This window comes from Rhopalosiphum maidis, chromosome 1 (assembly GCF_003676215.2).
Source record: "Rhopalosiphum maidis isolate BTI-1 chromosome 1, ASM367621v3, whole genome shotgun sequence".
Lineage (NCBI taxonomy): Eukaryota > Metazoa > Arthropoda > Insecta > Hemiptera > Aphididae > Rhopalosiphum > Rhopalosiphum maidis.
Window position 1 is genome coordinate 46,973,797 of NC_040877.1, and position 122,652 is coordinate 47,096,448.

The 122,652-nt window shown below is 26.2% G+C and overlaps 14 protein-coding genes across 19 annotated transcripts; 7 read left to right on the forward strand and 7 right to left on the reverse strand.

The window, feature by feature from the left end:
- Positions 1–36,434: 36,434 nt before the first annotated feature.
- LOC113548298 (mitochondrial fission 1 protein) lies at positions 36,435–39,175 on the reverse strand. The gene is made up of 4 exons (XM_026949100.1): positions 38,634–39,175; positions 37,998–38,213; positions 37,705–37,810; positions 36,435–36,852 (listed from the first exon to the last, which is right to left on the reverse strand). The coding sequence occupies exons 1-4, from the start codon at positions 38,682–38,684 to the stop codon at positions 36,755–36,757; spliced, it is 471 nt and encodes a 156-aa protein (XP_026804901.1). The 5' UTR covers positions 38,685–39,175; the 3' UTR covers positions 36,435–36,754.
- A 4,339-nt stretch (positions 39,176–43,514) lies between these two features.
- Positions 43,515–45,632, forward strand: LOC113554953 (probable peptidyl-tRNA hydrolase 2). Its single transcript, XM_026959112.1, has 4 exons — positions 43,515–43,673; positions 43,739–43,936; positions 44,064–44,149; positions 45,263–45,632. Exons 1-4 carry the CDS (start codon positions 43,515–43,517, stop codon positions 45,465–45,467), a joined length of 648 nt encoding a protein of 215 aa, XP_026814913.1. The 3' UTR covers positions 45,468–45,632.
- A 191-nt stretch (positions 45,633–45,823) lies between these two features.
- Positions 45,824–58,644, reverse strand: LOC113554948 (large proline-rich protein bag6-B). Its single transcript, XM_026959098.1, is given in 21 exon segments — positions 45,824–46,413; positions 48,060–48,216; positions 48,280–48,390; positions 48,471–48,632; positions 48,699–48,823; positions 48,989–49,088; positions 49,158–49,511; positions 50,643–50,740; positions 50,964–51,033; positions 51,035–51,357; positions 51,907–52,113; positions 52,178–52,420; positions 52,502–52,793; positions 52,919–53,084; positions 53,161–53,287; positions 53,384–53,538; positions 53,625–53,919; positions 55,113–55,316; positions 56,971–57,088; positions 57,164–57,260; positions 58,490–58,644. Coding segments are annotated over 21 exon segments (3,666 nt in total). The 5' UTR covers positions 58,543–58,644; the 3' UTR covers positions 45,824–46,204.
- Positions 58,645–59,151: 507 nt separating this feature from the next.
- Positions 59,152–64,029, forward strand: LOC113560836 (protein PF14_0175). 3 transcript variants are annotated; one of them, XM_026966934.1, is made up of 7 exons: positions 59,152–59,536; positions 60,545–61,874; positions 61,937–62,107; positions 62,180–62,302; positions 62,366–62,561; positions 62,675–62,925; positions 63,849–64,029. In XM_026966934.1, the coding sequence occupies exons 1-7, from the start codon at positions 59,452–59,454 to the stop codon at positions 63,850–63,852; spliced, it is 2,160 nt and encodes a 719-aa protein (XP_026822735.1). In that variant the 5' UTR covers positions 59,152–59,451; the 3' UTR covers positions 63,853–64,029. The 3 variants fall into 3 exon arrangements, with proteins under 3 accessions (XP_026822735.1, XP_026822736.1, XP_026822737.1); XM_026966935.1 differs by lacking the exon at positions 63,849–64,029 and having other exon boundaries at positions 62,675–62,929; XM_026966936.1 differs by lacking the exon at positions 63,849–64,029 and having other exon boundaries at positions 62,614–62,814.
- A 177-nt stretch (positions 64,030–64,206) lies between these two features.
- LOC113560843 (alpha-tocopherol transfer protein-like) lies at positions 64,207–72,334 on the reverse strand. 2 transcript variants are annotated; one of them, XM_026966946.1, is made up of 8 exons: positions 72,289–72,334; positions 70,186–70,384; positions 68,751–68,913; positions 68,585–68,646; positions 65,364–65,557; positions 64,903–65,019; positions 64,742–64,835; positions 64,208–64,676 (listed from the first exon to the last, which is right to left on the reverse strand). In XM_026966946.1, the coding sequence occupies exons 2-8, from the start codon at positions 70,322–70,324 to the stop codon at positions 64,504–64,506; spliced, it is 942 nt and encodes a 313-aa protein (XP_026822747.1). In that variant the 5' UTR covers positions 70,325–70,384; positions 72,289–72,334; the 3' UTR covers positions 64,208–64,503. The 2 variants fall into 2 exon arrangements, with proteins under 2 accessions (XP_026822748.1, XP_026822747.1); XM_026966947.1 differs by lacking the exon at positions 70,186–70,384 and having other exon boundaries at positions 64,207–64,676; positions 72,289–72,329.
- Positions 72,335–77,086: 4,752 nt separating this feature from the next.
- Positions 77,087–81,472, reverse strand: LOC113549635 (actin, muscle-like). The gene is made up of 4 exons (XM_026951026.1): positions 81,331–81,472; positions 80,593–80,738; positions 77,876–78,362; positions 77,087–77,788 (listed from the first exon to the last, which is right to left on the reverse strand). The coding sequence occupies exons 2-4, from the start codon at positions 80,713–80,715 to the stop codon at positions 77,271–77,273; spliced, it is 1,128 nt and encodes a 375-aa protein (XP_026806827.1). The 5' UTR covers positions 80,716–80,738; positions 81,331–81,472; the 3' UTR covers positions 77,087–77,270.
- Positions 81,473–84,293: 2,821 nt separating this feature from the next.
- On the forward strand, positions 84,294–86,509 carry LOC113548207. The gene is made up of 3 exons (XM_026948962.1): positions 84,294–84,390; positions 84,477–84,619; positions 86,047–86,509. Exon 3 carries the CDS (start codon positions 86,059–86,061, stop codon positions 86,245–86,247), a length of 189 nt encoding a protein of 62 aa, XP_026804763.1. The 5' UTR covers positions 84,294–84,390; positions 84,477–84,619; positions 86,047–86,058; the 3' UTR covers positions 86,248–86,509.
- Positions 86,510–88,750: 2,241 nt separating this feature from the next.
- On the forward strand, positions 88,751–92,194 carry LOC113550684 (UDP-glucuronosyltransferase-like). 2 transcript variants are annotated; one of them, XM_026952682.1, is made up of 4 exons: positions 88,751–89,212; positions 90,981–91,200; positions 91,439–91,658; positions 91,864–92,194. In XM_026952682.1, the coding sequence occupies exons 1-4, from the start codon at positions 88,856–88,858 to the stop codon at positions 92,141–92,143; spliced, it is 1,077 nt and encodes a 358-aa protein (XP_026808483.1). In that variant the 5' UTR covers positions 88,751–88,855; the 3' UTR covers positions 92,144–92,194. The 2 variants fall into 2 exon arrangements, with proteins under 2 accessions (XP_026808483.1, XP_026808482.1); XM_026952681.1 differs by having other exon boundaries at positions 88,752–89,689.
- A 934-nt stretch (positions 92,195–93,128) lies between these two features.
- Positions 93,129–93,813, reverse strand: LOC113550686 (protein FAM200A-like). Its single transcript, XM_026952684.1, has 2 exons — positions 93,352–93,813; positions 93,129–93,244 (listed from the first exon to the last, which is right to left on the reverse strand). The coding sequence occupies exons 1-2, from the start codon at positions 93,785–93,787 to the stop codon at positions 93,192–93,194; spliced, it is 489 nt and encodes a 162-aa protein (XP_026808485.1). The 5' UTR covers positions 93,788–93,813; the 3' UTR covers positions 93,129–93,191.
- Positions 93,814–94,052: 239 nt separating this feature from the next.
- LOC113561357 (zinc finger BED domain-containing protein 5-like) lies at positions 94,053–94,529 on the reverse strand. Its single transcript, XM_026967719.1, has one exon. It carries the CDS (start codon positions 94,527–94,529, stop codon positions 94,053–94,055), a length of 477 nt encoding a protein of 158 aa, XP_026823520.1.
- A 1,591-nt stretch (positions 94,530–96,120) lies between these two features.
- Positions 96,121–98,765, forward strand: LOC113550685 (mediator of RNA polymerase II transcription subunit 27). The gene is made up of 6 exons (XM_026952683.1): positions 96,121–96,611; positions 96,696–96,840; positions 96,940–97,064; positions 97,142–97,235; positions 98,183–98,410; positions 98,487–98,765. The coding sequence occupies exons 1-6, from the start codon at positions 96,430–96,432 to the stop codon at positions 98,619–98,621; spliced, it is 909 nt and encodes a 302-aa protein (XP_026808484.1). The 5' UTR covers positions 96,121–96,429; the 3' UTR covers positions 98,622–98,765.
- A 5,588-nt stretch (positions 98,766–104,353) lies between these two features.
- On the forward strand, positions 104,354–107,457 carry LOC113561059 (tumor susceptibility gene 101 protein). Its single transcript, XM_026967262.1, has 8 exons — positions 104,354–104,429; positions 104,506–104,571; positions 104,649–104,812; positions 104,888–105,011; positions 105,625–105,944; positions 106,523–106,723; positions 106,805–106,938; positions 106,995–107,457. Exons 3-8 carry the CDS (start codon positions 104,684–104,686, stop codon positions 107,179–107,181), a joined length of 1,095 nt encoding a protein of 364 aa, XP_026823063.1. The 5' UTR covers positions 104,354–104,429; positions 104,506–104,571; positions 104,649–104,683; the 3' UTR covers positions 107,182–107,457.
- A 1,384-nt stretch (positions 107,458–108,841) lies between these two features.
- LOC113555892 (transmembrane protein 258) lies at positions 108,842–111,691 on the reverse strand. Of its 2 annotated transcripts, none has more exons than XM_026960510.1 (2): positions 111,445–111,618; positions 108,842–109,365 (listed from the first exon to the last, which is right to left on the reverse strand). In XM_026960510.1, exon 2 carries the CDS (start codon positions 109,359–109,361, stop codon positions 109,128–109,130), a length of 234 nt encoding a protein of 77 aa, XP_026816311.1. In that variant the 5' UTR covers positions 109,362–109,365; positions 111,445–111,618; the 3' UTR covers positions 108,842–109,127. The 2 variants fall into 2 exon arrangements, with proteins under 2 accessions (XP_026816311.1, XP_026816302.1); XM_026960501.1 differs by lacking the exon at positions 108,842–109,365 and adding an exon at positions 109,844–111,329 and having other exon boundaries at positions 111,445–111,691.
- Positions 111,692–111,902: 211 nt separating this feature from the next.
- LOC113555887 (USP6 N-terminal-like protein) lies at positions 111,903–116,694 on the forward strand. Its single transcript, XM_026960487.1, has 9 exons — positions 111,903–112,318; positions 112,406–112,639; positions 112,709–112,928; positions 113,456–113,735; positions 113,959–114,119; positions 114,202–114,348; positions 114,669–114,842; positions 114,940–115,027; positions 116,317–116,694. The coding sequence occupies exons 2-9, from the start codon at positions 112,482–112,484 to the stop codon at positions 116,649–116,651; spliced, it is 1,563 nt and encodes a 520-aa protein (XP_026816288.1). The 5' UTR covers positions 111,903–112,318; positions 112,406–112,481; the 3' UTR covers positions 116,652–116,694.
- Positions 116,695–122,652: the final 5,958 nt, after the last annotated feature.

Below are 122,652 nucleotides of genomic sequence, written 5' to 3' on the forward strand. Positions count from 1 at the left end.
TTTATGTTAATTACTACAATCTTTTTTAATATGTATTATTTTACTCGACCAATTATGCAATTATTTTGTTTAACATTATGAATTTACAACGAAATTATTCAATTAAAACAATAAATAAATTTCGTGTTAATAAGAATACCTATATCTCATAAAATGTATATTTTGTTAGCGATATTTTTGTCCTAATATCATATTAATAACTGTTGTTTTAAGTGAGACATTTTTATGGCACCTCTCTGCCGTCTCGTGTTTAAGCGCTAAATATTCACATCTTTTAGAGCTCATTAAACACATAAACAACACTATATTTTTATAGTTCTGTCTGTTCTGTCTAAAAGCTTTACTACATATTTAATATATTATATCGTATAATTATACACACATAATAATTTTTGATTTGTTAGTTTTTTTTTTTATTTATATATATTTTTTTAAAAGCGTTAGAAAGCAACAAAAATAATACAACAATATGGCAGCTGGTGAGCACATTATATTTTTTTTTTAGTAAAAAATATTTTTTAGTTATCAGCAGGATGCGTTTGAAACTTCTATATTAATCAAATAAAAGCGTTTGGTTTCACCAACTGTCAACAATCGTTAACTTAGTATCGTCAACATCTACTTTATTTCTCACTTAACAGATTTTCATTCTTGAAAAAAATAATATTACTCCCCTAGAAATATGAGTATTTTTTTTCTAACCATCTAACAATGAGGGTTTTGTGGTTTTGATAGAGGCGTTAAGTAGAAGGGTGTCTTAGGTGTCAAAACACCCCAACACCTTTCTTCTTAAAAAAAGTTGGTGTGGTAAAATTTGTCACCCCTCTTTGTGAAACACCCAGTATAGGGTATCTTTGTTTACTGAATGTCCATTGGTGCGCACGAACGCTTTAAATAAACGCTGTTTTAACGAATGAAATTTAATTAAAAAAACATGGCTCTATAAAATTTTTTTATATAAGATTTTTTAATTTTTATTATTATTATTTATTTGTTTAAAAGTAATGAACTAAATGTTATGTTACTATACTTATTACTTATTAATAAATTATACGCATATATTTAGTGTGTGTATAAAAATATATCATATTTTTTTAACATAATAACTAAATGCCAAGTTAATGATAATAATAAAAATTCATGATTTATTATAGGTAATAGACCGACGTGTAAACAATAGTGTAGTTACTTAAATTGTTTGCTAGATTGAAGAATTTGATAAATTTTCTGTTTTTGTATCTATCGACTCTATGCGTGCTTCGCTAATAATAACACAAATACTCATTTATTATGAAAATCATATTATCAATGAAAATAATAAATAAAAATACACATGTATACTAATTTTATTATAACATGACTGTTTATTACAATATATTAATGCATTAAATTTTAATGCTTGTATAGTTGTATACAGCTATTGTCATTATTAATATGCCTCTATCTAAAATATTTAATATTTCATTTCATTCGTTATGGGTTTATGACTTGTGAACATTTTAAAGCAAGTTTATTCATTTTTTATGTTTGGACATAGCTTCTATACCTAATAGATTTTATAAACTAATAATATTTTGATACGAGTTCAAAATAATATAAAATTCATTTTCTATTCGTATTTTAAAAAAAAAAAAAAACATTCTATTTTATCGTTTATTAGATTTTTTAATTTTCAAGTTACTTATATTATATTTGTAAAGATAATATAGTGCAACTACATCAAAAAATAAATATACTGCTTATTATAATTTAATAGTTATACTTAAAAATAAATGTTAAAAATAATAATCTTGGTTTCTAAATTATGTCCAAACCTAATATGAACATGAATTGAAATGTTTAGAACCCACTCAATTCAAAAGACATACAGTACATATCTAGTATCTATAATAATGTGCACAAACACGATGTTGTTTTAAATATTATTACTCAAAATAACTTAGTATAATGAATCATTGCGCAACAATAAATTCGTAGTTAACTATTAGTTTATCAAGATTGAAGTATGTACACGATGCACGTAGGACGTTAAGAACCTAACAAATCGTGCTTTAGGCATAACTCCCATGCTATGTTTCTTGTTACCGATAATTTTTAAACTTATCGGTTGATCACCGACAGCGAGATCAGGATGCCGCGCTTGTATTGTAACGAAGTTTTATTCGTTTTTTTTCCTTTATCGTTCGAATAAAATATATTAATTCGTAAAAACAAGTCTAGGTTATTTTTAAAAAATACAAGCCATTATAATATCTCATAGATACCTACTTAATGCTTGATAGGATGGGAATATTTAAATTAATATATCATTTTAAATGAGTATCGTATTGTATTAATTTCGTATTTGAGGAAAATTCAAATTTATTATTTTATTATTTTTATTTCTACAGAGAGAAAAAGGATTGAAATATTTATTATTTATATAAAAATTTGATTAAGTTATTTTTTTTTTAAAAAAAGGCCCTAATGGAATATTTTAAGTTATTTTACATAATATGTTTGTAATATAAAATTAAATATTTCAGTTTGCCGTAGGTGTATTGAAATAAATTATACAAATATAAAGCGATTAACAAAAAAAAAAAATATAAAATAATAATTACGTTCCTAATAAAACACAATGCTTTTAATGAAGTAATTTGGTTTTGGAAATTATCATTAATTGAAAAGTCAAATATTATGATTTATTGAGAGTATAAGGTACGTTATGTAAATCTGAATGCAATACTACATGGGCACTGATGAATAGTAATGTTACGTATGATTTATACTAAAAATGATATGGAATAATACTTGAAAAATGTAACTATTAATTAATTTCTTGGACAAATAAATTAAACACATTTTGAATACATTTTATGAAAATGAATGGACTACTATAAAATAACATTACAACTTATAAGTTTAAGCAAATAAAAATTTTAATTATAAAAAATATATCTGATGTCTCACGTGCGAGCCGTACATAATAATATTAAAAATAATACAGAATACGCATTATGATGAATACGGATAAATCTGCTATAATAACAACCCGAGGGTTGAAATAACCTGACATAATATCTATACGCGGCGCTTTTTCACGCGCGAGATCTTCATCGGCAAGACAATTTATCGAATAACTATTTTTCAATATAATATACTGTTTATTTTAAACTAATAATTTTACTCTACAGATATTTGTGTATCACAAAATGTCTGCGTTTGTAGAATACAGCATTTCCCCTTTTAAACACGCCCATGATATTTTAATATGAAGGACGTAATAAATAACAATATTTGACGAAATTTCAATGGATAGTATTACATTCTATTTTACTTTCCGGTAGCGCACGAAAATTATACAGCTAAATAGGTAATAGTATAGATTACGTCAATAACATTAGCGTAGTCTCATATTATAACGATGGCGTTGAAATGTTAATATGCATGGCTCATCAGTGAAATCGTGTAAAACCGACCGCAGTTATCATACTACTCTACCTTATTTTTTTTTCCTAACAAACATATGCCCGGCAGACTTTTCTTGGCACCCTTCGCGTTCAGAAGAAATCCCGACAGCTCTGACGTTAATTAGGGTTGTATGTTATGTCAACACGAAAAAGCCTTAAATAATAAATGGATCTCAAATTTCAATGATGAATTACGAATAGTGTAAAACAGCTAGCCTCAGACTAGGTGTCGAAAAGAATGGCGCTGAAAAGAAATTAATGAGAAACGGTAATTATTATTAAAGACACCAAACCAACTTTTGTGGTTTTTAGCAAACATTATTTTGTTTTTAAAATATCCATTAATTCAAATTAATATATCACTTCGATAACGTCCAAACATAATTTAAAAATATTTTTGCTGCAATATTTTCTAAATGTAATTAATTGAGAAAATGTATGTAATATGAATTTAACTGAAATAAAATAAAATTATAAGCACATAATAAGTGTACTTCGATTATCGTTAAGCTTATTGAAGCAAATTTTAATGATAAATTAATAAATATTAAATATTTAAACGTAAAACTATTTCAATCACTTTTGATTATATGCTTATAATGATATTGTAAAATCATAATATTATATAAATACCTACTGTAAGTAATCCACTAATTCACTGATAACATTAGTTTTAATTTTATTAATATACCCTATCTATATAGGCTAAAAATTGATTTCAAAATGATATACCTACATCTTTTTAATTTTTACATAAGTATAATATATAAAATACATAAATACATCAAAAATTAACTACAAAATCGATAAGCATAATACTTTTAGAGTTTTTCTACCTTATACCATACCACCATCATACTTCAAATTATTAAATGAAAAATATATTTTCCCCCTTGTAGTTGGTACACTTCCTTTTTGGATTTTATTGATTATTTAATAACAACATTACTCAGAGTTATTTCCCGTGAGGACTTTCGTGGAGACATTTTATATTTATTATCGAATATAATGAAGTTTTAATTTTATTTTGCCGCAATCGCTACAGCATCAAATTTAAATCAATTCAGTTTTAAATCATAACCTATCAACTTCACATGATTAGTTATGCCTAAAATTTTCATTTAGATCGTAATCATTCCCTCACACAGTCGTCAGTCACAGCATTTACTTGATTTTACAAAATTAATTTAAAACAAATTGAGTTTATCTAATTCATTTTCTAATGCTTAAACGTATAATCATGATTATATACGTGATTATGAGAACGAACTATAGCATTGTGTAATTAAAAATGCAAATATATAATTAACGTATTATAGTGAGTAGTAAAGTAGATGCACGTATTAAATGTATTGTAAATATTAAATATTCATATGTCATATCGCATTAACACTGTAATAGCCTGCGCTTGTATAAAAACTTTTAATAATTATTAGAGTTGGTAAATAGTTATGCAAAATAGTATAGTTTTCGAGTAACACTTGAAATTAAAGTACTAGTCAAAACATAATAATTTAAGTTTAAACGTAATACAGTAGAGAGTTTATTTATTAGTTGTAAGTTATTATCTTGTATAAATATATTATATGAATACAGTGAAACTTGTATACTACAAAGTCTCGCAGATAACAAAAAAAAAAAAAATGATCATATTTTATTAAAAGTTGCTAAATAGAAGTATCGTTTTATAAATTTGGTTCTTATTTAGTAATGATTCTCAAAAATATTTCGTTAAACGAAATAGTTTGTTACATAGAAGTTTCACTATATAAGTGTGTTTAATAATTAAAAACTTAAAGTCTGAACGCATAGATACAGTTTATAGTGTTATGTCACATAATTACAGTATAATAATAATATTAATTTATTCAACGATCAATGAATTTACTTGCGCGACGCTACACTCAAAACGTCCAGATATAATCACTTTGGACACAGCTATTAGAACTACCGCGGTACGTTATACTTATCTCCCGTACTCCCGTCACGAATACTCGGCGTAACTCCATTCGTATATACCTACCAAAATCCTAATAAGTATAATGTCCGCTCGTATTATGTGCACAGCGCTGACCGATCTCAAACACAATGGAAAACATTTTGTTTTACATTTTTGCGGATCGACATTCAACGCGGTGTTAATAATAATATAATAACCATAATGATGATGATGATGATGATAACGTTATTATACCTACGCGTTTTTCTACACGAAATCGTGTACACAGAACACCACCGTGCACATCATATATATATATATATATATATATATATATATATGATCACCGACAGAGATTTATAAGTCGGTCGGAAATGAAATATTCACGGCAATAGAATAATACGTCGTCTATAGTGTCTACACGCTAATTCTACACCGACATCTCTACTGTACATTATATTTATATACATACATTGGTGCATGTGTATAATAGGTGCGTATGTGTACCCGAGCCCCGGAGACAATTAGTTTGAATGACATCAGCAATTACCACCGCTGTAAAGAAGCGGCAATTACATATACGTATATATTATATTTGTACGCGTATACTATGGGTACGCAGTGTGTGTACCTGTGCGCGGTGTACTTGTATGTACGACGCGGTATCCGAAACGTATATACACGAGAAAATTATAGGTACACGTGCTATATACGGCGGGTGTACGTATATGAAAATAATAATAATAATAATGATAATATATTATATAATATGGCGTAGGTGTGTTGTATAGGTATGATTGGGTTTCCGATTTGAATTCCGAGGGCGACACACGGGACGGCTAAATTTATTTTCGATTTTTATCCGCGGTTAGGTTTTTTTGTTTTCTGAGAAGGGTTTCTCTAATAAGATTACCATCGTCGTTTCGAAAAACCACACGGCAAAGATCCCTGCGTGCAGCCAGCGCGCATTATTATAGGCTGCATGCCCCCCGCGTAAAATGTGATTTACGATTTACGGTTGTAGGTATATACCTGCCTACCTACCAGCTATACATATATATATATATATACACGTATATACATACGATCTTGACGATCCTGCGGTGGCGACCTGCACAACAGATTATTATCAACTGTCCTTTGGCACCCTCAATCCATTGTTGTATTATAACTATTATTATTACACACCCCGTAACAATATAATCACCTGTAATTTCTACATTTCGGCGGTATTTTTATGTATAGAAGGTACCAATATAGCAACGCACAATATAACGTCTCAATCATTGTATCAAACCAATACGCGTGTATAAAGGGTTTAAGTATTGTCCAAAATTGCATTGAATGAGTTTACACGGTTTATCACAAAAGAACGCATACTATATTATGCTATAACAAATTATAAATGTATATGTGTAAAGAATAGAACGAAGGGCTGCAAATATATCGACTTTTGCGCAAAAACATATGGGGATTTGCCACGCTTGAAAAAAAATACATTTCAGATTACCAGGCTTTACATTAGCCACTGTTGTGTTATGAAAAATAGAAGATCTCGGATAAAGCACGATATGTAAAATTACAAATAGTTCTTGTCTTATATACAGCCAGGAGCACAATATAATACAAAACTATATTTTTAAAGTTTCGAGATTATTATTTAAATTAACTTATTTTCCCAAATTATTACGAGTGTCAAATTTACTGTTTAAATATAAGTATATAACTATAAATTGTTGAAGTACCTATCGATAATAGTTTGGAACAAAACTCTCGGGTAGAAACCGTATCGTTAACTTCAATCAATTTAATCAAGAGTATCTATCCCGCTTACATAACAAAAAATATTTTAACTTCTTTAATGTTTTTAAATTATAATATTATTATACAATACAAACAGAAGATTTCAATGATAAGCAATTTTGGCTTATTTCGCTTTGTTGAAACAGTGCGCTTACTTAAATTTCTTTATCATTGTTATACTGTCTTGCAAGCTTATCCCGGATAAATTATCTTTTAAAATACCATCTGTGATCATTTTCCAATCAATGAACAACATGAAAGTTGCTTAAACTTTTTATTACCTATCTAAAAATGCTAATCGTATAAAAAAGTTGTAAAAACTAAAAATAATAGCTCCCTATCGCTGAACACATTAATTTAAAAATCTAAAACAACTCGTCTCATTTACTATATAATTAGCCTTTTTTAAACACAGTAAATATGAGTAGTCTCGCTTTCAGGTGAAGTGTAATTTACTTAAAATGTTTGTATAGATTACTCAATGGCCACATACTCTGTTCAGAATTACTGAACTATTTAAATTTTCACGTCTCTCAGTAGCAAACTAGGTCTACAGTCTACTTATATTGTTTATATACAAATATTTAAAACTAATTATGGTCTGAATATTCCTGTAAATATAATTAAGAGTTGAATAGCTTTAATTATTTCCAAATGTATTTATTTATTTTCAATTCTATATAGCCGTTTTGGAATCATTTATTAAATTTTATGCGTGAATTATTCTTCAATTATCTTTTGATATTATTTTTTTTTAATAAATAAATATATAAATATGATTATATTATTTTAGTAATATGTTTTATTACGTTTAACATCTTACAATATTATAATAAATCGCACATGGGTAGCCCGCCTATTGTTTCCTGTTATTTTTATCTTAGCTTGTTTATGGACAATTTTTTACTATTTAAACATTTTTATATTACATATTATTAAATTATTATTAGTTGTATTATAGTATTGCCTGAGGTATTTTACCTCCGCTGTATACGTGTTTGTTGTGTATGAGCTATGAAAAAATGTATGTTTGCTATTCGTTTGAAAGTATTATAGTTCACATTTTTATTTATCTTTAGCATTATTCTAAAAAGCAATTATTAAAAACAAACATAGATAATTATTCAAATAGATGTTTGAAAGTTAGTACAAATATATGGTATAATATCACAAGTATACAGTTAGAACTGTATCGTTTCCTTTAATATACGATAATAACTGATAATATCATAACACACACGCACTAAATAATGTCTTAATCAAACAGTTATATAATATTAATACTCGTATATATAAAAATATACATATTAAATATATTATTAGTTATTACCTACCATATTAAAATCTATATAATATATAAAATAACAAGTTCTGACTCACTCACTCACTGATTCATCGCTTAGTCGGAACCGCTATGAACATGAAATTTGGTCAGTAGTTTCGTCTTATGATGTAAAGACTAGAGACCCACTAAGAAATTATTTTTCAAAGTCCATTCCCTAAGGGGGTTTAACATACAATGGGGTAAAAGTGAAAAACATTAATGAAAGTTTTTTTTTTTTTTGAAACAGTATAAGTACATACTCTCTTATAGAAATAAAATTACGTTACATTTAACGGAGTTAAATCGATGGACGTTTGATTTGTCACGGGCAACATCGAGCAAGATCAGCTAATATAATATACTATGATGTATTTATTTGCACAGATCAGTAGATCACTGCAGTTCACAGACATACTACACATACACATATGATGTTACAAGTTTACAACTAAAGATATGCTAATTTGTGCAGGTTATTGTGGGCTATTACAAAGAAAAAACGGAAGAAAATAATATTATTTTTTATTATTATTATGTTATTGTAATAATATAATTTGCCTCCAAGATAAATCGTATTTTAAGCGATTAAAATTTAAAGCCACTTGTCTATTTCCAACAATGTGTAAAACTGATTTTAAATGACGATAAGAATAAAACTGTTAGTGATATGTCATGTTTGAAGTGAAAGTACAAACATTAATAATTCGAAACCTTTTTTCTTATCGCCACGGTTATTTTATTGTTTGCGTAAAAAGGTATTTTTAAGGCAATTATTCTATGAGCTGAAATTGCTTGTAACAGAAAGCTCTATAAAAACAAAATAACAAATCTAATTTTTATTATTTTCCAAGAAAAATCCCAACAGCTTTTGGAGCTACTCTTTTGAACTATGATTTTTTTTCCGAACCTATAAACTCAAAATGTAAAATATTGGATCCGAAAGCTGGAAAAGAAAAAGGCGATTAAAATGTTAAAGACTTAAGAGTTCTACAGGAATATAACCCCGAACAACTCATATTCTTTATGTTAGTATTTGACGATCTACATATTGAATTACCCTCTACAAACAATTCCAAAATTTACTTGATTGCAAAATATATCCACTAGCTGTAATAAGTTTATCAAAATTATTTTACAAGGAAATTTAAAAAGTGTCCTAATCAATTAGTTTGTGTTCACGACATAATAAACGGGTTGCATACACAATACACAATATTAGGATTGTAATTGTATGAAATTAATTTTTATCGTATCATTCATGTCAAACGTATACTGCGTACAGATTAAAATATCGCTGATTCGCACCTCACTCGACGAGGATGAAGAGTTTATGACGGTTTATGCGGCAGACTTCGTCGTACAGTGCCGTAAAAACCGGGTGTGCAGAGTGAGCACCACACACGGGTTTCAAGCTATATTGCTGGGCCTCGAAAAACGCGTAATGCAGCCACACGGGGCCTCTAGATTTTGGCTTGCACGCAGTTCTCAAGTAGTCTAGTTACGGCTGAGCTGTCGTCGTACGATGCGATATGTCCCGTGTGAGTATATATAAAACCCATATACATATACAATACGCAAATCAAATAAATTAAAATATTATATTATCGTTATTTTAACGGACCTCGCGGGGCGGACACACTCCGTCAGCGCACGTATACATATATATATATATACGTATAATATATGTAAATACTGCGTTATACATGATTTACATTACAAATATATACGCCTCGCGTTGTATATATATATATACACATACAGAACGACGGTGGCGCGTAGTGTTCAATCACGCCCTGTATATACCCGCGTATCACATAATGTTGTACGCGCGTATATAATATGCGATGTGTACGCGCGTCGTCTGGTCGCGGGATTGTAATGCACGACGTGTGTGCGCGCACCGCACCGCACCGCGGCCAGAAACGGGGCTTTTGCGCGGGTGGTTGGGCGGATGGTGTCGCGGCGACGAGGGTTTTGGGGGGGGGGACGGGGGAGGGGAGCGTCGTCGTGTGGTGTCTGCGCCCGTTGTCTGCGAGCAAAAGGTCATTGCGGCATTTATTTATTATTATTATTTTTTTTATTTTTTTTAATTGTTCATATTTTCCGAGCAGCTCTCGTGCAGCAGCGAGCACGATATATATATACACGAGTTGGCGCGAACTCGCGGGGAGAAGTCTGCGCACCGCGCCACCGGATCGATCCGAAAGTCAACTGCCCCAGACCGCCGTACACGCGTGTGTACATTACATGCATACGCGCGCACGCACACACGCACATAATATTACGGGATGTGTACGGATCGCCGCCGTCGGGCACCCGCTCACTACCGCAGGCGCACGCACTTCGTCGCCATTGCACTATAAACGGAAATATATGTACGTGTATAAACCACCCCCCGAATCCGCGCCAGCAGTACCGCCGGCGTGTGCGTGTCGACTGCAGTGTGGCCGTGACGGATTAACTTATCAGTATAATACACATTATGCCTATCCCTGTCTTACGTTCTTAACGTTGTACCCACGACGACCTGCCTGTGTTGTTATTATTATTATTATTATTATCATCATTATTGTTGTTATTATGTACGATATTTACTAGCGCACGACATGATATTATAATCGGCGGTATAATAATAATAACGATGTTGCGTACCTAGCTAGGTACAACAACAAGTAATTACGGACGTCTCGAGTCGTCATACTTCAACACCCGGGCAGTGGTATGGCGCATACCGGCTAATTACATTATTCGGAAAACCGTTTTGTACGTCAAATCTACTCCGTTAAAATAATAACATAATGTATATTATACTGCGAGGGAGGGGCGTATTATCGATTTCACCGATTTTTTTTTTTTTGTTTCGATTCCGCCTGCTACTGTTCATCATATTATGCTAACTGGGTATAAACCGTTAATTCCACCAAGCCTCGAATGTCTCACGATAATACAATATTAAAACTATAAACCTTATAAAAACAATAGCAGTTGGTTTTGTGTGAATATTTTGAAAAATATTGATAAATCATAATGTTCCTGCATTTTATTTGATCTAATAATAATTTTGTGTTAGGTACAAACATTTAAAATAGGTATTTGTTTTTTGCCGGACGCAAATCGTTATAATAATAATTTTGTTAAAGTCCAATAAAATTAATTATTTTGTTTTCGGCTCGTTGTATTATGTGCATACTATATCATAATATAAATATTATAATTAATGTAGGTACCTACATAATGTACATAACGAATTTAATATTAAATTAAATTTAAGATTAATTATTTTAGTAAACAATTCAGTGAAATATTAATGCAGTTTAAAAATTACGGCTGATTTTCACAATTTAAAAAAATTTTAGCCCTTAATCGATTGGTAGATAGTATGAAGAATTGCCACTATAGCCGGCCGAGTTGATATTATTACCTACCTTTTATCAAAAAAGCATGTTTCGCAAAATCGATTAATCCCTGCTCCAGGTACCCACGTTTAAGAGCTAGTAGACTATCCAACCGGCTGACCCGAACGTCGAGTATCGTATTATGTAATAATACGATAAAAATAAAAAATACTATAAGTTCAACGGTTTGTAACGCACAATAATAAATCAGACGAATACCATTTGATTTAAAGCATGAATTAAATTATTAGATATTTATCAACTCACCAAATCGTGATTGAAGATTATTTGCGAGTAGTTGAAAACGAATATTATATAAATATAATGTCCTATACATTTTATATTATAATTATTTACTTACATTATATTATTGAAAATTTACTACTGTCAAGAATCCGTTTTCCAAATTAGTTTCTAAGTGACACGTCTTTATAGTTGACATTTTTTCGTATTCGTTCAAAAAAAGTAAGTGTAAAATAGCCATCACAGTATACGTATAAGAGGCAACACTATCAGTAATTATTAATTATTATTTTCAAATTTTTAAAAAGATTAGGTTGATGATATTAACTATTTTTAATATTTTTATTAAAAAGTTATAATGAATAATGATTAATTGCAAGTAACATTTTTCAGTATACCGTGTATTCACCGATTTAGGGAAAAGTGAATTTCTCGGCTGGATTATATTAGAATAAATCGAATTTTTTTGTTACAAGCTAGTGGTACATAAATAAACATTTCCAGATAAATTACTAACTTTCAACACTCTTGGTTCGTGTATGCGCAATACAACTTGCCTTTTTTTCAAATGGCTACCGATATTTTCCATGCCAAATTTGGATAAACTAAATTTTTTTAAACCATTTTGATCTATTATAACAATGACTCTAAAATCCAAATTGACTAGTAAGTACCATTTCAATTTTAATAATTAATACATTTTTACGATTCATGCTTAATAATTATTTGTTATTGGCTACTTTTTAAATATTTTTACGTATTTTATACCATTGAACACGATTAAAAAAAAAATCCGTGAAAATATTCAAAAAGTATTCAATAATGATAAATAAATAATTATAAATGGTTGTATTCATTTTAATGAATCGTAAAAATGTATTATTTATTAAAAATTAAATGGCTCTTATTAAGTCAATTTAGGTTTTAGAATCATAGTTAATAGATCAAAATGACTTAAAAAAATTTAGTTTATCCGAATTTGTTATTGAAAACATCGGTAGCTCTTTAAAAAAAGACAAGTTGTATTACGCATCTACAAATCAATAGGGCTGAAAATTTGAAATTTATCTGAAAATGTGTATTTACATACCACTAGCTTGTAAAAAAATAATCGATTTATTCCAATACAATTAGGCCGAAAAGGTCCTTAAATTGGTGAGCACACGGTAATTACATAGTTTCGTGTTTTTTTGTAAAGACATATTATAGGACATCATTAAATTATAGACTATATCAATTACGTCCTTTACTAAAATCTAAACTACCACTGAAAAAAAAATAATAATATGCAAACAATTGAAACAACTCATCCTCCCCTTGGCCTCCCATGGAATCCAATTTTGGGGAGCATCCAAAAATTCAAACATAAAAGTTATTCAATCCTTCCAATCAATATACCTCAGTAAACTAACTTTTGTCCCTCAATGTGTTTATCGAACCCTTCACAATGACCTTACTATAATGATCAGAGGTGATCGAGCATATAAACTTTATAAACGATTTCATAACAAACTACTTAATCGTTATTTCATATCCAATTTATCCTCCCTATATCTTCCTGATACAACCCACTGACTAAAAAGAAAATGAGCCCAGGGATCTATCAACCACATTGTTATTCACATCTAATTTATGTAAATAAAAAAAATAAAAATATATATATATATATATAATCGTATATAAATTATTGAACTGAAACTGAATAGACTATATGTTATTAGTACTTTTGTACATATTACTGTGTAATATCACTAGATATTTCCTTTAATCGCGTTCTTCTTGTCACTTTTTTTTTATTTCTTCATGATCAAATTTACTTATTGTATTTATTAATATAGACTGTAAATAAACAAATTTTAATAATAATAATAAATATATATATATATATTTTTATAGTTAAATTTGCACCTACATTTTTGGAGCAGATGAAAGTAGTACCTAATTAATAAAATAAAGTTAAATATTACTGTGTATTTATAATATGAAGCGTGATATTCGAAATATTAAGAATTTATTTAAGTAAGAATTAATTTTTAAGAAGTAGGCACCTTCACTAGAATTAGTATGGCCGAGATCCGAATGTATTAGAGGAGCTTATAGTCAGGTATAAGTTCGTAAACCTATCATATTGTCTTATGAACATATTCAACATTTGATTGACATAATTTTCAATACGCAGAGACGAGCGTTAAGAATAAATATTTTATCTCTTATTTTAATGTTACTCCGAGTTAGCTGTCTATCGTCTATAGCCATCTAGGTTAAATTGCATAAACACCTTAACCGCATAGAAGTATGAAAACGAGTTTTTAACCGTAACATTTGTGTTAAACTCTGCTCGTTGTCATGGTACACTGACTAGCCTTATGTCAAGATTATTTTTTATTTTGTCTGCACACATTAATATAAATTTCAGAGATTAATAACCCATAGTGATAAAGGAGCAGGGTTTCGAAAATAATTTTAAATCTTAAAACTACGTAGACAGGTATATCGTATACATATATCTAATTAGTAATTAGTAATATTAGTGTTGGTTTAATGATTTTGAATTAGCGTAGTCACGAAGTCTATTTAATATACCTTCAATATTATAATTGTTTACCAATTTTATACAGTAAAATTTAAATATTAAAAAAATGATTACACAAAATAAAATAAGTTTACGCTTAAACAAAATGATAAATATTTTCAATTTATGTCAGAATGCATAAGAATAATGTTTGTAATTAGGACTGTAAAGAAGGAACGAGTGTATCTAATTATTCAAAACAACAATACAACCCAACTTCTATTTCATGTTGTCATTTCAGTTATTCCTTCTTTATTCCATCGTGATCTTATATTCTATAGATGACTCAACCTTATATAAATTATTTAAAAACATACGTCATAATATACTGCAGTTATAATAGAAACACTCATGTTGAAATAGTTTTGACTTTTAAGAATGTATGAAAATTCTTACAAATTATAAAATTTAATTTACATTTAACCCTTTAAGAATATAAATTTAACACTACACGTTTAAATTATCATAATTTATATTCATTAATAGTATAATATGTATAAGTTGAAATATATCTCTTATTATAAGTACCCACATAATACTAAAAAATATATATACTGTATAAAAAAAGTGTTTGATCGTTTAATATAATACACTTTCAATGAAAAATCGAATTAGAAATAAACATAATTTGTAGCGTTTAAAATCTCAATATGAACGATGGTATAAAAGAAACAAAAATGTATAACTATTCGTGTGTTAACTGTTAAGTTTCTTCTATGGAAATAATAAAAAAATATATTGACAAGTTATGCATTACAACTAACTGGCTGTAGTTATTGTAGTTTTAATATTTACAGTTGTAACTACTAAATGCTATTTCTTAATAAATAAATCATTCTTCATAAAATTTAATATAATTTATAGTTTTACATTGAAAATAAGTTTTAGTTGTAATCAAACACGCTTTGATGTATACCTAAGTACTTACATACTATTTTTTTAAAGTTTCTATTATTATTTTATGAGAAAACCTATAAGCTATTCTGTATGTAAATATAAAATTTTACACAAAATAAAATACACTTAAAAACCCACTCGCGAAGCAATAATCAGATTTGCAATACAAAAATATTTTTATATTCGAGAATATCTATAAAACCTTATTAATAAATTATTCAAAAATCAATAAAACACATTTAGTCTCTATAATTGGTTGTTTAATCCTGAATACATTTATTTTCAAATGATTTTCCATATACCTACTTACTTAAGTCATATTTTCATTTACGCATACATTGCAATTAAAACACTGATATTTGATGAAAATCGATATTATTTTTATATTTTTACGCAGTTAAATTGCAGCTTTTGATAGCAAATGTCATATTTTTACATCAATAATACTGATATTCATTTATTTACACAAAGCCGTGTATCTTAAAATATTTTTTGCACTTTTAAGGTTACAAACAATTTTTTTGTTTAAATTTATCAGCTTTTTATAGTTAAATATTATTTAAACTTGCTATAAATTTTTTTTGATTATTCATTAAATTAAAATAAACTAAAATCAAAACTAGAGTTTAACTAGCCAACAGGATCCCATATAAAATCATAATAAATATATATTCTATGGACTTTAATTCTATCCTCTGAGTTAATTATTAATAATTATTAATTAATAATAAGTAATTGTCTAATTTAAATATTGTACCTGTACAGCCATATGATGCATAAATGACAAAAATATAAAAATAATTTCAAAAGAAAACTATATTTTATTATTTGTATTCTTAATATTATTTACAATCATAATACAAAGCTACAACTGAATTAATATAATATACATTTACAATTATTATCTATGTATAAATATATATTAATAATAATAATGTACATTGTATACTATAAAAACAATAAGATACCTATCTAATATAAAACGACAAAACGTAATTGTTGGGAGGAATAATATATTATTATTATTAACATTAATATTGTTATAAAATGTCACACAATAATACTGTGGGTTGTTAAATGAATAATTTTTCTATTTAATGATTAACGAGATGTGTTTATTCACACAATGAATATTAAAAGGAAATAGTGGCCTACAAATTACAAAACCCATTTTAATTTGTGTATATATTATTATATTATATATTAGTCGAACTCGTGTTTTATAGGTATACTGTGTACACTTTTAATATATTACTTATGTAAATGTATTTATTTATTCCGGATTTTGTCTTCAATTAATTTTTATTATTTTAAACAATACTTTATTTCATTATTGTTATTTTTTATGTTTTTAAACCCAAAAATATATTTTATTTTATTACTACATAATGCCATTGGATGTACGAGTACATAATTGTCCCTATAATTTTCAAAGTAAAATAATTGAATACACGAATGTATTCTGTACAGTGTACATGTATAATTTATCTGTCAACGTTTTATATTCAACCCAAATTATTTTTTCGAGCAGGAAAATGTATACAACACAAAACTCGAATTCGTTAATAATGTTATTTCGTAAAAACAAAAATTAACAAAAATTCAAAAAAATGGTACTGGTTACAATAAAAGCATTTAAAAATGATATCACAATAATATATTCTATTTACTACACTACAATATATTTAAACCGGATAATACCTATAATATAGGAACCGGCACTGCCGCGGCATACAGAATAGCATTAGACATTAGTACAATGCGCGTGGTTGTATTACAGAAACACAAAATAATAATGTACGCAACAGAACAGCACAATTACATCCTCTCTGCGCTCTTAAACGTTTTCTTTGACATTGTCGGCCGAACAAATAATAATACTCAAACACTGGGTACCTATATGTATTGCATGGCTTCTGTACACGAAATCTAGGAACCGGGGACTGCAATTTCGATGCTGACAAAACAACGTCGGTACAATGCGCCTTGGAAACAAAAAAATAGAAAAACGTAAAAAGGTAAGCATTTGTACTTGTACCTGTGTACACATAATAATAATAATAATATTATTATTATATAGTGTTTGGTTTCTATATATATATATATATATACATAGGCAGTGCGCATAATAATAATAATAATATATATTATATTATTCCTTTGTCTCTCCGGACACGTCGTCGTCCTTGATTGACAGAATTAGTATAAACACATCCAACATAACAGCAGTATAAACGAGTCATACGCCTATAATATGCGAGCGTGATTTAACCCTTTCGTCTCGCCCCATACGCGCGTGAATAATAATAATAATAATAATAATAATCATAATAACGTATTGTTTCTTCGCATTCTTTGTCCGGAGGACGGTGTCGGAGAGTATAATGTGTGTACCTATATACCTATGTGTATAGTAGGTGCGTACATAGTGCCTATATATTATTCGTATGATATCGGACCGCGGCGGTGGGAGTGAAATAATTCGGGTGATCATACCCACTGCTATTGATGTATTGATTTCATTGGCCCGGCGGAAAACGTGACGAGCGGATGCCATTATTATTATTACGCGCGTATTATTATTACCTACAGGCTATACAGGCATACTGAATCCTCGCCGTTGTATACACACGCGGAGAAGTGTAAAAATTGTTCACTCTTAGTCGCTCATTTGTCTTTTTCGTAAGAATCATTATTATTTCGAGGATTGTATTTTTTTTTTTTTTTTTTTTTTTTACTTTTCCATTTCTTCTCGTTATACCGAAGTTTAAGTCACGCCGTGTATAATTTATATATATATATATATATATTATTATTATATGTATAGCGCGGAACGACTACGATGTACGTATCTGACGGCGGCGGTAGCAAATGGTTTTCTTCACCTCGTTAGTGTGAACATCTCGCCAGCATCCGCAGTAAAATCATTTTATGTACAGTTATGTTTTCAAATCATTTAACATTAGTTAACATTTATTTTTTTTTATTTTTTTATCGAGCTATACGCCTGTTTGTTTTGATTTTTTTTTAAGACTTATTTTTTTTAACCATAAATCTTTAACGAACATATTATATTTAACAATAAAAAAAGGGCACCTATATATATAATATATATGTGTGTGTGAGTCTGTTGATTGTGGCATGTTTCCTATATAATTTAAAACCCCTAATATTATGATATTGCATTATTGCATTAATGTCAATATTGTAAAACGTCGAATTTCTTAATTTTTTTATGAAACAACCGTCATCAAAATTAACAATGTAATTTTTTTAAGGTATGTATGGCCATGTATGGTCGAAGTCTAAATAAATAAAAAAATAATCACAATAATAACACAAACGTTCATTTAAATTATAACTATTTCATATTAACTAAAATTGCATTATTTATACCAAACATCTAAAACGACAACTTATGTACTAAATGCTAGTCGCCAAATCTTAAATAAATACTACCTACCATTAAAAAAATTTAATTTATGTAAAAATAAATATTAGAGATTTGAGATTACTTTAAATATGTAATAGTACCTATATTTTACTTAACGCAATTTTAATCACTAAAACAACAATATAAATGGAGAATTTAAATAGGTATAACAAATTAATTAATTTTTAATATACTTATATTTAAGTTATGCATTACCACCTATATAGACTAGTATACTTATAATTTATATGTATGCCTGATTATATGATAACATTTATAATATAATTTTTCGTCTAAAATATATGTTTATAAATTATATGAATTATGTATTTACATAAGGTAGAGACTAAGGTAGTAAGCTAAGAACCTATTAAAAATTGTTTATCCGCGACCTCCCCACAAAGAAAAAAATAATAATATTCAGATACGTGATGTAAAAGTATATATTTCAAATTTGTTTTAATATTTTATCTTCAATTAAAGAAGCTATTGCCTGGTACCTAATTATGTAATTAAATCATACATTCAAATCTTATTTCTTATTGTATTAGCATTAATTTCATAATAAACTTTAATTTACCTCTATATTAAGAGGTGGTAAATACTTAATAGTAATACTGTAATAATTGAAACAATTGAGTTAAAGATTTATATAAAATGAAATCTTATAATATATGCAATTTAATATTAATTATCGCAGTATGGAAATACTATATGGAGATTATGGTCTTATGATACCCAACAATATCTATTAATACTTTTTTATGAAATATGCCTCCTTAATAAATTGTGTATTTATTTAAACTTATTTTCAACAGAATAAAGATTTATGAAACATAAATACAACTATACACAAAAAACTTGGCATTCGGTGCACTAGCTTGTATTATGATTTTATATACATAGTTGAGCAATTATATTAAGATTAATGACTTTCAAATTTAAAGTTTTTCATAAGTTTTGAAATATTAAAATCTATAATGATTAATGCAATCTTAAAATAATATTTCAATTTTAAGTTTTTGTATAATATAACGTAAGATGATTCACCAAGCATACTAACCCCATTTTTTCTGGTGCTCAAATTCTGTTTTTTTGAAATTTTTAAGTAGACGTATAAGAATCATTTTCAAATGCTCAGATTGTTTACTATGTTTACTGTTAACTATTTAAGAAATATATGGCGATACAAAGTCATATTTTTTAAATATGAACCCCTTTTTTATTAGGAATTATTTAATGGAAAATTATTTATTTATTTTTTTTAATGTTCGTATAGCTACATAAATCAAAATTTGAACGAGTAAATAGTTTCAGTTATTAAAATACTTATACAAATGATAATAGATAATAGTGCGATATTGTGTCTAATATTTACAATAGGTACTTGGGAGTGGGACCATTTTTAAAAATTATAAATGTTTATAAATTGCTATAAATTTATAACATTTTTAAATAACTATGAACCTCCCATCTTTCAAACCTACAGAAAAGGAGGCACTCAAGTTCAAAAATATCTTAAAAAATTTGATAACAAAAATAATATTTATGTATGTTTAAAAATTCTAAAAATCAAATTTTAAATTACTGCATAGTTGAAGAAGATAAAAGAAGTAAACATAATGCCTGGTAGATCACTCTATAATATCAATAGTCATATTTTATATGTATAATATTTATTATATATATAAGGTTTATACAATATATATATATGTATATTAATATAAACTCTATTAAATAAAGTTATATAAATATTTTAAGTTGCAATAATGTATTATTAAGCAGTTTTTATATTTTGTATTCATAAAATAAGCATATTAATCATTAATTATTTTATTCATAGATGTATGAATTTAAGATAATATACACGTTAATAATACTGAGTTCGAATTTGTCTAAATGGTATTCAATATTAGGTATACTCATAATTAATAAAACCAACAAAAATCAACTTACTACCCCAATAGTTAATAACTACGTAGATTATTAATTCATGCGTATGTATGATACTTCAAAATAAAGTATTTGACGACTTATATTTTAAGATTGAACCATTATTATGATTTATATATTATTATTTAAATAATTATTAACCGAAATAGTTTTTGTAATTTAATCCTAAAGTAATAATTTAATTATCTTTGTAAAATATGAATAATTTAAATACCATTGACAGTGTTATAATCATAAGCTATAAAACCCTTCAAATCAATAAAAAGAGTAAATATTATTATGAATACGATTATTATACAATTACAATACAATACAATTAATTATTTTTTAAACCGACTTGTCATTTCACCAATGAAATTGTCTGTAAGTCAATATAGTAAAATTTTGGTGGACCACTTAACACAGTAAGTTATTATAGTTATTTAATTATGTTAGACAATTTTTTTATTGATTTTATTTAAAATGTGATAAATTGATAAGTTATTTTTTTTTAGAAATCAATAACTTTAAAGCCTATAACTATATAGGCTATATATAATAAAAGCTAAATTGGCTTCAATTCTACGTTCACCCATAACTTCTTGATCTGTTTTTATAGACAAAGCGTCATCGGGATCAAATATTTCTATAATTTTTTTAATTGTTTTATATGAGTCACAGTAATAAATATTATATTTAAAATATTATGAATATGCCACTAAATCTAGAAATGATTCATATATGCATTTACATACTCAAAAATGCAAATCATGCAAAAATGTTTGCTTACTTATAATCTAGACTTCATAAATCGAATTTATATCATACTCCGGTATAATTCTGACTACCTATAACTAAGTAAGTAAGTATAGTAGATTCTTATACTCATATAGTAAAAAGTTATATCATATAATCGTAATTTCCTTAAATAAATCCATTACACCCGTTTTAGTTTTATTCAGGCCATAGACATAAGACATGATAAACAAATTAATTTACAATTAAAATTGTAAAAAAAAATTTTCTATATTCATGAGTGACTATCTTTATTCTTTAAGATTCTGAGCAAAGTGATAAAAGTATTTTTTAAATAATTTTACATTGAAAAATAAACCTACAAAAAAACTTGTAATGTAGATATCATACAAATTATACCATGTGTTCACCAGCTTATGGAACACTGAATTTTTCGGACGCATTATATAATTGGAATAAATTGAATATTTTTACAAGCTAATGGTATATAAATACACATTTTCAGATAAACTGCAAATGTTTAACCTTCTCGGTATGCACATGCTCAATTCAATTTGTATTTTTTTAAATGGCTACTGATTTCTTCCATACCAAATTTGGATATACTAAATTTTTTTGAGTAATTTTAATCTATTAACCATGACTCTAAAACCTAAATTGACTTACAAGAACCGTTTTCAATTTTAGTAATTAATACATTTTTACGATTTATTAAAATACATAAAACGATTTATAATTATTTTTTACTGGATACTTTTTGAATAGTTATCCGTATTTTTCTTACATGTGTTGAATGGTATCATAAAATACGTAAAAATATTCAAAAAGTAACCAATCACAAATAATTATAAATGGTTTTATGCATTTTAATAAATAGTAAAAATATAATATTTATTAAAATTGAAATGGCTCTTATTAAGTCAATTTAGATTTTAAAGTCATAGCTAATAGATAAAAATAACTTAAAAAATTTAGTTTATCCGAATTTTGTATTGAAAACATCGGTAGCCATTTAAAAAAGACTAGCTGCATTGCGCATGCACGAACCAAGAGGGTTGAAAATTTGAAATTTATCTGAAAATATGTATTTATATATCACTAGTTTGTAAAAAAATAATCGATTTATTCCAATAAAGTCAGGCCGAAAAGGTACTTTTTTTTAAAAAATCTTAGAGAATCATCTAACTTGGGGTCCACTCCTAAAAACTAAAATAAATGTTCTAAACAATAACTTTATCAATTACGTTCCTTTCTAAAGTCCAAGTTCTCAATCAAAAACAACCTATTAATATCTAAATCAATGATAAAACCCATCTGAGCCTATGGCATTCAAATATGGGGATGTGCCAATCCTTACCAAATATGTACCACGCAATCCTTCTCTTCGCAAAATCACCTCTACGTCATGGTACGTCTCAAAGTTTCATTACATAAAGACCTAAAAGTTGGAACGGTTTCTACCAAAGCTAAAAACAACAACAACAAATTCAACACCGAATAAATCAACCATACAAATACACTAGTATCTAATTTAGCCAGTGAATCCATCCCAAATAACCCCAATCGACTAAAAAGACATTGGTGTTGAGCTCACTCTAACTCTAACTTGTATTAATTAACTAAACTAAACTCCTTTTCCTTCAAGTCAGAAGGTTTCCAGTAACCAGCCTCCCTCCTCGCGTTATTTTATAATATTGTTATCTTAAAGCTACCAAATTTACTTATTGTATATAATAATATTACAGATTATAAATAAACTTTTCTTCAGATAATAAAAAAACGCTATTTATTGAGTTTTTAAGATTTTTTTTTGTATTATACTTATGAATTATGATATAAATTGCATTCAATCTCTGTATGCATCGATATTATCCACATGAAAATATTTATTAATGACGGCGCATTAAGTAGGCAATTCAGGGGCATAGTTTAAGGTTTATAACATCTATTATTATCATTTATCATATTATTTTAATAACATTGATTATAAAATACACAACTTACATATTTTGTATTTATAACCAACGACATTATCTACCTACATAATAATTATATTTAATACTTTTGTATAAATAGTAAGAAAATAATTATTATTTGTTTTTTACGATCTATTAAGATTTTGGGATATACGTCAATTCATCGTGGCTAAATTCATCGCGCGTCAAATGATCGCGGTAAATTCATCGCACGTCAATTTATCGTGGTCGCAATTTATCGCACGTCAATGTACAAAATTTACAATTGCAATAGAAAATTTTGAGTTATTCCTTGTAAATAGTCGATGATAAGTCTATTTTCAAAATCATAGCATATTTTCTTCAGACGTTGATACTTTTTTTTTGCTGGTGGACATTCTCCAGCTATATATTGTTCGATTTTTTTTTTTATTCGTGTTTTCCTCTTTTTCAATGCTAATATCAATTTTCATATACTTGGATGACATTGATTTAAAACCGATGTAAAACAATTGTGTCATCCTTCAACAGCATTATTTGTTCTTGGTAAATCTTCAGAAACCAACGAATAGCAGTTCCAAACCGAAATTTTAAAAGTAGGCGATCGCCTTTTTTGTCGCCTGTCAGTACGTTCTATCCAAATATCGTCAAAATAATTAAGAACTGCCGATAGTAGTTCATCATTTTCAATAAGTATTTGATATCGGTATCCAACAATTTTTCATAAGACTCAATAACCTTATTTTCTGGTACATAAGCTAAGCTTGGTAAATTACGAACCTGTAGCGCAAAAGTTACGTCATTTATATATATATATATTTTTTTTTGAGGCCTACAGCTTGAATTTGTCGCCAAATATATTGTGACAAATGAAAGAAACAACCTTTCAGTTTTGCTTCAGGAAATTCAAAACTTATTGCATTCATTTCACCTTTTTCAAAGTCGATCATAATTGTCTTAAGACTTAGATCAGACACAATTGTTTTTAGTGCTTGAAACATACGTTTATAGGTGTTTTCTTTTTTATTTGGCAATAAGATGTTAACAGAGTTCATAAATCATAAAAACGATAACACGCGATAAATTGACACGCGACTTATTTATAACGCAATGAATTGACGTTGCGATAAAATGACCACGGTGAATTGACGCACAATGCATTTAGCCGCGATGAAATAACGTGACACCAGTCTTTTGATAATAATAAAAGTAGTGTACTAAAATAGGAACGTTGGGTGAATCTGAATCTAGATTCTTGATTTTTTTTATTATTATATCTGTAATAAAACAATTATCAAATTGGCATTAAAAAATAAAATAAAAAATTAATGTTACTGTCAAAATGTAATCACCCCTCTTCTGTCTTAGTTAGTCCTCAAATACTCCACTGACCTATAAAAAATTAATTATTATAATAAATCAAACGTTAAATATATACAATACTGTTAGAAATACATCACTGCTGTTTAAAGTTTTAAAATATGTAATATCAAATATGTATTATATATTACAATATTCTATATTTGATTTTCTTTTCAAATTATTTTGTTCTGCGTTAAAACTTAAAATTGCTGCATATTGGAACATTTATTAAGTTCAACATTTATCAACTAATAGCTATAATTATAGAAAATTTTGTGAGTATAATTTAGATAAGTGAATTATGCTAGTATAATACACGGTTAGAGGTTTATTACCCTTTATCCATTAATTAATACATCTACCTGTAAGTATACCACTACAATCTATAGCTGCTTATTTGCGGATGAAATAATCATGAAAATTGATCGGACCTTCAAGCCGAGTGGACTTAATAAGTAGACGATATACTCGTAATACCACAATATGATCCTCCGATAGACAAAAAACATTCCATTATTAGACGTCTGAGAATTATTTTAACTGTATATAAGCCTTGGTTATAAATTTTAATTGGAAGTCTAAAATTTACCAAAACATATATTATCTACCCAATATATACTAAAATATTATCTAAAAGAAAATACCGTGCATTGACTACGCAAAGATACATCGGAAGTATACAATATAATAATATTATTGAATTTATTATTTATTAAAGAAATGCAGTTCAAATATTTACGTCTAAGTTTTTATTATCGACCGATTATTGAACATAATATTAACCTAACCTAAGTATGTACATCGATGAATGTAAGTTTTAATAAAGTTAATATGTTTTGACTTATTATTTCGGGTATAGGGAATCTCAAATCTGCATGATATTTTAGGAACGCAAATAAACGTAGGTTTGCTAAAAAGACACACAGTAAAACAAATAAACTGTAACCTTTTAAACATTTTATATACACGGACGCAGCTCACATACTGATTATCATGTTTAGAATTCATAATGTAGATGCACCGTTGCATCGGTTAAATTATGTAAAATAAGTTGCCTAACTATTAAATCCCTGATATATATCATAAAAACAGCATTGTAACCATAGTAATTTATGTCTACCTATGACGATATTTATGAAACGAACTACTTATCATATAATTATATGTTTCCGTTAAAATGAAATAAAAAAAATATTTATTATTTATGATAACTCGTAAATAATACGTAATTATTATTATACGTTGGCAATTAAAATTACTTTTTAGAAATTATTTTATTATTTACTTAATAAGCAATTATTCAATGCTACAATAAAAAAAAGTAATAATAATTATAATTTGGTCTTATTTGTATTATTTATAAGCGATACAACTACTGAAAAATTAACTGTTGCAACATTCTACTTCTATTCAAATTACTTGTAGAAAACCCCATAACCACAAATGTACCCCATTTATTCGTGATAGTCGTGACTAAGACGGACCAATTTATAATTTAGTGGCTTTAACTTTATAGGTAGATGAACAGGTGTACTCGGACGTTTTTAACTTATTAAGTAAATTTAATATATCATGAGTATTTACCCTAAACAGCGTGCCTATAAAATAATTAAATTATGTACATTCAGTGGGGTATAAACTATAAAGTACACATTTTGTACATTTCAAAGATAAATATCTACATTGGTTACATTCAATTGAACATAATTTAATATCATCGATATTATGGTATGGCACATAAAGGAACTTTGAATATTAGACACTATATAAACACTAACGCTTTTAAGATCCATCATTTACACTAAAACTATATTTTATACATGTATTATAGATTCATAGGCATGCAAAGACTAAAATATTTTAGGTCGAATTTGAAATTACTAGGTAATTCAATATTTAATTGGAAAAGAGCCCTCTAAATTTGTTTTTGAAATATCAACATATTACTATCTAGGTATTTATAAATTTAAAACTTATATGTTTTAAAACAATGTTAATATTGTTTTATTTCAATCGATTAAAATTTTGGAAGTTATGTAAGAAAAATATTTTTATAAAAACATCAATAGAAATATTTAGTATGTTTGATAAAATAATCACTCGGTACCTATATTATTATTAAATTATCAAAATTATAAGTATAAATAATGATGAATACGATGCTAATAATGATAATAAATACATAATAAACATTATAATTAAACTCTAATGGTATATTATAAATTATAATAATAATAAAATAACTATACAAACGTTTGTTTGATTTGGTTTTTGTTTTGTTGATTACCTAGTTGAAACCACGGTCGTTTTAGTTACTTTTTAAGAAATTAATTATTTAAACACGAAAAAACACTAATTTTAGCACCAGTCAATATGAATCATGCAGCTGCCACAAACTGAGACTTAATCTTAATAAATTCAGTCTGTTATTATAAATTATGTAAATACCCAGTACCCACTAAATATGGACAAACTCCGTGTATTGCTATAATTCTCACGCTCATCTATACGATATATACACGTTTATGATTTGTTGTTTGAATTATTATAATATAGAATAAGATGTCCAACAAGGGTACTGTGATTTACATGTTGAAAGTTATAATGTATAGACGTATAGTATATATTATATACAGATTATGCTACGCCACCATTTTAAAGTTTTAAACTAACGTACAAAATTGTAAATCGCAAATATTATTACAAATTTATAATGTAACAATTTGAGTAGATATAGGTGAATTTATGGACACTTAGATACCAAGTATTGGTTCACAATATATTATGATAGTAATAAGCATAGTTATTATAATAATGTTATAACTGCATATAATCATAAGCTTACGCAATATAAGCATATTATGCCTATCACCAATGTAACTATATATACTATTTTATATACCTTTATTTATGTACTTTTTATTTTACAGACTTTTGAATGTTTTGAAATTGTTATCGTCTACGTTGCTTCTTCATATACATACAGTTTGTTATAGTACTTGTAGGTATCACTATAATGACGAGATACGACAAATTTGTGTCACCTGAAATGTTTAGGCATAAATCTGCAAAATGTTGAACCATCGCAGATAAAAACAATTCAAAAAGCATTTCATATTTAAAAAAATAACTATTGGTTTAAAAATAATCTTGTTACTATTCAGCTTATATAGGTGTAAATCACACAAATATATAGTACTTGGTGGGTCAGAAATACACGTATAGGTACATATACGGTTGCCTCACTGCAATATATAATAACATCAGCCATGCTTGCTATGTAATTAATGGTCTATTGCAGTTTCCGGACCCACCCATTTAATTGTGAAAAAAAATGTTAGGGATCACGATACTATACATGTCGTATACACACTACACAGTAAATAGTAAATGCATTAATATTTTTGTATGATAATAATATTTATTATTTACCATGCCGTCCATACCGCATTTTTTCCCTTATAAAATAACTATATAATACTATATATATATTTAATTTTTTTTTTTGCTGTTACACTACTTACACTTAAACTATGATAAATTATGAATACAGAAAGGTCTCTCGTAGAGTGATGTTTGTCCAAATCGAGATATTTTATTAAAAAATCATTACTACGTTTCAAACCAACAGTATTTGTTTGTTTTTCTTTTCTGAACTAGGTAACAAATAAATTATGTGACCTACTACATAAATATAATACATAGACCTAATATACTGAAATATACCTATTTTTATTTTAATCATTTAGTTCCATATTAAGTAAGTATTCGAATGTAGTATTATTACTTATTTAAGTCTTAACGTTTATCCTGCAGGACCAGGTGGCAAGTGTAGACGAGTAGGTTATAATGCATAGTAGGTGAGTGAGTATTTACGAGGACATAATATACACGGTAATAATAGTGCAAGACGTCCTGCTGCAGTATATACGACGTATAATATGGTATTTAGGTATAATGCATAATATATATATATATATATATATACATTATACCTATAGGTTAAACCTACCTACTTACATTGTTCTGTTCTGTTCCGTCGTGTGTCATTGATTATCATATCTGTCCTAACAACTTGTTCGATGCGAGCATATGATCAATTATATTAATTAAGTATAAGTACGATATAGGTATGGGTGGTTTTATTTTTTATTACTATTACTATTATTAAACAGGTTCACGTTATTATTGTATGGACACAAACAATAAAGGCATGACAATTAATGCGATAATCGTATTATGCAAGTTATAGTGATATTACATTGCACGTACAAACGTAATAATAAGAACACAGACTTGTATAATAGTCGTGTATAGATGCCTATATTTACCTGTATATATATTTTGATACGCGCGTCGTGACGAAGAAACCTCCCGATTACATAATATTAATTTAAAAGCACTTTTACAGTTTTACTCGACACAATAATATATCCGACAGTATAGGTATACATTATAAATATTCTATGTTCAAATAATACATAGATACTAGATACCTTATATAAAATATAAATACCAAACGATTATAACTTATAATGGTTTTATGTATAAGCACGTAAGGTATCCGTATTATATCATCATTCATCTGCCACTGGTGACTAGCGTTGAGATCGATGTGATGAATTAATGATCTACGCGAGACGTAAAACATTGTATGATGTTCAATATTATTAATTTATTAGGGCTATATGCCTATATACCTTCATTAATACATGTATACGGCTATACAAGCATAAATAATATAATGTCATATACATATTATATAATTTGGAAAAGAAGTAGTAATGGTCGATCGTGTACAACAATAAGTAGTCACATCAATCTTACTGGTGCTAGGAAGACTTAAATCCCAATACACTTTTTATTCCCTCCTCATTGGCATTTCAACCAAATATTTACAAAAAAAAAAAACACCTTTTTTGTGCATCCAATTTGTTTAATTAGTATACAAATAACTAATAAGTGATCCTTTTATTAAATAATACTAATTATTTCAAAATTTATTAGCATTTTTGAAAATATTTTTCTTTCATAATTTCCAGTCAAACTAAAACGACATTTAAAAAAAAAATTATTTTTTACATATTTGGTGACAACATAATTAGGTATTTCGAAGTAGAGTATTGTTCAGAGTATTTCGATACATAAAAATTGAAATTCCGACGAGTAGTTTATGTTTTATAAGTATTTAGAGCTTATTAGGTGGGTATATAGTAATAATATTTCGCGAGTTTATCCCCGTACCATTCTACTCCACTCGCCATACTTTAAAATACTTATAAAGTTATAACTAAAAGACTGTTCGTTTGAATTTTGATTTTTATGTATTGAAATACTTTGAAAAATATTCTGCTTCGAAATGAGTAATTAAATAATGTATATGTTGTCATTCAAAAAAGTAAATACTTAAAAAAAATATGACCATAAAAATATTAAAAAATAATTTTGTTTAAAACAATGTTCGTTTTACTTCAGCTGGATGTTATGTAAAAATAATATTTATAAAACTTTAATAGATTTTGTAATGATGAGTGTTGTTTGATAAAATAATCACCCTGTATATAGGCAATATAATAAACTTATTTTTTGGATACACTTACGAGCTATGTTTATAGCCTATAGGTTATTCTAGTTATCTCAAAATCTATCGTAGCGAAGCACGACAACATGAAATATGATTATTGATTAGTAAGTTCTTTTTCTTATATGAGAATTAAAACCGTTTTATAAACATTTTAATAAAATGTATAAAAAGAAAGTCAACCATGCCACAAAATAAATTCAGCATTATCATGCATTATCTAGCTATACTAAACATACAAAGAGAATAAGATTAATGATAATGATATTTTAAAAGTATTCTCTTCAACAACACAGGCGGCTACGGTGACCATACGTCCCACTTAAGAGTTAAAAGTTCCACTATCTCCAAAAAACGCAAAAATGTTCCGCTTTAAAAAAAATGGTTATCTGCATTGCATTATTTGCATTATATCAAAAAAAGAACATATATTTTATTATCGCAATATGAAACAATACTGATACGTGTAAACGTCGTATACGTTTTTATATTTATACCTTTTTGATTATTAATAAACATTATTTCACTAATTTAAAATAATTTATTTTATTCTATTCGATATTTTATTGCAGTTATTAATTATTATAGTGATGTAAATTTACACAAAAGTTTTAAAAAAAATTTGTTATTCCTATTAAAATTTACAGGTGTCCCGGCTTTGAGGGAAAAAATTGATTATTAAGTATTAAATGTGCTTACTGTCAGAATAAAAAATATGTACCTGCTTATCAGTTATTTTATTGTTTATATTTAATTTTTGAGTCTTATTTTTTTTTTATGATAATACCTTTCCAGTCAGGGGGACAAACAAGGAAGGGGTCCTTAGAGGACGTTATACCCGCATGTGTTGTTTCTGACATGTACATCATAGCAAATTTGCGTCCAGCGGACACATTTTATGTTAGCTTTAGCCTTTGATACTAGAGTCAATTTACATATTATCAAACTTTAAGGTGAGAACATTATCTAGGACATATCATATATGCTTTTATTGATATTATCATTTTAAAGTGAGTTATAGCAATATACAACATGCAAATTAAAAATATTCATGCATAACTCACTTTAAAATGATAATATCGATAAAAGCATATTGCATATGACATGTCCTAGATAATATTCTCACCTTAAAGTTTGATGATAGGTAAATTGACTCTAATATTAAAGCTAACATCATAAAATGTGTTCTGCTGGACGCAAATTTTCTATGCTGTACATTAGTAAGACAAAAACAACACATACAAAATGCAGGTATAACGTCCTCTTAACTAGCCTATTCAAAACTTGGATTTTCTAGGACTTTTAGCGACAGTAATTACTAAATCTTTGTTCAACCTATGGGTAATGGGTTGTCATAAATGTATGATATACCTACACGAATTCAACCATCAACTACCTATATGGGTGTCAAGTAGTTACAACAGTAAACAACCAATTATTATTTTATTTTTTGTCTGTCAACAACTCAAAAGTATATTCCCTAAAACGTCATCAATTATTTTACATAAAATTATTTCTACAATGATTCTTGATTACTGAAAACTGAACATAACATATTAAACTATACAAAAATTTATTAAATAAATAAAAATGTTAACTACTATAGTTAATTTAATAATTTATTAATTAAACAATATGACTTTATAAAAGCGGTTATGCCAAAGGTGTATACAAAATATTATAATCAATAAACGTTAAATTATAATATATATTCACCATGTATTTGTCAGCTGATGAATGAATTTAATACATTTATGTGTGTTTATTTCTTCTTTTTTTTGTAAAAAAGGTTAACACTTTTTTGACAGATACATAATCTAAACACATATTTATTTATTTATTTATTCATAATAATTATAGTGTTAGTATGTATATAGGTACTTACATAAGTAACATTTATTTTGCATATTTTAAATTTTGAACATATATATATTATTGCTGCTTATTTTATTTTTTTTGTATTTTTTAACACAAATTTTCTATTTACAGATTTTGTTTTACCTATACTGGTTTCATTGCATCAGTGTCACACGTATTTCTAAAACTGTGTATGGCAAGTTTACAATTATACAAACCTAACCACACCGAATTTGTCCCGCACAAAAATTGCTGCAGTGTTCGACGATGCAGCAGAACTGAACGGAACAAAAACCATCGGAACCAGTAATACAACTGTCTCGGTGCTGAAACTGATGATGAAGGCGACAATTACAGTATATTCGACAGTTCGTTCGTCGTTGACACTAAACTAAGCGAGCCGTCGGCCTGTCGGTAGGTAGCTGACACAACCGAAAGTTAGAGGTACTTATACGGCTATACATCACGACAACAAGATAAAGGTATGAATACGAGTATATAAATCATTAGAAAACACATGGACATAATATAAATAATAATAATAATAATGTAATTTTAGTATTTTATACCTGTGCAGAATCACATTGCAGTGTACGAGTATAGAAGTCGTAACTTGTTAGGAAATTTAGATGAAAATATAAATCTTGTAAATCTTTGATGCGATGCATTATGCTGTCGTTGTCGGTAAATATTTTTTCCGAGTGTACCAACTACGACACAAAATAAGGTAATAAAACGTACAAACCAAATATGTATAGTCGGAATAGATATATTGTATGTACATTGTACAAGCATATACAGTTTGTAAATCGACTGTTATAAAATACCTATGTATAGCTTTCTGTTGTAACTCGCTAATTTGTTTCAAGTCTCGCACAGCACCATCTCTTGTATTTTTTAAATTCGATAACTGCATACAGCTGTTTAGCTGTTATTAGTCTGTTACCTATCAGTATAATATTTTATCGATACAGCAGGTGACTGTCGTGTTTGTCACAATGTATATAATATACAGAAGACGTCTTCTACAGAACGCGATCGTGCGATGTCCATACATCTGGAATTCAGGACGGGTGCGGAATGTGGATATAGATTATAGACTTTTGTGGACATATATATAGCTAGATAAATGTAAACATACGTTTACAGTGAACATTCGCAGTCCTCTGTCGTCTGCGCGTGTGGTTAATAACGAGCAATATTATATTGTGTAATTTTGATATGACAGACAAAAAGTCTACCAAAATATTGTTCTATTCGCTCGATATTTAGGCAAGTATACGTTATAACTTGGGCTAAGGACTTCGTGTCTTAAAAAAACTTTAAAATATGCATGTATTTATGCCCTAAAATACCACTAAATTGCTATTAAAATATACATTTAAAATAAAATCATAGTATTGGATAAAATCTTTTTATTTTAATATTTAGATAATATTTGCAAAATTTTCAAAATTATAAATAGTTTATTTTTATTTATTTTCATTGAATCACGCTTGCGGTGTACCGATAAATAATTATGCAAGTGATCGGTGAGAAAAAAACAAAAACTAATTTTAAAATATTTATTTTATATAAATAAAACCATCATACTATAATATCTCACTATATCAGGTCCAAAAAATCTATTTACAATTAAGTTTTTCTTTAACAAATTATAAAACTTACACCTTTACATACATATTTGTCAAACATGCACTTATAAATGAAAAATGGTCAATTATGCAAAACATTCACCTATACATTTTAAATATACACTCTCGTATTGATATTTACTATGAAATAAATTAATATTTTACTTAGGTATGTTTTTAATGATTATTGAAAAACATTCAAACTCCTAGAAGTCCCTAGCCCTAGTATAACCTTCCTGCGAAATTATCAGTGGCGATAAAGATTATTTTTTTTACGGTATTATGTAAAATAAGAAATTTACCAGCCGACCACCACCCATCCACTATCATTGACAAATAATTTAAAATATTTGTTTTTCTTGGTACAATCTCAGATACAAATAGACATATAGTTAGTCCAAAAAAAGATTATCACAACAGGTACATTAAGTACAATGTACCTGGTACATATAAGTAAGTCACCATAAAATTATTTTGGGGAGCAGGTGCCTCCCACCCTTACAATCGGGGATTTGCGTCACTGAATAATCCGCCTTGATTAATCGATTATAAATTATAATCATGGTTTAAGATATATGTTAAACTATATAACAATATGGTCAATATGCATACGTAAACCATGATTATAATAATAATATTAAAGATTGTTAATCACCACGATGACACTAAGAAATAACCTAATATCTCACTTATTGTTGATCACAGACTAATCTATTGTTTTAGATAGGCAACCAAATGTACGGAAATATGTAATTTTCCATACGGAATGACCGTTGGGCGTTGATCGGTAAACGTGTATAACTATATAACCAAGGCTATACATTTTTAGCATTTATATTTACAAAAATGTTGGACCCCCTCGAAATTTTTTTTAGTTACGGCCTTGTGTATAACAGTATAGGAACTTCATGTAGGTAGTTCATGAAGTTAAATAGTAAATTGATATTTTTACCATTTCGTTCATATCAAAATTGTATAATAAATTCCACATTACCAGCACATTTTTTAATTAAATGTAATAATTTATAGGCTATAGTCAAAACCTTTACAGGATTCAGCTTGAATATGTAGGTACCCTGTTCAGGTCTAGAGAAGCATATAGTGGGAACAATCGGGTTTTAAAGATTATTAGTACAATAGGACATTTTCAAATATTAAAATTAATGTCTTAATGATGTATATATAATGTATCATATCTAATTATGTCAATAAACTTTAAATAAATACTAAATACTCGTATACTAGTGTAAATGAATATATTTTATTCAGTAGTCCTTTCAATAATTAAGAAAATATTAACATATAAATAGAATAAATAAATATTCAAATACAATTTGAGTCTAAATAGCTTATTTCATTAAAAATCTGTTCTGACAGACCAGTATTTTTATTTTTTTATAAATACTATAAATAAACAACAACTTAAATATTATTAATAATATTCATATCTTTTGTTAATTATAATTCAAAATTAATAAATATATACAAACAAAAAACATATCTAATTTATTACCTTTACCTATTACCTAGGTAATCTACCAGTCATATAATATGCCATAATCTCATGAGTAATGAATCTCTATAGCGTATGTAATTGTAATAATTATTTTTGTATAATTGTATATAAAATATAACTGTTTATTGTTTAGTACCTATAAAAGATACTGTTAGTTGGCGCGTTTGATGCTTCACGCTTGTAACTGGACATCATTTTATGAGCTCTAGCTTCTAAATTATGTAGAAACCACACTTTCCACTTTTAATATACAAATCAAAAATCAAAAACCATAGATAATATTATTATACGCCTTTATTAAGTTTTCATACCTTAGCTAAATTTTAAAACTCATAAAAGTAAAACAGTTCAGATGATAAAATTGTAAATGTAAATATTCTTATATAATTTAATTTAACTTATTATAACAAAAATTCATTATCATCCTTGTAAAACAAACATCAAAAATTAGATTTTGAACTATTTAGATATTGTGTAAAATACACACATATCACACTATAATATATTTATATGTTTACATACGCTGTATGTAAAAAAATAAATGTTTTGTACTCCAAACTATTCTTAGATAAATAACAAATAATAATTAACATTTACCAAGCATATTATTACTTATTTTCACAACTTTAAATTATTTTGAATTGAGTTATAAATCACAATTTACAGTTATATTATAGAAATAATTAATAACTAAATAGTAAATATGCATCAATACATTAATATTCATAGTATCAACATAATAAAGCTAAAAGGTAATAATGTTTTTATAAACAAATAATATGATTTTTATTTTAATGTAAAAATGTATTTTAAAAACAATTATCATTGTGCATGTCTTTAATACAATTAGAGCATAATATGTAACTGGTTTTTTATTTTTGCATATTTTTATTATTATTATTACTATTATTATCTAAGATGTTTGCTAAATACAATCATGTAATGCATGAGGGTATTAATATGTACATGATATATTTTGTTATATTATATTGAATTATGTTTGGCTTATAAACAGTAATAAATTTTAAGCTTAAATCAATTTAATAGTTTGGAATATATACAGGTATAAAATTGTAATCAATAGATTTAACTAAATGGAATGATTACTTTTTTAAGGTTTTTGCCAATGCAAACCCAATACCAACAACAGCACTAAGGCCTAATGCTAAAGCTCCAGCCACTGCCATTCCTTTGTGTGCATCTGAAAAAGTTTAAAAAATATTGATATATATCACATATACCTTGCGATACCAATTTAGGGAACGCTAAATTTTTTGGCTAGATTATATTGAAATAAATTTAATTTTTTACAAGTTATTGATATGAAAACATACTCAATATAACTTGCATTTTTTTATATGGCTATCAATGTTATTGATACTAAATTCGGATGAACTAAATTATTTTAAGTCATTTTGATTAATTAACCATGGCTCTAAAACCTAAATTGACTTATAAGAATCATTTCAATTTTAATAATTAATACATTTTTATGATTCATTAAAATGCATAAAACAATTTATAATTATTTATAACTGGATACTTTTTGAATATTTTTACATATTTTAAACCATTGAATATGAGTAAAAAAAAATTCATAAAAATATTCAAAAAGTATTCAATAATAATTAATAAATAATTATAAATGGTTTTATTCATTTTAATGAATCGTAAAAATGTATTATTTATTAAAATCGAAATGATTCTTATAAGTCAATTTAGGATTTAGAGTCATAGTTAATAGATCAAAATGACTTAAAAAAATTTAGTTTATCCAAATTTGGCATTAAAAACGGTTAGCCAATTAAAAAAATGCAAATTGTATTGAGTATGTTTTCATATCAATAGATTGCAAAAAATTTAATTTATTCCAATATAATCCGGCCAAAAGATTCAGTGTTTCCTAAATTGGTGAACACACGGTATATAGTATATATTTTCTTAAATTTTTTTACCAAAACTAAAATTTTCCAATAAAAAAAATAAAAATTAGAGAGTAGACAAGACATTAATGATAATGATCAAAACATATTAAATTATTTTCAAAACATACCAGATTCCATTTTCTTTTGAATGGTGACCAACAAGTTCTGTGCTTGCATATTTTCAGGTTGCATATGCAAAAATGCTTTGATAAATTGTAAAGCTGTACTATATTCCTAAAAAAAAGTATAAATTGTTAAACTACCTAAAATTATAATGAAATTACTTATGAAAATATACTAAGCAATAAATTTCATACTCTTAGGAACATTTTAAATAAGTCCTTAAAATATATATTTATATTTTTAATTTTTTTTTTTTTTTTGAGTTCATAAAACACAAAATATCACATTCAATACTCACTTTAATTCTTGAATTTCCTAATGCTAAGTAATAAAGGTAGTTTCGTTTAGAATCTTCATCACTAGCTTCATGTTTGATCAACTGTTCTAATAATATGAGTCCTTTTCTAATATCAGCTGGATAATTGCTTCTCACTAAGCACCAAGCATAATGAAACTTTGCTTCTTGTGTAACAGTTCCTGTAGTGAGTTGATTATGATATTCTCTTTCAAATTTCTAAAAATTTTTAATATTTAAAATGTCAATAAAAATGTTATACCTAATGGAAAACAATTATTTTTCATATAATATTAACAAACAACAATTATTACAATCAAGTATTATGACCTTGAACTTATACTAATATAAAATAGAAAAATAAAGTTTCAGTTTCAAAACATTTTAAGACTATGATAAATGTTATGAATTGTATCATAATATTTGGAACCAAATTCATTGTGACAATACAAGGAGTCGAGGAATAAATTTATAATATCTAAAAGCTAACAGTATGTACAGTCCAAATTTGTAATCCCCATTGTTTTACATTGTCCACTCGGACGGAGGTCCACTGTGAAAGAATCGAAATATTTTGACAGTTGACTGATATTGTAATACAATGGAGAAGACAAGTGGATGAAAAATATAACGACTTACCTTTAAATCTTCCATGGTGACCACATCACTTAAAACGTCTTCAACATCCATTTTTCCAAAAGTTTTCAAAAATTAAATTTGCTAACTTCTAAAATAAATTCAAAAAAGTTAAAAACTTTCAACTTTTAGGCGAACAAAAGGGCGACGGCAAACAACAGAATCACGGAACAAAGATAACTAAGCGAACTGATAGACCTTTGACGACGAATTAATCCGATTCCGACGAAATATCAGTTGATAGTCGGGTACATGTATGACGTATTATCTGACTCAATGTTTGTAGTTGTATTATTATAATATTATAGTTCGATAAGGTATATTTACGCATACAATAATCAATGTTAAAATGTTCTAGTTATTAGCTAGTAATTTTTAGTGAGAACTCAAAATTCAAAGGACACCTTACACTCAAAACCATTGGATTATTATTTATTAATAATATAAGTAATTATCAAAATTAAAAAACAATGTATCCATAAGGACCCGACTGTATATACGTATTGTTGACATACGAGTTCTCAGTTACGAGTGATACAACTATAGAAGTAATAAGTATCGAAATATTCTACAATATTCACTATACAATAGTACACAACTCCACAACTATTACCACCACACTACCGCCACATAATAATTCAGCAGCTGATTGCGTTGTTATCAACACTGTCACTGTAATCACTTATGATGTTACGAAACATGATAAATTTATACATAATGATATAACACGATGTAGAGACTAGAGATGTCTTCTCTACATTGTTATGTATTATATTATACATATTATTATATAATACATTAATAAATATTATACAATATACGTTTTCTTTAAATAACTGTGAATAGTCTGCTCATTAATCATAGACATAATACCTATCAAAGTGTATTTATAAAATAATACACCTTGGATAATATAAATGATTTATATTTTTTATACCAATTATTTACCTATGCCATCTTTGCGTGTAGAGTAATAACCATGTATAATATGTTCATGATAATAACTATAAGCTAATAACATTGTTACAACTACAGGGTACAGACAAAGATAAGAATATTATAATGAGTATAAAATAGATGTTATAATATATTAACATAAAAATTAATAAATATAGACAAGTGGGTAGGTACCGCTCTGCTAACATTTAATGTTGAGTAGAACTATTATTGAGTAAATCACTACAATGGATTTTATTAAATTTGTTTGTTTTTCCTGATTATAAAGATAAATAAGTACTTGGAATTTTTAATTTTGACTTCTTTAAAGTACAAACTAGATTCAATTAACTATCCGAAATCAACCACAAAGTGAAAAGATAAGCATTTTATCAACTCTACTTATATCATGTACACAAATATAAATAAAACACACATCATTGTAAAATCAATACACTCAGAATCTAAAATACAACATTGTCAAGATTAATGATTATCTAAAAGGCTAAAAATTATGACAATTGATATTTCAATAATTAATCTATTTATATAAAAGCGAATATATATCTTTTTAACCTTTATGTATTCATACAATCATACATTACTTATCCGATCCCTATAAAACTTTAGTTAATTATTGAGTCCACTCCCGCGAAGGTTTCTAGCATATTACATCCTATCCTACGTAAATAGTGATAATGCATTTGTAAAAAAAAAATTTCATTAATATTAAACCATCAAATTACCCGAGTTTTAAAAATAATTAAACAGAAAAATAACCAGCGGGACTCGAGTACACAATAGACTTTATTTAATCAATAATAGTTATTAATTTATTACACTTATATTATACTGCTTATAACATACATAACTATTTAAGTAATAGTATAATACTTAATATAGGTAGATAGTAATTACTTCATTACTTATGAGTTGTAACTTTTTAAGTGTTATTACTTATTACATTGTACCACGTAAAATGACACAATTTCAAATATTAAAATTTGATAGGAACTAATAGAGTTAGAGTCTCCTAAATTACCTAAATAGTAAATACCTATGTATAGATATGTACATAAAATAAATTTTCATTTTAACAAATACCTTTTTAAGTATTCTGTTATTCTGTATGTTTACACACTCCTCTTTAGACTGTATTATACACAAATATATTAATAAAATACGTCTTGAAATCAGAGGTTATAAAGGTTTATAAACTATAGTTTTAATTAATATAAAATAAATAATAATATAATAAAAAAAGTATTATAACCTCTGACTTCTATACTAACACTATTATAATATTATTAGTACTTATAGGCAATAAATTAGAAAAATAATATTATAATGTTATGAGTTATTTTAACCTCTACAGATTACAGAACATATTCTAGCTATATATAGGTTTAAGAGCCAAGAGGTAAGCGAATGGTTATCCATTACTTATAAAAGTATAAATGTTAAATACCTAATTAAAAAAATATTAACAAATACAAACGTACGTATATTACTATAATGTCTGCAAGTTGAAATACTTTACTTGTAACTTATATACAGCATGTCCTTATTACATGTTCCGCAACAACTTTGAGTCACTACGTTTAATTTTAAATTGAAATGCTGTTTGAACTTTGAATTGATAGCTAAGTATCAATTATTATATATTTGTCTATTTTTTATGAAAAATTTTTATATGTAGTAAGTAGTACCAAAATAAACATTTTTAGTATTAAGAATACCAAATCAAAATATGTGTTATTCACTGTCGGTCAGTAATTTACAAATACACCTAAGTAATTTGTAAAATAATATTATTATATGATAGTTTTCTACTACTACTCGTATAATATAGTTATAAATTATAATATTAATTATGTAAATATTAGTAGATAATAGTATGTTACATTAACTTTTGGATTCTTAGTGGAGAGAATGAGAGATGAATTTATTGATTTTACAATGGTATGTGTTCTTTTTATGTATACGTCGTATACTCGATAAATTATAAAATAGTCAATAAAATACTTAGATTTTAAACATTGAGGGTAGTTTTATTTTTATATATCATAATTGAATCTATTTTATACTTTAGAAAGGTCAAAATTAAAATTTCCCAGTACCTACTTTTTTTTATAATCGGAAAAAACAAAAATTAAATTAATAGGACAACGGTAATTTTTACGAAAATGGATAACTATATAGATACTTAATATTTTCGATTTTCATCAAATGTTTATAATATTATTTTATATTTACGATAAACTTTTTAAAATATTTAGACTATTTTTGAGCTTTTTATATGCAATAGGCATGAGATATTTCGATTTTTTTTATAAATATCGACTAAAAATTATTCGATGGATATAGAAATGTTTCAAAATGTTAAACACAACTCATCATAAGTTGTTAATTTAATACTTCCCGATGAGAGGCCTACGCCAAGCAATAGTGTAATTGGTATTTGGTAAATAACTTACACATTAATAAGGACTTATTATTAATTTACACAAAAAAAAAGTACCAATGGTTTTCAACTATTAAGTAGATTAATAGAACGTTTCCAAACTACTGGTAATTTTGGCATGTTGCTGAAAATAAAAAACCAGGAAGATCCATAAGAAGATCCAAAAACGTTTCAAATGAGTATAGTAAAATTAATGTTTTGGCTAGTGAAATAGCACAGCTTAAACTTTCATTGCGAAGTCGTGCTGAAGACTAGCATTATAGTCATATGACAATAAAAAAGTACTAAAAAACCATGATTATCGTCCTTATAAGTATAAGAAAATGATTGTACATACGAATTTCGACCTGATAGTTAGAAATTAGTTTTAAACTTTTGTCATTGGTCTCAAGAAATGTAAATCAACATGTACATTTTGCTAAAAATATATTGTAATTTTTAAAATAGAAGTTTGTTTTGATTATTCAAAATTCAACCGATTTCAAAATTGTTTTTTCTTCTCCATATTACAAATAAATAACTGCAAAATGGCTCTTTTCGAATTTTAAGTGGTTTTTATCTTTTTTTATTTTAGACTTTAGACCACTGTAAACGGTAGGTAGCCTATTAATCATATATTACATCGAAAAAACTGTACTACAATATCTGTATTATATTTTGAACTACAGCTACTGACTTTCCAATTAATTTATACATACTGTATAAAGACAATTATTTTTTATAGACATTTTAAATTCAAATTTGGACGAAATTATATATTTAAACGATAAATAACGATGTTAATTATTTTATTATACTTAAAGACTATTTTAAATTGTTATTGTTAAATACATAATAATATAATATAGGTAATACCTATGTATATTAGCCTATAATCATATTTCCAACATACTGTATTTTGTATTTTCGTTACATATATTATATTATTAATATGACAGATTGAAAAAAAATAGCAACTTTAATAATGATTCTTAATTTACAAAATCTAAAATATATAACATTTGTTTTAAGACATTTTAGCAATTTTATTTTATTCATGGACAATAATATATTTATATGCATTGTTTTGTGTATACACTTACCTACTGTTCTGTGCTATCATGTATGATCGTGTTCTACCTTCTACAATGGTCATACTGCCATAGGTATTTCGTAAAGTATACCACAATTTTGCTGCTATCATATAGACACTATTGTTATCATCACGGTTTATCTATAAGAATGTTTAAAATTTTAAGTATTAAAAAATGTATTAACTATTAAGTTATTCTGTGGTAATAATAACTAATAAGTAATTAAACAATAACATTCTTCTGTGATATTGGTCCGGTTTGGCGGTTTAAGCATTTTATTATTTCAGTTGGAACCATGCACTGCAAACTTTATACATAAAAATAATTTTTGTTAATGCTCGAAATATAATTTCAAATTTCTCAACAAATTAATCTCTTAATTTTCGACATATTATCAAAATCTTATAGAAAATGGAAACGAGCGGAACAACTACTATTCCGAAAAACTCCGAAAGTAATATCCAGACTGTCGAAAACAAAAACAAACAAGATCAACAAAGATCGACGGAAAAAGAAAAACTTGTACGAGAACTAACAGATATGGGCTTTTCCAAATCACTAGTCTTACAAGTAATATATTTTAATATTTGACACTTGTACTTAAATTTAAATTTAAAAATACTATTATGTTTTAGATTGTTGATAATGCTGGTGATGTACCTAAAGCCTTAATTGTTGAACAACTGTTAACCACAAACCCAGGACCTAGCGAAAATATACCTGTGGTAGAAGATGACGGGGATCAATTATGGGAAGATGTTACTGTTGCTAATAAAATGGTAATCGTTATAAACACTGGATTGAAAATGAGTGTTGGGAAGATTGCTTCGCAAGTAATTAAATATTAATTTTAGTCAAACTTTAATTAGCTCACATATAAATATTAGAAGAATAATTTACTTTAATAACAAAATATGTTTATAATTTAAATTTTTGATGTTTCAATTTTATGTATTGTAGGCTGCTCATGCTGCATTGGGCTTGTATGAAGTGATTAAAGAACGTATAGATTTAAGCTCTGATTTAATTAGTTGGAACGAACAAGGGTAAGCTTGAAATTCTATGTTTGTATTAAATAGGACAGTGGTTCTTAAACTTTTGTAGAACACGGACCCCTGATGAAATACTTTAAAATTGCATACCCCCTTCTTAACAACTTTCCTTCAAATAACTTTTTTACAAAATATCTAACCTTATATACATCCAGACTGAAACTACCAATAGAGCCTCTGTAGACCACAGTTTAAGAACTGCTGATGTAGGATAAACAGATGGTTTACAAATTATCTTCTTAATCACTATATACCTCTAAACGCATAACCATTTATCCCTTATACAGCTTGAAATAAACACGATATTTTGTTAATAACTACTCATTAAACTGGCCAAAAAAACAGGCTGTCAAAAGGGCTTTGAGTTCTTAGAAACTCAAATATTCAATTTAACGCCTAGGGCAGTGAACAATATGTTTTTACTTGTATTAAAAAAAAATATATATCTCCACTAGATACGGTATGAATATGGAAAAAATAAATACATTTTTATGTTAAAATATCATGTCTTATATATTTTTACTTGTGTAATTCAGTTATTGGTTTAAAATGAATTTGTGAATTTTAATTTAAAATATTGTAAACTAAGATAACTCCTGGGCTTCCACACGGGCTTTTTTCAGTGAGGCCCAGTAATCTATTAATTTAAAAATAAATAATACACCTACACTTCGTAAATTTTTTCTCAAAAATATTTTAAATTCTATTATGGATAGTCTGTGTTAATTCTCATGCAAAAGATTTCTCTATCATTAGGTACAAAGATATAACATTTATTAGTTCAAAATATAAACAACTTTTAAATTAGTTTAACCATTATTAACACAATAACCACCATGTGTTCAGCATTAAAATATTTATCCATATTATTCCTAATTTGTTAAGTTATATTTGAAAAATGATAAACATAAAAAAAATAATATATTTAATACATCAAACGAATTGTAACTCTTTGATATGTCACTGCGCTATTTTAAGTATATTCTTGTAACGCCATAGAAAAGTTAATAATTTAAAAACATATTTATTTATGTTTGCTAGTAGTCACATGGCGGTTAACCCGTTAATATTAATGATGATTACTATGATTAAAAACTATTTTTTCAGAAGTCGAAAAATTGTTGTTGAAGCAAACAACACTAATCAACTTATTAAAGTATGTTCAGAGGGTAAAATACACAAAATTCCATTTTTCTGTGTTCATGACGCAGGTTTAACCGAAGTGGAACCCAATTCATTCACTGCATTGGCTTTTTTTGGATCTGATCAAGAACTCAAGCCTGTAACCGGAAAACTTAGACTACTAAAATGAATAACATTTATTCGTTTTGGAGAACATTTAAATCGTTTATTGGTTATAAATATATTTGACGACTTACAACTAACATTTTTAGTTATACAACTATGAATGTGCTACATAAAAACACAGTATTGTATTCAATTAAAAGTGAATAAAATTTAAAGTTATCTGCTGATATAATAGTTTAAAAAATACAATATTATTAATTGTTAATATGTATAAACCAAAATAATTTACCTATAATCATTTAATCTAGGTAATTAGAAACTGTAGGGTTTCTTTCTTTTAAATGAATAATTATATCATTATACGTGATCTAATCTTATAGTATTAAAAAATTATCTAGAGAAATAATTAACTAGACGATAATCCAAACAAAATAGTAATATTTAACTTTATAATAGGTACATAATATTATATTATGTATATATACAGTGTTGTAAAAAGCATTATAAATATCCATTAAATGATGTTACATTAATTGCCAACACCTTACAATATAATCTAACCAAACAAATTACATGCCATGGTTAGCGTCTAAAAGGGATATTTATTCAATTATAATAAAAAGTACAAATTACGTTCACGCATAACCTGAGAAATGAATAAATTCCAATACATAATAAAAACAATAGCATCAGATTTTTTTTTCGTTTTTAACATGTCAGTCTATTATAGGATTTTAAAGAAAATATAAATAAAATAAAACAAAGATATTTGGAGCTTGTTTTTTGTTTGCATGAACTTGTTTAATTTGGATGATTATGATCGTAAAAGAATTTAGAAGCATTAGGATAACGAATAGGGCAAAAATCAGGATGTGTATCTAATCCGGATCTGCCAAATGTCCTAATGCGTTCAGTATACGCATTTTGCACAGCGGTGTCGGCTCCAGCACTTGTTATCACTTCTGTATTGATGGCTACACCTGCTGCACCCATGGCAACTTCCAAATTTTCTAAATAATTTTAATAAGAATAAAATCAGTATAATTTAAAATACAATGTTTATCTGATTGATCTTTTAATTAACAGTTATGATCAAATTACACTGAACTAGAACAATATTCAGACTTTTATCACCCAACATAGTTCTATTGATTTTAAGATCAATATTATTAAAAACGGATAATTTACATCAAGCATGGTTAATGGTGAGTGAGATTATGACTTTTATAACATACATACCATAATGTCGCTATATTAAGTTAGTTAATGTTAATTTATAAGTTATAACAAAAGTTCTGAAGTTATAGGAGTTAAAAAAGGCTAAATATACTCAAAAAATTCAAAATTCCTAAAAAAAAACCACAATATTGTAAAAAAATACATACAAAAACAAATATGAAATATAGAAAAAATTATAGGTAATGCTTAATTTAAAATATTACAATGGAAAGTTGATTAGTAGTTTAATGTATAATTAAACTGAAAAATAGTATAAAAAAATATTGTAATATATCAATTGTAAACAACAAATTTACAAATGAAAAAACAATAGATTTAGATAGGTTAGTATTTTGGCATAATAACACATAGAGATTAGATAAACATTGGGCCATTGTTGTCAAATTAATATTAAATTGCAATGATGTCAATAAATGCCTATATTAAGAAAATATTACAAAAGGACATTAATGATAAATATTAAAAAGAATTATTATTTTAATACGTTTTCTCTAAAGTTAACAAAATATGTAAAATAAGCATTTTAAATTTTTAAATTCACTATCATATTGGTCAGATTTCTAGCTTGGTTACTTAAGAGGACTTTGTACTTACATGTGTTGTATCTGTTTTACTAACGTAAATCATAGCAAATTTGCGTCCAGCAGAACACATTTTATGATGTTAGATTTAATATTAGAGTACATTTTCCTATAATCAAATTTGAAGGTAAGAATATTATCTAGGACATGTCATATGCTTTTATTAATATTATCATTTTAAAGTTGCAGTATTGTATATAACTATAACTCACTTTAAAATTATAATATTAAAATTTGATAATAGGTAAATTGACTCTAATATTAAAGGCTAAAGCTAACAACATAAAATGTGTTCCACTAGATGCAAATTTTCTATGATGTACGTTAGTAAAACAGAGACAACATGTGTGTATAATGTCCTCTTAAGGTTAAATTATTGTTTAATTTCATCACCCCTCACCCATTTAAAAACATTTGTATGATTACAACAGTTGAATCTCTTATGATGCTACTGCATCATAAGAATATTATAACCTTTTAAATCAAATATAAATTAATATATGATAATTTACATTACTCTATACAAGTTAAGTTTACCCACATGCATACTGAGCCATAATAATGGTTGGACCTCCCTCCCGACAGCTGAAGCTCTAATTGGTCAACACATATATAGAGTATTATGATTTATGAATATTGAATAGGATATGATAATACAGATCAACAAGTATATTAAACATCATGAGGTGTCATAAGGTTTGACATGAGGGCTTGTAGTCAGGAACATTATAGAACACTTATGAGAGATGATGCCTAAATTCAAAGTTTTTTAGATAAACTTAACTTGAATAAAATGTACATATATTATAAAAGTATAATATAATAAATCAACTCACTAGCTATGATTTGGGATAAAGAACCTTGTGGCTTAGAATTTGTCACTATTTTCCTGCGTTTGTTAGGCATACCAGACAAATACGCATCACTATAAGGTGGTTGTGTTCCTTGACGTCTTTGACGTTGTGAATCTCTAGCTATAACTGGTACCCATTCCTGTAAATTAGAAAACTTGCATTAATATTTATTGTTTAGTACCAAAATAATTTATTAACTCACTGAAGGAACACTGTGATGCCAATCTTGAGATCCTATCACAACTTCGGGTAATGGTTCATTGATAATTTCAGAAGGAGGCATAGAAGGATTAGAAGATTGTTCTCCATTACCCTACAAAATAAAAATTATAAATGAACACAATATTTCCAACTCCAAAAATTGTTAAACTACAGGTAAATAACAGTACTGACCTCTCTTAATATTTGTGCAGTTTCATCAAATGGTACAATATAGTCAGCTACAGACAAACTCATCATCTCAAAAGTGGTCATTCTTTCCCAGTATCTGTCAATATTTGCACGTATTTCTTCCATTATTAAACGGTGTAAATTTGTAGGAAGAGGCAAGTATTGCTAAAATTATTTCAAACATGATTATAGACTATACATTAAGATTAGAATGTAACATTAACTACTTACCATTACTGCGGAAACACATAGTCGAAATATAGGGCGGCTGTTACAGCAATATACTATCAATGATAAAAATCCTTCAGCAAATATGGACAATGTAGGTGCAATATCATTAATGGCTCCAGCTCGATCTAAAACACATTTATATAACATGTATAGTGATATAATATGAAACATTGATAAACACCTATTAGTAATCATTGAGTAAAGCATTAACAAGAAAAAAATACCAATTTTCACATAATTGAATTACAATAAAATTTATAAAAAACTAATACAGCAAAGAAAAATCTTACTTTCAGCACAGTAAATAACAATTCCACGTAGATTTTGAAGAATACATTGACGGAAAGATGCATTCACATTAATATTTGTGCGTGTTGGCACAGTACATTGCTAATGAATTCATAAATAAAAATTAATTATTAAATGCATCTTAAAATTAAGTAAATATAATTTACTTACAAAAATATTTATATATGGCACCATTTCTAAAAATATGCGATTTGCAGCATCCTCGATGTTTTGATTGTTGGGTGGTTGATTAAGCATAATTCTATCCAATATAAAATCTACTAACTCTGCAGAATGTTGACTAACAGGATTGGTTCTAAGAGTTGAACTTCTTGACACATAATTAACACTTAAAATGTCACGTAGGGTCCAGTTACGAGCAACCATCAAGAATAAATCTACCAATATAGATTGACCCTCTATACTGCCAAAGTATGGTATGTCACCAATAGGGGTTAGAAGCAATTGATTTGGTAGACGTGCAGTTGATTGGGAGGTGGATGTACTTACTGGATTCTCAAACCCCTATTAAAATAAAATGTAAAATCAATCTAAGATTTAAATTTAATTAAAAATAAAACAATCATTATATCAAAAACATTATCAAATTATTTAAAAATTGAAAAATCTATCTTTTAAGTAATTTTATATTTTATGTACATGGATCTGTAAAACAATTTGGAAATATCTATTAAGGCATGTAAAAATATTAACTTATCAGTAATGTTTAGGATGCTGAAGAGATTATATAAAAAGGATGCTACTTAACAAACTATATTAAAAAATAAAACAGTTGTTATATGAGTTATCAAAACTTAATTTACCTACTTTATAGGTATTGTTTGTAAGTATTAAGTAGGAAATAAAACATAATGATAAAAAAAATCAAGTTCTTATTAATTAAAAGAATTTATATACTTAGGATGTACTATAAATAAATCCTAACAGAAGAAGGAACAAGAAAATAATAAAGTAAATATATAAAACTTAATTCAATAAAAAAAAGGACCTTCACATTTCAAAAAATATTAGCTCACTTATAAAAAACTCTTCTAAAAAAATATATTTTTGGTCTAATTAATGCTATATAGTAGTGAAATTTTAACAATTTCTTAGGAACTAATAACTATAAGAATAAACTTTGTGGTACTATAGATGAACTCTAGACAAGTTGGATAGATTTGTTGATTAATGTAGAGTATAATATGAGTATATTGAAAAAAATAAAACAAGGAAGATCTCTGCGGAGAAACATCAAAAAATAAATTATTTATAAATTAGATTGGCTATATATTGAGGAATGGCAAATTGTTTCAATTAGTTTTAAAAGGATATGAAAAAAAAAAAAATAAAATTTTAGAGGACTATAATTGGAATAAATACAAAAAATAGTGATAGACAAAGAAAATAATTTTTACAAAGAAATTCAAAAGAAAACAAGTAACAGAAACAATAAATGGAGAATTGCTGTAAAAGTGTAAACCAATCTTAGGAATGATCACAGAAAAAAAGATGAACTGAACAAGTCGTTACTTATCAAAATATAATGCTCAACTGCTCAAAAACATACAAATAATATACCATCTTAAATTATAAAATGTAAATTAATCTCTAATAGAATCTTAAGACAAAGTCACATTATAGATGTCCACTTACTAGCACTGAACTGCTTGCAGGTGGTAAATTTAAGTCTCGGGTTCTATCAAAATCCACTTCTCTTTCCAATGTGTCAAAAACATTTTCCATTCCAGCTCCTGAAATAAGTGAGACTTGTAAATAATGAATTAAATAGTAAAAAATAATAAGAAAAACCAACTTAAATTCAAATTATTCATTGTTTCATATAAAACATACTAGTTTAAAACTATCACAAAAATAATTAGTAATAGACTGTCCAAACTTATTTGTAATTAGTTTAATTATAAAGAAATATAATATATATAATAAGAGCTTTTTAGTTCATTGATGAATAATTACTTATTTGTCCTGCCAATGCATCAGTTAAACTACTACCCTGTGTAGTAGCCTGATTAATATTGCTTGCAGAATGTTGTAGCTGTGTTGTTACGATGTCTTCCCCAAGTCAGAATTGGATGTACACCAGCCATAATTGTATCAGACTCTTGCGCATAACGAGATCTCGATCGACCTAGACGTCGACTGGGAAAAGATCTTACTTCATTAGGAGAAGTTGGAGAAGAAGTATCTGTAGTTGAGTTCCCACTGGTGGCAGAAGATGTTGATCTGTCAGTTCCTTGAGTAGAACGCCTAGCTAAAACCATTGGTCTTAAATTTGATTCAAAATGATGTGAACTACATGGTAAAAATGGATCCATTCGAGGGCTAGTATCCCAACGTCCACGAGTTAAACCTATAACAAAATATGATATAATATTATAAAGAAAATAATAACAGATATTTAATTATTTATTTTTAACAGGTATTTGATAATTAAGAAGTTAAAAAAAATTAAAATAAGGTTTTTTTTAAGTTATCAAGATTTAAATAAATAATTATACTCAATTTGTCAGTCTAAAATATTTTAGTTTTAAAAAAATTTTATAAAAATAAAAATAATAATAATATTTTAAATGTGTAAGTTATACACAGTGGAGTGTTGATTATCTACACATCAGTTATCTGCACTACACATTTTTTTTTAAAAAACATATTTTTATTTTCTATTTTTAAAATATTTATTTTATTATAATATATTTATATGTTATACATATAGTACATTAGTATTATTTTTAATCATTGTTTGATTATCGATACCCCTTTGCTCCCAATTAGTGCAGATAATCGTGACTGTACTATAGTTACCTAATTATTTTTTTATTAAATCTTTAGTATTTATTTATTAAAAACACGTTTTTAAACTAAATTACCTGTTTAAAACAACTTAATTAAAATGTAATACCTTGTGATGGAGGATTTGTTGTTGATGATGAATCAGTTGTCCTAGGAGTTACACGAGGAGTTCGAGTAGAAGTAGTAGGTATACTATTCCAGTCCAAAGACTGTTCAGACATGAAAGGACGTCGCACTCCACTAGAAATAACATCAATCATCTGATCCATCCAGTCAATAGGCATTGCCGGGTCAGCAGATAGTATTGGTATTGATTCTAAAAAAAAAAATATTTTTTTTTTTTTATTCTTATATTGTAGAATAACATACTGTATACGAACGAGTAACAGCTACAGGTGTGCCACCATTTTCTGTAGGAGCAGTTTGGTCAATAAATGCAGCTTCTACAGAATCAATGCGAATGGAACCTGGTGCAAGATCAAACATAAGTTCTACTCCCCGAGGAGCCTCAGGCGGAAACTCTGCTGTTGTATTATTACTATCAGTATTTGGATCAACTGACATGTTAGTATTTGTTTCAGTAGCTGGTGGAATGGTCATAGGAATTTCTCTTCCAGTTCGATCTGGATTCATAACAATTATTATAATACTTAGTATATCATCAGGTATAATTAAAACAAAATTTAAAATGAAATGTAACTTACAATCAACTCTAACAGCTCGTATACTAGGTATAGATTGACTTGTGGTAGTTGTTTGTGTAGAAGTAGGTTGTTGAGTAGATGGAGGTGCTGCTGTAGTAGTAGTTGTAACTGAATGAGCAGCATGCAAAATAGTACCTTGTAATAAACAAGGACGAGATTGAAGAGAACGTGGTGGTGGTCTATTAAATGCAACTCTTAAATCACTAATTGCATGATAAACATGTGATATATAATGTAACACTTCTGACACACCATTGAAAACATTTTGTGCTCTAAGTGTTCCATGTTCACCCTATAAGTTTGCAAGAACCATATTAATAAAATGATATATGACTATTATATATATGTAACTTCTTTAAAATTAATAACAAACACAATATTAAATGTATAATTATTTGAAAATATTAATTATCATACCTCAGTAGTTTCAAATTGAGGATCGTCATTAATATATTCACAATACATAGCATAAAATGGTTTAAGTCTTGCATTTAATTTATTTAATTGTTCAATAAGTTCTCTTAAACGACGTCTGTCACTTATAGCAACTGTTAATCTATTTTCAGAGGTTTGGTGATCATTCCTTATTATTTACAATTAAAAATTAATATTAATTAATAATTTCTTTACTATATATCTGCATATTTATTTTGCTTCACCTTAAATTTTGTTCAGATGATGCAGAAGATGGTAAAGTTCCAGTAGCTTGTTCAGATGAAGATTGGTTAGTTGATAATCCAACTGGAGTAGTGTCAGGTGTAACATCTATAACTTCAGGCTCTCCAGCTACAAATACACAGTACAAAGATAACAATTATCTAACTTTGAACAAGAGAATAATGAAAACTAAAATAAATAAAATAGTCCCCTTAGGCATCTTACAAAGTTCAGGTGCATTTTGAGGATGAGGAAATAGATTATTTGTTTGCATGTGATTCTGCACTTGACGCATTAATCCTGGAGGCATTCTCATATGATGTGTAGCATCAATAGTAACAACAACAGTATTTGGAAATGTTTCATCCACTTCATAACTCCTATCAAAATTATGTCTTTTTTTAGTCAATAAATAAACATAATATAAGTATAATATTATAATATTTTCAAATAAATTGTAACATACACATTTACTGAATCTGAATCTGTTTGCGATTGTGGTGCAGATGATTCTGAAGTAGATGATTCTGGCTGGGATGATTCTGGCGCTCCTACTACTTCTGGTGGTACACTAGTGGAAGTAGTTTCTGCTTGTTGTGATCCTTCTGGAAATTGTCTTGCATTAGAAGCAGAGGATTGTCCATTGCTTCTTGGATTTTCAAGTCTATTTAATATTTCATTGCCTCTACGTATCATATCTAAAGCCAAAGACACTCTATTACCAGTCCCTTGATTTCTAGTACTTAAAAGACGTGGCAAATCTAAAATAAATTATAAACACAATAAGATCACCAAGATAAAATCATTTATAATCTTATACTATTTAATATAATAAAACAGGATTATCACCAACATAATACATTACAACATTCTATAGTGTAAAATCATGTATATATATCTAAATATCTATATTATTAATAAATAACAATAATTTATATTTTAAAACCTATATAATGTATATATTTATTATTTTAACATGTATGTACTATAAAACATTTTAATTTACTAGTTTTATAAATTGATTATTGATGGAGATATTTTATTTTTAACTTATACTCTAATTCAATACTACTTTTTTGTATTATTCAATAAGGTATAATAGTACACAAAACAAAAAAAAATTCATAAATATACATAAAAATATATGTATATGCTTGCATTAAATAAATATATCTTTGTAATTTGTTGACTTATAAGTTTTTTAAAGATTAAGCCTTGTGTAATTTTACAAAAGTTTCTTATTCAGTACAACTTTATTAAAATTGTAAGACACTAAAAAATTAAAAATAAGTTTTATTTATGAGTATCTGTTACCTAAATACATTTAATGATGTACTTGGAATGTATTGTTCTAGAGTATCAAAAACAAAATGAATTGACATTTAAAATATAGGCTTTAGTTATGATTTCAAATGTTAAATGCTCACAACAGTTTTAACTTATTTAAATACTGAAAAACCAATTTAAATATATAATTATGTTCTTAATCATTGATTACTACTACATTGACCCCATAAAGTTAAAAAGATGAGGAAAATACAGTATATTTATTAGGTATGTCAAAATACATCAAATATAAGCTAATAAATTTATGTTTTTGATGTACACAACCATAACACTATTTTGGACTTAATAATAACAATGAAAATTTTGGATTTTATTGTTAAACAATAATTTATTTCATTCTAATAATAAAGCTAACAACACACAATTGGTTCTGCTAACAAAAATGTGATATGTTGTAATTAAGACAACACATATAAAATATGGATCTTAGAGACTTATTTTTGATGAAATTGATACTATGAAACAAAATAACTATTAACTTATTAACTAGTATTCAAAATAATGTTAGCTCATAAATAATTATGAATCATTTTTAAAGAAAAAATAATATAGAAACAAGTAGTTGTGCAACCACCACATAAATATTATTTATTATTATTATTTATACCTCCAGCATGCATCAACTCTGAAGGAATACCAATCGCACCAAATAGAACAGTGGGATCATGTGCATGCCATCCTCTAAATCCAGGTCCTGCATTTTGCCCTGAGCGACTATTAGTATTTGTTGTTGTAGATGATGATGATCCAGATGTAGTAGTAGACAAACGAGGGACTTTCTGCACAAGATGCATAACTTTTCCATCAATACCTAATGAAAAAAACAGTTATGTTATATTTATAATATTAACATTAAAATGAATAAACTATAATCAAATTCATGTACAAGGAAAATTTAATATAAATTCTTTAAAAATATATTAAGAGACTTAATTCTGGAATGATAAAAATATTTAAAAAAAAAGTAGTAATAATGTTTATTTTACAAGTATATTAATTATACTCATCTATAAATATAAATTAAACGATAAAATGGAAAAAATAAACATATTTTAAAATTTTACCTGAATATTGGTTCAATAGTAGTTAAATAATCGTTTATTTTTTTGGTATTCATAGACGATAAACTTAACTTAGACCATAGACTGAGTTTAATGATAAACTTCCGATTTATAAACTAGGCAAACACTAGGTTTAAAGCTGGTTATTATAAAAATCACCATTATCATTTAATTTAATTAATTTCTGTTTTAAAAAAAAAATTAAATAAAAATGGATATTACTAATGTACAAAATGTTAGATGCGTAAAGAAATTAAAAAATTTAGCAGTTAATAATCGTGAAAAATCAATTTTGCCAAGCTTACAATTTTTGATTGCACTTTGTTATTTAGTTAGAGGACAAATAATTATTAATTATGTTTATTTAAATAACTCATTTATCAATTTAAAACAAATACTTATTTTATTATAATTCAAGGTTTAGGGCGATAATGGAGATTTACAGGGTGTTAGTCAACCAACAGTTGGTAGATGTGTGAGTCTAGTTTGTAGAGCACTACCACTTTTAAAAATGATATTATATTAATTTTCCATTGACCAATGAAGAGATAGTTACTAAAAAAGCAGATTTTTGTAGAAAATTTAATATTGTTTCGATAATTGGTGCGATAGATTATACACATATACGAATCAAAAAGGTGGCGGACAACTATGCTCAATTGTACATTAATAGATAAGGCTTATATTCAATAAATTTTCAAGTAAGCCATATAACATGTATTATTGTATCAAAATAATCAAATTTTGTACAATTAAAATCTTGTATTTTAATTTAATATTTGTAATAATAATAATACTGATAATTATTAATTTAGGTAATAAAAAAAAGTTAATTAATTTAAATTTGACAACAATTAGTAATAATATATAGAAATTTGAGAGGCCTATGGGTGTTTATAATAAAACTAAGATAGTCCTAATTTTTAAAAACTTAGCCATTGACTATGTGACTATGAATAAAAGGTACATTATTAAACCTGAGTTTAACCAAGGTCTAAGAATTAAACCAAGTTTTTTTAAACTCAGGTTAGGCCGTAGTTTTTGACAATGACTATGAATAACACTGTTAGCGTCCTATTATCAAACTATTTTTTAGTTGAGAATCTTAAGTATATGGTATACTCTTAATAGGACAGTGTAATCAAAACTGATAATCAAGTGTTCTTATAGAAAAAAAACAATATTTAATGTCAACCGGGATGTCAACTTACTAAATAACAATTTTAATATTTATAAATTTGTACAGTTCATCTAAAGCTTATCAAATTCCTATGAAATCTAAAACCCAAAATTATTAACTCAACTTATTATACCTAACATGCCAGTTAAGCATTTAATAATCATAACTTAATAAGACTACTAATTAACAAAATCGATGATTAAAAACAAATAATAATATCTTACCGATATCAGCAAGTTTGGTTTCATTGCTCAAAACACGACCACAAAATATCAATCGTTGTTGAACAACTGCGACGTTTACTTGTGCTGCAATATGCTCTTTGAGTTCTAATATGGTGAACTAGTAACAATAACAGATACAATAGAATATCGAACAAAAAATAAAAACAATTTTGTGAGGAGAAACAAGACTTACAGTGTCTGGAACGCGGAATTTATGATTCTGCGAATCCAATGTCTTGATTGTTAGATCAATCATTTTGACGTTCGAGGGTGTACTACTCTCGGTGGTCCTGAAATACGTAAAACAGTTTATATACAGCACTAACCGTAACAAAAACGAAGACGGAATGACGATACAAAGAATAAATAAAATAAACCCATAAAGCACGGACCTCAGTAATTACAAGGCTGCACGGCGTAATCACCTAGATAGTAATAATATGCTTCGACGGTGTTTAATCAATACGATGATAATGCGCCAGCACAATGAAATAAGCAAGCAAATAGTGCTCGCGATTTTTTGTATCGGCTGTACGGCGGACGATGGTTCTGCGCTATTATCGTTGTTTGGTCATCGTTCCGCGGAAGTTTTACAACACATACGACTAGAAGACGCCGAACATTCGAGAAACGAATTCATACGGAGTCTGCAGAAATTTATCGAAAAAAGGCGAAACAGACCGTAGTGGAATCGCAGTGGTGAGTGTGACACTATGGCGATCTGATGAGTGGAGGGGAGAGAAATATAAAAAGAGAATACGAAATGACGAAATATATCCGTGATAAACCATGGAGTAACAACGAACAGGGCCTTCGGAGGGAAACACTGTTGCCAACGATCGAGAAAAATGTGGACTAGCGGAATGTAACGCCGCGCAATATTATAATACAAAATACAAATTACAAATATTATATACAATATAAAGTACAGACTATTTAATAGTCCACCACCATACATTGCACCCGTTTTCTGTATAACTATTTAATTTGACGCCAAAACTAAAATATTAATACATTATTATAAATTATATATTTATGTACATAAATTACACAATCAACTGTATAGTATCAATATAATAATATTAACCATTTATAGCATGAACCACGGCTACAAATAATTTTTAATCGTGGTATGAAATGAACTATAAATGTTTGTAGTCATCATTGACATTTTGAATACGGCATTGTATAAGCATTAAACAATAAAAATCTTTAAGCAAACACGACTGACAATACTGATACAATTTTAAACCACTATAGATAATAATACAAACTACGATTAATGAAATTAATTAAATAATATAGTGTTTGTGGATTAAATACACAACATTGTCTCAACAGTAAGTTTTCTCAACACTTAATCATAAGCATTTATATCATTCTATGTGCGAAAACCTTCGTTTCATCTACGCCATTAGCCTAAAAGTATGCCTTATGAAAATAGGTATTAGAAATGCCGTATTAAAACATTTAATATAAAATATAAAATTAATATGCTATAAATTTTGGTATAACTTACGAATTATCTTCTGATTGACCCGAATGACTTGAACAAATACACGACAACCCCATTTTAACGTATTATATTGCTGCAGTACAGTAATTTTGATTTGTCGATTAAAATTTGAAATAGGTAATACCTATCATTCACGTGATGGCATAAACAAACCACAAGGAGTAACGACTAGTACTAAGACTAACTTACTTACTGCTTATTGGTATGCCGGCACTGTCAAGCACTGTCGTTAGGTACTAAGCAATAAGGTCGAAAGGACCGTGTGGCCGTTTAACGTGAATCACAAATAAAGAATATGACCGTATAGGAACAGGTTGCACATTGGTTCAATTGGAATGTGATATCACAGATTTAGAGATTATATTATGAAAATTATTTTCATACAATATAATACTTGAATATTTTTTAAATATTTAATAATATTGTAATAAATGTTTATAAACTTACATATATTTTTCTCTATTTTAGTGTTTCAATACTTATAAATTATAATTATTGTTATTGAAAAAACAATAAATTTGGTTCATTGATTCTGTATAAATCTATGATATTGGTAACCACGATGTAAAGAAGATATATTTAAGATCTCTTCTCTACATCGTGTTGGTAACAATACATCATATCATAGAATATGTAACAATATAAATGATAAAACTGCTGACAACAATGACAAAACTCGTGTTTAATGATAAACCTTGAACGAAAAGTAGATTTAATTTTATATTTTTATAGCACAGCCCACGGGGCCATGGCTATAAAGTATTCTTCAATTAATTCAATTCTTCACTCTTGTAGTGGTAGTATTATAATTTTAGAATAATCAAATATCGAATTAAAGTTTATTTTGACCTGTGTTATGACTGATTAATATCATCGCTCATTAATTATTCTCTTTCTTTACAATTGTGTTTTAATCCGATTTGTTCCGTATTCATCATCTTTATGATTGATAAAATTTATTATCGATGGAGTTGAATGATTATTACAGTTCTCATAAAAGTAGCTCGAATGAAGAAGAAGCATTACTGAAGCGTTTAATTGCTCTAAAAAGTATGTATTGAGCATTTAAACATAGGTTTTTTTTTCTGTAATTTTATATTTATTTAAAATGTAATTATTGTGATTATCTTTAATCATACATATTATAATACCTGTTAGGTATATATCAATATTATGTACAACAAATCGACGTTTATCAGATTACACACATAATTTTACAGAAATGATATTTTTATAGCATTCAAACTGAAAAACCATTTACATCCAAATATTTTTATGGAATAGGAAGCTTATTTTTTAGAATTAGGTCGAGGACAATATTTAAATCAACTTTCAAAAAGTGTTCAATACTTTATTTATTTTTTTTTTTTTTTTGAGATAATATTATTGAAATGTATTACGTTATAATGTTATCATACTAAAAAAAGTGGTTTATCATCGATTTAATTTTCCAATAAAAATAAAAGCTATTTTGAATCAATATTATTGCTTATAATGTTATTTTGTTGAAAATATTAAAAATATTAAAATGTTAATAGTCCCACAGACTACACAGTTATGTACAGGGTAATTTTTTCTGTTCAAATAATTATATATTTTTATTAACATTTTATTAATTACCAACTATTGATTATTATTTTAGAAATTTTAAGACATTCATTTTCTTACACTATACTGAGGTATATTAGTTGTTACATACAAATTAATATTATAGTATATCTTTATCAGTTCATATTATTATATAACCCACAAATAATTTCTATTAGATACAAGTAGATACATATACAAGTAGTTTAAATTACTTATTTTGTTAATTTGTCTAGGAATATTATTGAAAAGGTTATTATAAATCAAAAAATAAAATTACAATTATATATATCCATTAAAATTTTTATTTTACATTCCTAATAGCAGAAACAATTTGTATGCTTCATGATGATTTAAATTTAGTTTCATTTTTAACTTAAACTGTATTTCATAATCTATATATTATAAAAAACCTTCATATAGTTTATAGGTCTTAATTTTTTTTAATTGAAATACTTTTTGTTTATTTAGAGCAACTAGATGATGATGATGATGATGATGAGGATAAACCAAAATTACAACGGACTCTTAATAATATCAAAGAAAATATTGTTACTAATAAAAATATTAAATCAACATCAAAATTTAAGTATTGCAAGGATAATAATCATACAGCTAATAAATTCCTTTCTACAAAAATAGATAATCGTAATTTTACTAACCGACAAAGTAAAATTAAACAAAATAGCTTATTTGTTAAGACTAATAATTCTTCTTCTAAAGTGTTTAACAAACAAAATGTGCTACATTTCACTGCTGTCAAAACTGTTATAAACAAAAAAAATCCTGAAATCTCAAATAATACTCAAAATATCATAAAGTATAATTCAGAGATTAATGAAATTTTGAAAAATAGCATTGTTAATAATTGCAATTTATCATCAAATGAAACAAGTTGTTATGAAACTTCTGATATTTCACAAATATTGCATAATGTTGATAAATATATGATTAATGTTGAAGATTATTTAACTTCATCAAAATATGTCGTTGATAAAGAAGTAAACTCTTCATCAGCTAAGAAAACTAATCAATCAAAAAATGTTCATGTCAATAGGAAATTTCAAAACCAGTTAATTTCTAATAATTTGTTAAACTCAAACTTAAAAAATGTACCAAATTCTTTAGCATCTATTAATAAGTCAACAAGTATCAATAAAAAAAAAATAATAAAGAAATTATCTGGAAAAATAATTGGATCACCTAATCTTGTAAAGATAGGTAACACAAAATTAGTACGTCAATCATTATTTAGAAATAAATGGAAAATCAACAATAAACTTAATTGCATTGAAAATAATACAACTGAACGTAAACCACTCTCAACTTTACAATGTCCGACATTAAATACATTAATACCATATAAAAAAATAGAATGGACTAAAGTTACTAACTCAACACCTGTACTTAAATCTAAATTATCTAACTCAAGTAATATTAATAAGTTAAAATGGACAAAACCCAGTATATTATTGGTTAATAACGTGAAAAATAATACCCATTCTTCAATACCAAAAGCTGATAAATTAATTTTATTTGGCAAGAATAAAATAATTAGACAATCATTAATAAATCCAATACAGTCAAAAACCAAATCTTATATGCTCAAACATCTTTCACATAGATTTGCTCTAATGAGAAAATTACAGCAAAAAAACATTGTTGCTAAAATAAAAACTGTTACAAACAATGAACAAGTTAAAAATATGTTATTGAAAAATACTGTAATTAAGCCAATTGAAATTAAAAGAAATGGAAAAAGGTCGTATTCCGTGTATTCATATATAAATCCAATATTGAGGTAATTATTTTTAACAAAAATCAATACGCTTTGATAATGACAACTTGGCATTTATTTTTTAGATCAAAAACAAATAGTATTAAGTTGGAAAAAACCAGATCCACTGATAATAAAATACGTTTGCTTAACATTTCTAATAACAAACCTCAACAAAATTTTAAAATTATAAATAATGAAAAAAATAAAATTCAAAATTTAAGTTTAACAAATAATAAAACCCTCCAACGGCTCAAGTATGTTAAATTTTACAAAAAATGAATTATTAATTCATTTGATTATTTCTATAATAAGAATTTATTTTGCAGAAGTAAAAAAACACTTACCAAACAGCTTTGTCTAATATTTAATCGGTTTGGCGTTTGTTCTAAATTGAATCAAGGAGAATGTGATAAACGTCATTACAAAAAATACATCATCCTATGCACAAAGTTGGCTAATTTTAATTCAAATGTATTACTAAATTAAATTTCTGCTTTAACAATTTTTTTTAGGTTTCTAACAGGAGAATGTCTTAAAGAGAATTGTACATTATCACATAATATTGTGGAAGAAAAAATTCCATTTTGTAAGCATTATTTAAATAGTGTTTGTGTTCAATTAAATTGCCCGTACTTACACGAATATAGAAGTAAAAACACTCCTATTTGTAAAAAATTTCTTGACGGTTCATGTAATTGGGGAAAAAAAGTAAGTTCAATTTCAATTTTATTTTATTACATTTTTAAATATTCATTTTTAGTTTTAAAACATGTGATTTGGCGGAAATATTCATAGTTATTTTTTTTTCACCATAATTTAAGTGCCCTAAAAAACACTTGAATCTATGTCCAATTTTTGAAACAAAGAATGAATGTCCACATGGTCAAAAATGCTTATACCCTCACATTCAATGTGAAGAGAAAAATACTGTTGTTGAAATCAATGAACCCAGATACTTTGAGATATCGATACCCAATAGTAATGAATCTAATGAAAACGAGTCCATTCATATTGTACCCAAACGCCGCGCACCTTTATTGGACTTACCATCTTATATACCTTTGAAAAAACAGTAAGTGTTTATATTATGTATGTAATCATATTCGCCGTAATATGATTTAAATATATTTTAATAAATAAATAATTGAATGTATTTGAAACAAAATATAGTTATTACCCTAATAATGTAGTTTTAATATGTTTTACTATATTTTGTTTCAAAAATTAAAAATCTTTTAAAATTATTTATTTATAATTTGCATTAACTTATTAAAACTACTAAATTTGTTAACTAAAGTTGATTTAATTAATAAAATACTTAACTAAAGATGAAATTAATAAAATACTTAATTAAATCTATACAAATCAATACACAGTATATTTAATAGATAAACTTTACTGTTATAAATTATAATTTGTTATAGCTTTCAATAAACTTGGTTCAATATTAGAAAACAAAAATATCATTATACTTATACGTTATACTATGAGTATGATGCAGAATAATTGTATTTGTTAATTAATAATTATACTAATATATATATAGAAATGATTACTTAAGTTCTTAGGTTTCTGAAAATAATAAATACATAATAACTTATCCTAATACATTTATAATTTTTAATTATAATATTATAATCTTGACATAAATTTAATATTATTTCTAAAATTTCAGTTTAAAAAAAGGGTAATTTTACGTATCCATAATATATTTACTATAATATTTTAGATGTAAATACATGGTTCAAAATGTATTTAATTGATTATAAAATTCTGTAATCATAAGATCTAAATACTTATCTTACTATGAAATCTCATAATAGTCATGTTTAACAGAATTTTAGGAAATCATTAGACACAATAATTATGTTTTAAACATTATATATTATTTTATTAGCAATATATTTTTTTGATTTTATTAATGATCATATCTATTATTGAATCATTAAATTTATAATCATAATTTTGGCTATGAATTATATTATTTTGTTTCAGATAAGTTGTCTACAATTATGTAGATTTACTTTTAGGGAAATGTTCAATATCAAAAAGTCTGGTATGTAAAAAGTTATTATTTTTAATTTGTACATGTGTATGGACTACATAATTAAATATCCAATTAAAATAATTATTGGTGAACATGTTTTTATACATATAAATAATATATATATATATATATATATAATAGAAGAAGACTGGTATGTTTGTATCATAAAATGTTTGTTATTTTATTTTAAGAGAAAAATTTAATAATTGCAGAAAAAAAAATATTTTTCTTAAGAAATATATTTTTATTGTACGTTTTGATTTTTTTTTTTTATCATTTTTTTTTTTTTTGATTTTTTTTTTTTTAGAATTCATAATAATTGTTAAAGTTGGTATTTACTATTATTTATTTTGTTGAATATGACAATATTGAATTTATGATCTAATTCAATTCCCTTACGTTAAATATACAATTAATTAATGATTAAAAATTTTTCTTTCATATCTGTAGAAATCAAAAATTTAATGTATTTTTGTTACATTGAATAATCCATAAACATTTTTTTGTTTTCAGAGATTTTGCATTAAGATGTAACATTTTAATGTTAAAATTTTGCATAAAATATAAGTTCAAATTATATAATGATGTTCAAAATTATGAAAACTAATCTACAGTTAGTTGACGAAAACTGCCAACCATGTGATGGTGATTGTGGTTTGTCAACGCTGATACTCGTCCTTGTCGTGCACCCTCACTAAACATATCCTCTCTTACTGACATTTTTTCATTTTTGAGTATTTGTTCTCGTTTTTCTAACAATTCTTGTTTCCATAAATCTATCATAATTGTTTAAATAAATAAAATATTGATTACAAAATTATGTGTTTAAAAATAAACCTACCTATCATTGTTGACATTTCCATTTCTCCACCATATTCTTTAGGCAATAATGACTTATCAACATATGTATGGCTCTCCTCTATTGAACTAAATATCTGGGGAATGAATTGCAAGAGTTATACATAGTAATTATTCTTCATTATTAATTAATTAGTTTTTTACTTTTACACGACTTCTAATTTTTTCAGATATCAAGGTCATTCCAAAATCTAATGCAAATTTTAAACTAAGTGGTACATTTACTCCATATATTTCTTTGTGTCGCATTGGAAGTGTTCGCTAAAAAATAATAATAAAAGAATTATCTATTTTTATAAAATAACAATTATTATTAATATTAATATTTTAGGTATAAACTTTATTTAACAATATTACAGCTCAAAAAAAATCCATAATAAATACAAGAAGATGATTATTAAAGCAATATAAAGAAGAGTAGAAATTGACAGTTTAAGACAAATTATTATAATGTATCAGTATCTAAAACTTGCCAAAATGTGACATTATTAATATAAAAGTGTATACTTTATTTATAATAACTATATTATGTAATTTATGTACAAATATAAATTATATAATTTCAATTTTATAATATTGTGTTTTTTTAAATAAAATTTAAGTACCTCTCCGTTTTTAACAATTCTGACAGCTTCTCTTGGTGTAAATAATGTAAGTTGTTGTAAGCACATACCAGCTGCATCTGTGTAGTGTACAAACCCACGAATTTGGTTTTCTTGGTCTTCCATCAATGTTTCATATGTAACACCATGCATTCTACACATTTCTGCATTAGTCCACATTGATGGATTGAAAACTCCTTAAAATATTTTAAGTATTAATAAGTTTTATAAAATATTTGAATACTATTGAAAATACTTAAAACAAAAATTGTTTTAATATATACCAATATACCTATTCTATCAGCTAACCTATTGTCTATTATACATAACAACATAACTATGTAGTAGGTTTATATACTGTACAATTTACAGTAATAATATTTAAAATATGTTGATTATGCCAATGAGTATTAGGTAGATATGTAAAATATAAATCTGTGAATTAAGTTGAAATTTAAAAATTATATGATTTGTAAATGTTTATAGGTACCCGGTACCCACTTGTAGTAATTAATTAATTATTAAAAGCTCATAGAAATGCCCATGGAACCATACATAATATTTATAATGTATATTAAATATTTACTTGACCTGGAGCTATAGGTGTATACTAAAAATCTAAACTCCATACATATTAAACAATAATTATAAATTAATAACCAAGGCTATTGCATAGTGACGTAAAGAAGGTACAAAAAAATCACCAAACAGCAGCAACATATTATGTAGCTATTATGGTCTTGCCATTTTGGACGCGTAGCTATATATAATTTATTTACAGTAATCGCTCAGGTATCCATTTATAATTTATAAATTATTACAGTGTTTCTAGGGGGGGGGGCTAGCAGCCTAGGGACTGCCCCCAGGCTTGTATTTCTAAAAAATTGTTTATTGTTATTTCTTAAAAAAAAATGTTAAACAAAAAACACATTAGATATACTATCGACAATCATAGACACGTACAAATATGTACATAGATGTATGTACCTGGCACCTGTTATCTATAATATGTATATTATGAAGAACTTAAAATAAACTATAATAATAAATTAATATAAAATATACTATGATACTATTTTATTATGTTTCAAAGATTAATTGTGTGGCAGTGTGGCACACATTTCTATATAGGTTACGGAAATACGAAGAAAATTAAAAAAATTAAAACTAAGGCCCCCAACCAAGTGTCTGAAGTCGCCCCTGAGTGTTTTGCAGTGAAGTAGGTAGGTAATTTAAAACCTGGTAAACCTGCGGTGTATAGGAATTAGAAAGGTAGAGGTCCTTTAACCACAAAAATTAAATTAATAATTATAGTGATCATAGGCGCAACTAGGGGGGGCTTGGGTGGGCTTACTAATGGTGTAGAGGCAAAGCCCCCATGGGTTGCTAATATAAATTTAGCCTACCCAGAAATAGAGTTCTAGTTGTGCCTATGATAGTGATGCTAGAAAGAATTTAATAATAAAAACTAATATGACATTAATATAATGATAATATTATTGTTTTAGATACTATTTACAAATGTCAAATTTATTAAAAACAAATACAATGTATACATAAATATAAACTTTTTGAGCCTTCGTTTAATTTAAAATATAAATATTTTTGGTTTCATGATTTTTTAATACAATAAAATAGCCTTTAGAATTTAGATATGCATGTATCCGATGACTGGCTTTGATAATCCCTGCCTAATTACGCCACCGGTGATTCGTGGTTTTCTTCGAATATCATGTATACTCAATATAGACATATAGTATTATAGTCGCATCGAGTATAAGTACTATAAACCATTAAAATAGTTTATTTTAAACCATATTATGCAGCTTATAAAATAATATAAGTACTTACTACTTTAGGACTTAGCAAACTTAAAACTTACAATTAATGTATTACGTTGGTACCTATTTATTGGGCCATATATATAGATACAAATTAATTATAGTTAATATAACAATTCAGTGAATCAGTACTAATCTGTATTTAAAGTGCCAAGTGGTGTTTAAGTGTCGTCGAACAAATATCTATAATTTGCAATTGTAGAAGTAGATTAATTAAACTATAATATGTATGGGTATCTATAATATCTGCATAGACACTATATGCGATCGCTCCTATTATAGGATAGGAGAACACTAAAAATATTTTCATATTTCCTTCAAATACATATTGGATATTAAGTTACGAAAAATATATTTTTTTTTCAGTGAGCTAGAAAATTGGCTTTAAAGACGAGTATGCTGTAGCAGTATAGGTAGCCCATAAGACTGTCGTGATTTCTTGGTTTGACTATTAGTTATAAATACATTCTCAATATTATAAAAAGTGTTTTACATTAGTTAAAGAATAACGTTTAACGTACCTAGATGATTTAAAAACAAAAAATTGTATTGAAATAAAATTTAAAGTTGTTGTTGTATAAAAAATACCAGTATAATATTAAATAAATAAACAAAGTTAATGACAGTTTTTTTAAATAATATATAAATAAAATATGTTTTATATTCTTGTATTAGTAAACTAAAAATAAGCAGACTACTAAAATAGTAAATACCACAGTGCACCGCAGGAAATTTGTAAGAATATCACAACGAATTATAATTAGGAACAAATCTAGCATATTTTTCACCCAGGGCAAAATATAAAATTAGCGTCCTCTCATAATTCAGCCCTCTCTAATATGTCATTGTTATTTGGTAATTTGGCGCTCTTCAATTAAGTCTTCCAGGGCAACACCCCAGTTCACATCCTACCCTGATTATAGTGCTCAGACTTGGTCACTTTAAATATGATAGTTCAACACTTTACATCAAAATATTAGTTGTATAGTTCAATAAAATAAGCAAAATACATTGACAACAAAATAATCAAGTATTTTGAACTTTGTTAAAAATCCTATATGGAATATTAAAATCAAATAAAATATGTATTGTACGTAATACATATATAATTTAGGACCAAGCACTTATGCAATTATCCAGTTTTTAATAATTATAATACATTTTATGAATAAAGAATTAAAAATGTTAATTTACTATTTATAATTAATGAAGTCTAAATGTATTAGGACAATACAGACTTCAATAAAAAAAAAAGAACCATTAAGATTTTAAATTGTACCATAGATGGACTATTTATCTTATTTTCTTAAATTTATTTTTTTATAATTTAAGATTCAAGACTATTAATTAATTCCTAAATTATAATAAAATACAAAATTTTACCTGGTCTTGTTATGATAATCCTACGTCCATTTTTGTCACGCTTCGGAACTACAAATATATACCTGTAACAACATATATATTATAATTTATAAGTAAGTACCTACATCGTAAAAATTAATTTCCGATATAATGCGATTTCAACAATCGAATACAATTATTTAATTACCCGAGTTCCAGAAGTTTTTCTAATCGTGGACACGTGATATCAAGTTCGTTAAAGAGTTGACGACCAAATGTTTGTCGCAATAATAAATATCGTTCCAAAGCTTCTTGAGCTAACGGCAAACTAAATTTTTTGGCTCGAAGAAATCTTAGCAAAAAGCTGTCATCTGTAAAGGTGAAAAAAAAATCATACAATCAATTTCAACAATTTTATATTATCATAATTTAATTGACGCAACTATTTTGAACAGTATTCTTAGTAAGTAATAACTTTTTTTGTTAAAATTATCCCCACTTAAAATTTAAAGTTTAAGTAACCCGCAATTCTACCATATTATATCATTTTTAAGATTTTTTTAATTTCTTAAATAGCAACCTGTTTTTAATTTCGGAAATTTAAGCAAAATATTTGTTTTTAACTTTTTATGTAAGTAACTTATAAAAAAATAAATTATATTAAGCAAACATTACCTACTTGTCACTTACCACATTTTACTTTTTCCTAAACTTTAAACAGGTTCTTTTCGTTTTTTAAAAAAAGAACCCTCAATGTCTATATGTATTATTATTAAAATAAATAAAACTATTGATTCATTATGTTAAGTCGATAATAGTGATAATACACATCAATATTTTCATAGAAATATTCTTCATATTATAAAATTAAAAATATTGAATATTAATTTAAAATAAACTTTGATTGTAATAGTTTCACCAACAAATATTGAAATATGTATGTATATCATTTTAAAAATATAAAATATATGTAATTTTTTTTTATTTTATACGAGAAAATAAAAAACAATTGAAATGTACTGTCTGTTGAAAAACAAAAGTATTGACTATTACATGAGGCACTACATGGGGCAAATCACCTTGTATAAATTCTATAATAATATAATGTACTATAGCAGAGTCGTACTGAACCATTTTTTATCCTGGGGTGACACACTCGCAGTATTTATTATTTCTTATAAGAGTCGGAAATCTGAAAATGACTTGGTAATTATGTATTGAGTAAATCAAGAAAAAATATAAATTTTAGCCACAAGTGTACCTATGTAATTCTCAAAATTATCTACGGGTAGGTGAAAAATCTTATATTTTTATTTTTCTTAAGTTAATTTAATATTTTTACGACACCAGCATCAGGCTATCAGCCACTAGGCGCCCAAGGCAAGCGCTTCGCTCGCCTTACAGCTCTGTACTATAATCTATATATATTTTAAATTGATAATGATAGAATATAATAGCTTTAAGTTACTTTACGCCAATAAAATTGTTTAGATTTTCTTTAAATTTACTGTAAATACGTACAAAGCATATAATTAACTTTTAAATTTTAATAACTATAAAATATTTTTAAATAATTCGATAAAAATTTTATTGTAATTTATACGTTTATATTGATAATTTTGTAATATTAAAATAATATTTACCACTACGAGAATGAATAATTTTTTTATTTTGCTTCAACCATATGCGCATTTGACTTAAAGCATTATTCCGTGTTTCTTCATCTTCCCTGAGTTCTTCTTTTGCTATTTTCAGCGTTTCGATATTTAAACACTGTTCCATTTTAAATTAATACTCAGATTTCAGAATAAACAATATATAACAAATTCTATTGAAAAAAAGCTAAAAGTAAACAAAACAAATTTAAAAACATAATATGCAAGTATAATAATGTTGATAATTTAAATATCAAGTTTACAGAGCATAATCTAACTACTAATATTTATAAATAATAAATATAAAATGTTGATAAACATTTTCTTTAATATACACAAGTTCAGAATTTTAATACTTAGGTATAGGGAGTATATAAGATATAACTATATGGTTATATCAATAAAAATTTCAGTAATTAATAATAATAAATTCTAGTAAAAAATATTTTTGGAAAATATCTAAAATACATCAATCTGGGTGACTTGGAATGATTTTAACTCTAACAGATTTATTAAAGATAATTTAATTCTGCATAAGATCTCGCGTGGTCTTGCACACTTTCAAGGAATAGATTGTACACAAAAACAATTTTTTCTTAAGGAAATTAAAGTAAAAAAAAACAGTTCTTGTTCCAAGCCTTAGATTCTGGGAACATCCATATTTTTAAACGCAAATTGCGTTTAATGCTTTGTGGAGAGTAACTTACAATACTACAATAAATTAATCTTTGAAAATTAAGTGTTAAAAACATTATCTGTTTTTTATTAGGTAATTTATGCTGATTGAAAAAAATTCAAAATTTTAAACTTAATATAAAAACAATGTCTTTATAAAACACAGTCAGCTCATAATAAAATTTAAAATATTTGAAAAACTTAGAAGCCACCAGATGTTTGCTGATATATTTATTCAGTTTATTTCAAACCTCCCACTTTTATTCAATAGAAAAAAAAACCAATTCTAAAAAATTTAAAAAATAATATTTTCAAATTTTACTTGAAGTACATAGGCGGAAACTGGGGGGGGGGGTTATTGAAAGGACTAAGCCCCCCAGTAATTTCAGAAAATTTCCGCTTATGCTTGAAGATTTATATTAAAAACACAGTATCAATTCACTAAAAATAACAATATCTTGAATTCTGACTTCACATTAATATTTCCATAACTCTCAAATTAGAGGTCGTCAAAACGATTTTTTTATTACATTTTGGTTGAATTTTAGGGCGTAGTGATAATAATTAACATTGAAAAATATTGTTATAATTTATGAAGATAGTATTTTATTTTTCTTATTTAGTATTAAGTTATACGCTACTATCAAAATAATTCTTGTGTCAATGCTTAAAGTTCAATCCCAAGTCATTCGAATTCAAATATGTATTCAAACAAATAAAAAATAGTAATTTGAATAAAATTAAACTATTCTTTTTAAAAAATAATGTAACTTTTTTATTTATTACAACTTATAACAAAACTAACGCAATATGTTTGTTTCTTATAAATATGTATTATATAATTTAACAAATAACATTTTATTTTATTTTTATATTTTACTAAGTACCTACTTTGCAACAAGAATAAAAATATGAAAAATTCAAAATAGGTATTTGATTAATAATTATTGTTTTCAAATACTTTTAAATACTTTAAATTATTATTATGTAATACATTATTAGGTAAGTATATAATATTTTAATAACTTGATAAATATTTTTTTTATTATATAAAAAAACTAAATATTTACCTTTGTAAAATTGCCCTAACAGGCATTTTAACCTAACATTATAAATAAAAAGTATTAGATTTTTTTTATTTCAGTGAATATAATTGTGTTATGAAAAAAATAATAATAATAATAATAATACTGAAAGGTGTAGGTTCTTATACCTGATACGTGATTGCTAATTATATAATATATTTATATTATATCTACGCTGGTATTTGATTTCATGCTAAATTATTCTATATTAATCAATACTTATTTTAAATGTACTATAAAAAAGTTAAAAAGATTTTATACTGTTTTTCATACCTATACGATTGTATATTATATGGTAATATTGGTAATATGAATATTATCTTTTACTTACTGTGCATTACGAATCCACGTTTAACTTAGTGAACGTCTACACCACCACTATTGAGATATTGTAAGATTCAGATTGTTTAAATATATACCTACAGTACCTACCTATTGTAAATATATCCCCCAATCAGATCATATATCTCCCACTATTAATTGCAATAAATATTACAAATTATTCTAAATTTGTTAAATAATTATAGATAATATAATATATTATAAATTATATGTAATAAAGAACAGCTGTATAGTACCAACAAATTACAATACAATATATTTACTGATTAGAAATTTAGAAATATAATGAAAGAACATAATTAAAATAATATTAAATAAATAAAGTATGCAAGTGGGTATCACTCTTGGGTGTCAAGTGATTAAAATAATTTGTAATTTTCGAGATTTTGACGAATTTTGTTAAAATATAAAAAAAAATTGTTATAATATAAGTTATTATAATTACTTCTTAATTGGGAAATGAACCACATATAAACGTTATGTTAAATTAGGTTTCGTTTATGAATTATAACAAAATAAATAAATCAATTTAGTCGAAAACTTGTTTAGTGATTATTTTGACTACTATTGTCACTACATCATATTATGTACTGTACGGGCACATACGACATACACAAAAAAAAAACATAATTTTAAAAATCATACGTATTCATAGCTCCGCTTAGAATCTAATAAAGGTTTTCTGAAAAAAAAATCAATGAAATACAAATTTTTTTGACAAACCTTATATACACGTTACAATTACATTAAATAATTAAAATTTTATGTATTTTAAATTTAATAAATAACTTAACTTTAAATAAATGTAAATAGCTAATTAATAGTTATACTTACATAAATTATATTAAATATTTTATACCAAGTGGATAGGTAGGTTCGTAGGTATTTACTATTTATAGATGATACTTATATTTTGTTATTTGAGACTACCAATTTCTCAGCCAGTAATTTAATCTATCAGTATGACAGTTGTAGGTATTATTTCATTGTTATCGCAGACTATAACTTTTTATTAATCATTATTTTTATTTGATCAAAGAATTTAAATTTAAAATTTAGTAGTCTTGGGTGGTAAATTAAATTATTAATTTAAATAAAAAATTGGTAAAAAATTGATATATACAAGCAGTAAACATTAATTAAAAACAAAATCATTCAATTTTTGGTAAACTGAGATATTAGAAAGTTAGAAGTTTTAAAAGAAAATACCTACAAAAGTTACAGTTACAAAGTTTTACTTTGCTCATATACCTACATACAATACTATTGAGTTATTTATAATGGATTATTGTAAATTCTTCGTTAGACAATATATTGTATCAAAAAGATGTAACATTATTTAAACATTCTATTCTTCAAAATTGGTAAATATGTTTAAGTTTCTTATGTATCAACTAAGGAATTTTCGATATTTTTGTAGTGGAATATTTTCATATTCCTGTTGCTGGGATTTTATTCGTATACAGTCATAGGTACAAGAATTACATAGGTATTCTTAAAAATAATAATATATTTTGGTATATTATGCTCTGCAGCGCTATTCTACAATATATTGATTCACAATAATTGGTTATGGATTATTCATTGTGTGGATTTCGTATTTTTAAAGGTATAAAGCGATACTCAATTTTAAAAATTAACTACATTAAACATGCATAGGTAAGTCGTAATCCTTAAACATTTTCTAAAAGATTTGTAAAATATAGATTTATAGGTTCTTATACACCGAGACCTACCTACCTATATCAGTTACATAAAAACTATTTTTATTTATTAGCAATTTATAAATACTTATAAATAATAATTTAAAGTATATTTTTTTACTTTTTTTTTAAGTTGTAGAATACTCATTAATGTCATTATATAATTTAAATGAATCTTTAGTCATTATTCATTGTTGGTACGTAGTAAATGAAATGGGTATACGTAAATATTAATGAATTATGATCGATGGACGACGATTATACACGTAGACAGTGCAACGTGTTATTATTTATTATATTATACGAAACACCTATTGCAATTATTACAGATTTGTTCTGCATATGTATAATATATTATATTATGTTATTATTAATAACTAATACCTATACGGCTATACAATATATATGTAACTATGCAACAACATGTTACATTATAATGGTCATCTATACTCAGATACTCTATAGAGTATGAATTCGCTTATATATATAGTTGGTTTAGTTTGACAGTGATTGAGTGTACTGAAATGAAAGGGAAAAATAGAACCGGGTAGAACTGTATTATAATATTGTTAAGAAGATGTGTATTGCACAATCCATCTTATCGACGTAGCCACGTAGGTACTTCAGACTTCTGCAACCGTTCAATTTATATACTATTATTACGTAGTTGGTATCCATACAAATTTTAATAGTGAAATGCATATTATGCATATACATAGGTAATACAGTCTACAATAAATTAGAAATGATTATGAAAATAATAAATATTGAATCGTGTTAAAATAACAATGCATTTATTAGGTATTTTTACACTATAGTTTTGAAATTTTCATTGTTATATAGGTATTGTGGGTTACTATATTATCTACCACTACGGCACTATCTATTTGTATAATATAGTAACTACTATCTATTTAATGTTTATTCAATACACCAATGGCTTAAATGTATACCCATAAATTTCATAATTTCTATTAATAATATATTTGGTAACAGCTTACAGCTACACATTATTATCTTGGTGATATTTTTTTTTATTTAATATATTTTTACATATTACCATCATTGATTATAAATACTTTAAATATATACAAACTGTTTAACTATAATATTACTTAGGTACTCATATTTTATTTTTATTTTTTAATAATATAACATTTAATATTTATATTATAGGCACGCTTAATTAATTTACGGTTGAATAATAAAATAATATTTTTGAAAATAATTAAATGTTAATATCATTCAATTTTATCTAATGTATACATATATTGAATATTTACTAGGTACTCTTAGAATAGAATTATTACCCAAGGTCCAGAAATATCAAGTCCAAGAAACTTAGAGTACCTAGTGCTTTGTACATAGTAGTTAATATATTTATATATACCTAGCCTATATTTACCTGGTCAGGTTGTTACTTATTAGTTGTCATGGATCAGAAGTAGTGCATAAATGATCAAAACTCTTGAGTTACTTGCTGACAGTAGCTGCTATACGAATAACATAGAATTATACTAGTAGTTGTAAATCATATTTAAAACTTTTAAGTACAAACATTTTACTAATTTTATTACAGGTTTGCTGTGTTCATTTAGTATTTATATAGTACTCACCATATATTGTACAATACTAAAATTATCACTTTACTACGCGATTATGCTTAGGTGTTAATCCCAATAGGTATGTACACTATTAGATCCACCGAATATGATAATGGTCAAAACTCAAGAATAAACAAAATTGAAAATACCATAGTAATAGTCCGAAACTACGAAATAACAAATAAAGTTTTTAAAATTTTGTTTATTCAGACAAATTTAATTTCACAAACACACAGTTATAATTATTTATTTATTTATAATTCTTTATCAAAATTTTCCTTGTAATAGTAATAATTGTAATTATCGTGTTTGTTTATAAGTATTTTATTTCAAGATTTATTTTTATTTTCAATATATTTGTAATATTTATATATAAAATGTAAAATATACATGTGTACACAGAGGTGGATACAAGGTGGGCGAAGATGGATCCTCCAAATGAAATATGAATATTATATGGATTCTGTCGGTTCTGAAGTCATTAATCGCAATGAATATCTAGGTAGTTATTTATTACTTTTTATTACATGCGCAATATGCCTCCCTTCATGGAAAATTTCTGGATCCACCCCTGTGTGTATATACAATTTTTAATTGCCATATTTTTACTAATTATAATAGTAATTTAATTTTCAATTAACAATGCAACCATATAAATAAACAAAAAAAGTTTTGTGAACTATCCGATAGCAACCTTAGGGTTTAAAAAAATAAATTCATCTTGATCAAACTCGATTGTAACCTCGATATTTTTATAAAATAATCTCTAAAAGTACTTTCAGTAGAAATTTTAGCAGAATTTAAAATTGATTCAATTTTTGATCAAACATAGTTTAAAATAATTTATTTTCATGTTAGTAATAATTTCTAGTAAAAAAAAATAATTTCAATTTGAAAAAATGTATGCAAGATGGCAATCAGATAAAACCATGATTTTATAAAAAAAAAAGTTATAATAATAATAACTAATAATTAATAAATGTATTTGAATACCTCAATTCCATCCTGTTCAGAGTTTAAATCTAATTATTTTTCATTTTTATAGATATTTGAAATATCCTTAATTATTTATATAGGATATAATCTCAGTGGTGGTTATATAAGCGGAGCAAAGGGAGCACTCGCCACTTGGATTTTTTTGTGTTTTTTTTATGGTTATAGAACCATATACAAATGTTATTCTTTTTTTGATATATGTAATTATGGGGGAGGTAAAAATTGAAAATAGCCCCCCCCCATGATGTTTTATCAAAACAGCCACTGTATAATCTATATATAATGTATAAATGTGTAGCTTTTGTACCTACATCAAAAACCAAACTAACTATATAACTATATGTATAGATCAAGCTTTACTAAATTATGCCTCTGCTCACAACATTATTTTTACCAGACCGGAGAAATATTATATCTCCCTAATTAGTAATTCCCCTATACAGTATGTGTCCGTAATGGTTAATTGAAATAAAAAATTCAACAACACAATACTTTTATCAAAAAACATTAGCTCAATTTACATTTTTTTTTATTTAAAAATATCAAACTATATTTTATCTTTAAGTAAAATGGTACAAAAAGAAAAAACACCTTGATTTTTTATTATGAATGTAACATTTAAAGTATATTGTAATTTTGATTTTAGCTTGTGTAATGCTTAGAGTAACTTAGAAGCATTTACGGTGAACAATTCCTGGGCCAGATTCATCATATTCTTGTTTAGAGATCCACATTTGTTGGAAGGTGGACAAAGAAGCCAAGATGGAACCACCGATCCATACGGAGTATTTACGTTCTGGTGGGGCAATAATCTTAATCTTGATTGTGCTTGGAGCCAATGCGGTAATTTCCTTTTGCATTCTGTCGGCAATACCTGGGTACATAGTGGTACCTCCTGATAGTACTGTGTTAGCGTATAAGTCCTTTCTGATGTCAACGTCGCATTTCATGATGGAATTATATACGGTTTCGTGGATACCGCAAGATTCCATTCCCAAAAATGAAGGTTGGAACAAGGATTCTGGGCAACGGAAACGTTCATTTCCAACGGTTATGACCTGACCGTCAGGTAATTCATAGGATTTCTCCAAGGAGGTGGATGCAGCAGCAGTAGCCATTTCTTGTTCGAAGTCCAAAGCGACATAACATAATTTTTCCTTGATGTCACGAACGATTTCACGTTCAGCTGTAATCGTGAAAATTATTTTAGAAATAAGTAAATAAGTAAAACTAATTTAGCTTTCGTGGATATGAACAGTGACTATATACATACCAGTAGTGGTAAAACTGTAACCCCTCTCGGTCAAAATTTTCATTAAGTAGTCGGTCAAGTCACGACCAGCTAAGTCCAAACGGAGAATAGCATGAGGCAATGCATAACCTTCATAGATGGGAACAGTGTGGGAGACACCGTCACCTGAGTCCAAAACGATACCAGTGGTACGGCCGGAAGCGTACAAGGATAATACAGCTTGGATGGCAACATACATGGCAGGTGTATTGAAGGTTTCAAACATAATTTGAGTCATCTTTTCACGGTTAGCCTTTGGGTTCAACGGGGCTTCAGTCAGCAGTGTTGGATGCTCTTCTGGGGCAACACGAAGTTCATTGTAGAAAGTATGATGCCATATTTTCTCCATATCATCCCAGTTGGTGATGATTCCGTGTTCAATGGGGTATTTCAAAGTAAGAATACCACGTTTGCTTTGGGCTTCATCCCCTACGTAGCTGTCCTTTTGTCCCATACCGACCATGACACCCTAATAATGAACATAAATCTAATGGTAAGGAATCGACATATACAGTAGGACCAAATAAATATAAATAACAACGATTAGCCAAATAAATGGAATATGTGATTTATCACTAAATTTAACCTACCATTTAATTTTATTTGGTATAGCGTATGTGACCTACCTTAAAATTGAATCTACTTAAATAGTTTTTCACGGAAAGATTTTATTTATAGTTACAATCATTAATATTGTATTAGTATTTATAGTATCTACTATGTACAGAATTCAGGTAATACATAAAATAATAATAGATTGTGGAATTATGGAAGATACATTATGGATGACTAAATAGATAAATATTAGGTTATAAAACTGCAGTTATAGGTACCGAAAAAGATGATAATTTAGGAATTGTCATTATTTCCAGGCCATTTTTAACAGTTACTTGAAAGGTTCAACAATGTTGAATATATCTCAGTTAAATCAAAATGTTCATATTATTTTAAACAATTTTGTAAATCCGTACGTCTTAATCGGTTTAATTATCGAATGTATAGTAAGATTATATACGAAATTCGTCAAAATCGCAAAAAATCGCAAACTATTTGATTGTTAAAAATGTATAAAAACTTTTCTTTTTGAATGTTAATATTAGATTCTTCATAAGTGGTTCAAACTAAAATTTAAAAAAATGTATAAAAACAATTATTTTTTTAAAAGTAGATATTTTAAGTTCGAATTTGGACGAAATTACTTATTTAAATGATGAATATGTTAATCATTATGTTAAAATTTAAAAACTTGATTCGTGAAAACTTAGATTCCTGTATATTTTATGTTAGTATGAATTTTACAATACGCAATAAAATTTATAATTTATTTTAAATATTATCTATTTTTAGGTATTATGAATCTATTTTTAATTATTTTACGGTATTTAAACATGTATCTAAATTTTGTATTAAATAGGTTGATATAATATTGTATAAATATATATTATTATAATGATTAAATACTAATAATATTATAAATGTAATATTAAAAAAAAAAGTTATACCATAATCTACTATAATACTAAAAGTAAAATAAATGACTCAAATAGTTATATCAAATAAACATTATTTATTAGTGGTATATGCTGATAAGTGATAGATCGTCATCGTTTTTCTTGTGACACATAATGACCTAAATTAAATGCCCCACTCAATGCCTATAATACACAGCAGAGCGGTAACCACTGTCTACCCTTTTTAAATAAGTATGTATTACTTCATTTTTTAATTGTAAAAATTGCATAAATGTTTCAAAAAGGATTTAAATGAAAGGCACACAAAACTTGACTACAATATTTCATTATAAATGGAAAATAAACATGATGATGACTACATTTTTCGAAAAAAAACCTATCGATAAACTTATCGGTTATTAGTAATAAATAATAATTAGTCATTTGTGTTAATTTCTAATTAAATCTGGCATTATTGACTAGTCATTGTCGACATTACAAACTATTTATCATTTTTTTTCCGGTAACATAACTATTATAGGAACCATATTTTAGTATGAGTTTGTTTGACGTCAAAAAATATGTAAAATAACATAAAAGGTTTTTTTTTTAATTAGATATTTAATATTTGTTAACTAAAACAATAGGTAAATTTAAACATGATAGAAAAAGGAAGGTTCATATGCATAGCTTGTGAAGGAAGCAGTTCACTAACCCTTAGAAAATTACTTTGTTATAAATTATATATTATAATATTATGTACTTATTAGTTATTTACTAAACAATTATTTTATGACATCAAGGTTAAATCAAACTGTTGATCAGATATTAGACCTGCCGTGGTGGGGGAAATTTGAAAAAATCATTTGTTTGAAATTTGAATAATTTGAAGTATATAAAATAGTATTAATAAAAAATTCCATTGGGTCCCATACAAGGCCATGCTTAATTTAACTTCGTTCAACGGATTTGTAACAAATTCGCATCATATTTTATAAGTATGAACTTTGAGAGTGCTTTATGGTACCGATAGGCAGCTATAGGTATTGGCTAGTGGCAATTACTTTTTGTAATATCAAATATGTTAAGAATAAAGATAGAAAATGCGAATATATATTTTTTTTGACGAATTTTAAAAAGCTTCCGGAGTAAAATTATCAGTAATCATCATAATGATATTCGGAATGGCCGGAATGGGTTATATTATACTTATATCTATAAATGGGTGTTTATAGTATTTATACTAACTTGATGACGTGGTCTGCCAACAATTGATGGGAAGACGGCACGAGGTGCGTCATCACCGGCAAAACCAGCCTTGCACATACCGGAGCCGTTGTCAACAACCAAAGGCGCAACATCATCATCCATTTTGCTAATTTGGGTTTTTGAATCTGAAAAAAAACACATTAAATAATAAGCTTACGATTACGATTGGAAACCGATAAATATTGTTAACAAGAATACATCTCGCCGAGTAAAAAAAATTTCAGTATACTGTTATGAATAAATGTATAATATAAATAAATTAAACAATCCATTAAAAACTGTCACTGCGACTTTAAAAGCGATTGGGTCATTCATCATGCCGTGGCGAAAAACACACGTAAAAATGCTATGATTGTACGGAAATCAAAAGTTGGAGCCTTAAAAAAAACTATGGGAAATAAAAATATTTGACTTTAAAACCGAGAGAACAAAACACCACGTCACCACACGTATATTTTCTTTTTTTTTCGAAAAAAATAACATATTCATTATTCAATGTTTGAACTGTTTGAAGTACTAAGTACAATAGTTATAATAATTTTAAACGGACTTCACGTAAATATATAATATTGTAAGTATAATATAATTATCTTGTTTTAATTTTTTGCTTATTGTTGGACCAGTGATCACAAAATAATGTCGTAAAACTTTTATAGTTGTGTGACTTGTAATTCCGATTTCATATGTACTTAATGGTATAGTAGATATTTTACTCACTGATCTAAGATGAAAGAAATCTAAAATATTGCTCTGCAGTCTGCTCTGGCTGACGATGTGGATTTACTATAAACGTACTGCTGGTCGGTACCGACGGTTTTATAAACGGACTCGATCCAAAAATATAATACATTAAATAATAACACTAATAACTTAATATATAGTTATACCAGTAGCGGCTCGTTGACTTTGGAAGTGGTGGGTGATAATAACTTATTTTAATATTTTGGCTTTTGGCATAGTAAATATAAAATTATCTACCAATCTATAATTAAAATGTAGAATTAAAGCTCAAGAGCTCAACAAATTTCTTACCATTTACCTAGTTAAGTGTTAAATATTATTAAGTATGAACTATAAATATAATAATTAAAAGTCTTCAAAATAACATTAAAATATCTATATCATAAAAAAATGGTTTGAACTTTAAAACTTTTTTGTGACTTCTATTTTTGTTTTTCTAAGAAGTTTAAGGTTTATACTATATAATTACTAATTAGTTACCCACACTAATAGCTTATACCTATATTAAATATCAATATTCATTTAATATTATATATGCAATGGAAATTATTGACTATTCTACTTCCTATACATTATATTTATCACGTAATTCAGTTACAGAAAGTACTTATCTAAATATCAAATTACAAATTTATGTTACTCTATTATTAAAAAATATGCTTAATTATTATGTATGTTATATGTAATAATATTTAATTCGGATACTTATTTATATTTTATCAATATTGCCATATTGGTTAAAAGGTTTCAAATTACGAATTTTTATGGGTTATTCGCGTGCAAAGCTCTTAAATGTGTATTATTAATTTAATATTACACAAGAGTCAAAAAATAAACTCATAGTATGTGGTAGGAGGTAGTACAGCCGTATTATTAGCACAGTTTCCCTTTCTTTTATTTTGATAATAATGGTATTCGATGGGTAATAGCCATATATGAACATAGTTTTCAATATCTGATTCGTCATTTCCAAAATAAATTAATATCCCTAATCATTATCTAGAAATAAATATCAACTAGGTATACATCATAGGTATGAATATAGGTATCAGATATACATATTTTTTTACCAAATGCGAGCTATCAATTTATATATAAATATATAATAGCATCAATGATAATAGGTATATGCAAGTGTGTAAATAAAATCTAAAAGCGATTTAATTGTTTTTAAAAGACAGATCTAAGGGATGAGAAATTTTTAAAATTTTTATGATCTTCCAAAAATAAATGTTTATTATAAAGATCAAAGTACATAAAAGTCTAACATATTAACATAAATATAAATATACTCAGCTAATATATCGTTGGTTGAAAATTGAATATTTTAGGTTTTTTAATTATATACCCAAACTAATAATATTTCATTAAAATGGTAATTTTGAGATTTATAAATTATTAGGTATATGTAATAATTTCAAGGTACCTAACAATGTAAGGTTAAATTGTACTCAAATCACTTATTTCATAGTAATTATAAATATAATTTTAGTTGACAATTATTAGCAGTATATGTGACAAACAATATATTTAGTACTCAAATTATAATAGTAATTAATTTCGAAATAAATGTGTATTTTTGAATTATAATTGTTGTAATTTCTGTTATATATGGATTTATCCGTTATTGGTTTATTACACTAAAGGCCTCATATGTATATTATGTAATAATAATTATAAAAATAGCAAACTTTAGATATTAAAAATATAAATTACCGTGCAATTTCTTCTAACATTACTATTTTTTAACTCCAGTGCAATTCGAACATTTTAGTTTAGGTAATAAGGAATGCGATCCTTCTACGATCCCCAAAATACCAAAAAATTTAAATAACTATCAATTTATTAAAAGTTGCAAATATTATACGGAGTTTAAAGCATGTTTGCCCTCTTTTTCTTTTAACTACAATTATTCAAAATTTTATAATTGGAATTTTTAAATATATTAGATGCCCATTACCCATATTTTTGAATACTTGTAATTTTTCGTATCAATTATGTATTATCCTTTGGGGATATTAACTTTAAAATAATCGGTAGGCTGATACATTTTAGACTTTTGCAGTAGCTACTAGCGTGTGTGTAAATTATACAATTTGAATTTTACCTACATTTTACGTAAAATATTTACAGACGTTGAACGTGTTTTTAAAATGTCCTGGAATCACCTGAGAGATGCGATCCTCCCCTTATTTCTATACTACACTATTAACTATTAAGTCTAAATATTGTCAATAGGTCTCGGAGAAAAGTTTTCGAGTTTTCACGATTAATATATTTTAAATTACAATATATATACATATATAAATCATAAATAGGTAATGAGTAAAATTGTCAGAGGAAATAGCATTATTTTTCTTTCAAATATCCAAATTCGTTACAATAGTGTTAATATAGTGTGTTTTTAATAAAGTTGTGATCAACTTATGAGGACCCTTTTATTATTACATACCTAATATATTTTCTAGAGTTGGTAATTATAAATTGTATGCATTTTCAATAACAAGAAAATGTACAAATATTCATTATTTTAATAAATTTCTTAAAAATTTGTTTTTAAACAATTATCTAAAAAATATATAACAATATGCAAACCTACTATTTAAAATGAAGAAATTATACATTTATGAAAAAATAATAATATGAATAATATATAACTCAACTTATTGAGTAGTACCAATTGTAAATTTCATATCAACATATTAAAGACAATATTTTAATAAATATATTATACTTACTTTAACAGTTTAATTTATTCGTCCAAATTGCAGATTTATTCGCTTATAACCTAATATTGTATAATAATGATATAAATTATATGTTGGCGCGAACTATTTGAAAGTATGTTTAACCAGAGTAATATACCTAAATGTTCACTATGGTAACACCATGTTGCCAGTTTTAGTAAAGTCATCTTTTATCACTATCATTACTGTGTAATCAATTTATAATTTATTTAGAAGGTCGACAGAATAAAATACTATACCAAGTTGCAAGGTATTGTGCAAAATTTATTCTACAATTGTATGTTTTTTTGTAAGTCATTAATAAACAAATATACTAACATTTTTCTAGTTTAATATAAATCATTTTTTTCACAATAAACGACTAATTCTTTCCAGGTAAATGGCATTCAGTCGTGCATGGTACCATTTCAAACGTAATTTTATATCTGTAACATTTCCTATTCTCTCAATTTCTTCAATCTACGCTGATTACAATCGAACATTAAATTGGAAAAAAATACAAAATCAAAAAGTTTAAAGTAAGAGATTAAAATTCCAGGTTGTAATATTTGTGATTTATTAAATTAGTAATTACTTATTGGCTCATTATGCTAGTTCTGGTTTTCAAACCAACCAGACTAGCTAATTAATGTTTTGAAAATAAAATATTAGTTTTTATTGCTTTTAACTTATTAATTTATTAATAAAAAGTGTATAAAATTTTGGCCTGTGATGCCAAAGCGTATATTAGATTTGGTCCGTTGTAAAAAGAAGTTGGAGACCCCTAGTCTATACTGTATTGCTTTACTATAAACATTTCTATAACAAAAACAAAAAAAAAAATATTATATTCTAATTTGATATTCAGCTGTCAAATAAACAATTGAGTATAATATCTACATGCCAGATTTTAATACAAAATGTATTATTTTTTGAGAAGTCCCAGGAAATAATTTTCAAATATAATGTCCATTACTTACATTTTTATTTTGTATTATTACAGTGGTGCCAAAGTTTATGTTGAGGTTGGGCAATGGCCTGATCTCCTTTTTGAAAAATGTGACTGGCAGGCCATATTATATTAACATCACAAATTTATTACGAGTAAATATATATGTTTATACCCCTACCCCTAAATTGAATTTTCATTTTTTACACCAATGGGTATTGAGGCCACAAAGTTTTGAAATTTCCTGACCACATTTCAAAACTCGGAGTCACTGTTAACAGTTTTTGCTTTTTTGATAATTTTCATATCATTTTATTAATTGTTGGATAAATTTAATAATAATAATTGGTAATTCAAAATGTTAGCTCAAGAAATTTAGTTCCGACCATTTATCATTTGTTGTTTGTTCTATTTATGATTTTGATATATCCATAATATCTTTATATCTATCTACAGAGCGATTAATAGCTGTAGTGAGTCTGGCACTCGGACAAAAGTAGAATTTAACATAAAATTAACTATAAATGTTGATACATTTAATATCAAAGGTAATATGTTTGCCGGTCAATACTCAAAACCATCACACCCATTAAATTTTGTTGTAATAAAATAAAAATTATAAATTAATAAATTAATATAAAAAAAAATTAAGTCATTTTTTAAGAATATTATTGTTGTTAGAAATTAAGCAGTAGTAATGTCTTATATTTGATGTTATAGTAAAAATATTGTTTATTTTTTTCTATACTGTAGTAATGAACATGTTATAAGCACCAAATTTAATCTTATTTTATTTTATTAACTGAAAATGTATTTAATGCTGCATGCATATGTTTTTATCATTAAATGCTAAATAGCTTACCAACTATTTATTTTATTATTTATAATTAATTGGGTTTAAATAAAATTTAAAAATTGTGGATTTATCTGTTCGCATTATGTGATATTACACAAAAAAACAACTGAATTTAGATTGTAATTATAATTATAATAATGTAAAATATTTTTTTTTTTTAGAAATAGCTTACAATGGCAGCCAAGCATGCATTATTTGGATTAACCTGGGAATATTTTGTATTGGCTATCCCACTTACAACTGGTGCCTTATTTGGAAAATTCTTAGATGACAAAGAAACAGAAAGGATGACACTATTTAGAGATAAAAGTGCTTTATATGGAGGAATGGTGAAGAAAGGTGAAAAACCTTCTTGGCCATAAATGTGTTAAACTTAGATGGTACTAATAGTTTGAATTAACTTTAATATTGTTTTAAATGTAATAATAAATTAAACCATGTAAACAATTCTTTTTTTTTTTAGATATTATAGCTTTATAAAATAAACCGTGAACTAATTATACAAGTATGATAGTTATGATAACAAAATTCATAACACACTTTTGTTAATGTATTTCCAAAATGTGATCAAGAACTTTGTTTATGTCACTTATTAATAAAGAAAAATATATACCTACCAACAATTATATTATTTGTGTAGTTTTATTTAAACAATTAATTAACATACAAGTAAAAGTTATGATATTATACTATTTTTAGTTAATATAATATAAGTAACATAAGTAACTGAGTTAAATTAAATTATAATTACTTAACTTTGCCATGCCCAGCGCCAGTTTGAGACTTTTCGGCCCATGAGATTTTAAATTTCTATCAGCCCATTCATAGGTGGAGATTTGATTAAATTTTAGGGTAGGCTAAATTTGTATTATATATGCAGGGACGGCTTGTTATAAAAATACTAAGAACGAATAATTGTATCTATATCATAAAATGTAAAAGTTAATGAAAAATTTAACTAAAAAAGAACCTAAAAATATTACATTGGTCTTATTAAATTTAGTTGTTTTAAAAACTCAAGCCGCCACTGTATATATAATAAGCTACAAAGACTTCAATCCTAGTATTCAATAATTCGGTGGGTTTTGAAAATGTATGCTGTCCCATTTTTTAGCTCCCGGTTCAAATTTTACGCGACCCAAGATTTTCTCGGTAGTTTGAAGGTTCAATCCGTGCCTGCCCATACCCGATACCCACCTTCGGCTGTATCAACTTAATATAAGAATGAACTATTGTTGTTCAAATTTCAAATTTTTAACCCTCTCGGTACGCGCATGCATAATATAAATTAAATTTTTTTAATGGCAACCGGTGTTTTTGATACCAAATTCGGATAGACTGATTTTTTTAAAGTTATTTTGATCTATTAACCATGGCTCTAAAACCAAAATTGACTGAATAAGAGCCATATACATTTTTATAAATAAATACATAGGTATTTACAATTCACTAAAATGCATATGAAATCATTTATAATTATTTATTTTTTGTTACTTTTAGATTCTGAACGGAGTGATGAATATATTTTAATATTTTTTTTATACATGTTATACACAAGATTAACATTATTTAAGTATAAAATAGTGATGGGTCGAACCTTGATTTTTTAAATCGAACCGAATTTGAAATTATTTTTTCGAACTCGAACCTTCATTTGCTACCGAACAAAACCAAACTAAACCTAGAATCTTTTAAGAAGCATTCGAACTCGAACTCGAACTCAATACTTTTTATTATGTACATTAGTACATTGTACCTACCTACAAATTGGTATTTCTAAATAATCATTATCAATTTTTATTTTTTTTAAATAACTTTCGAAGAATTGTACAAATATTTGGTATTTAAAATATGGTGGCCAATAAGTCAAGTCTAGTTCGACAAATATTTTTAATTTCGAATTTCGAACTAAACCGAACAACAAGTGTACACGGTTCGGTTCGGTTCGAGATTCGAACAATTTGACCCATTAGTCATCACTAGTCACTAGTATAAAATTATACGGATTTATGTTAATTTATTGTAATAAACTAAATGTCTATATAAAAATATAAAAATATAGTAAATTTATTTAATTAAGAATAATGGGGGGGGGGATCTGTATTATGAGAATTTTCTGAACCCTCCCCATGACAAAATCCTAAATACGCCACTTATGTATCTACGTACCTATTAAAATTAATGATAAATTATATAATTATGAATGAAAATAATAAGTAAATAGAAAAAAATATATAATGACATAATGTCTTAGCATTTTTAAATTTTTAAAATAAATATCAATTACATAGAATATTTTGTATTTCAGAACTTATTGTCCGACACTAAAAATGTGCTCGGACTTTTTGTCCGATTATAAAAACTGAATCCGGACTTTTTGTCAAACTTTTTTTAAAACGGACCGATTACCGATTTTTTCTTAATATTTTGGTTTGGCCCTCTCCATTTTAAAACATTATGTGACTGCTATAATGTAATATGAATATCTAATAGACATAAATGATATATTATGCAACATAGAAACCAATTTTATCATTTAAAGTGTTTACAGGTGTGGCTGGGGATTGGGCCAATCTCCTTGTTTATATTCACATTAAATAATATAATACTAAGTATTGCATTAGTTGGCTATATGCCATAATAAAGTCATGTTGTTTTTTATTCTTATTCGACTCAGTAGTCAGTATATGATAAAACTTACAAAACAAAATACTCTAGTTATTTTATCTAACTTACAAAATATTTTATTTAATATTATTGATTTATTGATTAAAATACCTTCATAAAAATAATATTATAATAGAAACAAAATATTATAAGTTACTTTGACATTTTATTATTTTAATTTATTAAATATTTAAATTTCTTATTTTTGAATAATAATAATTATAATATAAGTGTTCAATGTTCATATACATTATATCTTAGTAATACTATTATAATAAGCTAAATAATATTTAACTAAGTACAATGGTTGTTTTAATTGTAACTGTAATTAGTGTAATTATAACTGTAACAGTGATTTCTCCGGCGGACACTGCAAACATCTTGGCTGTATTCCCTCATGAAGGTTTTAGTCATCATTTGGTTTACTTGCCATACATCCAAGAACTTGCAAACCGAAAACACAACATCACTTTTATCAGTAACTATCCAATAGAACATCCGAATATAAATAATTTATCAATCAGAGGATCAATTCCTCTTCGCAATAACAAAGAAAATATCAGCAGTTTCGAAAACAAATCAATGAATGAAATAATGCAATCTATAAATATTATTTGGATGTTTAATAAACGCGGAAAAGTACATGAAGCTATGTTTACGGTAGACAGTGTTATGACATTATTGAACAATCCTTCTAAATTTGATTTACTCATTACAGAACATTTTAATAACGAATTATTTATGGCTTTTGCATTTAAGTTCAATATACCTTTTATACTTCTAAGTAGTTGCAACTTATTGCCCTGGAATCAGCATGCGGTCGGACAGCCATATTCGTTAGCCAATATACCTATAACATTGACCAGCCTATCTATAAAAATGAACTTTTATGAAAGAGTTATAAACATAATTTCTCAAGCAATACAATTATTTGGTTTTAAACTATTGTGTAGGGCTAGAGACGAAGCAACCATCAAACGAAATCTTGACATAGACGTTTCATTAGACCAAATGATTTTGAACGCTAGTTTGATTATGGTTAATACTCATTTCACAATGTTTACATCTAAACCGTTAGTGCCAGCTGTTGTAGAAATCGGTGGGATACATATAATGCCAATCAAACCTTTACCTGCAGTAAGTGTCTAATTATAAAAAATATACTATTCTTTACAATCTTTTACACCTAACTGTTGAAATTTGAAAGTATGATCACGAACGCATTAACGCGTTATTTATAATGTCGGATTAATCAGTTGCTGTGGTTTGTGGTGTTTATGATGTTTAGTGCAAGTATTTACTAACTATGATCTACCGTGATTCCGTTCTAAGTTTAATAGATATGTATTAGGTATACTTATTTTAAATAATTTTCGTTTTTTAGTACACTAAAAAAGATTTTAATTTTCTGGTTGAGTTTTGAAGGGTTGTGTGATCAAAAAATAGTGGCCATATTTGTTACATACAGTGACGGTCAAATGAGGGGAGGATAATTCCCCATGACTTTTTGTTTTAATAGTAAAAATAATATATAATAACAATTACATTTATGTATATTGTATTGTAATGTTAATCTATTAAATTTTGTTTTTATTTTTTACACCACATTCCTCACCACCATGAGAAAATCATTTGACCGTCATTGGTGACATAAGTTAGCGCGCATCTATAGTTATTATTAATTACTAATTAAATATAGGGTGACCAAATTTATTAAAAAGAAAAACCGGAACAAATAAAATATGCTTCACAAAGAAAAAATATTTTGAATAAAACAAATGTATAATTTAGATGGATATTTTAATTTACAATATAAATTATGTAATTTTAGGATAGGTATATAATATTTTTAAATTTATTGTTAATTGTGTTTGGAATTTGATTTTACAAGTTACCATCAAAATTATATAAATTTTAACATATTGTAATACAAATTCATATTAACGCATTTATCCGGGATATATTGGAATCCCGATAAAGATTTTTGGGTTGACGTCATGGGTGGCTTTAGTTCTTTGCCTGGGGGGGGGGGGCAATATTTTTTTACATTAATATTATACAAATTATACAATATCAAATCAATGAAAATATTTAACAAAGTGAAGAGTAAGATGTCTTGGGAGGCCATGGTCCCTAGCCCCCCTGGATAGACAGGAGAAACTTTTAAAAAACCGGGACGTCTGGATAACCTAATTAAATACTTACTATATTTAGTTGTAATTTATACAACTCAAGTTTGTACTCGGTCATCGGCGTTACTAGGAGAGGGTCTAATTTAACACCTCCACCCACTATAAGGTTTTACTTTTTAGCCTCAGTTAGCCTTCAAGTTATTTTTAACTTTGGTTTTCTAGGACTCTAGTCCCTCAGTCTCTGTAACTATTAAATCCTAGTTTTTACTTATTAATTCAATTATTTTTACATATAGGACATTCAGAAATATATTGACGAAGCTGAGAATGGAGTTATTTATTTCTGCATGGGCAGTTTATTACGAGGTGAAACTTTTTCTGCCGAAAAAAGACAAATGTTCTTGAATGTTTTCAATAAAATTCCACAACGAATTCTGTGGAAATGGGAAGGAGAACTACCAGGAAAACCGTCCAACGTGATGATTCGCAAATGGATGCCTCAAAGAGATATTTTAGGTAGGTATATGCGCATCATTTGATATATTTTATGTTAGGTATTTACATTTTATAAATGTTTTCAAACGATTCATTCAGTTTGTAGTTATAAAAAAAAAAAGTTATAGTACTGCAACAATTTTAAATTTAATTTTTCCGATATTTGTATTGCATTTAAAATGTTGACCATTTATAGATATCAGTTTATTATTATTAATTATAATATGTAAGTTATAATTTTGTTTTTATTTATGTTTAGCCCATCCTAATGTTAAGCTATTTATATCTCATGGTGGCCTATTGGGAACTACCGAAGCTGTATATGAAGGCGTTCCAATTTTATCAATGCCTATGTTTGGTGATCAAATAACAAACATCAAAACTCTTATAAATAAAGGAAGTGTAGAGATGATGAATTACAATGATTTGAATGAAGATGAAATTTTTATTAAAATTACATCGATGCTCACAAATCCTAAGTAAGTGTATTGTTATTATGTATTAACGTTTAATATTGCGGATCATAATTTATACCAGTAATACATCAATTGTTATGATTGTTATGAATTATATAGTAGGTACTCATATAGCCATATAATGTGGGACGATAATAAGAGAATTGACATGCACTACGAATGTTATATATTTATGAATTTATGATCTTTACTCATTTGTTAAATATAGATACAGACTAAAGGCTAAAGAATTATCAGAAGCTTTCCGTGACAGGCCTATGTCTCCTTTGGAAACTGCAGTGTATTGGACAGAGTATGTTATTCGACACAAAGGGGCACCGCATCTTCGGTCTGCCGCTGTTGGTATGCCATGGTTCCAATATTACTTAATCGATGTATTCATCGTAATTTTCTTATCTGTAACAACATTTTTTGTACTACTTTACTGTTTAGTTTTTAAAGTTCTATTAAGATTGTTAAATAGAAAATCTAAAGAGAAAAAATCTTAATAATTGAGTGAATTTGATTTATATGCTTAATAAAAAAAATACTTAACTGGTGATTGCTTTATTATTATAAGTGCTGAGTACTTCTAATACATTATAATTTAAAAACTTATTTTGTATTCAGATGTCTGATAGTAGGACGTGTAACCAATGGCGTAATGAACTTTTTTTTACCTATGAGATCAACAGAATTTGGCACACCCTACCCCTGTAAAATAAAAACGTCATATTTTTGGGGGTAGGGGGCTTAGGGAACCATGCCCACCTTAATTCACGAATCACGAACACTCACATTTGTAATATTAAGTAAAACTAAATTCTATGCTAAATTTGTTTAGAAGTGTGTTTGGCCCTACCGGCCACCAAAATTATTCTCTTAAATTGCTGTTATTCATACAACTAAAGAAAAATTAATAAGTTTTAGATTTAAGGTATAAATTATTAAAAAAAAAATCTAAGATGAAAATTATCTAAGTCAGCGGTTCTCAAACTTTTTTTTCGCGTACCACTTAAGTATATTATCAATCAGTCGCGTACCACTGATGATTAAAAATAGAACAATAAAAACTTTACATAATTAAATTTATTAGTGTTTAAAAATTAAGACATGAATTAAATAACAAATTTTCAATGAGACCCATGGATTTGTAGATTTGATATTAGCGATGAAATATCTGGTTCAGTGTTACTTAATTTTAAGCGTAAATTTGGTTCGAGATTCAGTTTGTTTCGAAACTTGTTTTTTACTTCGATCATTGAGGAAAATCCAGTTTCGCAAAGATAAGTTGTTGTGAATGGTAATACAAATAACAATGCTTTTTTAGACAGCAACGGATATTCGTTTTTTATCTTTATCCAAAACTCACCTAATTCTAATTTAGTAAATTCCATTTTCAAACTTTCATCACATGACAATTCTATCAAAGACTCTTTTTCATTGTTTGTTAGTGTCTTAGGAATATCATCCAAATCCAAAATGAATGGGTTTCTTATCCAAAAAAATTCAGAATAATCTTCTTTAAAATATTCTTCAAACGTTGTTTTTAGCATTTTACAATGATGTTTTGTTTTTTATAAGATCAGCTTCCACTTGAAGTTCATGTTCTGTCACAAATTGTTCCAAATTAGGAAAAGACTGTAGGTTTTCATTCGAAACATTATTACTTATTACTTAATTTTGTCATTCATTAAAAATCTGTTTATTGATTTACCTTGTAAACTTAAATTTAATACATTGAGACGATTGAAAATGTCTGATAAGTATGCCAATGTTGTTATCCACAGGTTATCTGTCAATTTATCTTTGAGTTCAAAATTAGTCTCTCCTAGGAATAACTGAACCTCAGAATGTAGTTCAAATAATCTGCTAAGCATTCTTCCTCGAGAGAGCCATCTCGCTTCCGTATGTAAAAGCAATTGAATGTGATCACTTCCCATTTCGGAACACAGTTTTGTAAATAAACGAGACTGTAGAGCCCGAGATTTAATAAAATTGACTACCTTTATGGCTTCCTGGAGTACTAGTTTAAATGGTTCTGGCATACGTTTTACTACTAAAGCTTCCCTGTGGATGTTGCAATGTATGAAAGTACAATTTTCTGTAACCAATTTTATTTTAGTCGCAACACCTCCATGTTTACCTGTCATAGCTCGAGCACCGTCAGAACAGAAGCCAACACACTTTTTTCAGTTTAATCCATTTTCAACAAAAAAATGGTTCAACTTTTTAAATATTTCGTCAGTGGTAGTTCGTGTTGATAGTGCTTCACAAAATAAAAAATCCTCTTTAATTACAGTTTGAAATACATACCGCACGTAAACCATAAGTTAAGCATAGTTTGATACATCTGTACTTTCATCAAGTTGTATGGAAAAAAAATCACTATTTTTTACTTGATCAATTAATTTTTCTTTAACGTTTAATGCCCATACTTTCAATCCTGCGGCGAACTGTATCATTTGACAGTGATATCATATCAAGTTTTTTAGCTGACGGAACACCTAACATACAAGTTACCATATCTTTTGCTGCCGGTAAAATCAGTTTTTCGCCGATGGTATGAGGTTTTCCACACTTCGCTATTCTTAAGCTCACTAAGAAAGATGCTTCCACTACTTTTTCAGTACTACCGCTAAAAGATGATATAATTTTCTTTGTGCTTTTCATCTCTGACAATTTTCGAACGAAATAGTCATTTGGTTTGTTTTCTAACGTCGAATGTTTTGTAGAAAGGTGACGTTTTAATAAGGACGGTTTCATACTTTGGTTAGAAAGAATTTCAAAACAGATAACACATTGAGGCCGAGGCTCATTGCTTACGTCTATGACCGTGAATCCAATATTAATGTACTCAGGATCATATTTCCTTAAACATTTTCTTATTTTCATAGGATTATTCACATCTTGACTTGCGCTTTCCAACTTTGAAGCAGAACTTACTGAACAGTTTTCAGACGTAGATTTATTGTCTGTTGCTCTATTAGTCACTTATCCATGTTTTTACTTTTTTAGTACTGATATAAAATAATGTACGAACATATGTATAATGTAAGAACGTAAATATTTAAAGAGACAAACTCGACTGGTTACGTTGACTAACACCAACAAACTAAACGGCCGAAGAGAAAATATTTAGTACTGATATAAAATAATTAGATATATTATAAAATAATCAGAATTTATATACGTACATATGCGATAAATATCAATGATTTATTAAACCTTTATTATCTGAGTATTAAAAAAAACACATGACGTAAAATCATCGCTACGCTAAGAATCTAATATTAATTGTTTTTAATTTTCCGTCCTACCACCATGCGGCCTTCCGCGTACCACCATGTAGTCTTTTGCGTACCACAGTTTGAGAACCGCTGATCTAAGTAAATATCAAATAAGTATAATATATAATAAGTTTGCTATTTAAACATTAATTAAAGTAACAATAAAGTTTATAGAATAAGCAAATGAGGTAATAATGAATCAGATAGATTCCTAGTATTAATGTATTATGAAACGAATTTCCATATCAGCTATGTTCTGAATAAATATTGGAAAACATGGAAACTCCTATAAGTCCCTTGCCATAATAATGATACAAGTCTAACAGTAGGACACGAAAGGGGAAAATGCCCATTGACATTACTCCGGGTGTGATTTTAATTGTTATAAAAAGTACATCTCTACACCAGTTTCAGACGTATAGATAGGTTGTTAAGAACTTGTATGGAATCGAGGCTATTGATTAGTGTATGTATTAAATGTCTTATGAGTAATTTATAGGTAAGAGAAAGAAGCGAATTTGTTTATGTTGGAATGCAAAGGTCTTTGTGTAAGGAGTTATCGCCTTATCGGTAATAATATACTATGACGCCTGCAATACCGTAAGTATTTTAACCGAAATGCTTATATTGCCGAGTATTGGACAGCTTAGCTGAGCCCCATAGTTGGATACCGTAGAGCCACATTAGTCTTAAGAGAGCAGCGAAGACCGCAGATCGTGCGTTGTTTTTAAAGGTAGTCTAAAGCGGAGTTGAGATCCTAGACCGGACTAATATGAGTGGTTGTAGGCGATGCAGCCTGCAGTTTGTACGCTTTACGTTTAGCAAATAAGTTTAGTCTCCAAGTAAGACGACCGTCAAAAACATTCACTACCTATAGTATTTTTCATTTACTAAACTTTTGGGTTCTAAAAAAAAAAAAAAAAATGTTAATATTATGTTGTTTTATATATTTTAGTTAGTAGGTATATTACATAATTACTATAGAATTATTAATATGATAATTTCGGTAACAATGGTTGGTAGTACATTTTCGATTTGGGAACTTTAAAAATGTCTCAGGTTCTTATCACTTTATCAGTATTCTGTGTACTGCTGTAGTGCTACTGATTTGTGATTTAAATCATAGTATCCTACAATATTTTTTATAAATAAAAAACATTAATTTATAAATTATAAATTCAAAAATGTTTTAAATTTGTTTATATAATTTACGATACATGGTGTTAGTAGGCTTACATCAATATTTTAGTTGTTAAATAATTCTCGGTAAATATTATAATATTCGAAATTCGTTTATGTTTCAAAATAATGCAATTCAAATTGACATAACTATTGTTCATTACTTTATTCATTAAATAAATGTTGATCTTTAATAATCTGTTCAGTGTATCGCTTATGGTTTTCTATACCTAATTAAAAACTTTTTTATCGTCCATAAAAAACTATTTACTTGAATTACTTTCTTTAACATATATTTCTTTGATACACACGCGAATAAAAATAATATGGAGTTAAATCCTATGCAAGTTGCCTTAAATACTGTTAGGACATTAAGGTTGGAGTTAATGCAGCTTATCATTGAAATTGGTGAAGGAGTAAAAGAAGATGGTTCACAAACAGACACAAAAGATAATCGTTATATGTATTCTATGAATGAAATGGTTGGAAAACTTGGACTGCATATGAGGTTTAGTTTAACTTGTAGTACATTTAATCATTTTTAAAATTGAACTATTCTAAATTTAAGTTATTTGTAAATTTTAACTTTTAGGGATCTTGAGCAAGTCGTTGGATCCTTATCAAGTCCTCCAGGTGCTATGTTATTGTATAATACATCATTTTTAACACAAGAGAGCACATCTGATCGACAAGCATTATACACTCCTCTTGTATCTTCTCACAAATGGCTTGACAAAGTATCTATTACAAATGATAATTAATTATACTTTAATTTTTATAAGTTATAATGTATACATATTATTGTGTGTTTAACTAACGAAATAATATGATTTTAGGTGCATAAATTTAGTTCAAATGCTGTGCAAATTTTAAGTCATAATTCATTAAAAAAATCATATTACAATTCCAGTACGAATAAAAAAAAGCGACAGCAGTCTAGTTTACATAATATATCACCACAGTAAATGTCTAATTACATTCTAATGATTTATAATAATTAATATTTAGCTTAATTAATTTTTTTATAAATATTTTTAGAGCTGTTGATGTACTTTTAACTAATATTGATCGGATGTTTCCTGATATGAGTATTACAATAACAAGACCCTGTGCATCAAATGTTGTCTTATTGGTAATTTTATTTCAATATTTATTTTCTATTTAAAAATTTTAATAAACAAAATAAAAATAAACTATTTTACTACGATTGTTGATAATATAATAGAAAAAATGTAATTTAGTACCTAGACTAATTTTTATTTTTTTTTCAATGTTTGTATTTGAAGGTACTGAATCTTGTGATGGTCTCATTTTTTTACAATGGAAGTTATAATAAAAAAAACATTGTAGTTTCAATAAAAATTTCTAAAAACTGTTTTTATTATTTACTGTATAGTAAGTAGGAGTCAAAAAAATCCCTAGTTGAATAAGGGAGTAAAACCATGCACTCTTATTTGTGTATCATTAGTAATTTTTAATTGGCAAAAAATTAAATTATATAAAGTATCTTTGTTTTGTTTTTTATTAATATAACGTTTTCCTGATACAGTCAACTAAGCTTAATATTATTAAAATGCACTATTTTTGATGTTATAAAACAATAGTTAACAATGATTTATAATGATTGGGGAAATTTAATAATAATCTCAAAACTAAGATATTAATTACTTTAATGAATAAAATGATAAAACAATGTGCATAATAATAAAAATTTAATTTTTTGATTATATTCAGTGTTTATAAAATAAAAGTAGTGTTTTGAAATTTTTATTGAGACCACTTCTATGTTTGATAATTTTTTTGGTATAATTCCCAGTGTAAAAAACGAGTAACAATTTTTTATATGACCATCCTTATATATATTTTAAAATAAAGAAATGGGAAGTAAGGATGAGTACTAAATTGTATTTATTCTGTATTAAGTTTTATTTACTAAATTATTATCAATATCCATAAAACAACCTAAAAGACAGATAGATAGATAATTAAATGAAATAAGTATTGTCTTTAAAAATTTGTTATTTTAAAAAATAAAATAAATTCATTGTTAAAAATTAATTTAAATTATGTTTATGTTAGGTTGGACTAAGTAGAGTTTTACAAGCCATTATATCATTTAAAGGAGTTATGATTGAATGGGTTATTGTTAAAGGATTCAATGAACCTATTAACCCTAATAGTTTACAACAAGAGCTTTGGCAAGAATCAAGATACCATGTTTTTCGTAAAATTACTGATCATGCTAATGCAGCTATGTTACATTTCTCTTCACCAACATTGCCAGATCTTTCAGTCCGATCATTCATGGTAGTCTTCCTTTAAAACTTTTTCGTTTTAAATAAAAATATCAAAAAAATTAATTTTATCTTTGTTTTGTTTACAGACTTGGCTCAATAGTTATTTGATATTATTCAATTCGGTGTGTAAAGCATGTGGAAATCGATTGCTTAATGCATATCCGCCAACTTGGAGAGATCTTAGATCATTAGATACATACCATTATGAATGTAAACCATAAATATTAATTTAAACTATTTTTTAATTTATTTAATAACTTATAAATAATATTAATTGTGCATTATGAGGTTATAATTATAAGATAAAATAAATGTTTTTGATATTTAATATTAATACATTAAACAACTATGATTTAATGATTACATATTTGTTATTGTTTTTTGATCTTATAGTTAATTAAATACCTTAATTCACTTTTTAATTGATTCTAATTGATTTTTTCTCTTAGTTATTAAATATTAGTGTTATGACTGTTATGTCAAATTGTACATTATAATTATAAGTATAAAATAAATAATTAGGATGGTGCAGTAGAGGTCATATTTATAATATTATATTAAAATAATTTATTAATTTATTTATATGATGGCATTTTGAAGATGTTAAAATTCAACTGCAATTTTGAAGTATTTCTACTATTAAATTTTGGTTGTAAAATTTTTTCTGCTTTTTGTAGATTCTAATAAATTCATAATAGTCAATTGCAGATAAAGCATAGCAATTAGAAATATTAAGTGGCCTAATTGGTTATCGTCAGTTTATTTTTTTTAAATTAATATTTTTAACCAAGATTGTAAATATAAGTATACATTACATTAATAGTAATTACTGATTAGCTTATTCATATTTTCTATATTTAACCTAACCTCAAGCCCCCCCCCCGATTTCCGCCAATGCACATTAGTCAAATAATATAAAATAAAATGTAAAATAATTGTTTATATGTATACAATATACTCAAATAATAACTTAAACTTTAGTATAAGTTTTTAAAAATAAAAAATTATATCTTATTGTCGAAGAAAATTAACAATAGCATTTAAAAAATTGGAATGTCCCTAGTGCTATCATTGTATTCTTCACAAATGTGTTTGAATAAATCTTTCTTTTCTTTTTTGTTGGTGGTCCAATGGTACCTAGTTGACGCTGTGTGACTTTAGTTTTGTCTGCAGCATTTTCATGCCGCATCCCTCCATAAGACATTTCTATATACGCCCCTGATATATATATATATTAACAAGTAACAACAATTAAAAGCTCAACTCAGGCCTCAGGGGTGGATTGAGATATAAAATTATATAGACACCGGATCAGTCCCTAGATCCTTATCTATTATAATATACATTTTTTTATTTATAGAATTTTATTTCTCTTGTCAAAATGCTTATTATATTATTTGAGTATTTGAGCTAATTTTATTAGCAAATAAAGTTTAATCCATTTATTATTTTCAGAAAAACGAAACAATTTTATTTGAAACTAAGATTAATTTACATTTTATTTTATATTATTTTATTAATTTATGTATTATAATATAATATATTTATATTTTATTAAATTTATTAGAAAGTAAAGTGTAATGCACTTATTTTCGAAAAAACGGATATATTTGGATATTTTGTCCTAGATTCTGCATAGGCATATTATATTAAATAAAATTCAAAAATGTTATGGAAAACATAGTTATGCTATTAATAAGTTACATTATTAATATTTAATAATTAATTATAAATAACAGTTTGTTCATTACTGCTAGCTGTCGGCTCGCATCTGTGATATTGACCAATTATGTATTCGTGTTATATTTTTAACATAGAACGATAATCAATAGAACAACAGCTTTATACTCATTATTGTCTTATTTGACTGCTGCCTATTAGATGAAAAGTAAAAAATGTTTATCAGTAATAATAATTATTATGTATTTGTTTACTAAAAGGCAAAAATGAATGTGAGAAACAAAAAAAAGAAAAGGAAGAAAACATTTCAAAACTTATAAAATAACTTTTTAAATGCTATTTAGTTGTCAACAGAGTGTAAGTATAAAACTATTTATTTAATTATGTAATTTTGAATATATAATTAACATGTTTAGAATATTTTAACTGTAAATAAATTGTGTAAGGTCCTGTAATATGCAATTTAAATGTTTTATTTGCAATTTCTGTGACAAGTGGAAGAGTGCATTTTCTAAATTAGCCATTGTGAAATCTAAACTTAGAAGCATACTGACACAAGAGCGTTTTGATCCACTTATATGATATTTATTAAGCAGCAATTATCATTCAAGGTTGACATTGAAGTAATAGAAGAATTCTAAATTCTTGTACCAATAAAAAGATGACTTAAGCTAAAATCTAAAAATATACAAATTATACCACTTTATAAAAGATAAAGACAGAAACTAATTGAAAACAATTTTAACCCCTCCCCCTCAAAAAAGCCCACTAAGCCCCCTCAAACATTCTTACAAACATAAAAATTTTGTAGATTCATTTTTATATATTATATTCTTAAAAAACAAGAAATATAACACATAATAATTTTTATATTATAAATTTGTTTGTATAATATTTTACATAATATTTTATACGAAAATTAAAAATATAAGTTGGAACACTGTCCTATAATGATTTGTTTTATCGTCTGTCAAATATAACAAAATATATAAAATTATATTGATTTGGAAATACAATATACACTGATTCTTTTATCATAAAACACTCATTATTTCAAAAAGTATTCTTGTTTTTGAAAATATTTTTTTACATAATTTCAAGTTGTTGAAAAAACAACGTTTTTATTAAAAAATTATGTTTTTAAATATTTTTTAAATTATTTACTTTTTTAAATGACAACATAGAGTTTTAATTTCAATTTTCATAATCCAAAGCAAAATAATTTTCTGAATATTTTGATACATATAAATTGAATTTAGGGCGAGTAGTTAATGAGTTATACGTATTTAAAGTTTAGACAAGCAGAGTAGTGGACTAACATTTTGCGGGATAACTCCATACCACTCCACTCTATGCATATAAACTTTAAATACTTATAACTCATAAACTACTCGCCCTAAATTCGATTTTTATGTATTAAAATACTCAGAAAATTATTCTGCTTTGAAATGTGAAAATAAAACTCTATGTTGTCATTCAAAAAAGTAAATAACTTAAAAAATATTTAAAAATATAATTTTTTAATAAAAACGTTTTTTTAACAACTTGAAATTATGTAAAAAAATGTTTTCAAAAACATGAATACTTTTTGAAATAATGTGTGTTTTATGATAAAAGAATCACCGTGTATAATAATTTTTCACAGTTAAAAAAATTGTTATTTTTTCTAGATTTTCATTTAGAGTGGTAGATTACCGAAACAAGAGAACGGGTTTTGTTATTTGGTGTCTTGTTAGATTCACTTAGTCTAGGAAAAGTGCTGTGAAGATTTTTAGAACTTTATCGTCAATTGTTAACTCACTACAAAGCTATAAAGCTGAAAAACATAAAAAAACTCCCAATAAAATGTGTTTTAATTTTTTTTTTTAAGTTTTGTAGTGAATAATTATAAAATATTAAGTTCTGAAAATCTTCACTGCACTTCTCCTAGCCAATGTGAATCTAACAAGACCCCAAACAACAAAATTCGCTCTCCAGTTTTAGAGATCTATCTCACTAAATGAAAACGAAAATAAAATCCATTATACATACATATTGCATACAATTAATACATTTTTAACGGCTTTGTTTTATGAGAAAAATCGTAGCCCCCCAACTTTTTCAATGGATTTCCACCTATGCTAATATGCAGTATATTTTGTGATATTATTACTATTTATAACGTAATTTATGTATTTTAATTTAATATATTTATTTTTTATTAGATTTATTATAAATTAAAGTGTAATGCGCTTATTTTTGGAAAAACGGATAGGTATATTTGGATATTTTGACCGATTACTGCCTATGCAAGCATTTTTTGTGTCTATCTCTTTAGTCTCTACTCATTATGTAACTATAAATTTAAATTTTATTTTTATTGGATTCTAATAAAAATCATCAATTAAGAAATTTTACCGAATTTGTGATACAAAGTAGCTCAATAATGGAATTATAATGGGCTCCTTGAGTTCCTTCCGAAAATCACATACATTGCACCGGCAACTGGCTTATCTTGTAGGTCGGAGGAGACGCACATCTAATGTATTTCATTGCTTTCCCCGTCGGTTTTATAATTTAAATTTCTTTCAAATACTGAAATAGTAAAATACCTACTCTCAGAGTAGTCAGTACTCTATAATCTGTATAACTATTTTTTATAATAACATAATAGAGAATATTTTGTTTTTACTAATCTCTATTGTTGTTTTCTTATCTGTCAACAACATTGAATCACGTTATTATCTTTTGTAATTTGTACTTTTGTACGCAACATCAATACATCATATGATTCACAGATCACGGTGTTGATAGTAAATACTAAATACTAAATAAAATAATATGGTAATGGTTAATACTATATAATATTATGTCTATAAAGAAAGTGTAAGTTTTTATCTTTTTAATTTTATTTTCGTAAGTTGAATACTTAGCTGTTGATTATTACACGTTTATTATGTTTATAAAGTTTTACTTAAAATAAATCCTATAAGTAAATTAAAATTACCAACTCGATTTTGGTCGTTGTATAAAGATAGTTTGATTTCAGTGTAGCCCATTAACTATAAAGACGTAAGTTTTATTGTTCATTAAAAGTATCCAACAACCCAATATTGTAATACATTCTAAAGAATCTAGTAAGAAATTATTATTTATTTAATTGTTTTAATATTATTTATATATAGGTAACTTATTCAATTGCATATAGTTTTACATTAACAATTATTTTCGTCTTTACTCAATAAATTAGACTAGATATTGCAACAAATCAATGTATACTAATTACCGTAAATTTATTTGATGATTATTAGTAATCGTATTAATAGTACATTTGTGATTTATAACATTTTCATTGGTTTAGGACATTTAATTATTTTTCAAATAAGATTTGTAGACATGTATTTATTAATTATTTATAGTTAAGTTATTTATAGTTAACAGACTACAGACATTAGTCGGTGTATATATTTTAATTAATGATGTTGTTTTAATATGTTTTAGGAGGATAAATATTAATTTAAAATGATACGAATCGAAGAAAGCCTTTTAAAATCATATCTAACCATGGTAAGTTATAAAATAATGTTTTAATTACAATAATTTAATATAATACACGATATTTGAAAAACTTACCTTGTTATCAACTCATAACTTACTCTTTCTCAAAAGGAGTGTAAAGTGTAGTAACTTCTGAATCATAAATGCCTCAAAGTGAACAGGGCTGGCTTTAAATCTTTCAGCACACAATGTATGAATTATTTTGGCGTTCCTCACTCTGATCAAAATTTAATTTAGACATTTCTCACACTCCCTATTTATTTTTGCACCCTCTGGCATTGCACATGCCGATCATATCTAAAGCCAGTCCTGGAGTTGGAATTTAGTGATATTTCAAAACTTATAATATATAATAACTAAATAACAATTAGCCCACAAAATAGAATAGATTTAGAGGTATACTTCTTTGTAAATTTTTTTAGAACTAAATATCATATCCATACACAGAATGTATCACAATGATCTGACACATTCAAATGTAATTATTTTATAAAAATCGTCATATTACCATGATACACTATATATTATATAGTTATGAATGTAAGGATGTAGATACACTATATTGAATAAATTTGTTAAATATATATATATATATTTATAAATTAAAAATATGTTATTGTAGGTTATAATGTATTTAATATTTATAATATGAAATATTAGAACTGAATACATAGTATAATTTTTATATTTCTTGTACGTTTAATATTTCATATTGATTCTATTTCAGTATAAATTTCCTGAAAATACAAAAAAAGAAATCATAAAAACGTTAAATTATTATCATGGACTCATTTGTAATTTTGAGACATTTTGTAAGTTATTTGTATCATATTTGTTATTTGTAAGTATTTGTATTTAAGTTTTTATAATCAATAATTTTTTTTTCAGTATTTTCAAATAGAATTGAAAAGAAACTAGTTAATTTGAGTGGTACTATTCCTGTTACATTTAAAGGTAATTACTTTAAGTTTATAATTTTGTATTGTTATTTTATTATAAGAATAATTAATTATCTAATTTTATTCTTAAAGGCACCACTTATCACATTCCAATTAGTATCTGGCTGATGGATACACATCCAAATAATGCACCAATCTGTTATGTGAAACCTACATTGGATATGCGAATTAAAATGTCAATGTATGTTGATCATAATGGTAAAATTTATTTGCCATATTTACATAATTGGACTCCGGTAATACATTAAATTATAATTATATTTAATTTGTGCTAATTAGTAATTTTAAATTATATATATTAACCTTTTTAGACTACTTCCAATCTTCTTGATTTAATTGGAGTAATGACAGCAACTTTCTCAGAAACACCACCTGTATATTCAGTTGTTAGAACTGAACCCCCTGTAAATCCTGTTGCTTATCCTACTCAAATGCGTAAGTTTAATTCATATTTGGTATACTTTTATTTTTGGTTGAAAATTTGTGAATATTGTAATTATATTTCAATCAAAATTACTAGTCAGTTTCATTATTATTCTACGTATGAGTGACTTAGTAAAGTATAAACTGACTATAAAAATAAAAGTTATATTAGATATAATGTTTTGATATTTATTTTATGAATATATGACTAAATTATAAACATGACTTTTATCAATTTGCAAAATAAGTGCCTATCAATTATTTTTATGAAATTAGGCTATAGGATAGACAAGTATTTTGTTTAATCATGTAATTTTTATTTTTTAAAACTTTGTAATTTTTGACAACTTAGGGAAAATAATTTTGTTAAAAAAAAACAAAATTATAGATTATGACCTCTCTAAAGATACCATTTATGTAGTTTATTATACTCAATTGACATTAAGAAGGAAACTTGATAGCTGACTTTTACTTAGTTGCGTGTATTTACTACACGGAAGATGAACAGATGGTGACTTTATGTGGGCGATAATCCAGTGATGTCTGATCACCAACTGACAAAAACCTAACGTCATAGGAATATAATTTTAATTATTATTATTCATTTTTTCATATGTACATTTAGCATATGGTGGGACTGGTTCAAACGTGATGTTGCCATATTCTTCAATACCAACATCATCGACTGCTACTTCTAATCCTTCTACAACATACCATGGAAATTCTAATACTCCTTATCCTTTGTATAATAATCAGTTTCCAACACCTTCGCCTTATCCAACAGGTTCAGCAAATACATCAAATTTTCTATCTTATACTCCACCATATACAACTCAAAATTCTTCACAAAACTGTCCATATCCACAGCAACCTGCAGCAACTAGACCAGAATATCCTCCTTACCCACCAACTAATAGTAATTTGCCTAATACTTCTACCACAGGGGTAAGTTTATTTTTTTTCATTTGAATTAATAAATTAGTAAACCTAAAGTATAAATAAAATAAATTCTCATAATAACTGTAATTTGTATTAATTTATTAAATACAAAATAATAATTATTTATCGCCTATAATTTTTCAATAACATTATTTAAATGACTATCAGATATTCATTAAAATACTAGACAACATAAATATTAATATGCAAATAAAAGTAAGGACACAATTAAATACAAAATAAAATGATTTATTGTGTCCTCATATATGATATTGTGAAACTAATAATTAATTTATTGTATGTAAGGATAAAAGATAAATTAATTTTATTATCTAGTTTTAATAGTATGTGCTTTTATTATTTTTAATTGAAAATAAGAACCATTTTGTATTGTCCATAACTGCTATTAAGAGTTTTCTATATTAATGAAGTTTTGTTGCTTATGTATATTTTATAGAATGTTTGCTAACATGTTATATTAATTGTAAAGCATAATTTATATAGATTTGAAGATTTTTTGATCTATATTTATTTTACTTATACCATTCAATAAATAAATATTTGTATATTTGTTACTACCATAGTTGAGTGACGGTGGTACAATAACTGAAGAACATATTAAAGCTTCTTTATTATCTGCTATTGAAGATAAAGTACGAAGGCGCTTTAATGAACAAATGGCTCAGAATAAAGCCGAATTAGATATATTACAACATTCTCAACGAGAATTATCACTTGGAAAAAATAAATTAGACTGTATTTTGACAAGTCTCAACAAAGAAAAGGTAGGAGAAATTCATCTTATCAAAATTCTCTAGTTTTGTTTATATTTTGATTTACTAATATATTAAAATGTATTATTTTAGTCTGAATTAGAACAAAATATTCAAGTATTGCGTGATAAAGAATTAGAACTTGAAATGGCTATTTCTAAGTTATCTAAAGAAGATAATATTGATATTGACGATGCTGTAACTACAACTGCACCTCTTTATAAACAGTAAGTAATTATATATTTTTATTATGTAAGTTACTTATTATTTTTATAATTATTAGAATATTGAATGCATTTGCTGAAGAAGCTGCAACTGAAGATGCAATTTATTATATGGGAGAAGCATTAAGAAGAGGTGTGATTGATCTTGACGTATTTTTGAAGCAAGTACGTTCCCTTTCTCGTAAACAATTTATGTTGCGGGCTTTGATGCAACGATGTAGGCATAAGGCTGGCTTAGTTGCTTAATTTAAAGACGATTAACTAACAAGATTGAGATAAAATTAACAAAATAAAATGTTTAATTTTTATGGATAAACAAAATGAGGTAAAACAATATTTGCAGTATATATAATATTACTATAACACATGTTTCTTATGTTATTTATATTGTAAGTGTATATTTACGTCAGTTAACTATTGCAATAGAGATCAATAATATGCTTAATTTTGTTAGTCTTATTAAAAATTTTATCAACCAAATCATTTTAATTTTAATAATAAATTCTTAATATTTTATTACTATAAATTACTGTGCACTAAGTTGATATATCAATCATTATATCTCTAAAATAAATATTATTTCATTTTAAATTCTATTTTACTTTATTTTTAAATTTTTATATATTATTATGATATTTTGTTATAAGAAAAAAAAAGCACTTTATATATAAAACAAAATTAAAACTACAATTGTAATTTTATTGAAGTTAAAATTTAAATCTATATTAAGTAATTAATTATTATTATTAATTGTATATAGGTCAAATCCACAAAATATATTTAATTTTAAAATTTATTTAAGCGTATTCTATTATTATGCCCATGTTTTAATACAATAGTTCTTTTTATAAACAATTTTTTAACATATTGATGTCTTAACTAAAAAATAGTTATATTATAATTATTATAATATAACTATTACAGAAAAAAAAATATAATATAATTATAATACCTTTTATTTTATTAAAAAATAGAAAAATGGACTTATGCATTTGTGAATATGACCAAAGAAATTATAAGTTGTATTAAATGTTTAAAATTTATTTTAGAGATATTTTAGCTAAATTATTTTATTAACTATTACATATTATTTAAGCATCTAAGGAATGATACTACTTTACTAATAATTAATCTGTTATTTTTAGTTCAGTTAATTAAATTAAATTGGCCATTTATAAATTATTATTAAAGCATCTTTATTGTTTTAGATTATTATGCTTTAATGTAACTTAATTATGTGTAATGTATAGAAGTTAAATAAACATACATATATATATTTTGTTTTATTATATTGAAAATTCTAATTCTTAATTTTAAACACTACTACTTGTCATCAGTTTTATATAAATAAAAAATGAAATAAATTATACCAGTAAATAGAGAATTTGTAGCTCTAAAATATAATACATACTATGTAGTATGTAACAACTATTGTTGGTATTGACACCGACTAATTTAATACTTTAAATTGGTATTTAAATATATTTAACATTTTAATTATTTACCAAATGTTATTAAAATTTCCCATATAAACTCTTAGATAGTGGGTGCATGGAGTCTATTGTGATTTCAAACTATTGGAACTAGAGTCAGTTGAGATTCTTGTATATACACTCATGTATTACCTAGTATGTAGAAATTAGAAACCCAAAATGTATTGTTATTCATTGATTTTTTTTTTTTTTTGCTTAAATAATTTTATTAATTACTGAAATTATAATATATGATTTAAAAATCAATATTATATTTTTATTTGAAACAAATTTTTATTCTGACATGGTCATCTCATTGCCAGCCATAGCCGTGACAATAGATATACATATTATCAATTATTTCTTTAAAGAAATAACTGTATAATTAATTAAAACTTACAAATTTACAATTAAACAAAAATAGTAGGTAAATATAACGTTATGAACACATTTATTATATTTTTAAAAATGAAAACAAAAATAATTTATAATGAAAGTAGTTTCAATTGATGACAGATATAAATAGAGATTTTAATTATATTATACAATATTTACATATAAATGTTAAATAACAAGATACATTTATCCATATTTTACATACTCAACAGTATATATTTTATGTATAAATATTGTTTTATTGCATATAATAACTCAAAATAGTGTCTTTAAATGATGTGTTGCAAAAATAATAATAATAATAATAATAATAATAATAATTCATTATACATATATTCCAACCCAAAGTAATAAGAACAGAAGGCCAAAGCCAGTAAATAAGGCAGCTACAAAAGATATGGTCAGTTCTTTTTTCAAATTTCTAGTATACTTTGTACCAGTTACTTCATAGACAAAAAACCATGCTGTGAAAAACACCCCAATGCTGAGCAATAACAAGGTGAGATGTGGATAAACTGCTGGGCTAACTGGAGACACATACCGCTTGTACAGTGTCATTGTGCTAAACAAAAATAATAAAAGTCAATATAATTTCAGTTTTATATAAAACTAATACTAATAAAATACTAATAATAATTAACAGTAACATATTCTGAGATATAGTATTATTATTAAAAGTTTTTATAGATTTAGTTGCTGAAGTATATATTTTAGGTTCAGATCTAGGGTATATAACAGACAGCAAGTTAAACTAAATCATTCATTTTTTTCAAAATATAAACATCAATTTAGGAGGCCTATTGAAATATTACTGAGCCAGGCCAAATTTATTTAGATTATTTCATGATCACACTTGTGATATGTTGTTAAATAGGTTCTGATACACATATTTATTTTACTTATGTATTTATATTTGAAAAAATGTAGCTATTTTTTTTTATTACCATAAACAAAGGTAAGAAAACAAAATAAAAGTAAATAAAAAATAAACAAGATTTTATTTTAAAAATATAGTTACAATTATTCTAAGATATTTAAGTAAACAATCATAGTACAAAATAAAATTTCCTAAACACATTAATTAAAATTAAATAAAAATAATGCATTTTCTATAGGTAATGCTTCATTATAAACGTAAAAACAGTTTAAATAGTTGCTACAAATGTTTAAAGGTAGTAAAAAGGAAATAAATCATACACTTTGATTTAGATAGAATATTATTGTATTAATAGTGATTTATCATTTAAGACGTCGACCAAAAGCTGTTTGTCATGTAGTACATCATCAATTTCATTTTTATCCCAAAGTAACAATACTTTAGATAATCTATTTATATTTTGTCCAAAGATCTTGATTACACCTCTTGTTTCTAATAATGAACACATAGTTATGAATTCGCTCAAATCCCTTACTTGAATGTTGCGTTTTTTACAAATAGTTGTAAAAACATTGAATACTCTTCCTATAGTAATTACTTGATTTTTTTTAGTAGAAGACAATAATAATAATAATGCGCATACCACTAATTCTTGCTGTAACGGTAATTTTTCAGAGTTTTCATCATTATTATCAAGCGCACCAGAAGTGGAATAAACATTATTCAATACAGCTATCACATCATTTAATTCAATTTTTTTGTCAATTTTATCATCTGCTAACTCGATAACTCTTCTTGTAACATCCAATGCATAACGTATATCACCTCGAAAAGAAGCAATTTTTGCAGATAAAAGCTGAATTGCATTGACAGGAAATAATTCTGCAACTCCTGCACTTTCTAATCTATGAGATATGATATTAGCTAACTCTATTTTTGTATATGGTGGAAAATTCAATAATTCTGGTTGTAAAGAAACTTTAGTTTTTAACATAGGCAATAATCGATCAGTAAGATCTAAAGAGTTTGCAATACCTATAACAACCATATTTGAGTGTGGAATGCTTGGCCACTCAAATATTTGATACAATATTGATTGATTTTTAGATGATAGTTGATCAATTTCATCAAGTACCATGAGAATAGATTTGTGTTTAGCTTTCAAGTACTGTTCAATGGTCGATATGCATTCTCTTTGTGTACCTGATCCGATTTTTAACATTTCAGCAATTTTAGCATATACACGATTGGCAGATTTTATCATACTACAGTTCACATACACTATGGTGAAGTTGTCAGTAACCAAATCACTGTTAAACAATGAATGAAGAGACACGGTTTTACCGGTACCTGGCGGTCCAGATATGTACATAGAAACCGACCGGTTATCTTCAAGATGTTTTTTCAGGAATGATTTTAAACATTCTATGTGTTTTTCTCTCCCGGGCAGCGAATCCGTGAAACCGCTGTGCAAATTCAACAGTGCTGTGCCAAAAGTTGATTTCTTCTGATCGCCATTCATTTCACGGAATAGATAGTACCGCGGTCAGATGATTAAAAATGACACAATATAATCCGCCAAACTGGGTGTACTAAAAACGAACTGTAATCCAATGTCGGAGGCAAGTAGGTATTAAAGCGTGGAAAAGCTGAGGCCAAAAAAAAAAAAAAAACGCCGGTCACGAGAACAAAATGAAAAACTTTAAATAATTTATGATTTAAGTAGTATATATATAAAGAAAAAAAAAAAAACAACCAATTTACCTCGTCGAGTCCGGCACAGTTGTCGATCGTCGAATTGTATTACGTATTCTTCAAAAGGGTGAACGGTTATTGCCGTTTGTCGGTTTTTCACAGTGGTAATCCCCCAGCTATGATGAATATAAAAAATAAATAATAATTTATTGCGCGTGTACGACCACTGTGTATACGTATCAACATATAAAAGTTGGAAACGATATCTATCGCCGTCCGTGCGTCGTTGTACATATATGAACTTAGCATCGGGTTTTCATTTTTTTTTTTTTTCGTAAATAAACAAATTAAATTGATTGAACACGAGTCGTTGTCGATCTAATATCTTATATTATTATCTATGGACGATAATATTATTATTTATTACATATTATGTCAATATGACAAACAACAATTAATGACAGTATGACACAGGCAGATAGATTTTCATCGGAATTTTTCGCGTTTGAATTTCATCCATACTGTGATAATAATACTAATAAATATTATTACTATAGGTGTATTTACTATATACAGTTTACAATAACAACAATAATAGAATTATTGTTGTTGTTAGAGTAGCATAATTTATTGTTATGACGGTAACGGCGCGGGAGGGGGAGAACAAAATATGTAATTAGTGCAGTTCATATCGCGTCCGAGTGTGGCGTGTGTTTGCGTGTGTTTTGGGTTCCGTGATATCACTATATCAGCGCCGACGGACGACGACCTAATACCGTATGCGTCTGTATTGAAATTTTAGGACGGTTTATTTATTTTTTGTATCGTTCGCTCGTCTTCCGTCTATTCACATACAACTACCTACCATGGTCTACATAGCAAAATGCCGCTGACATCTGAGATTCGTCGACGTCTCACTCGGCACGACACTGAGGCATAAGGTGTACGTACTCAATCCCGATTTTGGTGATAAATGGTTTTTTGATTCTTCTACTGTAACTTGACCAAGCACTATTTTTGTCGCGTCTAGCACGCAACGACGACAACGCTACACCACAGTCGTGACGGACAGTGCGCGACGGCCATGAGAAACATTTGTCAGTGTGATGAATGAGGACGAGATAGCTGATAAAGTATACGAGGAGAGAGAGAGAATTGTTGATCTATATAGGAATGGACCCGGGGACGGAACAATTATAGATCCTGTTGATGATCCTGCATTCAATGACTATTACAAACTTGATAGATTTGGATTCATAATATGGTATATACTTAATTTTACAATATTATCGTTAATGGTCTTGGTTCAAATTATTTACAATTTCTTTCCCAGTGATGAGTCAAAGTTTAAAAAAGAAGATCCTCAAGAGATAAAAATCGAAGTAACCCGAGAACAAAAATGGCTGAAAATGATCTCCAATTGGGATGGTCTGTCCCGAGAAAAACTCAAAAGACGCGTTTACAAAGGCATTCCAAATTCATTACGTGGTAAAGTGTGGGCCAAACTATTGGGTGTTGATCAACTCACAGATGATCAGAAAAATAAATACAAAGTAATTCTCTATTAAACTATCAATATGTATAAAATGTACAGTTATTAATGTTTTGGATAATCTATATTTTATAAAATTATTCTGATAGATCAATATATTAGTTATTTTTAGTATAACAGTATTTAAGAGGATGTCAGTGCAATATTTGTTTTTTTCTCAAATCTACATGCAACCTATAAAAAATGCTTTCACCTAAAATAATTTTTTTTATGATTTTTAAGTAATCTTGGAGTAAAATAAAAATATATAGACAAATCAATATTTCATACCCTTAAAAATATTATTCTCCACAGTATTTGTAATGGGTGATTTTACTCTGAGTACTTAAAAATCTTAAAAAAAAAAAATGATTTTAGGTGAAACTTTTTAATATATTATGTTGCTTGTAAGTTTGAGAGAAAAAATATGATGAAAAAACAGTGTGCTGACATCCTCTTAAGTTTAAATTTGACTAATTTTAAATTTTTTTATATTTATCTGTATTAAATATTATAATTCCATTGTTATTAAATATTTGTTTTACATAGCATATGTGTGAGTTGGCATGGGAGCATTCACCAGATGTGAGACAAATTGATTTAGATGTGAATCGAACATATCGAGAACATATCAACTTCCGAAAACGTTACAATTTCAAGCAACAAGAATTATTTAATATACTATCTGCATATAGTATTTATAATTTAGATATTGGTTATACTCAGGGAATGTCACAAATTGCAGCATTACTATTGATGTATTTAAGTGAAGATGAAGCTTTCTGGGCATTATCTACTCTTATTTCCCATAGCAAGTATCATATGCATGGTGAGTTTAATATATTGATGTACAATAGACTTTCCATAAGCAAAAATTGATTTATCTCATTATTAAACAAACAAAAAATATGTCAATTGTTAATTTGATATATTAAGTTTTATTTTTATTTGTTTTAAAACTATGGTTATCGATAGTTAATTAATTCTGTAAATAATTTAGATGATTTTATTCTTAAATAATAACACTTATTATAACACTCAAAATATTTTAGGTTTTTTTATACCTGGATTTCCTAAGTTAATACGTTTTCAAGATCACCATGATAAAATAATGAATAAGTTATTACCTAAGTTAAAAAAACATTTGGATAAAAATGGAGTTGAAACTGGATTATATACATTAAAATGGTTCTTCCAATGTTTTTTGGACAGAGTATGTACATTAATTGATTTATCTTTATTAGTTTTTTATAGTCGATATTGTTATTTATAATTTGTCCCCATTCATTGTTTAGATACCATTTAAATTGACTTTAAGAGTGTGGGATACATTTTTACTAGAAGGTGACAAAATATTATCAGCTATGGCATATTGCTTGTTAAAATTACATCGCCACCAGCTATATGCTTTAGGAATGGATGATATACTTAATTTTTTGCAAGTAAGTTACAAAAATTATAACTTTTAAATTTAAATTCTTAATTATTTTTATTATACAATTTTACAATTTATTTTTGTTTATTATTTACATTTTTAATATTGTGATTATTTTTCAATCAATTTAATTAAAAGTTTTTTTTTTTTTTGATTGCTTGATAGCTTATTAAAAAACAAATTGCTTATTTACAGAATAAATATTCATTATCTTTTATAGTTTAATTTGAGAATATTTATAACAAATTGGTTTTATCATTTATTAAATATGGTTATGTATAATATTTTATTTATATATTAATTTAATGGACATTTATTAATGATAAGGTAAAATTGGAACAAAATTATCAACATACAGCAGATTATACCATAGAAAAACTTCAAGAATGTCTTATTGAATTAAAAAAATATAAACTCGATAATGCTGGCCTGCCATCTCCAAGTGAAAAGTTAAAAAGAGAGCTTGGAATATTTAATCCTGATGATATCCCTGTTAGGAAGGTAAAACTTGTTTAAAGTCAATTATTATTTTTCAATCAAATACTAATTAAAAAAATATGTAGTTAAATAAAATAATAATTAAAAAAAAAATTTCCAGCCTCAAATCAATGGAGTGGATAAAAAAAGAAAACCCATAAATACAGACCAAATTCATAGTTCACCTGAACAGGATTCACAACGTCAAGGTGAGTGGACTAGATTGTGAACACTTGCCTGATGATATAATTAAACCTATGGTGTCTATAGAAACTAGTCTTCCATTTAATATTAATGCACAAATCATAAAATATTTTCATTTATTTAGGATCTTAGAAAAAAGTTGCTTTCATTTTTTAGTTTAACATTTTATATAATACAGCATCAACATGTCGTGATAGTTATTTATTAGTAGAAATTTTAAAGTTATTTTTTATGATTATTATTTTTTTATAAGCTTATTACGTTTTGTAAAATAACTATAATGTTTTTGTTATTTTAAGTTTAAAATTATTAATTATATACCTTTTATTGAAATAAATACTGTAAACAGATGTGTTGTTAGCCTCGTTAAATGTGTATTAAACTATTAAAATATAATTTACATATCTAGTAAACTGAATACTTCTTGGAATTAATATTGTTCCTTTGAAAAAATGTGGCTGTTCAATAACAATGTTTACCAATAGTCTTAACTTGTTTATATTATACGTATACATTTTTAATCAAAAATTTATTTTAACTGTGTAATGCAATTAATTTTTATTTGCTAACACAAAGTTGTTGTTTTTATTACCTAATTATTTATATTTGAGTACAACTCTACAACAAAACTTTTTTCATTATTATTCTGTTGGCTTACTGAGGCTTACTCATTTATTGTAAATTTTTATATAAAATATTTTAAAACTATTGCATTTAATATTTATTTTTTTATCTATGTTTTATAAATAAAAAAGTATTTTTCAATTATTTGTTGTGTTTTAAATGTAAATCATATGTATTGATATCCCTAAGTTAATTATCTTTGTGATTTAAATTGTTTAATATAACAATACAAAACATTAATACATATTGTTACATTGGAAGATATTATACAACACATTTGTAACATCGTTAAATTGTAAGAAAATTTAACTACAATATCATTTTGTAATAGCATTTTTTATTCTTTTAATTAGTAGATATGTTTGGCAGATTTAATCTGTGAAAAAATTTCTTTGTTGCATGTAAAAATTTGTATGTAAAAATTGGTTTGTTTATTTTGATAATCCCTCTTCATTTTACTTATTCAAGGTGAGTAAGATACAATTTAAAAATATGTTTTCATATCTAACCAATATTATAAATTGTATATATTCTTAGTAATAATGAGCAAAAGAAAATCTAATCCTAATTAACAAATAAAAATCAAATTCTACTGACTATTTTGAATTATAACTTAGTCTATATTTAAAACACATTACAAATAAGTATATATATATATGAATTTTTTCAGGTTCAATTATTACAAATGGTAAAAACAGTTTAGATGATGTTAGCTCAATTGTTGGAGACAGTTCTAGACGCTCATTGCTGGACACAAGTGTAACTTCAGCGGCTACCACTACAGTGTCTCCACAAAGCATTCAAAATGATGATGCTGGATCGGATGTTACATGTGTGAGCCCACAACTTGATGTGCTTCGCATATATGTGCCATACGATACTCCAACAAAGAAATCTCCTACTTCTGTTTCAAACAAAATTACAACAATACAGGTGATGGACGAGATAGCCACTCCTACTGTGGAAACAGATGGTATGTTTAAAGCGGTGTCTACTATAAACTAATCATTTGTTGAATTAGTGATATACTAAATTGGCTGTGATTGAATATATAGTTGGTGACTACTCCATGACTATAATACCTTTTTTGTATTTTTGTGTACAGTACACAATTTGTTCTTGGCAAGAAGCTTAGATGTAGCTTAAGTACAGTAGTTGAAATAAAATTTCATTAATCATATAATTTATACCTCAACAAGTCATTAATTTAAATTATTTTGTAATAAAATGGTGCAGAAGTTAAAGTAATAGCTGTTAACTCCTATATTGATTTTAATTATTTACAACATAATTTATAAAAATAGATGTAATTTGTTATAAATTAAACTACTTCTCAACTTCAATAATCTATACTTATTTTATACCTATATAATTCAACTTTTAATGTTATTTCAATTTCTTAATAACATTTAATATAATTAAAATATTAATGTTCAAAAAAACAATAACTATATTTGATAATATACTTTATTTATCTTGCATGATGACTAAAATTTTGAGTTGCATAGAAATTATAAATAACATTAATATAACTATTTTGAATTCCTATAAAAGTTTAAATGTTTTAATTATAAAATAGCAAATTTATAAAAAATAATGTTTATTTATACAATTTTTTATTTCTATTATTAAATTAGATCTCTTACTTAATTTACAATTATATTCATATATATTATCACACTTGTACGTGGTTTATAATTTGATTAATTAATGAGCTATTGTATTTTATGCAATTGTACACGTAATACCTAAAATATTAACTATTTTTATTTTAGTAAAATATGATTGAGATAATTTACATGAAATGTATTATTATAATATAAATGTATTTCCTTCTATTCCGATTAAATTTGATTAAATACTTTATTTTATAAATAAAATCATTAATACATTTCTTAATGTTAATAATTAAAATAAGTATTACAACAATATATCACATGATGATATTATTACAATTTCTTATTAAAAGTATGTTCACTATTTTACTATCAGTATTAAAGTAAAAAAGATAAGTATCAAAGTAATAAAAGTGTTAACTAATTAATTTATGTTGTAGTTGAATGATTTAATGATAATTTTGGTTAATTGTAAAAAAAATAGTTTTATTTTTTATTTTAAATGTAAATTAGAAAAAAAAATACTTTTGGACGCTATCATTATGTAACTGAATGCTCTCTTTCAATATAAGACTAAATTCATTATTCATTCCAGACTTTTTGTATTTTGCACAAATAAATAAAATGTACATAATATTAAATTAGCTAAGGTTGCCAGTTGACTAAAAAAATTTGAATGTATTAAAGAGAAATAATAATTATAAGCAACAATTTATTTTATGAAAGAAAATTGATGTGTATTTTGACAGAAAGATAATTGTTTTTAACAAATGCCTTAGATTGTCTTATAAATTAATATATTATATATTTTTAATAATTCTATATAATAATTACTACTTCTACATTATTATTAAGATGTATTTTATGTCATTAGATGTTAACTTGGTGTTCAAAAGACATATAGAATATAGATGTTACAACTTATTATACTTAGATAGAATTGTTAAAACTTGTTTTGTAATTTTAACATTCTGTATAGATCATGAATTTTAAATTTAAATGTTTTTGTTATAAATGGGAAAGATGCAACTTGAACAAATGGTTATGTTTATAATTTATCGATTGTATACAAACTGAATGATTAATTACAGTGAAAACATGATATTATTTTCATTGTATAAAAAATATTCTTCTAAATAAGTACGAGACTGTGAACATTAATAAGCAAGGACAATAGTTTCCTGAGCGTTCAATCTTTATAATTTATTTATAAATTAAAAATGTGTTTATAATTTATATACATTTTAATTATTAATTTATTGTTATTTATAAACATTGTACTGTAGCTATTTAATATCATTAAAATTTATCATTGACAATATTAATGTATTTTAATATAATTATTAATATATTATATATATATATTATATATATAAATATATTTATGTATTATACCCTAAATATATATTAACAATTATTTGTTTTATTTTTTGAATATAATTTTATCAAATCGCAAGATTACTACTATTATTATTACTTATTAGCATTTAGCAGTCAAAAGAAATTAAATTTAGTATTGTGTGTTTGTCTGTATAATAAAAGTTCTGTATTAATATAAACTTTGTTGGTTTATATGTATATAAATGGTTATAATGATATATATACAGATGATTAAATTTCAATTTATTTTCTGCGAGCAAAGTTAATAACAAATTAGGGGAGGGGGCTGAAAAACAACAGGTTATTTTCTTAATTATCCAATTGCGCATAGTGACATAGGAAAGCATGTGCTTAGAAATATTTCAGTATACAGGAAGCAGTGAACTTAAGTATCGGACAAATAAAGAATGTAAAAAAATGATTATTTCACTTGTGAGGGGTAACGTTGCATTTATAATATTTATATACAAAATAAAATTACAAAACTATATAGCTTTGTGAAAGCATGAAACGTACCTATTTGTTTCGTACTCGGTCTATCTGACAGTGGCAAACCCAGGATTTTAGTATTGTAGGTTTGCATCACTTTCGAGAAATCACTGTTTGTCTATGTAGATAAGGTTTAACCAACTATGCATTACAAATTCGCTTGTTATGCTCGACCACCTTATTTATATTATATTCAAACGTTTAATAAGTTGCTTTTAATACTCAATATTGTCAAATATAATAGCTGGTCTTCAGTCATAGTTGAGCAAAGGTATATTTTGAGAAGTTATAGCCACATAAAACTTCATTCTGCAGCAGTTCAGTTGCACTGCTAACTAGAAGTGTACATAATATTTTAGTGGCCAGATTTTACTAAGAATAAAACTGGATAACCTGATCTCCCAAATGCCCTCTTGGGTCAGCCCTATGTACTCTGCTATTTATATTATTGTGCATTTGTACCAAACAAGTATGAAAAATTCAAATGCAACAAGTCCTCTGTCCTAATGATTACCTTTTCCCAAACAACAACTACTCAATTTTATCAGGCTCTCGGCTGGTCAATAAATAATAATATAAATAAATGTTATTCAAGATTTCTACTTATAGTCTATAATAAATTACCTACTAATTATTTTACTATTTACGTAATACAGAACAGCTTCATATTTGACGTATTTTTATTTACCATTGTATCTTGGAGCAACTAAATGCGGGTACTAAATATCATGTTAACAGTCAATAAATGAAAATCACTTTCCAACACTTAATAAATTACTATTTATCCACTTCTTACTAAAATAAAAAATATTTTTATTAAAACAAATTACAACATTTAGGTAAATATATATATATATATTAACTAACATTTCTGATGATACCATATTCTAATACTTTTTTAATTATAATTAAATTAAAGTTAATAATAAAGAATTATCTATACATTTGATTAGATTATTAATTGATTTTTATAATATAATAATAAAGAAACGCATTCCAAACCTACATGTTTCCCTCTATTAATTTACTTAAAATTAATACATTTAATAAGTACTAGTATCTAACTTAAATAGGTTTAGTTACATATTAATTAATTTAAACTAATGCAAAATACATGCGAATCTTAATAACACAAATGGATAGCATTTTATTGATTTTGCGTCAATAAATTGTATAGGTGAAACTGGTAAATGCCAAAAGGTATATTTAACAAAATATATATTGTGTTGATAAAATTACATAGATCTTTAACCAAATAATTTTATTATTAACAATGTGCATCTTTATTCATTTCAACACTATACTTGTAAAACCGATAAGGATATTGCAAAAAAGTTCAACAAATAATATTAATACAGTTTTATTCTTTAAGAGGACGTTATACCCGTATGTGTTGTTTCTCTCTTACTAATGTTAGATCATAGTAAATTTGCGTTCAGCAGAACACATTTTGTGATGTTAGCTTTAATATTAGAGTAAATTTACCTATTATAAAACTTAAAGATAATAATATTATATAGGGCATCTCATAGGCATTTATTGACATCTTAATTATAGTTATAGTTATGTAAAATATTAAAACTTTAAAATGCTCGTAACTCGCTTAAAAATTTAAAACTAAATAATATGTCTATGATGAATTGAATGTAGCTAATATGGTAATTTTGATTTATCCAGTTGGTGCTATTGTGGAACTGCTTTTCCGAATAATCATTTCATATTCTTATCACTTTTCGGACAAGTGCTTATCACACGTATTAAGAATAAGCTTTTCCCATGAAGGTTTGCGATCTAGCTTTCATGGTTTTTCTTGATGGCTTACCATTACAGTATTAAAAAAATTAACTGTCATTTATAGGAAAAATATGAAGAAATCTATAAATAGCTAAAAATTGACAAAACATTTTTAAGTTATAGGTTTCCATGTCCCACATATGTATATGAAAATCGTAATATTAACATTTTGACTATTTTGAGTATATTAATCATGATATTAACAGTTATAAATATTATTTTTTTTTGATTTACAACAAAATAAGAAAATGGTTTTAAGCGTTAGTGTTGTAATTAAATATTTTATAGTAAAAGCATTAGTTTGTATGCGGATGCCGGATGAGCAGGGACGTACACAGAAAAAAATTTTGGGAGGTGTTTTTGAAAATCAGTTATTGAAAAGTAGAACTTTTTTTAATAAACATACAAATTTTTTTTATGAAAATTAGCTGTACCTACTTATAGGTAAAATACCTACTTTTTTTAAGTATAAACATTGATATAAAGAAAAAAATTCAATATTAAATTTAATTTTCGTGAAGTTTTAGTCATTATGTTAAGAATATCTTCACAGTTAACATCTATCTCCTCTATGTATATTTAACAATATTAATTCATTTAATCTATCGTCAGCTCGTTACCAGTTTTGTTACGAAAATACGTACCCACGTCAATTCACAATATAGATATAATTTTATTTTTTTATGTATAAATTCTGTTTAAGTATATTTATTTTTATTCAAATTATATAAATTAAATTTTTGTTTTGGTTTAACCGGTTTTTCAGAAACACAATGTAATATCAAACTTGTCTATCAAAGTATAATATGACAATTAACATTAAGATAGAATAAATAAATAACTATACAAAAACTAAATATTTCGGTGGGGGGAGGGGTGTTTGAAGTGTTTCCACTCAAAACACCTCACTGTGTACGTCCCTGCGGATGAGTTGATTTCATAAAATTAAAAAAATGTTTTCACAATATCAATGTTTTATGTTTTATATTAAAGTATAATTTATTAAACACTGTTTCACTATATTTTTATTATTAATTAGTATTGATACATATTAACAAAACCATGTTATCATACAACAATCAAAACAAAAATAAATCAATTACAAATTATTTTAAAAGTTAATAAGTAGGTATAGCAATAATATAATATACAATTATAATAATTAATTACCCATGTAATAAATGTGATGTTTTTGTCAAATTTTATCTACTTACGACTTACAGTATTAATAGTATTTTGTAATAATTTAATTTATAATGTAAATATGTACTTAGCAATATCGGATAACCAGTAAGTATAAGTCTATATAAAATAGACTGTTAGCACTCTACATTCATCATTGAATTAAAATTTAACAAGATCATAAATTGGAGACTGGAGTGGTTATTGGAGTGTGATCCTCACTACCGGAATTTACTAAACGGGTATCACCCAGCAGGATGAAGGGAAGATGGAAGGCAGCTTCCTTGCGTCTTATACTTTTGTTTAGACTTAATATTTGTAATAAATATTTTAACCATTTTATGTTATAAACATTTATTATTTATTAGCAACTAAAAATTAAAATTAGTAACTTCAGCACCTGCAATATTTTGAACATAGGAAATAATACATGCATCACAATCAGATTGTTGTGCAAAAATGAAGAATATATAAATGCAGTTTAGTTCCCACACGATTTTTTCTTCCCAAAATGTATGTTTTAAAGCACTGAACACAAAACTCTA

What these genes read in the sequence shown, in the direction of transcription:
- LOC113555887 (XM_026960487.1), top strand. Translation starts at nt 112,482, where the DNA reads ATGAATGAGGACGAGATAGCTGATAAAGTATACGAGGAGAGAGAGAGA. An exon ending in AGATTTGGATTCATAATATG is followed by an intron (nt 112,640 to 112,708) that starts GTATATACTTAA and finishes TTTCTTTCCCAG; the next exon opens with TGATGAGTCAAAGTTTAAAA. An exon ending in TCCAATGTTTTTTGGACAGA is followed by an intron (nt 114,120 to 114,201) that starts GTATGTACATTA and finishes TTCATTGTTTAG; the next exon opens with ATACCATTTAAATTGACTTT.
- LOC113560836 (XM_026966934.1), top strand. Translation starts at nt 59,452, where the DNA reads ATGGAGTTGAATGATTATTACAGTTCTCATAAAAGTAGCTCGAATGAA. An exon ending in TATATAAATCCAATATTGAG is followed by an intron (nt 61,875 to 61,936) that starts GTAATTATTTTT and finishes TTTATTTTTTAG; the next exon opens with ATCAAAAACAAATAGTATTA. An exon ending in TACATCATCCTATGCACAAA is followed by an intron (nt 62,303 to 62,365) that starts GTTGGCTAATTT and finishes AATTTTTTTTAG; the next exon opens with GTTTCTAACAGGAGAATGTC.
- LOC113560843 (XM_026966946.1), bottom strand. Translation starts at nt 70,324, where the DNA reads ATGGAACAGTGTTTAAATATCGAAACGCTGAAAATAGCAAAAGAAGAA. An exon ending in AAATTAGAAGTCGTGTAAAA is followed by an intron (nt 64,836 to 64,902) that starts GTAAAAAACTAA and finishes TTCATTCCCCAG; the next exon opens with ATATTTAGTTCAATAGAGGA. An exon ending in GGAAATGTCAACAATGATAG is followed by an intron (nt 64,677 to 64,741) that starts GTAGGTTTATTT and finishes CAATTATGATAG; the next exon opens with ATTTATGGAAACAAGAATTG.
- LOC113548298 (XM_026949100.1), bottom strand. Translation starts at nt 38,684, where the DNA reads ATGGATGTTGAAGACGTTTTAAGTGATGTGGTCACCATGGAAGATTTA. An exon ending in TCACCATGGAAGATTTAAAG is followed by an intron (nt 38,214 to 38,633) that starts GTAAGTCGTTAT and finishes AAAAATTTTTAG; the next exon opens with AAATTTGAAAGAGAATATCA. An exon ending in TCAAAAGAAAATGGAATCTG is followed by an intron (nt 36,853 to 37,704) that starts GTATGTTTTGAA and finishes AAACTTTTTCAG; the next exon opens with ATGCACACAAAGGAATGGCA.
- LOC113550686 (XM_026952684.1), bottom strand. Translation starts at nt 93,787, where the DNA reads ATGACAGGTAAACATGGAGGTGTTGCGACTAAAATAAAATTGGTTACA. An exon ending in ATTAAATTTAAGTTTACAAG is followed by an intron (nt 93,245 to 93,351) that starts GTAAATCAATAA and finishes AATTTGTGACAG; the next exon opens with AACATGAACTTCAAGTGGAA.
- LOC113561357 (XM_026967719.1), bottom strand. Translation starts at nt 94,529, where the DNA reads ATGAAAATAAGAAAATGTTTAAGGAAATATGATCCTGAGTACATTAAT.
- LOC113555892 (XM_026960501.1), bottom strand. Translation starts at nt 111,202, where the DNA reads ATGAATGGCGATCAGAAGAAATCAACTTTTGGCACAGCACTGTTGAAT.
- LOC113550684 (XM_026952681.1), top strand. Translation starts at nt 88,856, where the DNA reads ATGGTTGTTTTAATTGTAACTGTAATTAGTGTAATTATAACTGTAACA. An exon ending in CAATCAAACCTTTACCTGCA is followed by an intron (nt 89,690 to 90,980) that starts GTAAGTGTCTAA and finishes TTTTACATATAG; the next exon opens with GACATTCAGAAATATATTGA. An exon ending in TCGATGCTCACAAATCCTAA is followed by an intron (nt 91,659 to 91,863) that starts GTAAGTGTATTG and finishes TGTTAAATATAG; the next exon opens with ATACAGACTAAAGGCTAAAG.
- LOC113561059 (XM_026967262.1), top strand. Translation starts at nt 104,684, where the DNA reads ATGGATACACATCCAAATAATGCACCAATCTGTTATGTGAAACCTACA. An exon ending in TGCTTATCCTACTCAAATGC is followed by an intron (nt 105,012 to 105,624) that starts GTAAGTTTAATT and finishes ATGTACATTTAG; the next exon opens with CATATGGTGGGACTGGTTCA. An exon ending in CTAATACTTCTACCACAGGG is followed by an intron (nt 105,945 to 106,522) that starts GTAAGTTTATTT and finishes TTACTACCATAG; the next exon opens with TTGAGTGACGGTGGTACAAT.
- LOC113550685 (XM_026952683.1), top strand. Translation starts at nt 96,430, where the DNA reads ATGGAGTTAAATCCTATGCAAGTTGCCTTAAATACTGTTAGGACATTA. An exon ending in AAACTTGGACTGCATATGAG is followed by an intron (nt 96,612 to 96,695) that starts GTTTAGTTTAAC and finishes TTTAACTTTTAG; the next exon opens with GGATCTTGAGCAAGTCGTTG. An exon ending in TTACATAATATATCACCACA is followed by an intron (nt 97,065 to 97,141) that starts GTAAATGTCTAA and finishes AAATATTTTTAG; the next exon opens with AGCTGTTGATGTACTTTTAA.
- LOC113554953 (XM_026959112.1), top strand. Translation starts at nt 43,515, where the DNA reads ATGGAAACGAGCGGAACAACTACTATTCCGAAAAACTCCGAAAGTAAT. An exon ending in CCAAATCACTAGTCTTACAA is followed by an intron (nt 43,674 to 43,738) that starts GTAATATATTTT and finishes ATTATGTTTTAG; the next exon opens with ATTGTTGATAATGCTGGTGA. An exon ending in ATTAGTTGGAACGAACAAGG is followed by an intron (nt 44,150 to 45,262) that starts GTAAGCTTGAAA and finishes CTATTTTTTCAG; the next exon opens with AAGTCGAAAAATTGTTGTTG.
- LOC113548207 (XM_026948962.1), top strand. Translation starts at nt 86,059, where the DNA reads ATGGCAGCCAAGCATGCATTATTTGGATTAACCTGGGAATATTTTGTA.
- LOC113549635 (XM_026951026.1), bottom strand. Translation starts at nt 80,715, where the DNA reads ATGGATGATGATGTTGCGCCTTTGGTTGTTGACAACGGCTCCGGTATG. An exon ending in TTGGCAGACCACGTCATCAA is followed by an intron (nt 78,363 to 80,592) that starts GTTAGTATAAAT and finishes GTTCATTATTAG; the next exon opens with GGTGTCATGGTCGGTATGGG. An exon ending in TTACAGTTTTACCACTACTG is followed by an intron (nt 77,789 to 77,875) that starts GTATGTATATAG and finishes TCACGATTACAG; the next exon opens with CTGAACGTGAAATCGTTCGT.